Source organism: Bufo gargarizans, unplaced genomic scaffold (assembly GCF_014858855.1).
Source record: "Bufo gargarizans isolate SCDJY-AF-19 unplaced genomic scaffold, ASM1485885v1 original_scaffold_1640_pilon, whole genome shotgun sequence".
Taxonomy (NCBI): domain Eukaryota; kingdom Metazoa; phylum Chordata; class Amphibia; order Anura; family Bufonidae; genus Bufo; species Bufo gargarizans.
Window position 1 is genome coordinate 250,024 of NW_025334449.1, and position 144,179 is coordinate 394,202.

Consider the following 144,179-nt stretch of genomic DNA (forward strand, 5'->3'; position numbering starts at 1 on the left):
ACCACCAGCCGGTCTCCTTTGAGTTGTTAGGGGATCTGATTGTACAGTTGGGGCAAGTTTGTGGGTCGGTAGGGGAAAAGAGGTTGTTTAAGTTGGCTTTTTGTCTAGCATTTTTTGGGCCATGGCGTATTGGGGAATTGGTTATTAGTGTTGATCACGAATTGCAAATTTTTATTGCGAATATCGGCACTTTCGAGAATTCGTAAATATTCAGAATATAGTGTTTTTTTAAATCAGTACACATGATCCCTCCCTGCTTCTAGCTTGTGGGCCAATGAGAAGGCTGCAACATCTTTGACTTTAGGATTTTTCTCAATCAAGAAAATAATGACTGTAGATAACGAATTCTCGAATTCGCGAAAATATGGCAAATATTCGCCCAAATATTTGCAAAATAACACAAATTTGAATATTGCACCTGCCGCTAATCATTGTTGGTTAGCCCAAGCAGGTGCCGCGCTGGGGATTTGCGAAGGGAAGACGTGGTCTTGTTTCACGATAGGATTGAGTTTTGTATCAGGAGGTCGAAAACTGACTAGTTGGCTAGGGGTTGTAGAGTGGTTTTGTTTCCGGTGGAGGGATCGGTTGCGTGCCCTGTACGGTGTCTTAGGGAGTTTGGGGTGTGGTGAGTTGGGGTAGAGGGGCCGTTGTTGGTTTATGAGGACGGATCATTCTTGTCTCGTTTTCAGTTTATAGCCGTTTTAAGAGGGTGTTGGGTAGGGACCCTTCGCTATTTGGGAGTCATTCATTCCGCATTGGGTCGGCTACTGAGGCAGCTCGTAGGGGTCTGGGGGACTATGTTATTCATCGTATTGGGGGATGGGAGTCCATTCGGTTTAGGTCGTACGTCAGGCCAGCATTGTTATGAGAGTAGTTGGCTTGGGGGCATGAGTCAGGTTGAGGGGAGGGAGGGGGCCTTCTATTGTTGACTTTGTGTTTTGTAGGTGGTGCGGCTTGCCTGGATTATGGGCCTCTCCTATGTATTTTGGGAGGCCAGGGTTGGCTGCGATATGATGAGCAGTTTCGGCAACAGAAGGCAGTCCTTACGAGCATCCGTTGGGACCACAAAGACATCGGCTTGTGGATGCGGGTGATGGCTCATGTTAGGGCAGGGCAGTTCTTTCAGGGAGGAGCCGGGGGTTCCTGGCAATTGGAGCACTCGGCAGCCTCTCAAAAGTGGTTAAGTTCAACTAAGGGGGATGCAAATATGGGGACAGGTGTACGTTTAAGCACGAATGTTCCTCATGTGGGTGGAATCACAGAGCACAGAGGTGCAGCTGGGAAAGGGGCAGACGCCAATTCGGGTGGCCGAGATGGTGCCGTTTGTAAGTAGGCACCCAAATGCGGTGGGGGCAGAGTTTAATTTTGGGCGGGTTTTAGGGAGGGTTTTCGCATTCCGTTCGTGGAGGGCGAGGTTTGACAAGAGGGGAAGAATCTGAGGTGGGCGGCGGAGTTTCCGGAAGGCTGGCATTGTTATGCGAGTAGTTGGCTTGGGGGGGATGAGTCAAGTTGGGGAGAGGGAGGGGGCCTTCTATTTTTGACTTTGTGTTTTGCAGGTGGTGCGGCTTGTCTGGATTATGGGCCTCTCCTATATATATTTTGGGTGGCGTTGCGGGCGGATGTCAGGCCGGATGGAAGGTAACTGAGACGTAGAGGTGATTAGGTGGTTGAGGTTGAGGGGCATGCTGTGGAGTTGGTTGCTACCAGAGTTCCACAGGTTTGCAAGATTGCATGCTTCCCCAGGGGTCTTAGTGTTGCATGTAGGGGGCAACGATTTGGGTGTGCGCCCCTGCCGGGAGCTCACAAAAGATATAAAATTCAATCTGCTTTGGCTGTGGGCGCAGTTTCCAGACTTGGTGACGGTTTGGTCTGACATTGTGCCGAGGAAGCATTGGAGGGAGGCCAGGTCAGTGGAAAGACTGAACAAGGCAAGGATAAAGGTCAATAGGGGGCGGTAGGCCGTTTTGTGGCGAGGAATGGCAGTGTTGTCGTGAAGCACAGGGAGCTTGAGGCAGGGGAAGGGGTGTTTTGGAGAAGTGATGGGGTGCACCTCAATGCCAAAGGAGGCTCTGGACTCCCAAGGGATTGGTTTATGGAGTGGCATATGGCGGGTATCTGCCCTCGTTGTTGCCCATGGTTACCAGTTCTGCTTCTGAGCTGGTGTTTAACAGCTAGAGGCAGGGGCGTAGCTATAGGGGGTGCAGAGGTAGCAGTCGCTACCGGGCCCAGGAGCCTGAGGGGGCCCAAAGACCCTTGTGGTGCATAAGGCACCAGTATTATAGAAGGTCTATGCTGGTCAAGTTACACCTCTGGCTCAAGGGAAGGGGGTTAAATCAAGAACTTGGCATGGGGCGGGGGTGCCGTTTCAATTTTAGCCTTGGGCAGCACGAAGGATATGCGCTTCCTGCCCTTGGCCACAAAGCACTGAGGGAAGGGGGGCCCCAAGTTAAACTCTTGCACCAGGGCCCATGAGCCATTAGCTACGCCCCTGGGAGGTAATTTGAAGGAGGGGCTGGGCAGTTACCCGTCAGGTTTGTGGGGCTCCAAGGACCCCCCTTTCCGTGATTTCAAGTCAGGTTTTAGGTTGGTAAGGTTCTGGGGGCAGGCCTTCAGGTGGGAAGGCCTTGGGTATGTTATTTAATATTTATGTTATCTATGTTTAATAATAAAATGGCTGCTGTGGCCAATAAAATCCACCTATGTTGTTTCTTATTAGGGAAATGGGGTATGGGAAGGGAGAACGAATTGACAATACGGTAGTCAAGTGTAGGCCGGACCAGGGGCTAAAAATATGGGGGAAGGCCGGGCATAACTAGATTTGGAGGGAGTGAAATGGGGAGGAAGGCTAGTAAAGGGTTAACATGTGGGCAGGAGGGAACGGCGATTTAGGGGAGGGGGAGTTGGAGCGGGAAAGGTGCTATCTTGAGGGGACAGTAAAAGGGTAGCAGCCCCCACCCACCCTGAGACAGCAAGATTCGCTGAAAGTGATGTGGTGCTCTGGAAGGCGGGGCTTGGGATGTTATGGAAGGGGTGGAGTTTATTTTGGCCAGGCGGGGAGGTCGGGGGTCCTTGGAGTTAGTGGTTATGGTGGCTCTGGCGTGGTGGGGAGGGAGCCAAAGGAGGCTCTGAGGTAAATTGAAGGAGGGGCTGGGAAGATACCCGTCAGGTTTGTGGAGCTCCAAGGACACCCCCCTCCCCTGTAATTTCAAGTCAGGTTTTAGGTTAGTAAGGTTCTGGGGGCAGGCCTTCAGGTGGGGAGGCCTTTGGTACGTTGTTGTTTATGTTTAATAAAATGGCTGCTGTGGCCAATAAAATCCACCTATGTTGATGTGTTCTTTTGGGGAAATGGGGCATGGGCAGGGAGAACGAATTGACAATACACTAGTCATGAGGTTGGGCTATTTAAATCGGCTGCTGCTGGCTACAGTTGCCTGTGATTGGTATTTCTGCCTCACTACCTAGCTTTATGTTTGTTACTCTGGATGGCTGATCTTTGGCCTGTTTCTCCGACTTTTGACTCTGTATACTGATTTTACCTCTGATGTGACTTCCTGGTAATAGACTCTGCTTGATCTTGACCTCGCTTTGCCTAGTGACTTTGTCTCTGTCATTCTCTCCTGGTTTCACTCTGCTGTGTATTTAACTTTAGCTTTTGGATTATGATCTGGTCCTGGTTTTGCCTGTCTGCTTTTGACCTCTTTCTATCTGACTTCTCTTTACCCCTCTAAGTTATGCCTCTGCGCTTAATTAAGTCAGGGAACGCTGTCAAATTGTGGGCCACCGCTTAGGACAGATAATCCAAGTGGGCATGGACAGTGGTGTGGGTGGAGTTCAGGGTTGCACTGTTCCCTACCCATCCATGACAGTTTCAGTTAACTAATATCTTTTATTTTTCTAATGTCTTTTTGGACCTTCTTATGAAATAAAATCTAAGGGGTTAGTCTATGTTTGAAGAAGTCTAGAAAATTGGGTTTATAGATTTGTTCAGAGGGGCTTTGACCAATAAAGTTTACCGTTCACATAAAAAGTAAATAAATTGTGGTGACGCCAGTGCTGTTCTGTGCCAAAGTGTGCTTCTATCCCTTTTTTGACCCCTCACCATTTTTAAAGAAAGTGGGTCGGAAGGAAGAAGGTAGGTCATAGGCAGTACTTCCACAGCCCAACACATGAGTGCACCAGCTCTACCAGTGACATCTACACTAGCTCCTTAATTTTCTGGCACATGCCAAGGGTATGCCAAAATTATAAATTCTGGTGCATCAGACTAGCATCAGAAATAAATTGCCTCATAGATACTGAAGGATGCAAGCATATAGGCAGACTTTCCCACACAATAGATTATTTATCTGATTGCTGTATACATTATCTTGTTGCTACATAATACTATTAATCTGGATATTATGTAGCCTACTAGCAAAAGGACCCAGCTTCGCACGGGTATATTTCATCTATTCCCTTTAATGTTTGTGTGTGTCATTAAAAGATATCGACAGTATCCACTATAACAGTGATATCTACAGTACCTCGCCCCTTTAACAGTGACCTCCACAGCAGCCTTCCCCCTTAATAGTAACATCCACAGCGCCCTCCCCTTTAACAGTGAACTTCACAGCTTTTAAAAAAAAAAAAATTTACAACTGAAAGTGAAAAATTTCACTTTTTTGCAAAAATTTCGGTAAATTTCGATTAATAACAAAAAAAGTTAAGTTAAAATGTCAGCAGCAATGAAATACCACCAAATGAAATCTCTATTAGTGAGAAAAGGAGGTCAAATTTATTTGGGTGGTAAGTTGCATGACCGAGCAATAAACGGTGAAAGTAGTGTAGTGCAGAATTGTAAAAAGAGGTCTGGTCATTAAGGGTGTTTAAGCTAGAGAAGCTGAGGTGGTTAATTGACCCAGTCAATCTGCCAACATCTTGTATTGAAAAGCTTCAGCTCATAATGATGAGTCATGAATATTTATGAACTCCTGACTCTCCCCGCCCACCTGCTGCTGATTGACAGTTATTTTTCAAATGAATCAGCAGTAGGTGGGCAGGGGAGTGGCTATAGCTCTGAATTAAATATACGCTGGACTTGATGACCTCACGTTGGACTCAAATCAGCTCGTGGCATGTGGCATCTTTGTGTGTATATTATGAGGTAACCATCTGTCACACCAGTAAGTGAATACATCTAAGGCACTTTTTAGTAGTTAATGATTGTATATAATTAGTTAGATTATAATCAAATATCCACATGACAGGTTCCCTTTAACAGTGACCTCTACTGCACCCCACCCCACCCCACTGACATCCATAGTGGACCGTCCCCTTAACTGTGACCCCCACTGTTCCCTGTCCCCTTAACAGAGACCTTCACAGAGCCCATCACTTTAATAATGACCTCAACAGTATCCCACCCCCTTAACAGTGACCTTCACAGCATCCCACCCATTTAACGGTGACCATCGGCTTTCAGACTCCCTGTCCTCTGTCCGGCACAGGGCCTGGATGGACACACGGATGTTTTTTGAATTGCTTAACCTCAGACAGCAGCACATTGCTGTCTAAGCGTGAGCTGCAAGCAATTGATTTTTACCTTCATTTTTTTCAATCCCTGTTGGCTGCGGAGTTGGAGGGCGCGTGACCTAACCAGATCGGGCCGTGGCTTAGTCAAACCTGGGGGCAGGGTTTTTAAGTCTGTCTTTTGAGGGTGGCCTAAATGGCTACCCTACCTTCCCCCTGAACTGTGACCTCCACAGCACTCTGCTCCCTTAACAGTGTCATCCACAGTGCCCTTCCCCTTTAAAGCTGACCTGCAGCAGTGAAGAAAAATGGCTGGGTTGTTATGGAAACCTGGTGAAAAACCGTGTATGTGGAGACTAAGGACCTGCGATCTTCTATTGGCTGATAAGGGACATGTGACCGTGTGTATGGCAGTTCGGATATGAAGAGAAAGACCTGCAGACTTCTATTGGCTAATGTAGGTCATGTGATGTGCCATATTTGCATTTTATTGGTAATATCTCAGGAACGGTACGTGCTAGAGAGCTGAGACCCGGTCTAAAACCTTCCCGGACACCTGATGTACCTGTGTGCCAAATTTCATGATTTTAAATGCGAAGGTGCTGATTCCTTTAGCGGACATACATACACACACCCACACACACACATACACTCAGGTTTATATATTAGATTTATATGAATGCTATATAAACAGTTCATTTGTATGTTGTATCTTGATGTTGTATATAATGTGCCACAATATCGTATCCACCCTTGCTCATCGGTGATGTGTCGCCAAGCAGCATGTCACTGATGAGTCATGTGCTGCTTGGAGAAACATCACAGCTGAATTCGGTCAATGGCTGCAGCAGTGAACATGACCCTATCCATCCTTAAGATAACAGGACAGGAGCCAGAAGACTGCAGAAGGGAGCTAATGAGCGAAAACACAGGTGAATCCTCTCAACTGGTACAAAAGGCCTCTAGTGACAAAAAAGCACAAAAATCTGGACAACCCCTCTAAGTGTTTGTAACTTGTTCTGCACCATTTAGCCTATGCAATTTGTGTCTGACCAAAGATGTAATTTCAACACTCACAAACAATTCTGCTTAGATGTTGACTTCAAGTGGTTCACTCATGAGACTGGTCCTTGGCATGCATTTACAATATCATTTACAGGAGAGGAAGTGTTATAGATGAGTATCAGTACTCAGTAGGCCAGTGTTTCTAAGTCACAGTTTGTTGGCGAGCCTTTGTTGGGGAGATATAATTTGACAAAATTGATTATAAGCTGCAAAAGCCTATCTATGACTCTGGTTTAGCAACGTAGCCAACTTCTTCTGGACTTACTCTTTGTTCGTACAGGAGTGAAACAAACTTTGGCATAGACTAAAACCAATAGTGCACAAAGTCATATTTCTGGTTGTGTCCAGAGTATATTAGACAATTTTAAAAATTAGTTTTTGAAGGAATTAAATATCAAATCGCACTTTGTTTTGCAATGAACAGGAAATCTTAAAGGGGTTATCCGAGATTAAAAAATGTCCCCCATTTGCCTGGGCACCTCACACTAAATATAATTACCTGGCTCCCGCTCTCTGCGCTGCTCCTGGACCGCACATTGCCGATGCAGCTTCTCCCCATGCGGGAATGAAAATATCCAGTGGTGGTAGGGGGAGCAGCCAATGACAGACGGGGATGCGGACGACAATATATATGAGAGAGCGGCTCACCCTCTGGTTACACTGGATAAGGTGCTCTATCTATGTGACTTCACCTCGTCACAATAAAGTTAATTGGATAATTAAATATAGTTATAGATAGGCACACTTCACCTGGAATTACTCAGAGATTTGAATATCCCTGAATACTATTTAATAGACATTCCCTTACAATAAAAAATATAAATATTGGCCTAACATAAATTTCTCCCCAAAAAATAAGTTTGTAATTTCTTCAAATGTATATAATAGGTACAATCAATTAAAATAAAATACATCACTTATAAGGCTGGTAAAGACAACATACTCATTTCTACACCAACTTCCAATATGGCTATGTAGGTGACCACTGCTATTGTATATGATTCATACGTATATAATATAGTGGTTAATTATATATAGCTGTATTGTTGTATATTATAACGCAGTGTGTATTCACATACACAATATAGCTATTGGATATATATATGGTTATAGGATATATATGGTTATCTTCTTGTATATTATAATACAGTATATATTCCTGCCATATATCTTTATACTTCTACCTTCAAAGTCTGTTGGTACTGGTTGAATTCAAATAGTCCACATTAGTGAGGATGTGGACGAGCCTCTCTAGCGTCACCCACGATGGAGAGGAGAGGAGCACATACTGTCTGCTCCCTACCTCCTTCTAGCTTTCTCAAGAACTCTCTAGAGCTAGGGGTCGGAGCCATCCCAAACCCTAAGAGGCTTGAGCCAGGATTATTAACCCTGCCTGTATCTACACCATGCACAGATATTCTAAGTACACATTACATAGCATAGAATCACAGTATATTACCAAACAATTGCAGATACTCCCATACTGGGCAATTGCACATGTATATATTCTTCCCTCCGCTGGTGTACTGTGGGGAGCCAAAAAGTGCTAAAAATCTGGAGAACCTCCTTTACTATAGTACAATGTTCCCTCGCTTGAAATCCTAACTCTATGGGAAACTACTAATTGCTTCAGAAGTTTCCAAAATGTCAACCCAAAAAACGAAAGAAAATGAAGATTAAATAAAAATAAAATAATGGAAATATATATACGGCTTCTTTCACACTGGCGTTTTGGCTTTCCGTTTGTGAGATCTGTCATGGGCTCTCACAAGCGGTCCAAAACGGATCAGTTTTGCCCTAATGCATTCTGAATGGAAAAGGATCCGTTCAGAATGCCTCAGTTTGCCTCCGTTCTGTCTCCATTCCACTTGCAGCGTTTTGGTGTCCGTCTGATGAAACTAAGCCAAATGGATCCGTCCTGGAACACAATGTAAGTCAATGGGGACGGATCCGTTTTCACCGACACAATCTGGCACAATAGAACATGGATCCATCCTCCATTGACTTGCAATGGTGTTCAAGATGGATTCATCTTGGCTTATTAAAGATAACACAAACGGATCAGTTCTGAACGGATGCAAACGGTTGTATTATCTGAATGGATCCGTCTGTGCAGATCCATGACAGATCTGCACCAAACGCGAGTGTGAAAGTAGCCTAAATATTTATATGTATACTAGCAGAAGGACCCGGCTTCGCACGCGTATATTTCATCGTCGTAAAAAGATATCGATAGTTTTCCACATAACAATGACCTCTACAGTACCTGCCCCTTTAAAAATGACCTCCACAGTGCCCGCCCCTTTAGCAATGACCTTCACAGTGCACACACTGCCCCTTTAGCATTGACCGCCCCTTTAACAGTGACTTTCACAGTGACCGCCCCTTTAACTGTGACTTTCACAGGGACCGCCCCTTTAACAGTGACTTTCCCAGTGACTGCTCCTTTAACAGTGACTGCCCTTTTAACATTGACTTTCAAAGTGGCCACCCCTTTAACAGTGATCGCCCCTTTAACAGTGACTTGTACAGTGACCGCCCCTTTCCCAGTGTCTTTCCCAGTGACCGCCCCTTTAATAGTGACTGTCCCTTTAACAGTGACCGCCCCTTTAACATTGACTTTCACAGTGACCGCCCCTTTAAACAGTGACTTTCACAGTGAAAGCCCCTTTTAACAGTGACTTTCACAGTGACAGCCCCTTTAACAGTGACTTTCACAGTGACCTCCCCTTTACCAGTGTCTTTCCCAGTGACCGCCCCTTTAACAGTGACTGCCCTTTTAACATTGACTTTCACAGTGACAGCCCCTTTTAACAGTGACTTTCACAGTGACCGCCCCTTTTAACAGTGACTTTCTAAGTGACAGCCCCTTTAACAGTGACTTTCTAAGTGACAGCCCCTTTAACAGTGACTTTCTAAGTGACAGCCCCTTTAACAGTGACTTTCTAAGTGACAGCCCCTTTAACAGTGACTTTCTAAGTGACAGCCCCTTTAACAGTGACTTTCTAAGTGACAGCCCCTTTAACAGTGACTTTCTAAGTAACAGCACCTTTAACATGGACCTTCATAGAGCTTGTCCCTTTAATAACCGTGACCTCCACAGTGCCCGCCCATTTAATAACCGTGACCTCCAGTGTGCCCGCTCCTTTAATAACCGTGACCTCCACTGTGCCCGCCCCTTAAAGCAGTAAAGAAAAATGGCTGGGTTGTTATGGAAACCTGGAGTAAAACTGTGTTTGTGGTAGGGGCTGAGGTGTACATTGGCGTGGAGTCGGGAGGGATGCCTATCACCCTCCAAGATCTATCTGGCTGAACTGTGCCTGGAGCCAGTGCGGGGTAGGCCTGAATAAGTGGGCCACCCAAGAGAGTGGAATGAAAGAAAGAAGGGTCAGGAGGGTGGGGCATGAAGCAACCGTCCTCAGGGTGAGGACGCGTGAGAGAGATATAGTCAGCAGCCCCGCCCACAAATACAGGCTGTAACCAGCCTTAATACTTGTGGTAGGGGCTGAGGTGTACATTGGCGTGGAGTCGGGAGGGATGCCTATCACCCTCCAAGATCTATCTGGCTGAACTGTGCCTGGAGCCAGTGCGGAGTAGGCCTGAATAAGTGGGCAAGAAGACTACCCACGCTGTAGGAGGGAAATAGTTAATTGAACCGAACGACACGGGAGGTAACAAGGGCCTGAGTGATTCAGGCCGGAGCTGGGCTGTTAAATGACCTGAGCGATTCGGGAAGGCACTGGGTAGTTAGTGACGTGACGGTCCAGGTGACGGCGGAAGAGCAAGCTTGGGTGATCCAGGATGAGAGAGGCAACGTGGGCCTGGGCGATCCAGGATGAGAGAGGCAACGTGGGCCTGGGCGACCCAGGATGACTGAGGTAGAGCGGGCCTGGGTGATCCAGAATGACAGAGACAGAGCGAGCCTGGACAACCCGGAATAACTAAAACGGAGCGAGCCTTGGCGATCCAGGAAGGCAGAGGCAGAGCGAGCCTGGGCGATCCAGTATGACCGAGGTAGGGCGAGCCTAGGGGATCCTAGATGACGGAGGCAGAGCAAACCATGGCGAACCAGGATGACAGAGGCAGAGGGAGCCTGGGTGACGCCGAATTACAGAGACAGGGCGGGCCTGAGCGATCCAGGATGACAGGAGCAGAGCAAGCCTGGGCGATCCAGGAGCAGAGCAAGCCTGGGGATCCAGGGAGACAGGAGCGGAGCGAGCCTAGGCGATGCAGGGAGACAGGAGCGGAGCGAGCCTGGGCGATCCAGGGAGACAGGAGCAGAGCGAGCCTGGGCGATCCAGGACGACCGGAGCAGAGCGAGCCTGGGCGATCCAGGACGACAGGAGCAGAGCGAGCCTGGGCGATCCAGGACGACAGGAGCAGAGTGAGCCAGGGCGATCCAGGACGACAGGAGCAGAGCGAGCCTGGGCGATCCAGGATGACAGGAGCAGAGCGAGCCTGGGTGATCCAGGATGACAGGAGCAGAGCGAGCCTGGGCGATCCAGGATGACAGGAGCAGAGCGAGCCTGGGCGATCCAGGATGACAGGAGCAGAGGGGGCCTGGGCGATCCAGGATGACAGGAGCAGAGCGGGCCTGGGTGATCCAGGATGACAGGAGCAGAGCGAGCCTGGGTGATCCAGGACGACAGAACGAGCCAGGGCGATCCTGGATGACAGGGGTAGAGCGAGCCTGGGCGAACCAGGATGATAGAGACAGAGCGAGCCTGGGCCAGCCAGGATAACCGAAACAGAGAGAGCCTGGGCGATCCAGAAAGACAGAGGCAGAGCGAGCCTGGGCGATCCAGGACGACCGAGGCAGGGCGAGCCTGGATGATCCTGGATGGCAGAGGCAGAGCGAGCCTGGGCGATCCAGGATGACAGAGACCTCAGATGACGTGGGAGTGTGTCAAGAAGCAGGGAAGACAGACAAAAGGCGTATGCATGATACCTGAAGAATTCGGGAAGCTGATGAGCAGCTACCTGGCTGATCGGGAGGACTGAATATAAGACAGCACCGCAGCCCTGTTTGTTTTAAGAAAAGATTGCCCAAAATGGTACATTAGGAAACCGGAAAATGGCACGGCAACAAAACCCCACGACTAAAACAACATTCATGGAGTCAGCTACCCCAAAGGGGATAACCTGTGTTACATCTGGTAGCAGCAGTGGAAGGTGCAGTTTCTGGTTCCAGTCGAGGAGGCATAGAGCGATTGTGCAGCAATTGATAGGCACTTGTGGGAATAGGGGTCCACTGGAGGTTCGAACCTACTTAACCTGGGCCAGCGGTATCATAGACGATGGGAACCAGAACAGCAGTCCCAGACCCCGCAGCAGCGTCCGCAAGGCAGCACCTTAATGATCACACCGGTGTCTGGTCTCTCCGCTGCGTTCCTGAAGCTTCTTTTCTCTTCCCCTTTTTTATTTTCATTTTTTTACCAGAATGGAGAAACAGGCCGGTCAGCCCCGTGCCTGCCAACCATGGCTTCTCGGCTGGAATGTACTGCAAAATAAATGAAAAATGGAAAACAATACATTCAATTATACCTAATTACAGTTGTAGATACCCCCAGGTCCGGTGTACTAAAGAAGAACTTGTACCAATTAGATTTATTATTAACATTATTCTTAAACACCGCTTTAGGAGAGCAGGGAAGAGAAGGAAGATGCGGGACCGGAGGACCGGGCGGGGAGCAAGGAAGGATGACAGAGGCAGCGTGGGCCTGGGTGATCCGGGATGACAGAGGCAGAATGGGCCTGGGCGGACCAGGATGACAGAGGCAGAACGAGCCTGGGTGATCCAGGATGGCAGAGGCAGAACGAGCCTGGTCGATCCAGGATGACAGAGACAGGAACGAGCTTGGGCGATCCAGGATGACAGAGGCAGAACAAGCCTGGGTGATCCAGGATGACAGAGGCAGAATGAGCCTGGGCGATCCAGGATGACAAAGGCAGAACGGGCCTGGGCGATCCAGGAAGACAGAAACAGAATGAGCCTGGGCGATCCAGGATGACGGAGACAGAACGAGCCTGGGCAATCCAGGAAGACTACGGATGATGTGTGAGAGCGAGATAAGAAGCATGGAAAACAGACAAAAGATGTGTGCGTGATAGGAAGTCTGGATATAAGATGGCACTGCAGTCCTGTTCATGTTTGAAAAAAAAAAAAACTTATCAGCACCCAAGTATAGACAACAAGCAATAACCAGCACCCAGGTGTAACACGGCGGTGCCACACGCATGTGCACAGGAGGGCGGCAAGGGACAGCTTGTGCCAAACCTGAGCATGCGAGGACGGCACTACAGCGGTGCCAGACGCATGCGCCCAGGAGGGCGGCAGACACAGCCGCCAGACACGTGTGCACAGGAGGGTGGCACCACGCCACTGCGCCATAAACAAATGCACCGGGGCGGAAGACCTATGGTGTGATGCACAAGCACGGAAACAAGGGTAGAATTCCTTGTGGGGGGTGACCATGTGGACGGGTGGACTGGGGGACGGGGCCCCCCCGTCCCAAGTCGCAAAGTGGGCAGGAGACCCAGATGTAGGAGCAGGTATCGGCGTGCGTTCCACGCTGGAACGAACGCCGATCCGACCACAAGAAGCCCGGAACATGGGGGCCCAGACAGGATGCCTCTGTAATGAGGGACCCAGTGGGGACAGAGCTTACCTGCCCTGGAGTCGTCTGGCCTGAGTGAGAGATCCGGCGCGCGCTCCACGCTGGAACGCACGTCGAGCAGGTGACCATGGGCCCGGGCCCGGCCGCATTCCGGCGTGCGCTCCAAGCTGGAACGCACGCCGATCACATGACCGGAAGCCCAGGCCCGGCCGAGAAGCTCCGGCGCGCGCTCCCCGCCGGAACGCACGCCAGCCTGGGACAGCGCCCAAGCCAGAGGACGGATGAGACCCTGAGGAGGGGGTAACCCGCAGGCCGGACCCTACCCGTCCCGCCGTCGCAAGAGGGAGGTGTAGCGCTCGGGTCCGGAGTGCATATCGAGCCAGGAGGTGACCGCCGCTCGGAGGAGCCCCGGAAGTGACGCGCCGCGAACCGGAAGTGACGGGACGGACCGAGGAAGCAGGCATGAAGCAACCGTCCTCAGGGTGAGGACGCGGGAGAGAGATATAGTCAGCAGCCCCGCCCACAAATACAGGCTGTAACCAGCCTTAATACTTATCGCAGTTGGGATTTGAAGAGAAAGACTTGCAAGCTTCTATTTGGGGGGGGAGGTGCTCATTTATTGGTAATATCTCAGGAACGGTACGTCCTAGGGAGCTAAAACCTTTCCGGACACCTGATGTACCTGTGTACCAAATTTGGTGAAGATCGGTCCAGTCGTTTGGTCGCGCATAAAGAACGTCCAGACATCTAGACAGACAGACAGAAACTCATTTTTATATATATGAGATATATAAAAGCCAGAATGAGCTGCTGCTGATTGCTTTTATGATGAGGGCAAGAACGTCTTCAAGGTCCAATATAGTACACCATATACCATAAAAATTCTAATGCACCCCGGGTTAAAATGAGCTGGTTATTCTGGCTCCGTTGCAGAGCAGTTCAGAACATGTAGTACTGGACTGGACTGTAGATGCGCCACTAGACAATCAGTGCCTGCTCTCCTGCACTTCATTAACACAGGTGTTTTACAAGTAATGATCATTAAATGTTGAATATTACTTAAAGTTACCATGACCCAAGGAAGACCACTGTGCTTGTATCTAGAGAGACCATCAGATCATATGTTGTAGCTATGTATACTCTAATTAATCCCAAAATAACTATTTAACAGATATTTGAGTGGTTCCTGACTCTTCCTATGAACCAGAAACAACTTCAAATCTCATAAAATTAGTACGTGCTAGTACCTTTATTGTCTCAGGAAGGAAAAATAAGGAAACTTTCAATTTCTTCATTCAGCCAATGCTGATGACTCATCACAAATTACAAGGTCGTAAAGAGAATCATTTTCAAAATCCTCATAAAGAAAACCCACACACAATTATTGATAAGACATAAGAGTATATAAATGTTACATACGAGGAAATGTTCATATATCATGTTCATACAGTTGGCGTAATCGTTGACAATGGCCCCAAGAATTTATTTGGCATTCATTTTAGTTTTTCACATCTTTGCTAAAAGTGAGACTTCCATGGTAAAGCTAAATAATGGGGGATATGAAGATATAGTTATTGCTATTAATCCTAATGTCACGGAAGATCTGCAGATCATTAAGAATATTAAGGTAAGAATTGGAATTATTTTAAGCTTTAATGAATGATAAACATGATATTTTTTAACCTTAAAAAGCTGCTCATTTACCTTTCTTTGGTGTAGAAAGGAATTGGAGGACATTGTGTAAAAACAAAAAGAATCATATTGATTTGCTATTTGCAAATTAAGTATTTTCTCAATAGTGTCATGCAGTATCTAGTGATAAGCTCAGTGATTTCTTATCTGTGTTTTCTACTTTGTTGTAGTGCACTTGGACTAGCACAGGTGATGAACTGGGCTCCATATGCTGGGTACTGCATACTAGTTCAGTAGACACCATTAAAACTTAAAGGGGTTGTCTCACCTGGAATATTTGTGGCTTATCAATAGGAAATGCTACCAATGTCAGATAGGTGTGGGTACTACCTATGGGACCTGCCCATATCTCTAGAACGGAGTGCCAAAGTTAGGGAGAGTGCACGGCGCATTCATTTCCACCCTCCGTTCATTTCTGTGGGGGTGCCCAAAAATAGCTGAATGGCACATCAAATGGAATGGAGAGCACACCGTGCAAGCTCAGCCACTGCTCGATTCACTTCTATGGAATTGCTGGAAATAGCCAAGCTAACCAAGCTGACTTGGTGCACTCTCGTGCTCCATTAGAGCTTCATTCTAGAGTGTGGGTCCCACCTACCACATAACTGACATTGGTGGCATATCCTAGCAATATGCAACCAATGTTCCATGTGAGACAACCCCTTTAAAGGGAACCTGTCACCAAGATTTTGGGTATAGAGCTGAGGACATGGGTTACTAGATGGCCGCCAGCACATCCGCAATACCCAGTCCCCATAGCTCTGTGTGCTTTTATTGTGTAAAAAAAAAATATTTGATACATATGCAAATTAACATAAAAGAGTGATATCTTACTTGTGTGACCAGAGAAGAGTCATATTTTCAAGCTCTGACTCATCTCAGGTTAATTTGCATATGTATAAAATCGTTTTTTCTACACAATAAAAGCACACAGAGCTATAGGGACTGGTTACTGCGGATGTGCTAGTGGCCATCTAGCAACCCATGTCCTCAGCTCTATACCCAAAATCCAGATGACAGGTTCTCTTTAAGGACTTCTTCCGATCATGACTTGTCATTGCAGCAATTTGACAGGCAGACATCTTTGCAGCACACTTCCCACATGTTCCCCACCTTCTAAATAAACTTTCCTTCCATAGTAATCCAGACGGTAATAGTACCACTCTTGGTGTTCCCCTTTTGTGCCATCTATAGGCGCCACACTGTCAAAGTGCCAATTGAATTACCCTTCACACAGTATATTGCCCTCTTTTGACCTCTTTACTCAGTATTTATGTCCCCTTTTACTGTCTCACTCAGTACTCATGATCCCTTTCATGCCCCCACTCGTTAACATTGTTCCCATTTATGCCCTCCCTCAGTAATAATGTATCCCCTTATGCCCCCTGCAGCAGCAGTTACACCACCATTAATGGTGTCCCCTTTTGATGCCCCTCTCAGTAATGTCCTCACTTTTCCCTTCTACAGCAGAAGTGACACCATCATTAATAGTTCCCCCTTTGTACTCATTTAAAGGCGTTGTCCAGGTTCAGAGCTGAACCTGGACATACCTCTATTTTCACCCAGGCAGCCCCTCTGATATGAGCATTTCATGCTCCAATCCTCTCCTTTGCCCTGCGCTGAATCTCACATTACAGAGGTTTTTTAAGAGATCCGGTGACGTACTAGGCTCTCTATGGGGAAGTGTAGGCGAAGGCTTCCGCCTAGCAGTGGGTTCGATGATGTCACCAGCACTAATGAGTGGGCTTTAGCGCTGCCCTAGTCTGTAAATCTTGACCATCAGTGCTGGTGATGTCATCAAATGCACTGCTGGGCAGAAGCCTCCGCCTACCAGTGTAAAAACATAAACAAAAAAGCCCTTGCTGTATTGCGCAGGGCAAGGAAGAGCATCAGAGCATGAAATGCTCCGAAGCTAATATCCGGGGGGGAGCTGGAGGGGTGAAAATGAAATGTGGGTAGTCTGGGTTCAGCTCTGAACCCGGACAAACCCTTTAACCCTGATCCCACAGTGACTTGAGACCTCTTCCTCTGCATCTATAATATTTTATAGACTCTAGTGTGTGATCAAACTTCAACTGCTTTTAACAATGGAATGTGTAGCATGTCCCCAGAACAGCCATTCTGTTATTAAGCCCCTGTAGAGGTCTCATGCAGATAAAGTAGCCAGGATGATCAGAGACAGAAGGCTCACTTTTTAGACCAAACAATTCTTGTAGCTCAATTATGTATTTTAACACAAGATGTTGCTGTTAAATTCTACGGGGTGTGCAATATTGGATGGGGAATGTCCACATGGCAGGTGGCCTGGAAAATGTCTGGAAAGCCCTTTGTCATGGCATCAAGCCAGACCTCTGCTCTATCTCTGAGGGGACGCCCTCTGCGCACATAACCTTCTTCCTATTTTTTCACTCTTTAATCTCTTTTATTATCCTTGTAAATCTCTTATATTCAATAAATTCTCCACTTAACACTTTGCTGCCTGTGAAACAAGAGACTTTTGTTTCCAGAAGCGCGATTTACCATATGCAAGTCTCTTATCCATCTTAACCTAGAGAATTTGTTGTTTAGTTATAGATGACTGCCTTATTTTATGGGACAGCACTCAAGAGATACTGGAAAATTACTTGAGCGGCATTAACAACAATACCTAAAATGAGAACTAATATAGGAAATTTGCAGTTGTGAAATTTTTGCTTTTTGGATTTGAAAGCCCTTTAACGGATTGTCCAGTTTTATAGTAGTTTTGAACTAGCCTCTGGGGCGTTTTGTACATAGTAAAAAGAATCTCACCTGTTCCTGCCACTCTACTCTAGCACTGTGGCTCCATTCTACAATCTACTGGTTCTCGGCCTATAAGCTTCCGGATAGGGTTTAATAACCCCTTTAAGGAAAAACTGAAAATTATGCCAAAAATGTCTATTTTTCCTTTCTTATCAATTTGTTTTTCTAACTGTTATAAAAGATTGAAAGACAAAACATTTCAAAATTGTAAAATTTTTTAAGAAAGCAAAAAGTAAAAAAAATGTGTGTACATTTGTATATTTTACACACACAAAGTCCACTATACTATAGCTAAGGGCACTTTCACAGTAGCGTTTTTCTTTTCCGGCACTGATTTCCGTCATAGGGGCTCTATACCGGAAAAGAACTGATCAGTTTTATCCCCATGCATTCTGAATGGAGAGAAATCCGTTCAGGATGCATCAGGATGTCTTCAGTTCAGTCACTGAACGGCATTTTGGACAGGCGAAATACCATAGCATGCTGCGGTAGTATCTCCGTCAAATATTCCGGATCAGTTGCGGCATTAATTTACATTGAAATGTATTAGTACTGGATCCGACATTAAAAATACTGCAATGCCGGATCCGTCCTTCCGGCCTGCGCATGCGCAGACTGTTAAAAAAATATATAACGGATACGTTTCTCCGGATGACATCTGGAGAGACGGATACGTTCTTGCAATGCAATACATCCGGATCCGTCTACAAATGCTGTCCGTTTGCCTGCAGATTGCCGGATAACTCTGCCGCAAATGTGAAAGTAGCCTAAAAATAATATATATACAGTTGTGTTCAAAATTATTCAACCCCCAATGCTGTAAAGGGTTTTAGGGAATTTAGTGTACATTTGTAATTGTGTTCAGAATGAAATCTTACAAGGACTTTTTAAATAACCAAATGCAACTAAAATGACATCAATAGTTTTTGTAATACAGTATTAAATGTTTTTTTTGTGATTTCTTCTTTGACACAATTATTCAACCCCTTAAAGACTACCACTCTTAAGAACAGAGGTTCATTCAAGTGTTTTCAATCAGGTATTGAAAACACCTGTGGATGTCAAGGATCAGCAATCAAACACAATAAGCACCAATTAGGCAGATTTAAAAAGACTGTGATACTCAGCTCCTTCTAGACATTTACTGGTGTGTTTACAAACATGGTGAAGTCAAGAGAATGGTCCGAGACAAGAGAAGAGGTGATTTCTCTTCACAGGAAGGGCAATGGCTATAAGAAGATTGCAAAGATGTTAAACATACCAAGAGACACCATAGGAAGCATCATTTGCAAATTCAAGGCAAAGGGCACTGTTGAAACGCTACCTGGTCGTGGCAGAAAGAAGATGCTGACTTCAAATGCTGTGCGCTACCTGAAGCGCAAAGAGGAGAAAAGTCCCCGTGCGACTGCTGAGGAACTGAAAAAAGATTTGTCAGATGTGGGTACTGAAGTTTCAGATCAGACAATAAGGCGCACACTGTGTAATGAAGGCCTCCATGCCAGAACTCCCAGGCGCACCCCCTTGCTGTCTCCAAAGAATAAGAAGAGTCGACTGCAGTATGCCAAAAGTCATGTGGACAAACCACAAATGTTTTGGGATAGTGTTCTGTGGACTGATGAAACAAAATTAGAACTGTTTGGGCCCATGGATCAACGCTATGTTTGGAGGAGGAAGAACAAGGCCTATGAAGAAAAGAACACCTTGCCTACTGTGAAGCATGGCGGGGGGTCAATCATGCTTTGGGGCTGTTTTGCTTCTACAGGTACAGGGAAGCTTCAGCGTGTGCAAGGTACCATGAATTCTCTTCAGTACCAGGAGATATTGGATGAAAATGTGATGCAGTCCGTCACAAACCTGAGGCTTGGGAGACGTTGGACCTTTCAACAGGACAATGATCCCAAGCATACCTCCAAGTCCACTAGAGCATGGTTGCAGATTAAAGGCTGGAACATTTTGAAGTGGCCATCGCAGTCACCAGACTTAAATCCGATTGAGAACCTCTGGTGGGACTTAAAGAAAGAAGTTGCAGCGCGCAAGCCTAAAAATGTGACTTTACTGGAGGGTTTTGCCCATGAAGAATGGGCGAAGATACCCGTAGATCGCTGCAAGACACTTGTGTCAAGCTATGCTTCACATTTAAAAGCTGTTATAACTGGAAAAGGATGTTGTACTAAGTACTAAGATTGAATGTCACTTGGGGGTTGAATAAAACTGATAATGATGTGAGCACAGAAAAGACATTTGTGGTTATTTCATTATAAATGTTATGTTATATTTGTCTGACTTACAAGTGCCTCTTTGATTTAATTGTAAACAAGATGACTGAAATTATCAAAATCAATGTCAAACTGGCCAAAACACTCAATTTCAGTGGGGGTTGAATAATTTTGAACACAACTGTGTATATACAGTACAGACCAAAAGTTTGGACACACCTTCTCATTCAAAGAGTTTTCTTTATTTTCATGACTATGAAAATTGTAGATTCACACTGAAGGCATCAAAACTATGAATTAACACATGTGAAATTATACACATAACAAAAAAGTGTGAAACAACTGAAAATATGTCATATTCTAGGTTCTTCAAAGTAGCCACCTTTTGCTTTGATTACTGCTTTGCACACTCTTGGCATTCTCTTGATGAGCTTCAAGAGGTAGTCACCTGAAATGGTCTTCCAACAGTCTTGAAGGAGTTCCCAGAGATGCTTAGCACTTGTTGGCCCTTTTGCCTTCACTCTGCGGTCCAGCTCACCCCAAACCATCTCAATTGGGTTCAGGTCCGGTGACTGTGGAGGCCAGGTCATCTGGTGCAGCACCCCATCACTCTCCTTCATGGTCAAATAGCCCTTACACAGCCTGGAGGTGTGTTTGGGGTCATTGTCCTGTTGAAAAATAAATGATGGTCCAACTAAATGCAAACCGGATGGAATAGCATGCCGCTGCAAGATGCTGTGGTAGCCATGCTGGTTCAGTATGCCTTCAATTTTGAATAAATCCCCAACAGTGTCACCAGCAAAGCACCCCCACACCATCACACCTCCTCCTCCATGCTTCACGGTGGGAACCAGGCATGTAGAGTCCATCCGTTCACCTTTTCTGTGTCGTACAAAGACACTGTGGTTGGAACCAAAGATCTCAAATTTGGACTCATCAGACCAAAGCACAGATTTCCACTGGTCTAATGTCCATTCCTTGTGTTCTTTCGCCCAAACAAGTCTCTTCTGCTTGGTGCCTGTCCTTAGCAGTGGTTTCCTAGCAGATATTCTACCATGAAGGCCTGATTCACACAGTCTCCTCTTAACAGTTGTTCTAGAGATGTGTCTGCTGCTAGAACTCTGTGTGGCATTGACCTGGTCTCTAATCTGAGCTGCTGTTAACCTGCGATTTCTGAGGCTGGTGACTCGGATGAACTTATCCTCCGCAGCAGAGGTGACTCTTTGTCTTCCTTTCCTGGGGCGGTCCGCATGTGAGCCAGTTTCTTTGTAGCGCTTGATGGTTTTTGTAACTGCACTTGGGGACACTTTCAAAGTTTTCCCAATTTTTCGGACGTAATGATGGCCACTCGTTTTTCTTTACTTAGCTGCTTTTTTCTTTCCATAATACAAATTCTCACAGTCTATTCAGTAGGACTATCAACTGTGTATCCACCTGACTTCTCCACAACGCAACTGATGGTCCCAACCCCATTTATAAGGCAAGAAATCCCACTTATTAAACCTGACAGGGCACACCTGTGAAGTGAAAACCATTTCAGATGACTACCTCTTGAATCTCATCAAGAGAATGCCAAGAGTGTGCAAAGCAGTAATCAAAGCAAAAAGGTGGCTACTTTGAAGAACCTAGAATATGACATATTTTCAGTTGTTTCACACTTTTTTGTTATGTATATAATTCCACATGTGTTAATTCATAGTTTTGATGTCTTCAGTGAGAATCTACAATTTTCATAGTCATAAAAATTAAGAAAACTCTTTGAATGAGAAGGTGTGTCCAAACTATTGGTCTGTACTGTATATATATATTATTTTTTATTATTTTTTATAAACGATAAAGGGGGGAAATGTGTGTATGTATGTGTACTAAGTTTGCTATACAATTGCTAAGTCAAGAAACTATAGCTATACATTTTTTACTTTTTACATTTTTTGATTTATTAATTATGTTTTTACTTATTTATTTTTCATGACAAAGGTGAATTAAACTCTTCCTGCCACAGAGCAAGAAGGGGTTAATTTAAGGTCTTACGGCTCACAGTTAGGCCCCTTTTACATGAGTGAGTTCCATGCATTGGACTTTCAGCGTGAGTATGCAACAGCACCTGTCCTGACGTCCCAGCACCTTTCTGACCTCCCTTACAGTTCTGGAATGCCGTGCGCGGAATGTGCTGCGTGAAAGTCAGCCAAGCCCCGCTCCGGACAGCAGAGAGGGAGCATTAACATGATTGATAATGTTCCGTGCCTCTCTGTGACCTTTTTGCTACAAAATCACATGTGACAGCTTTATCTCACTGTGATTTTGTAGTAACAAGCTCACAGAGAGGCACGGAGAATTATCAATCATGTTATTGCTCCATGTCTCTGCTGTCCGGAGCAGGGCTTGGCTGTTTTTTACGCAGTGGATTCCGCGCACGGCATCCTCTCGTGTGAAAGAGCCCTAACACTGACATAATGCTGTCAGTGTTATACAATACATTCTAGAACTGTAGGGGTTACACAGCATCATAAATCATATAAATGCTATGTGATCCTATCAGTGCTGGGAGGTCAGGATGGGAGCTGCCGCATACTCACGCTGCATGTCCAATGCATGGAACTCGCTCGTCTGACAGGGGCCTTAATTTTATAGCCAGCAGGGGATATGCTCACATTAAGAAGAGAGCTCCCCTGCGACCTTATACACTTTACACTGTAATAGATTATTGTAGCAGAGAGCCCGCTTCTGCTGGTCTTAGAGTTCCTCAGAGATCCTTAATGTGACCACAGCTGTCTAATAAGAGACAGAAAAAAATGAAAAATTATATATATGTATATATACACAAAAATGCTTCAATAAACAAGACTACGAGACTTTCAGCAAACTGCAGGAACAAGCTATTTTGCAGAAATATTGCAAGTGCATAGAAGTCCTTTCTGTTCAGCCTCCTCCATCTTCAGCTACACACCGACTGGGTGCCAACAGTATAAAAATAGAGTTAGTTGTTTAGCTCATCCAACTTGATATCTACACTGGTGTCTCAATTTGTGGAAGTGCGCGGAGTAATGCCATCTCCTGAGAAATTACTCCATTAGGTAGAAAATATTCCAGTGCTTGGAAGTTTGATAAAAGCAAATTCTTGTATATTTATTAAAAAAGACAACCCGGTTAAAAATGCAAAAAGCTATGCATTTCGAAATTATGTGCATTGGCTCGAACAGGTCCACATAGGTTTGAAACACGTAGCTTTTATATTTTTTATTAGAGGACTGTGTGATTTTTTTATTATATACAAAAAAGAATTAGCTTTTATGAAATTCAGAATAAATGACAGATTGGAAACAAAATGAGTAATTATATGATATTTAATAATTTTTTTCCACCCCAAAGGATATGGTGGAAGAAGCTACAGGTGTTTTATTTGATGCCACAGAAAAAAAGTTCTACATACGAAGTGTGAAGATCTTGATTCCCAAGTCTTGGTCAAATAAGAACTATACGAGACCCAAAACAGAAACCTATGATGCGGTACAGTAAAATGCTGGATAATTTTTTTTTAAATGACTGGTGTGTTTTATATTTGTTTCATTATTTATCTGTGAATCTGCAAATATAATGTATTTGTGTGTTTGTAATGTTAGGCAGATATTATCATCGCTGAGCCTACCGTGCAGCATGCGAATGACCCTTATACCCAACAGTATAGAAAGTGTGGAGAACCAGGCGAATACATTCATCTTACACCAGATTTCATGACTGATGATTGGCTTATCTCAGTGTATGGCCCTCGAGGTAAAGAGATTTCTTTGCTTTCTTTTCTTTGATAAAATTATTATATATTATATCTTTTCACTTTTAATGTTGTTGAAGAGAATGTGTCACCATGAAATGCAGTGCAATCTGCAGGCAGAAAGTTGTAGAGCAAGAACCAATAAGGGTATATGCGCTTGAATAATAATAAAAAAACATTATAGTTACACCATAAACATGATTATATCATTTATTTATTTTTAACACATATTAACAACATGATTGGCATACACAAATAAATTAAAGTAAAAAATAACACAAATGTGGTGCTTCGGACGGCAGGATAAAAGTAAAGTGCAAAGTTGTAGAGCAAGAGCTGAGCAGATTATATACCGTATTTTTCAGCCTGTAAGACACACCTGACTATATGACGCACCCAGGTGTAGACATAAAAAAATTAGAAAAATATATGTTCTACCTTTTAATCCTTCCATGGTGGTTTAAGGAAGTGGAGGCTCATTCATTTTGGGGTCTAGCATAAAGGTTTTGGTCAGTTCCTGTTAACCTTAGTGTGTCATCTGTTGATTATTGTAACAAACTGCAATGGTGCATGTGGTCACCTCATTAAATGTGTCTTTACCCTAAGTAAATGCATCTCCTGTCATTTCTCTGCAGTGTCCTGCCATGCTTGTTCTGCCAGATTATTTACTTTTTAAGTTTACTCGCCATGATTATGGCATTATATAAATACACACATAGCATTGCAGTAAGCATATCTTACACACACAGCCGGCAGTACACAAATTATACAGACAGACACAGCTCTGCACTATGCATATTATACACACACATACAGACACATCACATAGAGCTTTGAAGCATGTATATTAGTAACACAGACACACAGCCGTACAGTACGCACATTATACACACAGCTCTACGGTACACGTATTATACACACACAGCAGTGCAGTATGCACATTAGACGCACAGCTTTGCAGCACACACATTACACATATACAGTATATACACACTCATACACAGAGCTGTGCTGCATGCACAGCCAACATACATACCGTACATACACATACATACAGCTCTGCTGCATACATAGCTGACAAACACAATTCTGCTGCATACACAGCTCTGTCTCTCACATACAAGCAATATTAATTCACATTTCTGTGCATCTACAACCACTGTATTTTTCTTCCCGGTCTGACCCCTCTTAGTTATGAGATCATGATCCGAAAAGCTCTGTATTAGTGCACTGCTGGATCATTAAAGAGGTTGCCCAAGATTTTCATATTGCCATATTTAGTTTAGGTTATCAATTTGAGATGGCGCGGATCTGACCCCTTGCATCTATGCCAATCAGCTGTTTGAGGAGGTTGCAGCACCCTGTCTAGCACTGCTGCCTTTTCCTAGATCAGTGACATTACATTTATTAGTCTGTAGCCTAGGTGCAGCTCCGTCCCATTTAGGTGAATGGGCAGAGCTGTAATACAAAGCATAGCCGCAATATGTTTGATGGCAGTGTGCTTGGTATGCTGTAAGGAGGCTACAGCACTCACCTGAGCGCCGCCTCTTCAAACAGCAGATTAGCAGTAGTGCTAGGTGTTGGACCTCCACTGGTCTGATATTGATCACCTATTCATTGATTTCACCATCTCAGAAAACCCATTTAAGGAAGCAGTCAGGGAGGTCTAACACTACTGGACTGTGGCAGGCGCAGCACTATGAAGTGCCTTTTGCGCTGTGGCATTAGAAGAATTTTGATATCTCTGACTTTTAGTCTAACCAGACTGTCTGTAACTCTGTAATTCCTCTAGCGTCGTTCTATGGAAACAGTGGGTTTAAAGAGCACACCAAATAGTTTAAATAACTTCTTTATTAACGTCAACTTTTCTTCATATTTAACACTGCCACCTCCGCAGCAGATAGTCCATGTACAAAACACGTGTTGCATAAAGATTCATAAAATGGCGGTATGCATAAGATGGTGGCTCAAGTGTTCGTTCTTGTCATTCAACATAAAATAGTGGATATATATCTCTCTTGAGTATCTGTACTCTCACTTTAAGTTATTTAGGCACTTTATGATCTCTCTGAGAAATATATATGAGGTCGAACTAATAGTTCACTTGCAGTATGTAGTTAGCAGTGACTATTTGCAGATTGGTTGAGTATGATCTGGTAAGGTTGTATGCAATTTGGATTGCAATATGTTTGTATGGTATTTGTAGTAGTTCACAGTTTGCAACTCTAATGGCTATGGAACATCTTAAGGCATTGATCAATGCGTCAGTTGACATATCCTCTAACATTTTCCAGGTGCATTGCACTGGAGCTCAGACATTTAAATATTAGTCCATATCTCTTGTACTCTTTGCGGTTCTGTTTGGTGAGGAATGGGCCAAAACAATCCATTCCACTATAAAGAAATGGTGGTGATGGGTTTACACGATCTGCAGGTAAATCTGCCATTCTTTGTTCTTCTGTAGGTCTACGTGCCTTTCTGCAGACTACACATTATAACTTTGCTTCCTTTCACAATTCAGTAACCACCTTCTCTCAAACAGCTTTGGGTAAAGCTTCTTCCTTGATGCAAGGATATGTTGTGGTAGTGATCAATAATCAATTTCGTAAAGGTAGAGTTTTTGGGTAGAATTGCTGGATGCTTCACTCTGCTAGGTAACAATGCATTTTCCAGTCTCTCTCCCACCTTCAGTATACCATGCTGCAGAACAAGATTAAGCTTGTACAATGGGTGTTTGGAAGCATTTTAGGTTCTTGACTAATTCACTGTAGAATCTCTGTTGAATGAGTCTTATGACTGTTTCTTTAGTTTTCATTCTTTCTTCTACATTCAACAATTCCTTCTTTCTGATTCCCTTTGCCAAATGTTGAATTCGAGCTACTACGTTTATGACTGTATTCCATTTTGAACATGTGGCTAGTCTTTCAAGTATGTCATCTTGACACTTGGAATCAGTGCTCAATGTTTGTACAACTTTTACTTCTGGATCACCCATAGATAATTGCTTGTAACCTTTACTGGGCGTGATTTCCTTTTCCCGAAGGACCGGTGAACCAGTTAGAATTTTTAAATTCTGTTACATTCAGGCCTCCTGAAGCATGATCTGCTGGGTTATGCTTTGTGTCAATGTGATGCCAATGTTCCGGATTTGTTATTTCCTGAATTTTCTCAACTCTGTTGGCGACAAAGATATGGAATGTTCGAACTTCGTAGTTTATGTATCCTAGGACAACTTGTGAGTCTGTCCAAAAATATTCTACATCTATTTTCAATTCCAATTCTTCTCTCAGAAACTTGCTTACTGATGCTGAAACAACTGCTGCTGTCAGTTCAAGTCTTGGTATTGTCTGAATATTGATAGGTGCAACTCTGGCCTTCCCAATAACCAGGGCATAGTGTATCTTTCCTTCTCCTATTACTCTGATGTAGGAGCACTGACCATAACCATAACTACTGGCATCTGAAAAATGATGAAGTTCAATTTTTTTGTATATTCCGAAATAATGAGGTACAAAACATCTGGGTATCCGAACTTCTCTCAAGTTTTGCAAGTTTCTTATCCAACTCTCCCACCTTGACCTCAATTTTCTTAGGTATGGGCTTATCCCATCCCAACTTCTGCTTCCATAATTCTTGCAGTATTTCTTTTTCTCTGAGGATTACTGGGGCCAAGAATCCTAATGGATCAAATATAGAAGCCAGTGTGGAAAGAATGGTTCATCTAGTTGCAAATTTTCTCTTCAATCTACACACCCCTGTTAAAATGTCAGACTTCTGTGATGTAAAAAAATGAGACAAAGATAAATAATTTTAGAACTTTCGACCTTTAATGTGACCTATAAACTTTACAACTCAATTGAAAAACAAACTGAAATCGTTTAGGTAGAGGGAAGAAAAAAATAAAAATAAAATATGGTTGCATAAGCGTGCACACCCTTAAACTAATACTTTGTTAAAGCACCTTTTGATTTTATTACAGCACTCAGTCTTTTTGGGTATGAGTCTATCAGCATGGCACATTTTGACTTGGCAAGATTTGCCCACTCTTCTTTACAAAAACACTCCAAATCTGTCAGATTGCGAGGGCACCTCCTGTGCACAAGCCCTCTTCAGATCACCCCACAGATTTCAATCGGATTCAGGTCTCGGCTTTGGCTGGGCCATTCCAAAACTTTAATCTTCTTCTGGTGACGCCATTCCTTTGTTGATTTGGATTTATGCTTTGGGTCGTTGTCATGCTGAAAGATGAAGTTCCTCTTCATGTTCAACTTTCTAGCGGAAGGCTGAAGGTTTTGTGCCAATATTGACTGGTATTTGGAACTGTTCATAATTTCCTCTAGCTTAACTAAGGCCCAGTTCCAGCTAAAGAAAAACAGCCCCTAAGAATGATGCTGCCACCACCATGCTTCACTGTGGGTTTGGTGTTCTTCTGGTGATGTGCAGTGATGTTTTTGCGCCAAACATATCTTTTGGAATTATGGCCAAAAAGTTCAACCTTGGTTTTATCAGACCATAACAGCTTTTCCCACATGCTTTTGGGAGACTTCAGATGTATTTTTGCAAAATGTAGCCTGGCTTGGATGTTTTTCTTCGTAAGAAAAGGCTTTTGTCTTGCCACTCAACCCCATAGCCCAGACATATGACGAATACGGGAGATTGTTGTCACATGTACCACACAGCCAGTACTTGCCAGATATTCCTACAGCTCCTTTAATGTTGCTGTAGGCCTCTTGCCTACCAGACCAGTTTTCTTCTCGTCTTTTCATCAATTTTGGATGGACAACCAGTTCTTGGTAATGTCACTGGTGTGCCATATTTTCTCCTTTTGATAATGACTGTCTTTACTGTGTTGCATGGTATATCTAATGTCTTGGAAATTCTTTTGTACCCTTCTCCTGACTGATACCTTTTAACAATGAGATCCCTCTGATGCTTTGGAAGCTCTCTGTGGACCATGGCTTTTGCTGTGGGATGCGACTAAGAAAATCTCAGGAAAGACCAACTAGAGCAGCTGAACTTTATTTGGCAGGTGTATGCTGACTCCTATTTAACATGATTTTGAATGTGATTTCTTAATTCTGAACACAGCTACATCCCCAGTTATAAAAGGGTGTGCACACTTATGCAACCACAATATTTTTGTTTTGTTTTCTTCCCTCCACCTAAAAGATTTCAGTTTGTTTTTCAATTGAGTTGGACAGTTTATAGGTCACATTAAAGGTGTAAAAAGTTCTGAAATGATTTATCTTTGTCTCATTTTTTTACATCACAGAAACTTGACATTTTAACAGGGGGTGTGTAGACTTTTTATATCAACTGTACTTCAAAGAAGAACTTGTCGTTCTCTAAATTCCATCCCAATCGAAGTACGTCATGAACTGGAATATGATCATAATTGAGATCTACATTCTTCATTGTTGCTGCACGTTCAGAGTCACTGATGGATTCCAGTACCTCTCTGTTGTTTGAGATGAAGTTGTGAAGGCACAGGTTTCCTCCTGCGCATAACTCTTGGCTTTCTTTCACTAGTTTGATTGCAGATTCTGTAGACTCTAGACTTATGAGACCATCATCTACATAAAAGTTTTTCTTCAGAAAATATGCAGCTGATGGGTAATCCTTTTCATTTTGATTGGCCAGGTACTTCATACCATAATTGGCGCAACCTGGAGATGATGCTGCTCCAAACAAATGTACTTTCATTCTGTATTTTGCTGGCTCTGTATCTCCATCCTCCCACCATAGAAACCTCAGGAAGTCTATATCTTCATTTATTTACATGAAACTGGTGGAACATCTTTTCAACGTCACACATGACCGCTACAGGATACTTTCTGAATCTACAAAGTACTCCAGGCACAGTGTTTGTAAGATCTGGTCCTCTTAGTAGATGATCATTTAATGCAACACCATTGTACTTTGCTGAGCAATCAAATACTACTCTAATCTTATCTGGTTTCTTTGAGTGGTAAACACCTTGATGTGGGATGTACCACACTTCTCCTTCTTTAGGTTGGTTATTAACTTTCTCTGCATGTCCTTCTTCGAGGATGTCTTCCATGAATTTCAAATGTTCCTGCTTGAATTTGGGATCTCTTCCCATCTTTTTCTTCAAACATTTATCTTTCTAGGGCAAGATTTCTGTTATTTGGCAGACAAGGTCGTTATCTAAAAGGTAAGGGTATTTCAAGATGACCTTGTTGATTCTGCTGAATATTTTCTCCTAGAGTGTGTACGAACTTTATGTCTTCTTGGGATACACTCTTTTCTTTAGAACTTTAATCTGCAAAGTCGGATTCAAGGATCTTGATTACTTTTGCCAGACTTACAGTTGGTAACTCTTGGACAGATACTCGATGACACAATCCTGTTACCTGTCTTGAGTTTGCGATCTGCTGTTTTCCTCCAACAACACCCCATCCTAGATCAGTTTGAACAGCATAGGGTTCCCTCCTGTGATCACCTTTCGTGGTACCAAGGCTTCGGGACAAACACTTTTCACACACCTTTTTCCTAACACTGGACTAGGCCTCTCTTTGTTTTTATGAGCTGGGATGGAAGGATAATAACTTATTTCTTCACTATATGATTCCATTCTCCTGGGCATATGAAGGAAAATAGGAGCCTTTTTCTTCAGTTAGTACAGATTTGAACCTATGACTACTCTGACTCATATCCTCCTCATGTACTCTAAATCTGGCTTCTATGATCTTAACTTCTTGCTGCCTTTCAAGACTTTTCATCTGTTGGCGCTGTGCCTCGATTTCAGCTTCCATTTGATGGCACTCTGCCTCAATTTCAGCTTCCATCTGATGGCGTTGTGCATCCCTTTCAGCTATCCGTTGGCGCTGCGCCTTGATGGCAGCTTCTATCTCAATTTCGGCTTTTTTGACAGCAAGTTGAAGTATTTGAGGACTCTGATATATGGGTGGCACATCTGCTAGCAAAGGAAGTCACACTTGAGATTGTGGTTCCCCCTAAGGACCTAGCATAGTCTCAGAAAAAGCTCATTCATTCTACTTCTTGCTTTAACTTCATCATAGTTTTCTGCAGCTGATAGTTCTCTCAAGAGCTTTACTAAATCTTTAGTGACCGCTGTACATGTGTCCATGTTCCTTACAATGTCCTGGGAAGGTGTCGTAAGCGACCGCGGGTTGACATATGCTGCCATAAGCTCTGATTCAGATTCTTTTACCGTCTCTACCATATCACTCAAGTTTCCTTTTATACTTTTTTGTTTTAACTTTCCACGAATGCCTTTAATGTAAAATTTCCACTTCTCATACATTCTGGTGAACTTTTTTCTTTTTAATTCTGCTTCTTGCTCCAAAATTTCCAATATCTTTGGGGTTGGTTTTCTGGCATGTGATGAATGTCTTAGTTCATCTGTTTGGGCTATATTTGTTTGAGGAAAGACTAATGCTGCATCAGACTCTTCTACCTCAAGCAGGTTCCATTGCTCTTCCCCCTCTACTCTATCTATCTTTGTATCCTCTAACAGTGGCATGGTAATACTAGGTTCATACATTTTACTTTAAATGCTATAACAATCAATATGAATATTAAGAGTCCTTTCACTTTAAATGCAATATTGACAAATGCAGAAATAAATGACTTTCACTCTAAATACAACAGCGATAAATGCAGGCAATAAATGACTTTCACTTTAAATGCTTTAGAGTCTGTGTACTACAAATTGTCCTTTGTTTTTATTTAAAGTCTCTTATTTCTGAAAACAAAAAAAAAATGTCTCTTTATGCCAAAGCATAAGTAATACAAGGAAAGCTCTGACCTTATTCTGAAGAGCAGGATACTGCAATCTGAAGGTTGCTGTAACAAATGTCTTAAAGGAGACTTTTCTTGATGTGATGCAATGCTCTGCTCTGACTTGCGATGCTCTGCTCTGACTTACGATGCTCTGCGCGGAGTTGCGATGCTCTGTGCAGACTTGCGATGCTTTGTGATGACTTGCAATGCGCTGGCTTGGATACGCTGCTGCAGGCTTTGGGCCTAGTGGTGGGAAACTAGCTGACTGCAATACGTGGTCTCTCCGTGGATAGCGGTGCAGGCACTCTAGCTCTAGACTTGGGCCTGCCACCATGCATCTCTTTCTCTCTCTAGGGATCGCAGGAGGGTTGGCGCTCTTTCTCTGACTAATTTGCCTTTGCCATTCTGCCACTTTAAGAGTCGGCTGCAGTTTGACTAATACACACGTTCTATGGCCTTTATGGTAGCTCCACTGAGGTGTCTTTGCGTGCTCACTCAGGCAAAAGTTGCTGCGCGGCGGTATATGCTGGCGCTCACCTGCTCTAATGTGCTATTTTCTGTGCAAGTTTAGGAGCGCTATCTCTTCACCCTCTGAGGGCTATAGTTCCACTGTGGCAGGCGCAGCACTATAAAGTGCTTTTTGCGCTGTGGCATTAGAAGAATTTTGATATCTCTGACTTTTAGTCTAACCAGACTGTCTGTTACTCTGTAATTCCTCTAGTGTCGTTCTATGGAAACAGTAGGTTTAAATAGCACACCAAATGCTTCAAATAACTTCCTTATTAAAGGATAACTGTCACACTTAGACCCTAATTTCAATTTTCATATATGTAGTTACTAATAACATGATATTTCAGAATCAGTTACTATTAGACTGACTTACCCCATATTTAATAAGATTCAGCCCTTAGCAACCAGTCTGCATAAAACTGCAATTTCACTATTCAGTTAAGATGGCCGCCACTGCCCTCACCCTGAGGCTTTTCTTGCCTGCCCTCACTAGCCAGTAACAATACCCCCCAAAAGTGTCAGCAACCAGAGCCCTCCCCCCTAAAGGGTTAATCTCCTGCAGCACAAAGGGGTCCTCTTACCACATGTTGCTTTCATTTATACACTGAGCAGACGGCAGATCTCCCTTCCCTGGTCTGCGCTGCTTCAACTCTACTTCTCCAGCTCTACTGAGTGAGGGAGCGTCTGCCAAGCGCAGGGACAGGGAGAAGTGCACACAGCCCAGGCACTGTTATCAGCTGCTGGGGAGGACCTGGCTTTAATCATTTACTTACAGTCCCTGGCTGTCAGCAATGTGACCTTGCACGCAGCCTGCTTCTGCGTCCTTCAACACATAGACGGACCATGCCTAGCAACCTTATTTTAAGCAGAGGTAAAAGTAGGCAGTACAGGGAACAAAACTGTGGAATTAAGGGGTAATTGAATACACAGTGAAAAATTTTAATAGGGCCACAAAGGTGATATTAATCACTACAATCCAATACTCCCCAAAAAATATATATGACAGTTATACTTTAACTTCAACTTTTCTTCTTATATAACACTGCCGCCTCCGCAGCAGATAGTCCATGTACAGAACACGTGTTGAAAAGATATCACAAAATGGCGATATGCATAAGATGGTGGTTCAACTGTTCAATCTTGTCATTTAACATAAAATGGTGGATATATTTCTCTCTTGAGTATCTGTACTCTTACTTTAAGTTATTTAAGCACTTTATGATCTCCCTGAGAGGTATATCTGAGGTCTAACTAATAGTTCACTTGCAGTATGCAGTTAGCAGTGACTATTTGCAGATTGGTTGAGTATGATCTGGTATGGTTGTATGCAATTTGGATTGCAATATGTTTGTATGGTATTTGTAGTAGTTCACAGTTTGCAACTGTACTTTGCAATTTAATTTGTATAGTTGAAATTAGTGGAATTGTAAGTAAACATTATATATACAGTACAGACCAAAAGTTTGGACACACCTTCTCATTCAAAGAGTTTTCTTTATTTTCATGACTATGAAAATTGTAGATTCACACTGAAGGCATCAAAACTATGAATTAACACATGTGGAATTATATACATAACAAAAAAGTGTGAAACAACTGAAAATATGTCATATTCTAGGTTCTTTAAAGTAGCCACCTTTTGCTTTGATTACTGCTTTGCACACTCTTGGCATTCTCTTGATGAGCTTCAAGAGGTAGTCACCTGAAATGGTTTTCACTTTACAGGTGTGCCCTGTCAGGTTTAATAAGTGGGATTTCTTGCCTTATAAAGTGGGTTGGGACCATCAGTTGCGTTGTGGTGAAGTCAGGTGGATACACAGCTGATAGTCCTACTGAATACACTGTTAGAATTTGTATTATGGCAAGAAAAAAGCAGCTAAGTAAAAAAAAACGAGTGGCCATCATTACTTTAAGAAATGAAGGTCAGTCAGTCCGAAAAATTGGGAAAACTTTGAAAGTGTCCCCAAGTGCAGTCACAAAAACCATCAAGCGCTACTAAGAAACTGGCTCACATGCGGACCGCCCCAGGAAAGGAAGACCAAGAGTCACCTCTGCTGCGGAGGATAAGTTCATCTGAGTCACCAGCCTCAGAAATCGCAGGTTAACAGCAGCTCAGATTAGAGACCAGGTCAATGCCAGACAGAGTTCTAGCAGCAGACACATCTCTAGAACAACTGTTAAGAGGAGACTGTGTGAATCAGGCCTTCATGGTAGAATATCTGCTAGGAAACCACTGCTAAGGACAGGCAACAAGCAGAAGAGACTTGTTTGGGCTAAAGAACACAAGGAATGGACATTAGACCAGTGGAAATCTGTGCTTTGGTCTGATGAGTCCAAATTTGAGATCTTTGGTTACAACCACCGTGTCTTTGTGCAACGCATAAAAGGTGAACGGATGGACTCTACATGCCTGGTTCCCACCGTGAATCATGGAGGAGGAGGTGTGATGGTGTGGGGGTGCTTTGCTGGTGACACTGTTGGGGATTTATTTCAAAATTGAAGGCATACTGAACCAGCATGGCTACCACAGCATCTTGCAGCGGCAGGCTATTCCATCCGGTTTGCGTTTAGTTGGACTATCATTTATTTTTCAACAGGACAATGACCCCAAACACACCTCCAAGCTGTGTAAGGGCTATTTGACCATGAAGGAGAGTGATGGAGTACTGCGCCAGATGACCTGGCCTCCATAGTCACCGGACCTGAACCCAATCGAGATGGTTTGGGGTGAGCTGGACCGCAGAGTGAAGGCAAAAGGGCCAACAAGTGCTAAGCATCTCTGGGAACTCCTTCAAGACTGTTAGAAGACCATTTCAGGTGACTACCTCTTAAAGCTCATCAAGAGAATGCCAAGAGTTTGCAAAGCAGTAATCAAAGCAAAAGGTGGCTACTTTGAAGAACCTAGAATATGACATATTTTCAGTCGTTTCACACTTTTTTGTTATGTATATAATTCCACATGTGTTAATTCATAATTTTGATGCCTTCAGTGTGAATCTACAATTTTCATAGTCATGAAAATAAAGAAAACTCTTTGAATGAGAAGGTGTGTCCAAACTTTTGGTCTGTACTGTGTATATATATATATATATATATATATATATATATATATATCTAGTTCAGTATACAGTTCTAAATACTAACAATATGAACATTTATATAACTTATTTTAAATACCTATATTGGCCTTTTGTTCCCATAAAACTCAGCTCTTAGTGGAGTGAATGTCTCTTCAGCTCCTGTCTCTGGTGAATAATGATTCTAGCAGCAGGAGCTGGGGGAATTCCCAGACAGGCTGTTTGTGAGGCTGGCTGTAATTGGTGAAAACTCTTGCTGTATGAGAAACTGGCTGTGATTGGTCTAGACAGATTAACACTATGCTTTCTGTTTCTGCTGTGTCACTGAGCTTACCTTATATGAATCTTAAAGGCATATTATCTTTTTCTGCTTCTGTGAACACAAAATATAACAGTTATACAGTCCTGATCAAAAGTTTAAGACCACTTGAAAAATGGCAAAAAATCATATTTAGCATGGCTGGATCTTAACAAGGTTCCAAGTAGAGCTTCAACATGTAACAAGAAGAAATGGGAGTCAGACAAAAAAAATTTTGAGCATTCAATTTAATAAAAACAACGAATAAACTGAAACAGGCTGTTTTTCAGCTGACCAAAAGAGTGATGTTTTTATCCTGGAAGAAGAAGAGATGGGCGGTGCTACACGTGATCCAGCTTATATAGAGGCTGGGTCGCATGATGCACCGGCCAATCACAGCCATGCCATTAGTAGGCATGGCTGTGATGGCTTCTAAGGGCACACAGCTTAAAAGCTTGTTGATTGGCTGCACTGCAGCCTTTCAACAAGCTTTATTAAATGCCTGAACACCGAATTCAAACCCAAAATTTTCCGGCAAAGTTCGGATTCGAGTCCGGGTAACAAAAATCGTAAAGTTCGGTACGGACCCGAACTTTACAGTTTGGGTTTGCTCAATACTAGTGATAAGATATATTACCATTTTTTTTTTTATGATCGCCAGAGGCGTAGCTATAGGGGAAGCAGGGGAAGCGGCTGCTTTGGTGCCCTGATCCAAAAGGGGCCCATCCAGGAGGAGGAGGACTAAAAGATTTTGTCAGGGCCCCCTCCACAGTATTACACAATTAAATGATATACAGTGACAGTATAGACAGTGTAGGAAACAAATGGAACAGCTGCCGGGCCTGGTCTGAGAGAGCGATCTTTACTAGCCACAGGAATGAGGATGGCATGAAAAGGAAGGGGTTGCGAAAAAATTACTGGGGGCCCTATTCAAAAATTTGCTGTGGGACCCAGTCATTTCTAGCTACGCCACTGATGATCGCTTGTATTATTGATTTATGCAAAGTTGTGTTAAAAGTTAGTGACCATTTAACTAGTTATCACTAAAAGAAATTAAGAAATGCTCTTATTGTTGTCTTTGATATGGGCACCAACTTTAGATATTTTCAAGCAGCTTACACAGGTTTTAGACTCATTAACCACTCCAGCCAACAAAGACATATGAGGACTTGTTTTTTATTGTGGCAGAAGTTGTATTTTCCAGTGGCATTTTTTATGACGTAAACACAATTTTTTATAACATTCACCTTGCAGAATAAATTACATGTTACCTTCATTCTGGGATTTGATTTGATTTCCTGCAAAATCAAATGTATATAACGTTTTAGATTTTACTGCTTTTACATAATAGATATACTTAAAAAATATTTATTTTTGCCACTGATGTCCTGAGATCCATAACTTTTTTATATTTTCACTGATAGAGTTGTGTGAGGGCTTGTGGTTTGTGGGAGGAGCTATAGTCCCACAAGTACTTTTTCAAAACCAACCTATAAATCTTCACAGTGCCAAACAAGCCTATTTCAGGCCTAAACACCATCTCTTCTCATCAATATCCAAAATTTCAAAATGATTGTTCATGTTCAATGCTTTTCACTTCTTTAGTCATAAAGTTCATATGCCTATTACAGACCTCTGTGCCGAAGACCTGGTCAAGCAAAAATTTACATCTGTCAGGAAATCATGACCCAGTCTCCTAGTAGAATTGATACCTTCCCTCCTGCATCTCCTACTTGTTGATTCTTCTTGATCTCTCTGCGGTGTTTGATGGTGTAGATCACCAAGTTATACCACATTTGCTTCATTCTATTGGACTTAAACTGGTTTTCTGGAAATGACAGTATTAGCAATTAACATGGTTCCTAGCATGGATCATCTAAAGAAAAATGCATAACTGCTCCCAGCTGCTCCAGTCATGCACCCTGGCTCTAATTCTGCCATCTTCCATTTCCTGGCATGCTTAATTATGGCCAGGTATGGAAATAATCACATGCACCGCTGCAGTCCATCACTGGTTTCAGTGGTGACATGTCCCCATGTGGCATGTGACCTAGTGGTGATGTGCCACTTGAGGGCATGTCACTGCCAAAGCCAGTCATTGGCTCCAGCAGTGCACATAACCCAATCAATACCTGGACAGAAGTAAACAAGTCGGGGCATGGAAGATGGAAGAACAGAACCATACATTTTTATTTTGCCAGTGACAGAGTTGCATGGGTACTTGTTTTTTGTGGGAGGATCTGTCCTTGTTGGTAATATTTTGTGGTACACATACATTTTTGATAACTTTTTTTTCTGTTTAATGGGAGGATTCTGTGCCCCCACAATCACCAAGCAGTAAATGTGTGCCATTTTGCAGGAACTGTTTTCCACTGAGAACTTTCATGTACGGATGTATCCTTTCTTGAATTTCCTAGACAAGACAAGGAGCTAAACATGTTCTCATATATGTGTAACCAGATGACCACCTATTCAAAACAGCATTGACTTTGACATACTGTATTGTGTCACAAGAATATCTAGGGCTGTGAAGCCACCCAGTGGTTTTGTTATGAGTGGATCCCTGTTAACGGTTTTTGTAGCGCGTTATGAAATTATGTCAAATTGATTTCATGAGAAACTGGAGTAATGAACCAAAAGAGATAAGGCAGGAATGTAGACATCTTACATCAAATGTAGGGAAGGGGTAAATGCGTGATTATCAGATACATAACATTTTAATGCTACTAGGAACTAATATACATGAGAAATCATATAACTAAACCATTTCATTTCAATGAGGGCTAGTGTTAAAACTTATGCAACCTGTTTCAAGAAGTTTAAAAGAATAATCCTTATACTGTAAATTCACAGTTGTGTAATGCTGTAACTATAATGAAAGATTTTTTTAATCTAACTTTCAGGTAAAGTATTTGTCCATGAATGGGCTCACCTCCGTTGGGGTGTTTTTGATGAGTACAACTTAGATACACCTTACTATGCTGCAACAAATCGTGAAGTGGAAGCTACGAGGTGAGTTAGTTGCCTAGGGTGGAAAATGTGTCTTACTGGGTAATGGCCTGACTTAAAGGGGTTTTCCGAGATTTTGATACCGATGACCTATCCTCAGGATCAGTATCTGATCAGTGGGGGTCTGACACCCGGGACCCCTGCCAATTAGCTGTTTGAGAAGGCCCCTACCTATTAGGATAGGCCATCTGTTTCAAAATCTCAAAAAAAAAAATTAAAAATGAGTGAAACAGTTCGTACTGAATCAGGTTTGGCATGAACGCTGCAATTTTTCAGATGACAGACAAACTTGAACTTTTTCAGGCTCTTTTCAGACAAATCCAGGAAATGTTGCATAGCACCATTTTACTGCTCATGTCACTGGGAAAAAAAGCACTAGGGAAGAAGAAGGGTGCTCACATGACCCTGAGAGGAAGTTAGAGGGAGGGTTTGCCCTAATTGGCTCCCTGGCCGACAGACAGCTTGGATGAGCAAATCAGTGAATCAGCAGGCAGGGAGGTGCCCTAGTAAATTGAGCAGAACCAAATTCTGTGCTGGGCTGTGAATGAGGATGGTTGGGTCTTACAGTGTCTGCCAGAAAAATAATCTTAAGGAATCAGAGAAAGTGAAAAAACAATTAAGCTTGTTGTATTCTACTGCCAGGGACATTGAAGAGAAAGGCAAAAATTACAAAGAAGGAGAATTGTGTGTGTAGAATAGGGACAGGCAAGGAAAGCTGTCAGCCAGGGGGCGAGGAGTGAGGAGCTTAGCCTGGATTTGCCTCCTAGCACAAATGCAGCAGCTGCAAACCTCAAAAGAAGCTACCTTACATTACTTTCATTTTTTCCCCATGTTAATAGAAATCCGTTTTTTTTTGGGGGGGGGGGGGGGGGGGGTAAATGGAATAAGCACAAAACTGTATAACAAATGTTCTACCATTAATCAATTCTATAGCACATAGAATACTAGTGTGAACTCCCTGTCAGGGCATCTCGCATATTTAATTTTTTGTTTTAAGTTATTATCTGTGCATGATAATGTGCTATTAGGCATCAGGCCTGGCCCTTATTCATCTGTTTCTATTTATTCTATCCCCACACGGCTAAATTTTTTTGGGTGTTAAATTAATAAGCAGAATATAGGTGATCAGTACACCAATACACAGGGTCGTGCAACAAATTACCTGTGAGTGATAACATGATATTAACCATCAGGCCTCGATCATCCATTTTCATTTATTGCTTTCTCCACATGGTTGGAATTTTAATTATTTTTGGGGGATTGTTCAAGTTAATTAAACCAGCATATAGGTGATCAGTATACCAATACACAGGGTAGTGCAACAAATGATCTGTGAGTGATAATGTGATATTAAGCGTCAGGCCTCAATAATCCATTTCCATATATTTCTTTCTCCACCCGGTTCCAAATTTTTTGAGGGGTTGTTCAATTGAAAAAAACCAGCATAAAGACATTCACTACACCAAAACACTGGATAGTGCACCAAATTATATGTGAATGACTACCTTAGGCCTGAGCGTCAGGCCTCAATCATCCATTTCCATTCATTTATTTCTCCACATAGCTCCAAGTTGTTTTGGAGTTATTCAATTGAATTAAACAATATAGTTGATCACTACATCAATACACTGGGTAGTGGACTAAATTATCTGTGCGTGATTACATGATAGTAAACGTCAGATCCCAATCATTTCCATTTTTTTTTTCTCCACACTGTTGGAATAAAAAATTTGGGGGTGGTTGAATTAAACCAGCACATAGTTGTTCACTACACCAATACACAATGTGTTTTCCCATAATGTGATATTATCAGCCATTTCCTTTTCTTTCTTTCTTTCTTTCTCCAGATGGTTGGAATTTATTATATATATATATTTATTTTTTTTGGGGGGGGGGGGGGGTGGCTGTTTAGTTTAATTAAACCAGCATATAGATGATTAAAACACCAATACACAGGCTATTTCACTAAATTATCTGTGAGTGATAAGAATTTAGGTCTAAATTTAGTCCTAAATCCGCTTACCTTTATTGTCTCCATAAGGTGCCTTTTTTATTTAGGGGTTGTTGACTATATTCAAACCAGCATATATGTGATTACTACACTAATACACAGGGTAACACACAACATTATCTGTGAGACCCAAAAATGTCAGGGCTATGGAAAGGTTCCAAACGAAAGACCAAGAGCCAGAATGTGGGTAGCAGCAGCACCAGCTATCCATCCAGAAGTAGTAGTAGAGCACAGTTGCCCCTGCTTGCTTTGGAAAGGCGGAACATTATATTTGAGGAGAAAGAGTATGAGATTGTGCATTGTATGTCTTAATCCTCCTCTTAGTCGCAGCAGGATGAAATGAAGGTGACTTCAGAGTCTGACACCGTGCCCTGGACCCAGGGGTCACAGTGTTTCTCCTGCTCCTCCTCCTTACAGCCACAGAGAAGACTTCCAGTGGAGTCTTCACTGCCCCTTACTATTGGAGCGCCTTCCTTTTTCCTAAGAAGTGCCAAGAAAACCGTACAACGCCCTACAGCAGATAGTCAAGAGAGTCTCCTTGTTGATGACTTGTGTGAGAGCAGTCACCGTTTGGGCTGCCCTTAGGAGGAGGTTCGGGAGAAGGCTGGGGAACCCATGCATAGCTGTATTGATGGTGGTTGTAATAGTGGCAGCAACAGTGGCAGTCAGGGAAAATGCAGAGTAGGCGGGACCAGGAGTCCACCATGAATATTCACAGTCTGATAAAATTGACAGGGAGGGTGAGTACTCCAATGACAATTGTGTGCTGTAGTGGACATGGGAGCTGGATTGGGGTGCTAAGAAGGGAGTGGCGGCAGAAATAAGGAACAGGGGGGACGTGCCTCCCAAAGAACAGTTAGGGCCATGTCTGCTTTGGGATCTGGTGATGCAGCTTACACTATGGGTGGGTTGGGCCCAAAATGTGCCAGACCTAAGCTGAGGTTGGCTGCCTGTAGCTCTGTGTGAGTAACTACCATATGGTGTTTTTTTCTCCACAAGGCAGGCACAAAACCACAGCCGTGTGCAAGATATGCAGGACTAAAATAAGCAGTGGCTGTTCAAACACAATTATAAGTACCAGAAGTCTATTGCAGCACATAAGGTGGCAGCACCAGATCCTTTGGGAAAATACAACTGGCCAACATTCCCAATCAAAGCAAGTCTGTCTTCCTTCTCCTGGTCCTGTTTGTGGAAGCCAACTCGCATCCTCAAGCAATATGATATCTGTCATCATTATTACCATAACCTTTTTATTCTCCTTCTAAGACTCTTCTTTGTCCTTGGCTCCATCATGAGACATCTATAACAGAATGTTTGGCTATGAAAAAAACTTTTCTTCACCTGGCTATGTTGCTGGTGATACATTTGCTGCAGTATCATTGTAGAAGTGCCTTATACTCTCAAGTGGTGGAGTACATGGGCCACTCCTTGCAATTCTCACTGTACGGCAAGCTACACTCCATGGTGGACAGCTGGAGCAGCTGTTATGGGAACAGTACATGTCTTTCATGACCCACTGGAACAATGTTTTTTTCGGCAGCGGCAAGGCAGCACCTCAGCAACGAGGCAAGGTCCTTTTGACCCCTCCATGATTGTGTCACCCTGGCTCCCACACCAGTCACTTATCCATCTCTTCTGTTTCCTCTTCTATTGATGCTTGCTGTCCTCAACAGCAGCAGGGCACAGGGTTGCTCCCACTACACCTTCTTCCTATCATATGTGTCAAGTCAAGTGTTGCCACGCAGTGATCGACCTAGGTGAGATTAACCGCAACGGTGATCAGTTGCTAAAGTACATCAAGCAGTAAACATTCCGATGGCTGTCACCCCTCTGTCTCCAACTGGGCAAGGTGGTCAGCAACAAGGGCCGCAACATTCTGGCTACCCTGAACCTAGGGGAAATAGCACATGTTTCCTCCATGGCTTTTTGACCTGTTCCGAACATAGGGCGGGCCCTGATTTCACGATCCTTAAGGACACAGGGCGTACCGGTACGTCCTATGTATTTCCGATCACCGCCTCTCGGCGAGGGGTGATCGGCACCCGATGCCTCCTCAAATCATTGAGCAAGCACCTTGTCTAAATGTGAGGGGGGGGGCCTGTGACCCCCCCCCCCCCCTCCCGTGTAGGTGATCACAGCAAACCGCAGGTCAATTCAGACCTGTGGTTTGCTGCGTTTCCGGGTTATTCGGGTCTCTGGCGACCCGATAACCCGGAACAGGATGGTGATCGGTGGTGTGATAATACACCACCAATCACCATCCTGCGATCTTGAGAGGTGATGATGACATCACCTTTCAGGGTCGCCTCTCATTGGTCGGCTCGGCGGGTGGGAGGTTCAAATCATTGCAGCGCTCCTCACTTCCTTCTTTTCAATCCAGGAGCCTGAGAAGAGAGGAGCGCTACATCGTGTCTCAGAGCCAGCACCCGACATCTGTGCAGAGATCAGATCCAGTCAGCACCCCATCTGTGCCCCAGCACCCCCAGCACCAAAAGGTATTTAGGGAAAGGCTAGGGACAAGTTAGATTAGGCAGGGATATTTAGGGAAAGTTAGTTGAAAAAAAAAAAAGTTTTGGTTGCGTCACCCTAAATTGGGTGTCTGGGGTCCACAGCACAGCTGTGTGACCCTAGACCCCCCAGGGGTGCTGCCACTTGCCCCCCTCCCCCCCCACAACTTTTTTGGGGGGCAGGCATTTTTTTTTTGTGTGTGTGCGTACGCTGACTGTGGCCGGCACTCTTAGCGTCCGGCCACTGTTAGCGCATCACACACCCCACCGCTGATCAACTTCGGATGTTTGATCAGTGATTTTAAATATATATATTTTTTTTCACATTTTTTCCCCTTTTTTTTTAGTTAGTCTTTTTTTATTATCTGTTAGGTTTATGGTGAGTTCGCGAACACCCGTGCCCACACACACACGCACACCAAATAAGATTTACACACACACACACGCAGACACACACTCCCCTATGGCCCACCGGATGTTCAAGGCCGAGGAGGCATACACCCAGATTGCCTCCGAGAGTCCCAGCGAGGACAAGGATGACCCCACTTTCCTTTTGTCATCCGCGTCTTATCAACTAGCGATGATGATGAGCCCCCAAGGCGGCGGAGACACCACCAGGCGGAGCAAGGGGAACGCCATGCTAGGGACCCTGTGGCCCACCCTAGTACGAGCAGCTTTGAGGCTCGTACTAGTTTTCCGGCCCACCAGTTAAATCCACCGAAGCGCCCTCCAGGTGAACTTCTCTGGTATACCCCAGAGCGTTATGAGCCCTGTGATTCCTGATTTTGTAGGCCAATCAGGAATCCAGATTTCCACAGTGGGCTTCACTGAATACAACTTTTTTAGTATTTTTTTTCAGTGACCACTTTGTAAATCTAATGGTGGAGCAAACAAACCTGTATGCCCAACAGTTTGTTGCTCAACACCCGGGCTCATTTTTGGCTAGGCCCGGTGGCTGGACTTCAGTCAGTGCAGCCGAGATGAGGACATTTTGGGTCCTCGTGCTGCATATGGGCCTAGTCAAGAAACCTAGTGTCAGGCATTACTGGAGTGGGGACATCCTCTACCAGGCCCCACTTTACAGTACGGCCATGACACGCTCCCGGTTTGAGGCCATCCGGAAATGCCTGCATTATTCAGATAATGCAGCATGTCCCCCTCCCCCAAGGTGATCTTGCCTATGACCGCCTTTACAAAATCAGGCCAGTCATCGATCACTTTGGGGCCAAATTTGTACAGGCCTACGTACCTGGAAGGGAAGTCGCAGTTGATGAGTCTCTCATTGCGTTCAAGGGGAGACTCCTTTTCCGCCAGTATGTTCCCTCTAAGTGGGCGAGGTATGGCGTGAAGCTGTACAAACTTTGTGAGAGTACCTCAGGGTACACTTACAAGTTTCGTGTGTACGAGGGGCGAGATTCCCGTATTCAACTCCCAGAATGTCCCCCCACTCTGCTAGATAAGGGTTACCACCTGTACGTGGATAACTTTTATACCAGTATCCCCTTGTTCCAGTCCCTCGCCGCCAGATCCACGTCAGCTTGTAGGACCGTGTGGAAAAATCAACACGGCCTCCCTACCTACCCCCTCCAGGTACCTATCCCCAGGGGTGAGACCCGTGCCCTTACCACTGGAAACCTGTTGCTGGTCAGATATAAGGACAAGCGGCAAGTCCTTGTACTGTCCACAATTCATGGTAAAGGCATCACCCCTGTCCCTGTGCGAGGTACCGCGGCAACGGTCCTCAAGCCCGATTGTATGGTCGACTATCGGTATATGGGAGGAGTTGATCTCCCTGATCAAGTCCTCAAGCCATATAACGCCATGCGCAAAACCCGGGCATGGTACAAAAAAGTTGCGGTCTACTTGGTACAGGTTGCCTTCTACAACTCTTTTGTGCTGTCCTGAAGCGCTGGCAACACAGGGACATTCCTTCAGTTCTTTCAGGCAGTCCTCAAGGCCCTGACCTTTTCTGACCGGGGTACCTCGGCAACTGTAGGCTCCCAGATCATCCCTGGCCAACACTTTCCAAAGTGCAGAGTGTTTCGCAGGAGGGGGATACGGAAGGACACCACTACTCAGTGTGACACGTGCCCCGATCATCCGGGCCTCTGCATTATTGGTTGCGTCAGGGAGTACCACACTTTCATGGAATACTAAATTTATATCCCAATTTAGCCACTAACAATCAGATAAAAAACTGGTTCTCAGACTTGAGACACTAAAACAAAAAAAAAACAAAAAAATTATATTTGACACATTAGGTATCGCCGCGTCCGTAATAATCTGCTATATAAAAATACCCCCCTAACCTCTTAGATGAACACGGTCAAAAAAATAAAATAAAAACGATGCAAAAAAAATTTTTTTTTGTCACCTTACATCACAAAAATTGTAATGGCAAGCGATCCAAAAGTCATATGCCCCCCAAAATAGTGCCAAATAAACCATCCTCTCATCCCGGAAAAAATTTAATATCTAAGATAATTAGCTAAAAACTGAAAAAAAATGTTTTTTTTGTTTATAAAAAGATAATATAGTGTAAAACATAAATAAATAGAAAAAAAGTACACCATTATTAGGTATCGCAGCATCCTTAAGAATCTGCTCTATAAAAATACCCCCCTAACCCCTCAGATGAACACGGTAAAAAAAAAAAACTGTGCCAAAACTGCAATTTTTGGGCAAATTTTGCCTTTTAATCCGTTTTTTTCCAATAACAAAATAAGGGTTAACAGCCAAATAAAACTTAATATTTATTACCCTCATACTGCAGTTTATAGACACACCCCATATGTGGTTGTAAACTGCTGTATGACCAAACGGCAGGACGCAGAAGGAAATGTAATGCTGTATGGTTCCTGGAAGGCAGATTTTGATGGCCTTTTTTTTTTGCACCATGTCCCATTTGAAGCCCCCCTGATGTACTCCTAGAGTAAAAACTCCATAAAAGCAACCCCATCTAAGAAACTACACCTCTTAAGGTATCCAAAACTGATTTTACAAACGTCATTAACCCTTTAGGTGTTCCACAAGAGTTATTAGCAAATGGAGATGAAATTTCAGAATTTCTATTTCTGGTAACCTTACATCACAAAAATGTAATATAGATAAACCAAAAATCATATGTACCCTAAAAATAGTCCCAACAAAACTGCCACCTTATCCCGTACTTTTCAAAATGGGGTCACTTTTATGGAGTTTCTACTCTAGGGGTGCATCAGGGGGGCTTCAAATGGGACATGGTGTAAATAAACCAGTCTAACAAAATCTGCCTTCCAAAAACCACACTGCGCACCTTTCCCTCTACGCCCTACTGTGTGCCCGTACAGTAGTTTATGTTTACATATGGGGTGTTTCTGCAAACTACAGTATCGGGGCAATAAATATAGCATTTTTTTTGCTGTTAACCCTGTGCTTTGTTACTGGAAAAAATTTATTAAAATGAAATATGAGAATTTACATTTTTGGGCAAATTTTCCATCTACATTTGCCAATAACTTTTGTGCAACACCTAAAGGGTTAACAAAGTTTGTAAAAATCTGTTTTGAATACCATGAGTGGTACAGTTTCTTAGATAGGGTCACTTTTATGGGGTTTCTACTCTAGGGGTGCATCAGGGGGGTTTCAAATGGGACATTGTGTAAATAAATCAGTCCAGCAAAATCTGCGTTCCAAAAACCATACGCGCACCTTTCCCTCTACGCCCTACGGTGTGCCTGTACAGTAGTTTATGGCCACATATGGGGTGTTTCTGCAAACTACAGAATTCGGACAATAAATATAGAATTTTGTTTGGCTGTTAACCCTTGCTTTGCTACTGGAAAAAATGGATTAAAATGGAAAATTTGCCAAAAATCTAAATTCTGAAATTTTACCTCCATTTGCCATTAACTATTGTGGAACACCTAAAGAGTTAACTACGTTTGTAAAATCAGTTTTGAATACCTTGAGGGGTGTCATTTCTAGAATGGGGTCATTTTTGGGTGGTTTCTATTATGTAAGCCTCACAAAGTGACTTCAGACCTGAACTGGTCCCTAAAAATTGGGTTTTTGAAAATTTCTGAAAAATTTCAAGTTTACTTCTAACCCTTGTAACGTCCCCAAAAACAAAAATGTAATTCCCAAAATGATCCAAACATGAAGTAGACATATGGGGAATGTAAAGTAATAACTATTATTTAGAGGTATTACTATGTATTATAGAAGTAGAGAAATTGAAACTTGTAAATTTGCAATTTTTTTCCAAATTGTTGGTAAATTTGGTATTTTTTTATAAATAAAAAAGATTTTTTTTTTTTACTCCATTTTACCAGTCTCATGAAGTACAATATGTGACGGAAAAAACAATAGTAGAATGGCCTGGATAAGTAAAAGAGTTTTAAAGTTATCACCACTTAAAGTGACACTGGTCAGATTTGCAAAAAATGGCCTTGTCCTTAAGGTGAAATAAGGCTGTGTCCTTAAGGAGTTAAAAAACTGCACTGGCTTGCTCAAGGTGCTGGCAATGTCCAGGAGACTGTGCCTCTTTTCAGCAGCATGTGTGGTTTCCAGGTTAGGTGGTGGTAGCTCATGCCATTCATGCTGCAGTTGTCCTTAATCCCTTTATATGTATTTTTTAAGAGACACTGATTCTTATGCAATAGTTTGTGAAGAAGGAGGAGGAAGAAGAACAGTTAATGCATCTTGTTGTCCGATTTGTAGCTGTTGGGGACCCACAATGAGAAACTCACATGGTAGAGGAGGAGGAGGTGCTTCCACTGGAGGAGGAAGAGGAGTCAGAGTTGGAGGAGCAAGAGGATGAGGATGATGAGGGAGACACATGCCATTATAATATGAAGCACTTCAGTCATCTGTATCAATTACAAGTCCACACCAGGAGCTCTGCTTAACCCAGCACTAACAGTCTTTCAAACTTGCAGACATGTGTGTTCTTTTTACCTCATTGTGCCAATATTGTATGTGAGTGAGAAATAGAAGCCATACTCACAAGTCGCTGGTACAAAACCTTTTGTTTCTTTTATTTCTTTACTTCATTCCAATATAAAATGGTACATCATGAGGGACGATGAGACAGACATCATTCACACCTTCTCTCCTCCACGCGACATTTCGGGAGAACATGTCCGATTGCTCATGCTTGAGAAAGGGGGTGTGTTCTCCCGAAACGTCGCGTGAAGGGGAGAAGGTGTGAACGATGTCGGTGACAACGGCCATGACACCCAATCATCTCAGTCAGGAGCAGAGTTGGAAAGACCTAGCTCCTCAGGCACACTGGCCAGAATAGCAACCTGTAGACTCGCTTACGCAGTTACAGATGGATCGTTGACATCAAGCAGTCTGATGATTACTGGATAGCCATGCTTTTAGACCCTCGCTATCAAAGCAAAATGGGGGAATGTTTTCCTCCCACATAAAGGAAGGCCAAATTACGTTACCAGGAAACACTGTATATGCAGCTTGCTGTAGCGTACCGCGAGCAGATGCCTGCTGTCAGCACTTATGAAAGGGAGGCCCCTCTCCACCCCCTGCAGAGTCATCCCCCTTTTAAGTCTTCTGAACATGATGGATAATTTTTCCAAGTGCTGTGCCAGGCTGAGGCCAGTCAGCAAGCCTACAGTTCCCACCTCAATGCCCAGATTCTTAAACTCTGGCAGACTGGAACAGCGGTTCACTTTCTTGCCCAGCCTCTGGTGTCATCTCAGAGAGGGTTTTCAGCTCCACGGGGGGAGGGGTGGGAGGGATGTTTGTGATGACACGCAAATGGACCAAGTTGTTCTCCACCAGTGTCCAAAACATAATTTTTCTCAAAATGAACCAAGCCTGGATTTGGGAGCATTTTCGCACTCCTCTGGCTGAGGCCGATCTTGCCACTGTTGTTGCCAGCCTGCATCATGCCACCACTGCCATCATTCCACTGCTGCGACCTGTTGACCATCATGTTTTGTATGACTGTTGCTGCCTTCATCATCTTACTGCTACCATCATCCCACTGCTGCAGCCTGCCGACCATCATATTCTGTATGGCTGTGGCTGCCTCCATCATGCCACCACCATCATGCCACTGCTGCAGCCTGCTGACCATCATCTTCTGTAAGGCTGCTGTTGCCCCCTTCATGCTGCTGCCTGCCTGCCTGCCAACATGTACCATATGGCTGCTGCTGTCGCCACTGCCTCAGCGGCTGCTGCTGCTCCTCGCTGCTACTCCCCTACTGCCACCACTATTAACACAAAGCATCTGCCACTACTAGCACTACCAGTAATACTATTACTATTACTACCTATAGGCAGCCGAACCTACAGCCTTGCATGCTGCTTCTGCTTCCACTACTATTGCATGTCACTATATCTGTTCCCTTTCCACATCCATACTGCACTGTTGCTGCTCCAGATTAAAAGGAGAATTTTTTTAGGCTCGTTCTTCAAGGCACTTTAAAAAAAAAAAATTATCCCATAACACCGCTTGTATTAAACCATTGTCTGTCCTTGATAATTGACCATTTGGAAGCTTTGGAATATAGCATAGCATATGTGAGAGAGAGTTAGGGAGCAAAATCTTGTGTTTTCTCCATGTGTAGTGTATAGGGAGACATCATAACAGCAAGTCACCCACCCAGGGAAACTGAGAATTGCAAGTGTAGCCTGCTGAGTTCAAAAAAGCAAATGCTAAAAAAAAACTTCACCAGCAAGTTATCATATACACATAGATTAGACTTTGTATGACTAACAAGTCTTTGTCTAAATACAACTATAAATACTGATACTAACTAAGTCTTACACTGTAATTTTCAGATGCTCTGTTGATATATCAGGTGAGAACAAAATTCAGAAATGTCAAAGTACAACCTGTACGGTTAATCCATGTGATCGTGACCTCCAAACCGGACTCTTTGAAAAAGGATGTCTTTTTGTGCCTGACCAGAATCAGTTAGTCCGAGAATCGTTAATGTACATGCAGGCTCTTCCTGATGTAAGTATAAGTAAAGCCTGACGTTTACAATGTGTAAGGCATTTTCTTTTGGAAGATCTGAGCAGCTGTGATTTCTCTTTTAGATCACTAAGTTCTGTAATGAAAGTAACCACAACACTCGAAGCTCCAAATATGCAAAATAATATATGCAATTTCCCGTAGCACATGGGATGTGATCATGAGCTCCAATGATATGAAGTCCACAAATACAAATCCTGGCCTCAGTATTCCTGTCCCCACAGTCACACTTTTGCATTATTCAGAGAGAGTGGTGACATTAGTACTGGACGTCTCTGGAAGCATGGCTGCCGTAAGTGATCTCTATAGCATCTAATTTCTCAGAATTATAGAATGTATTCAATGCAGACCAAGAGGAAAACCAAGCTTTTGTCAACAGATGCCTCAAATTTTGTAGACATTTGTCGGAATAAAGCAATTCTGGGTGCAGAGAATGCCAATCTATAGAACAAAGAGGCTGCAATGCTCAACAGAGTGCCTTGGTCCTTTTGTTCTGTTGTCTTCTCTTGGGAAAGAAATTATTGCCCCCAGAGTATATGACCTGACAGCACCTCTCTAAATCTAGAGTCCTCTGATACTATATTTTACTGTATCTTAGCGGTGCACCTTTAATGGAGGCAGACCACACAACTGCTATGGGGTTAAGGGAGAGGAGGGGAACAAATTTTCCCCGACAAGAAGACAATGCATTTTCATGCAGCCACCACTAGAAGGAGCACAATACAAAGAGATTATATCCATTCCAGTAAATGGTAACTGAGTAAATTTGTATGCACTGAGCTCCCCCTAGTGGTGGCTGCAGGCAGCCAGCTTTATAATAGAAGGGAAATGGGTTTATCAATGTACTTTTGACAGTTATCTGGTGTAAATACATTAAGAAATATGGTGCTCAGAATGAGTGCTGTATTTATAAAGTATCTATTCTACATAGCAGTGGTAGAGAGAGACTTTATTACAATTTTTAAAAATTAAACTTTCTTCTGCTTAATAAAAAAAAAAAGGCAATTAGTCAGAAAACTGGGGCGCTTCACTTTGCATCCTGTATTGCATGGGAGTGATTGTCGCGCGCATGCTAGGAAACGGTGAGTCAAGGGGGGCCATACCATTTTGCTATAGGGTCCTATGAGTTTCCTGCAAATGAAGATTATTCTCTGAATACTCAAAATGTAGCTACTTTCTTCTACTCCAAGATCTGCTGTCAGTGATGGGAACATTCATGTTTACATCCAAATAATGAGAACCTATCTTGATCATTGACATACATTTTATTCCCATATAATTGGATAAACCCTGGAATATTTTAAATAAAAACATAGAGTAATTAAATTTTTTTTTTTTCTTCAGAGCAATCGAATTGGACGTTTGAACCAGGCTGCAGAAGTATTACTTATGCAGGTTTTTGAATTGATTCATACGTTGGAGTGGTGACATTTTCAAGCGCTCCCACTGTAAAATCAGAGCTAGTCCAAATTAAAAGTGATGTAGATCGTGAGCGGCTAAGAAAACTTCTGCCAACAGTAGCAAGCGGAGGAACAAATATATGTCCTGGACTTCAGAGCGGCATTCAGGTAATGTACAATAAAGCATCTTCTCTCTAAGTTATCATATTATTGAAATGTTATATATAGAGACTAGAGGTCACCACAATACAACATTGTGGAAATAAGTGACTGCCAAGAGCTTCCACTAGGGATACAGAAGACCAAAAATATAATTTACTACGGGGCTCATCTATTAGAAAGATGAATGTCTTAAACATTCATCTTTCTAATAGGATAAAATGATAAATCTGGAGTACATAACTGGCAGAGGAGGGTCCAAATGTGGACTGTAGGATGCCAGCTGCCTGGACCAGAGGGGGACAAGTGTACCCTTAATTTGTATGGCCATGCAGCTTCCATACTTATCCCCCTGAGCCAGGAGGTCAACCTGCACATAGACTGTACAGAGAAGAATAAATGTCCCTATTCTACCACAGCAACAAATATTCAGGACTCATTCAAGTGTAGTGGTTTTGCTGAGAACTGCTGGTCAAAAATACATGAAATCTAGAAAATTATAGTTGGCACTCACTGACCGGTCAAGATTAAAATTAGAGAAAACATATAATGTGAAGGAAACCACAAAAGATATATAAAATGAAACTATTTAAACCTGCATAAAATTACAGGGCAAATCCCATATTTATGCCGTAGAAGGTCTACAATCCATACAAAAGGCGACAGGAATAAAAAGCAAGGAGATTAATGAGTCTACACAATGTTGTTGCAGCTGGATACCAAATTTGTAAAAAATTAATGTATGAAAAAAGGATAAATGAACAGTGAAAAAATATATACACTAAAAAAGATCAAGTATGACTGGCAATCCTACTATGTATTTAAATAGTGCACTACACTTTTATAAGTTATGATCATTAGAAATGGCCTTGCGGTTCGCCCGGCGGTCGTTTTGCGGTGAACTTTGCTCGTTCGCGATTCGTCAAACATATGGCGATGTCCGCCGGCGCCATATTCTTTTGCATTGTGCTGTACTTTGACCCATGACACATCCATCTCAGGTGGGACAGGATAGCCAATTGAGACGTTTCAGCACATGGACAGACCCCCACCCTATCAAAGAACCCGATCTGGCAGCCATTTTACATTCTGTGTTTTGCCAGTATAGGAAGAAGTTGCTTTGTGGAGCAGGGACAGGCTGTTAGGGACACCAAATGCTAGCTAATAGGGAAACAAAAGTTATTTTAAGGACTAGTATAGGTGTGCTATCGATAGGTGTGATATACTGATGGGTGTGATATAATATACTTTCTAACATATAAAGTATATTATAGAACATTTTTATTGTGCAGCAGTTGTGTGCGGTTCTTCTGTGATACCTGCAGCTATATAGAGGGACAAGCGCTATTGGAACAACTAATTGCAACGGGTGTGATATACCTGTAGCCCCAAAACAAGTGATTGAGTGGTGTGATATACCTATAATATACTTTCTAACATAGAAAGTATATTATAGTACATTTGTATTGTGCAGCAGTTGTGTGTGGTTCTGCTGCGATACCGCAGCCATATAGAGGGACAAGCTCTATTGGAACAACTATTTGCAACGGGTGTGATATACCTGTTGCTCCCAAAAAATGATTTACGGGTGTGATATACCTTCTTCCAGAAAATACTAATTAAGGGGTGCGATATACCTGTTGCCTTAAATAAACATGGTGGTGCTATATACTTATATATACTTATATATTAACTTTTGTGGCAAAAAATAATAATTGAGGGGTGTGATATACCTGCTTCCACAAAATACTGATTAAGGGGTTGGATATACCTGCTTCCACCAAATTTTGATTGAGGGGTGCAATATCCCTGCTTCCACAAAATACTGATTATGGGGTTTGATATACCTGCTGCCACCAAATATTGATTGAGGGCTGCGCTATACCTGCTTCCACAAAATACTGATTAAGGGGTTCGATATACCTACTTCCACTAAATATTGATTGAGGCCTGCAATATACCTGCTTCCACAAAATACTAATTGAGGACTGCGATATACCTGCTTCCACAAAATACTGATTAAGGGGTTTGATATACCTTCTTCCACAAAATACTGATTAAGGGTTTTGATATACCTGCTTCCACAAAATACGGATTGAGGCCTGCAATATACCTGCTTCCACAAAATACTGATTAAGGGGTTCGATATACCTATTTCCACCAAACATTGATTAAGGCCTGCAATATACCGTCTTCCACAAAATACTGATTAAGGGGTTTGATATGTCTGCTTCCACAAAATACTTATTGAGGGCTGCGATATACCTGTTTCCCAAAAATACTGATTAAGGGGTTTGACATACCTGTTTCCACCAAATATTGATTGAGGCCTGCGATATACACCTGCTTCCACAAAATACTGATTAAGGGCTGTGATATACCTGCTTCCACAAAATACTGATTAAGGGGTTTGATATACCTGTTTCCACCAAATATTGATTGAGGCCTACGATATATCAGCTTCCACCGAAAATTGATTAAGGGATTTGATATGCCTCCTTCCACAAAATACTGGTTGAGGGCTATGATGTACCTGCTTCCACAAAATACTGATTAAAGGGTTTGATATACCTGTTTCCACCAAATATTAATTGAGGCCTGCGATATACCTGCTTCCACAAAATACTAATTAAGGGGTTTGATAAACCTGCTTCCACAAAATACTGATTCAGGAGTTTGATATACCTGCTTCCACAAAATACAGAATCAGGGCTGCGTTTCCACCAAACATTGGTTGAGGCCTGCAATATAACTGCTTCAAAAAATACTGCTCTTCTATATGGACTTAGGCACAGGGTCATTTTGAAATGGGCAGGCTGTTCCGCAGGGGTGGTAGGGTACATGTATATGAATTTATGAGTATATCCCCAAAAAAGCTTGTGCAAGATGTGCCTTGCCGCTCCCCAGTGTGTTGTATTCACTTGCATATTTAGTTCTCCACTTGTCTTTATTCATTAAATAAATGTAATGCTGGCTCTCGCGGGTTTGCGGGTGTACTACATCCTGCTTCCTCCCAGCATGTGTTATTCACTAATGTCTCCGGAAACCACACATCTTGCTGGTAATAGGAGAAAACTTAAACAAATCCAAAAAGTGCCTGTCGTTCTGGTGTGGATATCAATTATGTCTACCAGACGCATTTCGGAGTTGTCTCAACTCTTTCCTCAGTGGTGCCACTGTGGAGAATGACAAAAGCAATGATTAAAGAACTGATACACCCTCTAAAATCTTGTGCACATCTTTTCAAAATCCAGAGCAGAAATGGTGTATGGAATGCATTAGGTCATGTTCACATAGCATAAATTATTTGCCATGGAATCCACAGCAGAAATCTGAGGCTGACCCTGGAATTTCAGCCAGTTTGCTTTGCCGAGGACACATTTAAGACAGCTAATCCATGTGTGGAAAATCAGTATGTTATCTATCACTGAAAACAGAACTGTTCATTCATTTTTACTAAATTACATTGCGGATTCTTATTACAAACAATAGGAGGCTAATTTTAAGTACTTTTTACATGCAGATTTCAGCTTGGAAAATGTGCCGATACCATTGTAAAAAATAAGTGATCGTGTCCATAGGTGTTACTAAACCAAGAACATGTAAAAGAATTAGGGTGTCATTTACAACCCAATATACTGTAACACGAGTTTTTGAGAGTAAACCTGTCACAATCTGCCACTTTTGCCCCAGTTCTAAAAAAGTGGGGCATGGCATAGGGAAGGGGCGGACAGGCCCATCTCATTCAGCATTTTTTACTCCTGGTTTAGGTGTGGAAAATGGTCTAAATTTTAGCCAGCAAGGAAGCTGTCTTAGATTTAAGTCCGGCACCGGATACGCCGAAGGTATGTAGAGGCTGGCATAATTTCGGTGCGCAAATGGGTTTTAAGACTGGTGTCTAAAACACTGGTCTTAATAAATGACCCCCTTAGTTTTTAGTAGTGTTACAGTATGTAAAAGATTCGAAAATGCCAACATAAGCTTGGAGGAATTGAAAAGGGAAGGAGTAAAGAATTTGGTCTTCTAAAAATTTTTTCCTCTATGACTAAAGAGATGGTTAATATGTATTCTTTATATCCCATGTTACCACACAGGTAAATAAAAAGCAGTATGGCTCATCTGATGGAACTGAAGTCATATTACTATCAGATGGAGAAGACAATTATGATACCAACATTTGTGTCCCACAAATTTTAGCGAGCGGTGCAATAATTCATGTCATATTCTTCGGAGCTGCTGAAGAACCAAAACTAAAAGAGATTGCAAAAGCTACAGGTGAGCAGAGCACTCAATCTACTCCTTATTACAAATCTATGTATTAGATCTAATGCACTACTAGTGTAATATAACTCTACATGACCTCTGAGTTGTATGCAGGCCTAATATGGCAGCCATAGAAATTTAAAAGACTCTAGCCTAATGGTTCATGCACACGACCGTATGTATTTTGCGGTCGTCAAAAAAGGGATCCACAAAAAATACGGATGACTTCCGGTTGCATCCCATATTTTGTGGAACGGAACAGCTGGCCCCTACTAGAACAGTCCTATCCTTGTCCATGATGCGGGCAATAATATGACGTGTTTCTTTTTTGTGGAACGGACATTCGGACATATGAAAACGGAATGCAAATGGAGTAACTTCGCTAAAAAAAATGGAACAGACACGGAAAGAAAATACGTTCGTGTTCATGAGCCCTAACTCTATATACCTCTAATTTCACACAGAGGTATATGAATGTTTGGCTATTAGATTACATATGAATCTGATCGGACACTATTGGTGTTGAACAAAGTGGAATTCGATCCGAATTTCGGGATAAATTTGATTAGCCTCGAAGCCGACATTTTTTGTGCTTCATGGTATCGAATCAATTTTACCTGAAATAGTGTAAAAAAAACAAAAGAAACATACTTACTCCTTCATTTGCTCACGACAGGCCAGCCGCCTCCATCTTGATTGAAGATCTTGCACAAAATCCTGTGCACGGTGACATATGCTGTCACCACGCCAGCCTACGCCAGATTTTGCGTCAGATATTTAATCAAGATGGAGGCGGCAGGCCCTTCACTATCAAATGAATGAGCGTAAGTATGATTTTATTATTATTTTTTAATAATATTTTTTTTTGCATTATGTTATTACTATCAGATGCTGCGATCAGCTATGAACGTGGCATCTAAGAGGTACAATGGCGAGGGGTGGCGCAAATGCACTTCCCTCTCATTGTACCCACTACTTGCTTCATGATGAAGTCATTCGTCAAGAACCACATTTCTTTGTTAAATTTGGGCAAAACAGCTGAATCTAATTTTCCAGCAGTGAGGATGCACTGTGCCTAGTCATGTCACCACTGCAGACAATCATTAATCACTGTGTGTGTGCGGGCAAGGAGGGTTATTAAACAGCATCTATCACCATTAATAATCCTATTAAACCTGGCATATTGACTGGTAGGCTTGATCATTGTGACTTAAGTCCTTTTTCTCTGCAATCAGTGTTACTGATGCAGAGAAGTTATTATTTTTAGTTTTTAGGCTACTTTCACACTCGCGTTTGGTGCGGATCCGTCATGGATCTGCACAGACGGATCCGTTCAGATAATACAACCGTCTGCATCCGTTCTGAACAGATCCGTTTATATTATCTTTAACATAGCCAAAACGGATCCATCTTGAACACCACTGAAAGTCAATGAATGACGGATCTGTTTTCTATTGTGCCAGATTGTGTCATAGAAAACGGATCCGTCCCCTTTGTGTCACAACCAGACAGCTGAGAAGCTCTGACAGAGGCCTTTCAGAACCTCCTCCTTGAGTTTCTGTGTTGTGGTATTCAGCTCCTCCTCTCGTTAGCCTCTCTCAGCTGTCATGTGTTGGACTAATTGCTTCCCTTTAAATTCTTCCCCAGAAGGCTTTTCTGGGCGGCTTATACTACTTCCTGGAGTGTGTGTGCACGCTGACTCTGTCCTCCTGTTTGCTTCAAAGCTAAGTGTTGTACCTTTATCTGTTATTTTCTGTTTGCTGGATCCCAGGTGACCCTGACTCCCTCCGTATCTTGTGTAGGGAGCCGGTGGTCGTGTCCCCTCACTATTGTAGGGTGCTCAGGGCTTTATAGTCAAGGTTCGTGGATATGCAAACCTCCACCTTTCGGATCTTTGCATAGGCTGAGCAGCCAGGGAAAGTGCCAGGTCTTTTGCAGGGGTCTCCCTTGGTTCCTTAGTTTTTGGATCCAGCGAGTCGTTTATACATGTTGCTTTGCCTTGTTTCCTGTACACCGTCCGTGACATTATAAGCCGCCGTAACCGTCTCAAGCATGGATCCGGTTTCACTTTTGGCTAAACGCCTTCAGGGTCTTTCATTGGAGGTAGCTGATCTCCGTAAGACTTTTTCTCAGCTTCAAGTGACCGATTCAGCTTGCGTTCATGGAGTTTGTTCTGAGCCTAAGATCTCGCTCCCGGATACGTTCTCCGGGGGTAGTGAGAATTTTGTGCGTTTTAGAGAGGCTTGCAAACTCCATTTTCGCCTTCTTCCCCACTCCTCTGGTGATGAGGAACGGAGGGTGGGGATCATTATATCGCTGCTCAGAGGTAACGCTCAGTCCTGGGCCTTTTCGCTGCCGGAGGGGGCACGGCCTCTCCGTTCAGTGGATGAATTCTTTTTAGCCCTGAGTCAGATATATGATGATCCGGATTGTATTGCTCTGGCTGAGTCTAAACTACGTCAATTATGCCAGGGTAAACAATCCGCAGAAATATACTGCTCAGAATTTCGGAGATGGGCAGTTGATACTGGTTGGAATGATGCTGCGCTCCGAAATCAATTTTGCCATGGTCTTTCAGAGGGATTGAAAGATGCATTTGCCGTTCATGAGAGGCCTAGTTCTTTGGACTCTGCTATGTCTCAGGCCGTTCGTATTGACAGGCGTCTTAGAGAGAGAGGAGAGATGTCCCCTTCCTGTCATACTCAGTCCCAGGACAGTGCAGCGGTCCCGTTCTGTGCGCAGGGTTCTCAGTCGCCGTCAGCCCCTTCTGAGCAGGAGCCCATGCAGCTGGGGTTGATTGCTTCTGACAATAGAAGATTCAGCCCGCATGGGAGGGTTTGTTTTTGTTGTGGAGGTATAAATCATTTGGCAAATATTTGTCCCTCTAGGAGATTCAGGCAGTTTTCTGGGAGTAATAAAGAAACAAACAGGAAAAAATCTTTTAAAAATGTTCCGTCTGTTACTATTGGCAGGGTTGAGGCGGAAATTGAAGGTTTTCCATTTGCTTGTAGTTCCCGTTTTGTCCTGCCGGCTAGGGTGGCGCTAGAGAGCAAGAACATTTTTTGTGAGATTTTGGTGGATAGTGGAGCAGCGGTTAATCTCATTGATAATCAATTTGCGATAACTCATGGTTTCCAGGTGCGCACTTTGGGAAAGGATATTCCTGTTTTTGCTATTTATTCCGCTCCACTTTCTCAAAAATCATTAAAGGGCATAGTTCACAATATCCATTTAATTGTGAGTGATGCTCATGTTGAGGATGTGTCATGTTTCGTCCTTAGCGGTTTACCCACCCCTCTGGTGTTGGGGCTGCCCTGGCTCACTAAGCATAACCCCACCATTGATTGGCAAGCGAGGCAAATAAATGGTTGGAGTGACTTTTGCAGAGAGAATTGCCTCATGACATCTGTTTCTGAGGTTGCTACTAAGACTGTACCATCTTTTCTCTCTGAATTTTCGGATGTCTTCTCTGAGAGTGGAGTTCAGGATTTGCCCCCGCACAGGGAGTACGATTGCCCTATTAATCTCATCCCAGACGCCAAGCTGCCTAAATCTCGTTTATACAATCTTTCCCAACCTGAGAGGATCGCTATGCGTGCTTATATCTCTGAGAGTCTGAGAAAGGGACACATACGACCCTCGAAGTCACCTGTTGCCGCTGGTTTTTTCTTTGTTAAGAAAAAAGATGGTTCTTTAAGACCTTGTCTGGATTTCAGGGAGCTGAACAGTATCACAATTCGTGACCCTTATCCGCTTCCTCTGATCCCGGACCTATTTAACCAGGTTGTTGGGGCTAAAGTCTTTTCCAAATTAGATTTAAGAGGGGCATACAACCTGGTCAGGGTCAGAGAAGGGGACGAATGGAAGACGGCCTTCAATACCCCTGAGTAGGGATGAGCGAACTCGAACTGTATAGTTCGGGTTCGTACCGAATTTTGGGGTGTCCGTGACACGGACCCGAACCCGGACATTTTCGTAAAAGTCCGGGTTCGGGTTCGGTGTTCGTCGCTTTCTTGGCGCTTTTGTGATGCTTTCTTGGCGCTTTTTGAAAGGCTGCAAAGCAGCCAATCAACAAGCGTCATACTACTTGCCCCAAGAGGCCATCACAGCCATGCCTACTATTGGCATGGCTGTGATTGGCCAGAGCACCATGTGACCCAGCCTCTATTTAAGCTGGAGTCACATAGCGCCGCCCGTCACTCTGCTCTGATTAGCGTAGGGAGAGGTTGCGGCTGCGACAGTAGGGCGAGATTAGGCAGATTAACTCCTCCAAAGGACTTGATTAACTGATCGATCTGCAGCTGTGGATCATTGAGCTGCTGATCCTCAATTGCTCACTGTTTTTAGGCTGCCCAGACCGTTTGTCAGTCACATTTTTCTGGGGTGATCGGCGGCCATTTTGTGTCTTGTGGTGCGCCAGCACAAGCTGCGACCAAGTGCATTTAACCCTCAATGGTGTGGTTGTTTTTTGGCTAAAGCCTACATCAGGGTGAAGCTGTCACACCAAGTGCATTTAACCAGCAATAGTCTGTTCATTTTTTGGCCATATACAAAATCAGGGGCAAGCTGCGCCTGTCACCAAGTGCATTTAACCCTCAATGGTGTGGTTGTTTTCTGGCTAAAGCCTACATCAGGGTGAAGCTGTCACACCAAGTGCATTTAACCAGCAATAGTCTGTTTATTTTTTGGCCATATACTACATCAGGGGCAAGCTGCGCCCGTCACCAAGTGCATTTAACCCTCAGTAGTGTGGTTGGTCAAGCTGTGACACCAAGTGCATTTAACCAGCAATAGTCTGTTCATTTTTTGGCCATATACTACATCAGGGGCAAGCTGCGCCCGTCACCAAGTGCATTTAACCAGCAATAGTGTGGTTATTTTTTGGCCATATCCCAGTCTAATTCTGTCACTAAATCCATACCGGTCACCCAGCGCCTAAATACTAGGCCTCAAATTTATATCCCGCTAAATCTCTCGTTACCGCTGTCCTGTTGTAGCTGGGAAAGTTATTTAGTGTCCGTCAAAGCACATTTTTTGTTCTGGGTTGAAGTACAATTCCCAATTTAGCAATTTCATAATTTAGTGGTTTCTGCTATATCAGAGCTATTTGAAATCTATCCCTAAAAGGGTATATAATATTCAAGGTGCACATTGGGTCATTCAGAATAACTTCACACACACCCGCTACTGTGTATTTCCAAGTCTAATTCTGTCACTAAACCCATACCTGTCACCCAGCGCCTAAATACTAGGCCTCAAATTTATATCCTGCTAAATCTCTCGTTACCGCTGTACTGTTGTTGCTTGGAAAGATATTTAGTGTCCGTCAAAGCACATTTTTTGTTCTGGGTTGAAGTACAATTCCCAATTTAGCAATTTCATAATTTAGTGGTTTCTGCTATATCAGAGCTATTTGAAATCTATCCCTAAAAGGGTATATAATATTCAAGGTGCACATTGGGTCATTCAGAATAACTTCACACACACCCGCTACTGTGTATTTCCAAGTCTAATTCTGGCACTAAACCCATACCTGTCACCCAGCGCCTAAATACTAGGCCTCAAATTTATATCCCGCTAAATCTGTCCTTAGTGCTGTAGCTGGGCGAGTTATTTAGTGTCCGTTCAAGCACATTTCTTGTTCTGGGTTGAAATACAATTCCCAATTTAGCAATTTCATAATTTAGTGGTTTCTGCTATATCAGAGCTATTTGAAATCTATCCCTAAAAGGGTATATAATATTCAAGGTGCACATAGGGTCATTCAGAATAACTTCACACACCCGCTACTGTGCATTTCCAAATCTAATTCTGTCACTAAACCCATAGCTGTCACCCAGCGCCTAAATACTAGGCCTCAAATTTATATCCCGCTAAATCTCTCGTTACCGCTGTCCTGTTGTGGCTGGGAAAGTTATTTAGTGTCCGTCAAAGCACATTTTTTGTTCTGGGTTGAAATACAATTCCCAATTTAGCAATTTCATAATTTAGTCGTTTCTGCTATATCAGAGCTATTTGAAATCTATCCCTAAAAGGGTAGATCATATTGAAGGTGCACATAGGGTCATTCAGAATAACTTCACACACACGCTTCTGTGCATTTCCAAGTCTAATTCTGTCACTAAATCCATACCGGTCACCCAGCGCCTAAATACTAGGCCTCAAATTTATATCCCGCTGAATTTGAATACAATACATTGGGCCAAATAATATATTTGTTGTTGTGGTGAACCATAACAATGAGAAAAACATCTAGTAAGGGACGCGGACGTGGACATGGTCGTGGTGGTGTTAGTGGACCCTCTGGTGCTGGGAGAGGACGTGGCCGTTCTGCCACATCCACACGTCCTAGTGTACCAACTACCTCAGGTCCCAGTAGCCGCCAGAATTTACAGCGATATATGGTGGGGCCCAATGCCGTTCTAAGGATGGTAAGGCCTGAGCAGGTACAGGCATTAGTCAATTGGGTGGCCGACAGTGGATCCAGCACGTTCACATTATCTCCCACCCAGTCTTCTGCAGAAAGCGCACAGATGGCGCCTGAAAACCAACCCCATCAGTCTGTCACATCACCCCCATGCATACCAGGGAAACTGTCTCAGCCTCAAGTTATGCAGCAGTCTCTTATGCTGTTTGAAGACTCCGCTGGCAGGGTTTCCCAAGGGCATCCACCTAGCCCTTCCCCAGCGGTGAAAGACATAGAATGCACGGCAGGGGGCGTCATTACAGACAAACGCAGCCGCCTGTCTACAGCCAATGTGGACAAGCTGACGTTCATAAAAATGAACCAGGCATGGATCCCACAGGACCTGTCCGTCCCTTGTCCAGATTAGACATTAACTACCTCCCCATAACCATATATTATTGGACTCCAGGGCACTTCCTCATTCAATCCTATTTTTATTTTCATTTTACCATTATATTGCGATGCTACCCAAAGTTGAATGAACCTCTCCTCTGCCTGTGTGCTAGGCCTAAATATATGCCAATGGACTGTTGCAGTGGTGGCTGACATGAAGCCTGATTCTCTGCTATGACATGCAGACTAATTCTCTGCTGACATGAAGCCAGATTGTCTGTTACGGGACCTCTCTCCTCTGCCTGGGTGCTGGGCCTAAATTTATGACAATGGACTGTTGCAGTGGTGGCTGACGTGAAGCCTCATTCTCTGCTATGACATGCAGACTGATTCTCTGCTGTCATGAAGCCAGATTGTCTGTTACGGGACCTCTCTGCTCTGCCTGTGTGCTAGGCCTAAATATATGCCAATGGACTGTTGCAGTGGTGGGTGACGTGAAGCCTCATTCTCTGCTATGACATGCAGACTGATTCTCTGCTGACATGAAGCCAGATTGTCTGTTACGGGACCTCTCTGCTCTGCCTGTGTGCTAGGCCTAAATATATGCCAATGGACTGTTGCAGTGGTGGGTGACGTGAAGCCTCATTCTCTGCTATGACATGCAGACTGATTCTCTGCTGACATGAAGCCAGATTGTCTGTTACGGGACCTCTCTCCTCTGCCTGTGTGCTAGGCCTAAATATATGCCAATGGACTGTTGCAGTGGTGGGTGACGTGAAGCCTGATTCTCTGCTATGATATGAAGACTGATTCTCTGCTGACATGAAGCCAGATTGTCTGTTACGGGACCTTTCTCCTCTGCCTGGGTTCTGGGCCTAAATTTATGAAAATTGACTCTTACAGTGGTGGGTGACGTGAAGCCTGATTCTCTGCTATGATATGAAGACTGATTCTCTGCTGACATGAAGCCAGATTGTCTGTTACGGGACCTTTCTCCTCTGCCTGGGTTCTGGGCCTAAATTTATGAAAATTGACTCTTACAGTGGTGGGTGACGTGAAGCCTGAATATCTGCTATGATATGAAGACTGATTCTCTGCTGACATGAAGCCAGATTCTCTGTTACGGGACCTCTCTCCTCTGCCTGGGTGCTGGGCCTAAATTTATGACAATGGACTGTTGCAGTGGTGGCTGACGTGAAGCCTGATTCTCTGCTATGACATGCAGACTGATTCTCTGCTGACATGAAGCCAGATCCTCTGTTACGGGACCTCTCTCCTCTGCCTGTGTGTGTGCTGGGCATAAATATATGCCAATGGACTGTTGCAGTGGTGGCTGACGTGAAGCCTCATTCTCTGCTATGACATGCAGACTAATTCTCTGCTGACATGAAGCCAGATTCTCTGTTACGGGACCTCTCTCCTCTGCCTGTGTGTGTGCTGGGCCTAAATATATGCCAATGGACTGTTGCAGTGGTGGCTGACGTGAAGCCTCATTCTCTGCTATGACATGCAGACTGATTCTCTGCTGACATGAAGCCAGATTCTCTGTTACGGGACCTCTCTCCTCTGCCTGGGTGCTGGGTAGTGTTGAGCGCGAATATTCGAAAAGCAAATTTTTTTCGCGAATATCGCAACTTCGCGATTTCGCAAATATTTCGAATATAGTGCTATATATTCGTAAAAACGAATATTCGTTTTTTGTTTTTTCCCCCCCCCCACAAAATTACAGTACACATATAATTGATTGTTTCCCAAAGGTCCAACAGCTCAGATCTTACTCACATTGCCTAGAAAGTGATTGAGGCGCGAATCTTCGTAAGGCGATTTTATTAGCGCACATGCGAATATCGGCACGTCCCAGAACAGAGGCAAAGGGCTTTGCATTCATACATTAGTGAATTGAGTTGCGAATCTTCGTAAGGCGATTTTATTAGCGCACATGCGAATATCTACACTTGTCCCAGAACAGAGGCAAAGGGCTTTGCATTCATACATTAGTGATTGAATTGAGCTGCGAATCTTCGTAAGGCGATTTTATTAACGCAAATGCAAATATCTACACTTGTCCCCAGAACAGAGAGGCAAAGGCCTGTGCATTCATATAGTATAGCACCATATTCGCGAATACGTAGAACTTCGTAAAATTCGATTTACGAATATTCGTATTTTTATTTTACTTTCCACCTTACAGATTACATTGATCTGTACTCTGTCAACTACTGTCATCACCCCCCACTGTATCTCGATTGATTCCCAAAAGTCTCACATTCCCTAGAAAGTGATTGAGGTGCGAATCTTCGTAAGGCGATTTTATTAGCGCACATGCGAATATCTACACTTGTCCCAGAACAGAGGCAAAGGGCATTGCATTCATACATTAGTGATTGAATTGAGTTGCGAATCTTCGTAAGGCGATTTCAATAGCGCACATGTGAATTTTGCATAGCATATGTATTATGCGATGCGAAAATTCAAATTATCGCATATGCGAAATAATAACGAATTTGAATAATCGCGAATATTTTACGAATATTCTTTCGAATATTCACAAAATTTCGCGAATTCGAATATGGGACATACCGCTCAACACTAGTGCTGGGCCTAAATTTATGACAATGGACTGTTGCAGTGGTGGGTGACGTGAAGCCTGATTCTCTGCTATGACATGCAGACTGATTCTCTGCTGACATGAAGCCAGATTCTCTGTTACGGGACCTCTCTCCTCTGCCTGTGTGTGTGCTGGGCCTAAATATATGCCAATGGACTGTTGCAGTGGTGGCTGACGTGAAGCCTCATTCTCTGCTATGACATGCAGACTGATTCTCTGCTGACATGAAGCCAGATTCTCTGTTACGGGACCTCTCTCCTCTGCCTGTGTGTGTGCTGGGCCTAAATATATGCCAATGGACTGTTGCAGTGGTGGCTGACGTGAAGCCTCATTCTCTGCTATGACATGCAGACTAATTCTCTGCTGACATGAAGACAGATTCTCTGTTACGGGACCTCCCTCCTCTGCCTGGGTGCTGGGCCTAAATATATGCCAATGGACTGTTGCAGTGGTGGCTGACGTGAAGCCTCATTCTCTGCTATGACATGCAGACTAATTCTCTGCTGACATGAAGACAGATTCTCTGTTACGGGACCTCTCTCCTCTGCCTGGGTGCCGGGGCCTAAATATCTGAGAATGGACTGTTCCAGTGGTGGGTGACGGGAAGCCAGATTCTCTGCTATGGAACCTCTCTCCAATTGATTTTGGTTAATTTTTATTTATTTAATTTTTATTTTAATTCATTTCCCTATCCACATTTGTTTGCAGGGGATTTACCTACATGTTGCTGCCTTTTGCAGCCCTCTAGCTCTTTCCTGGGCTGTTTTACAGCCTTTTTAGTGCCGAAAAGTTCGGGTCCCCATTGACTTCAATGGGGTTCGGGTTCGGGACGAAGTTCGGATCGGGTTCGGATCCCGAACCCGAACATTTCCGGGATGTTCGGCCGAACTTCTCGAACCCGAACATCCAGGTGTTCGCTCAACTCTACCCCTGAGGGCCATTTTGAAAATTTGGTTATGCCTTTTGGTTTGATGAATGCCCCAGCCGTTTTTCAGCATTTCGTGAACAGCATTTTTTATCATTTGATGGGAAAATTTGTATTGGTGTATTTGGATGACATTTTGATTTTTTCTCCCGATTTCAAAACTCATAAGGAACATTTACGTCAGGTCTTGCTCATCCTGCGGGAGAATAAATTATATGCGAAACTGGAAAAATGTGTGTTTGCGGTTCCAGAAATTCAATTTCTGGGGTTTCTTCTCTCCGCTTCTGGTTTTCGCATGGACCCCGAGAAGGTCCGCGCTGTGCTTGAGTGGGAGCTTCCTGAGAATCAAAAGGCGCTGATGCGTTTTTTGGGCTTTGCCAATTATTACAGGAAGTTCATTTTGAATTATTCTTCTATTGTTAAACCACTCACTGATATGACCAGAAAGGGGGTCGATTTTTCTTCTTGGTCAGTAGAGGCGCGTAAGGCTTTTTCTGATATCAAGGAGAGTTTTGCTTCCGCTCCCATCTTGGTGCAACCTGATGTTTCTTTACCCTTCATAGTTGAGGTTGATGCTTCTGAGGTGGGTGTGGGGGCGGTCTTGTCTCAGGGTTCCTCTCCTGCCAATTGGCGACCGTGTGCCTTTTTCTCAAGAAAACTCTCCTCCGCAGAGAGAAATTACGATGTGGGAGATAGGGAATTGTTGGCCATCAAGTTGGCTTTTGAGGAATGGCGCCATTGGCTAGAGGGAGCCAGACACCCTATTACCGTATTTACTGACCATAAAAATCTGGCCTACTTGGAGTCAGCCAAGCGTCTGAACCCGAGACAGGCCAGATGGTCGTTGTTCTTTTCTAGGTTTAATTTTGTTGTCACGTTCCGCCCTGGAGTTAAGAATGTGAAGGCAGATGCCCTGTCACGTTGTTTTCCGGGAGGCGGGAATTTTGAAGACCCGGGTCCCATTTTGGCCGAAGGTGTGGTGGTCTCTGCTCTTTTTCCTGAATTGGAGGCAGAGGTGCAGGCAGCCCAGTCAGAGGCTCCTGATCTTTGTCCTCCTGGGAGGTTGTTTGTGCCTCTCGCTTTAAGACACAAGATTTTTAAAGAACACCACGATACGGTCCTTGCTGGGCACCCGGGGGTAAGAGCCACACTGGATCTCATCGCTCGGAGATTCTGGTGGCCTGCGCTTCGTAAGTCGGTTGAGGGTTTTGTGGCAGCCTGCGAGACTTGCGCTCGTGCCAAAGTCCCTCATTCACGGCCATCAGGTCCTCTCCTTCCCTTACCCATTCCTTCCCGTCCTTGGACACATCTGTCCATGGACTTCATAACGGACCTGCCTCGTTCCTCGGGGAAGACTGATTCTGGTGGTGCTGGACCGTTTTAGCAAAATGGTGCATTTCATCCCTTTTCCTGGTTTGCCCAATGCTAAGACGCTGGCGCAGGCATTTGTTGATCACATTGTCAAATTGCACGGTATTCCTTCAGACATAGTCTCTGATAGGGGCACGCAGTTTGTTTCCAGATTCTGGAAGGCTTTCTGTTCTCGCTTGGGGGTTCGGTTGTCATTCTCTTCTGCTTTCCACCCGCAGTCGAATGGCCAGACAGAGCGCGTCAATCAGAATCTGGAGACATATCTGCGTTGTTTTGTGGCGGAGAATCAAGAGGATTGGTGTTCTTTTTTGTCCCTTGCTGAGTTTGCTTTAAATAACCGTCGTCAGGAGTCCTCTGATAAGTCACCATTTTTTGGTGCATATGGGTTTCATCCACAGTTTGGGACTTTCTCGGGAGAGGGGTCTTCTGGTTTACCTGATGAGGACAGATTCTCCTCGTCTTTGTCATCTATTTGGCAAAAGATTCAAGATTATCTAAAGAGCATGAGTGAGAGATATAAGCGTGTGGCTGATAAGAGACGTGTGCTTGGTCCGGACCTGAATGTTGGTGATCTGGTGTGGTTGTCTACCAAGAATATCAAATTGAAGGTTCCCTCCTGGAAGTTGGGTACTAGGTTTATTGGGCCTTACAAAATCCTGTCTGTCATCAATCCTGTTGCATACCGTCTTGATCTTCCTCAGACTTGGAAGATCCATAATGTTTTTCATAAGTCCTTATTGAAACCTTATGTTCAACCCATTGTACCCTCGCCTTTGCCTCCTCCTCCGATTATGGTTGATGGGAATCTTGAATTTCAGGTCTCTAGGATTGTGGATTCTCGTCTTGTCCGCGGTTCTCTTCAGTACCTTGTTCAGTGGGAGGGGTATGGTCCTGAGGAGAGGATGTGGGTCCCAGTGACGGACATTAAGGCCTCTCGTCTCATCAGGGCTTTCCATAGGTCCCATCCTGAGAAGGTGGGTTCTGAGTGTCCGGAGTCCACTCGTAGAGGGAGGGGTACTGTCACAACCAGACAGCTGAGAAGCTCTGACAGAGTGTCACAACCAGACAGCTGAGAAGCTCTGACAGAGGCCTTTCAGAACCTCCTCCTTGAGTTTCTGTGTTGTGGTATTCAGCTCCTCCTCTCGTTAGCCTCTCTCAGCTGTCATGTGTTGGACTAATTGCTTCCCTTTAAATTCTTCCCCAGAAGGCTTTTCTGGGCGGCTTATACTACTTCCTGGAGTGTGTGTGCACGCTGACTCTGTCCTCCTGTTTGCTTCAAAGCTAAGTGTTGTACCTTTATCTGTTATTTTCTGTTTGCTGGATCCCAGGTGACCCTGACTCCCTCCGTATCTTGTGTAGGGAGCCGGTGGTCGTGTCCCCTCACTATTGTAGGGTGCTCAGGGCTTTATAGTCAAGGTTCGTGGATATGCAAACCTCCACCATTCGGATCTTTGCATAGGCTGAGCAGCCAGGGAAAGTGCCAGGTCTTCTGCAGGGGTCTCCCTTGGTTCCTTAGTTTTTGGATCCAGCGAGTCGTTTATACATGTTGCTTTGCCTTGTTTCCTGTACACCGTCCGTGACACTTTGACTTACATTGTGTGTCAGAACGGATCCATTTGGCTCAGTTTCGTCAGACGGACAACAAAACGCTGCATGAAGTGTTTTGGTGTCCTCCTCCAGAGCGGAATGGTGACTGATCGGAGGCAAACTGATGCATTCTAAGCGGATCCTTTTCCATTCAGAATGCATTAGGTCCTGATCCATTTTGGACCTCTTGTGAGATCCCTGAAACGGATCTCACAAACGGAAACCAAAACGCCAGTGTGAAAGTAGCCTTAGAAGTTCTTATTTTAGTTATATGTAAATAATGTGCTGATCTAGCCCCTCGGAGCACCTCTTCACTTCCTCCTCTCCCTGTCAATATTCTTTCTCCCAGTGAGATTTCAGGGGCAGGCATCCTTACTGCTCCCAATGCTTGGCTCTGAAATCCCGTGCATGAGCAGACAGAAGTATCATTGGCGCACGTGCTGTGAAGATCTCACAGCAGAGAGGTCTACTTTACTGCACTGCAGCATGCATGAGATTTCAGGAAGAGACATTGGAGCAGGAGGATGCCTGGCTCCTTTCATCTCACTGGGAGGCATAGTGGTGACAGGGAGAGACGAAGATTAATTTGTGCTCCGAGGGGTTAGGCCTCAGTGCTCTGAGCACCTCATTTACATTTAGCTAAAAATAATACCTTCTCTGCATCGGAAAGTACCACAGCCCCTGGAAAGGGAACATTCTCCTCAATTCTACTTTTCACCAACCATCTGTCACAGCGTCATGTCACCTCTTAATGTGTGAGACCATACATTTTAGTTTTACCCAGAGGAGAGGCTTACCTCCGGTCTACACGGGACTAGCTCTGGACTGGTCGTCAGACTGGGATTACATGACACAGATGGTCCAAAGAATCCTATAGTCTGGAAAATATGGTAACTTATTCATAGCAAGTACACAAAGTTATTAACAGATAATTTGCCCACTGAGAAAAAAATGCAATTCTGGATATCTTTCAGGTGGAAAAACCTATGTTGCCACAGATAGTGTGAATACAACTGGGTTAATTGATGCCTTCAGTTCAATGACAGCGAATAATGGAGATTTAACTAAACGTTCTATACAGGTGAATGTTTCATTTTCCTCTAAAATATGAGATATTGAGAATTTATCTTATACTCAACTCCAACACACTAGGGTCAATTTTATAGGAAGCCAATATATATATATATATATATGTATGCAAACACGATTGAGAATATACAAACTCCATTTAGATGTTGTCCTTAGATCCAAAGCCAGGTTAGATTCAAAGCCAAGACCCCAGCACTGCAAGGCACCAGTGCTAACCACTGAGCAGGGCCGGATTAACGTAGGGGCTGATGGAGCTGCAGCTCCAGGCCCCTACCATAAAATAGGCCCATCCGTGCCAGGCAAAAGGCCGTCGGGAGCGGCGCTAAAAGTCCTCTCAGATTTGTACAGGCATCGCATGGTGCAGGAGGGATAACAGCGGGCACACTGAGTTCATATCCGGCAGGCCGCGTCATTACAGGAACAGCACCAGCTGCTCTCACGTCCTGCCACTGCCACCGGATATACGTCACAGCCGGATATCCGGAGGCAGGACGTCAGAGCAGCTGGTGCGGTTCCTGTAAATAATGCCGGCCCTCCAGATATGAACTCAGTGTGCCCGCGATTATCCCTCCTGCACCACAGTTTCGACCAGGCCAGCACAGGACGGTGACGGCCCACAGCCACAGCGCTCGGCCACAGGCAGCCCACACCACACGGAGAGTCGGAGACAGCAGGCAGCAGCAGGAGCTTCTGGAGGCAGGCTGCAGCAGGTGTGAGATGCCTTCCCTTCCAACTAGTCAACTAGATGAGTGTATCAGGGCAATCATAGTGCTGTTATGATTTATGGACACAGCTCTCAGCAGGCTCAGAAACAGCATGTGGACTGTGACTTTCAAGAAGCACAGCCAGATAGAAGGCTGGCTAAGCATGCTGAGAGCTGTGTCCATAAATCATAACAGCACTATGAAAATTACTGACTGGCTAAGGCTACTTTCACACTAGCGTTCAGAGCGGATCCGTTCTGAACGGATCCGCTCATATAATGCAGACGGTGGCTCCGTTCAGAACGGATCCGTCTGCATTATATTGTCAAAAAAAATGTCTGTGAAATTAGCCTGAACGGATCCGTCCAGACTTTTACATTGAAAGTCAATGGGGGACGGATCCGTTTGAAGATTGAGCCATATTGTGTCATCTTCAAACGGATCCGTCCCCATTGACTTACATTGTAAGTCTGGACGGATCCATTTGCCTCCGCACGGCCAAGCAGCGTTCGGGTGTCCGCCTGCTGAGCGGAGCGGAGCCTGAACGCTGCCAGACTGATGCATTCTGAGCGGATCCGCGTCTACTCAGAATGCATTAGGGCTGGACGGAAGCGTTCGGGTCTGCTTGTGAGCCCCTTCAAACGGAGCTCACAAGCGGACAGCCGAACGCTAGTGTGAAAGTAGCCTAAGCATGCTGAGACTGAGCTCAGTCTAAATAACATAACACATAAAGAAATTACTGTTTCTAGCTGCTAGTCCACAGCAGCTAGAAACAGTAATTTCTTTAAAGGGATTCTGTCACCAGGCTTCACCCCTCAGCTAAAAATATGCTGATGTTCAGGGCGTCTTCACGATTCCTAATGTGGGCTTATAAATGTCATCTGTGGGCTAAGGGCTTATTTAGCTAAAAAACAGCTTTTACTAACCTGTCAGTCAAACAAATAAGGTGCCCAAGGGGATGTTAATGGATGCAAGGTGCCGTCTGCACCCGCCGCCGTTCGTGCCCAGCGCCGCCTTTCCGGACTTCTGCGCCGCCTCCTAATCCTCTGTGCCGCCTCTCGCCCTCCCTCCCTCCCCCTTCTTCTGCTGTAAGATTTTGCACACAGGGCTCTGCCTGATGCGCCGTGCGGACTTCTCCATTTGGCTTCTTACAGCGAAGTGCTCATGCGCCGGCACTTCGCTCAACCCCTGTATGCGCGAGATCTTACAGCAGGAGGGGGAGGACGGGAGGCGGCGCAGAAGTCTGGAAAGGCGGCGCTGGGCACGAACGGCGGCGGGTGCAGACGGCACCTTGCATCCATTAACATCCCCTTGGGCACTTTATTTGTTTGACTGACAGGTTAGTAAAAGCTGTTTTTTAGCTAAATAAGCCCACAGATGACATTTATAAGCCCACATTAGGAATCGTGAAGACGCCCTGAACATCAGCATATTTTTAGCTAACAGGGGTGAAACCTGGTGACGGTATCCCTTTAATGTGTTATGTTATTTAGACACAGCTCTCAGACTTCTATCTGACTGGCTAAGCATGCTGAGTGCTGTGTCCATAAATCATAACACAGCTCTATGAAAATTACTGTTTCTAGCTGCTGTTGTCCACAGTCCACAGCAGCTAGAAAACAGTAATCTTCATGTTAAATGATTATGTATATATTTCCATAAAAAGGCCCGGCAAAATCCTCAGCACCAGGCCCATGATGCTCTTAATCCGGCCCTGCCACTGAGCCATCGTGCTGCCATACTGAAGAACGACACCTAGGCGGTCCTTATAGTTTTCCTTTTTTTTTTCATAGAATGAATATGTTTAAGTTCACTTACTGTTGATTTTCCAACCAGGTCTGCTTAAGGTTTGTCCAAAACATCTACTACTATATTTTCTATCTTTGCTACTGATCTTCCCACAACTAATTTCAGATTGTGCCCCCTGGTCAGTTTCATATTAAATTACGCCACAGATGGAGCATATAATGGTGACATAACAGATAAAGGCCTCATGCACACAACTGTTATGGTCCGCATCCGAGCCTCAGTATTTGCAGCTTGGATGCGGACACATTCACTTCAATCAGGCCGCAAAAGATGCGGACAGCACCCCGTGTGCTGTCCGCATCCGTTGCTCCGTTCTGTGGTCTGCAAAAAAATATAACCCGTCCTATTCTTGTCTGTTTTGCGGACATGAATAGGCAGTTATATTAATGACTGCCTGCGCACACAGACGCCATCTGTGTTTTGTGGATCCACAATTTGCGGACCGCAAAACACACAACAGTCGTGTGCATGAGGCCATACACAGAGGATTTGTAGAGCATATCACGCTGAGGACTATAAAAGAGATTACAACACTGATCAGGAGCAGTCACAGGCAGAAAATATAGCAATTAGAGGACTGGTGACTAGGGTTGAGCCAGACCCGAACCCAGACTTTTTCACTGAAGTTCGGTGTTCGGGTGATTTAATTTTTTTCCATTATAACATTATATTCTTAAGACAGAATGCTAAATAAAATGGCCATTGAGGGGTTAAAAAAAAAAAAAAAAAATCACCTCATCTACTTGATCACGCAGTCAGTATCATCTTCTTCTTTCTGCAGGACCTGCAAAAGGACCTGCGATGATATCACCACATTTACCACGTGGTGAAGTTCGAGTCCCCATTGATTTTAATTGGGTCTGGGTTCGGGGTCAAGTTCGGGTCCCCGAACCCAGCAAACCCGCTCATCCCTCCTGGTGACCTCTCCCAAAATCTCTGTTTTACTAAATAACCTAATTGTAATCCTCATAATACATAGTACTGACCTTTCTGCATGCAATATATTTAAAGTAAAGTATATGTGTAATACAAAAGTCTCGGTAGGTGCATCACTAAATAAATAATATATGTACATTACACTGTACAAATTAAATGTCTCATATTGCACATAGAGGCATTGATACATTTATAATACATGTCCAGTGTCATATGTGCACAAAATAAAAGTCTCATAATACAGAAAAAGGCATCACTAAATACTGTAAAAATCTATATACAGAGACCAATATTACCAAATATTACCCCCATACTGTGACCATATAATTGTTAATACAGGTTGTGCATGGGCACTCTGCAGACTGTATAATTGATTACAGTACAATTACATCCTGTGACTTACATGTGACATTTCTTGATTTTGCTTCCCTTTTTCTTTTCCATTCGGTTCAGTGTGCCATGATGATTTCTCCCGACCATGTCTTGTCTCTGCAGAATTTTACACAGGCATCTTTGGATCCTTGATTTTCCAGCACTCTCTGCAGTTATTCCTCACCTTCTACACAAAGGAAGTCATTTACTAAATGATATACACCAGTTTTTTGACAGACTTTTCCCTGCTCATACCAGGTCTAAAAAAGGGGGATGGGAAGGGGACAGGCTAGCAGGTCCCCCTCTTATATTTTTTTGCCTGTTTTAGGTGTAGAAAGTGGTCTAAATTTACCCGAGCAAGGAAGTTGGCTTACAATTAGACTAGCGTTGGATGCACCAAAGTTATGTAGAGGCCGGCACCTCTACATAACTTCAGCAATCCACCACGTCTAAAACGCCGATCTTAATAAATGACCCTCAAAGTTCCTATTTATACTCCACCAGATTTGCCACCTTTTGTGCCCAAAGCAGAAATAGCATCCCTTTTTTGTACCATCTTTAGGCGTCACACAGTAAGTACCATTGTTAGTGCCATGCACATAGTAATAGTACCCCACAAATTAATAGTGGCCAAAACTGTCATAATGTAAACTGTAAAAATGCCTAATTTGTGCAAAATGTTATAATAATACTCCTTTTGAGGCATCTACTCAGTACCTATTGCCCTTTTTATGCTCCTACTCAGTATGGATGCTTCCTTTTATGTCCTCACTCACTAACAATGTCCCCTTTTTGCCTCACTCAGTACTATCTCCGGGGCGGATTGGGAACTTAAAGTGGCCCTGGAAAAAACTAAAAGTGGTCCCTTGTTGTAGGTGGGTCCAAATTGACAGAAAACGGGACAAAACAAGTAGGCAGGGACAACAAAAGTAGTCTGCACTGTAGTGCAGCACAGACTTCCGCCCCAGTAGAACCAAATACCACAGGGCAGCAGAAAATACTGTCCCAGCAGAACCAAATACCACAGGGCAGCAGAAAATACCGTCCCAGCAGAACCAAATACCACAGGGCAGCAGAAAATACCGTCTCAGCAGAACCAAATACCACAGGGCAGCACAAAACACTACCACGCCAACCACAGTATTCAGTTGTATCACAGTTTAGTTCAGGAGGGCATCTGTGGCCATTGATCATCAGATCATTATATACTTTGCCTGCAGCCATCAAGAGGGTTTGAGTGAAATCCAGTGACTCCTAGGTGCTGTCTCTGATTGTCAACATTCTCTTTCCTCATTTTTTCCATCCAGCCCATATCTCTATAATGACTTCTCCTGACCACTGCAGAGTTTGATGCTAATCCATATTTGCCCCCTAGCACACATTTCCATATCAGCACGAATTCAGACCCAAGATCAGACAAGAAAAAATATTTTCAGGCCTCAAATAAGATTAATTTACTTATACTTACACTCCTAGCATCTCTGCTCGTCCTTAGGTCCAGGTGCTGCTGTCTTGGAGACCGACGACATAGAGCCTGGATCTGCAGATGAGTCAAAAAGGATAAGTAATACTAGCCACTATCTTTTGGACTAATTTAACAGATAATAGGAAGTTAACAATGGGCAGTGATCAATATTTCCTCTAGGTGGATTTAGACGTCCCAATGTTCTGGCCAATTATCGGGAACACAGAAAGAACGGTGGGCCCAAATTATCAAAAATATATTCACTTTATTGAGTTACATCTACCGTTGCAAGAAAAGGTATGTGAACCCTTTGGAATTATATGGATTTCTGCACAAATTGGTCATAAAATGTGATCTGATCTTCATCTAAGTCACAACAATAGACAGGCAATAGACAATCACAGTCTGCTTAAACTAATAACACACAAAGAATTAAATGTTACCATGTTTTTATTGAACACCATGTAAAAATTCACAGTGCAGGTGGAAAAAGTATATGAACCCTTGGATTTAATAGCTGGTTGAACCTCCTTTGGCAGCAATAACTTCAACCAAACGTTTCCTGTAGTTGCAGATCAGATGTGCACAACAGTCAGGAGTAATTCTTGACCATTCCTCTTTACAGAACTGTTTCAGTTCAGCAATATTCTTGGGATGTCTGGTGTGAATCACTTTCTTGAGGTCATGCCACAGCATCTCAATCAGGTTGAGGTCAGGACTCTGACTGGGCCACTCCAGAAGGCGTATTTTCTTTTGTTTAAGCCATTCTGTTGTTAATTTACTTCTATGCTTTGCGTTGTTGTCCTGTTGCAACACCCATTTTCTGTTGAGCTTCAGCTGGAGGACAGATGGCCTTAAGTTCTCCTGCAAAATGTCTTGATAAACTTGGGAATTCATTTTTCCTTCAATGATAGCAATCCGTCCAGGCCCTGACGCAGCAAAGCAGCCCCAAACCATGATGCCCCCACCACCATACTTCACAGTTGGGATGAGGTTTTGATGTTGGTGTGCTGTGCCTCTTTTTCTCCACACATAGTGTTGTGTGTTTCTTCTAAACAACTCAACTTTGGTTTCATCTGTCCACAGAATATTTTGCCAGTACTGCTGTGGAACATCCAGGTGCTCTTGTCTAAACTGTAAACGTGCAACAATGTTTTTTTTGGACAGCAGTGACTTCCTCTGTGGTATCCTCCCATGAAATCCATTCTTGTTTAGTTTTTTACGTATTGTACATTCGCTAACAGGGATGTTAGCATATGCCAGAGACTTTTGTAAGTCTTTAGCTGACACTCTAGGATTCTTCTTCACCTCACTGAGCAGTCTGCGCTGTGCTCTTGCAGTCATCTTTATAGGACGGCCACTCCTAGGGAGAGTACCAGCAGTGCTGAACTTTCTCCATTTATATACAATTTGTCTTACCATGGGCTGATGAACAGCAAGGCTTTTGGAGATACTTTTATAACCCTTTATGCAAGTCAACAATTCCTAATCGTAGGTCTTATGAGAGCTCTTTTGTGCGAGGCATCATTCACATCAGGCAATGCTTCTTGTGAAAAGCAAACCCAGAACTGGTGTGTGTTTTTTATAGGGCAGGGAAGCTGTAACCAACACCTCCAATCTTATCTCATTGATTGGACTCCAGTTGGCTGACACCTCACTCCAATTAGCTCTTGGAGATGTCATTAGTCTAGGGGTTCACATACTTTTTCCACCTGCACTGTGAATGTTTACATGGTGTGTTCAATAAAAACATGGTAACATTTAATTATGTGTGTGTTATTAGTTCAAGTAGACTGTGATTGTCTATTGTTGTGACTTAGATGAAGATCAAATCACATTTTATGACCAATTTGTGCAGAAATCCATATCATTCCAAAGGGTTCACATACTTTTTCTTGCAACTGTATTAAACAATGGAGAAAAAAAGGAAAGTTGGCATGAAGATACATAGAGAAGCAAGGGGCCAAACCTACCTGGACAACCATGTCTCTCCACAGATTATGATAACAATCTCTAGACAAAATGTAACACACTATGCCTCATATAACGATGGTCATCAGAGGTAAGGGTAGTGAAAAAATAATGATAATATATAAATCACCAAATTACATCCCAAACCACCCCAGTAAGGGATTGCAATGTGTAGTGAATGCTACAAAAAAATAAAAAACACTGACCACAGTTGAATATGAGGCACACTGGTCCAATATGTCTATGTATAAATACACAGAAGGATGAGAAAAAATACAGTCACCCAACTACGATATATAACACTGATCTAGTGTGGACCATATGGCGTAACAATATGACCATAGTCACATTATATAACAAATGTACCTGAAGACATGATGTGACCAGAGGATGTATGGAGCCCCAAGCGCAAGAACTCGATTTCACCTAAAACGGCTTCGTCATGAGGTACAGAAATGTTGCAATTTATCGGGAACGAAAGTTCCTACGAACACTCATTCCCGATAATCTTCCCATGTAAAGGTGCTGCAAATCACCTGATGATCCCTTGTCCTCATACTGTTGAGGTAATTTCTGCATGTAAATGCAGCTCTTCATGTCCACATAACAAGCAACCGACTGTCGAGAACAAATACTTCCTTCCCGACAATCAGCTTGTCGTCTCCCCGTGTAAATCCAGCCTTTTTGAGCAGGGCAGTTAGGGACCTATGTGGGTATTGTTCCATCTTAGCTAGGGGATCCAAAATACAGAAAATAAATATTGCTATATAGCCCCAAATAATTAACTATACTTAGCTTGTGTAATTAATGGGTTTACAGTGGGAGAAAGAAGAACTGTAGAATTACAAACTTTGAAAATGGGGAAGGTATATTAATGGGGATAAGGCTGTTGCTGACCATTTGAATAGCTACTACTGTTCAGTATTTCCAGAAAGTGGCTTTTAGAGTTATAATATGTTGGAGCTGAGCATTACCACTGGTTGTAGGGATTCTGCACCAGTGTTTTGGAACATCTATCTTCATAATGGAGCCTGCGTGCGCAGCCGTCCTGTATTCATGTCTATAGGAGTGCCAAAAATAATCGAGCAGTGTGCTCGGCTATTTTGGAAAGTCCCATTGAAATAAATGGGAAGTGCATTGTTCAAGAGCAGCCTCCATGCCATTCGCTTCTATGGGGCTGATGGAAATGGCACAGCCATCACCTTTCTATTTTCAGTACTGCCATAGAAATTGATGGGGGGAAGCTGTGCATGGGCAGTGTACCTTCCTTGACTTTGCAGGCTTTGTTCTAAAGATAGATACGGGTCCCAGAGGTAGGACCCACACTTATCAGACATTGGGAGTATATCCTAATTAAATGAAGCAACGGGTCCAGATGGCTTCCACGCCAGGGTTCTCAAAGAACCAGTCACTTCTAACAGGTTATGTTCCTGATAAATGGAGAAAGATCAATGTAACCATCCATAAGTAGTAGACAAAAAGACAGTATCTACAAGCCACTTAACTTGACATCTGAAGTAGTAACAATAAAAGGTGGTAGTGTTGATCTAAAGTGTTGATTCAGAGGAAGGCAAAAAAAAAAAAACAATGAGGCAGATGCCAACTGTCTCATGTTAAGGAAAAAATCATCTAGACTCCAAATATTTATGGCAGAATAAGTCTGAACAAATCCCTAGATCATCAAACCATTTCCAGAACTCTAGTACTCATAGCCTGCAATATTTTAAGATTCTCTAAAATTTGTTGGGGAGGAGATGAAACAATGATGGAAAATGTTACTGAAAGAGTAGTAGATGTGTGGAACAAACATCTAGCAGATGTGGTTGGAAAATCAATATTAAGTGAATGGATACATGCCAGGAATAAACGTAGTCCTAAAAGAAAAAGAAAAGGAAACAAGGGCAGACTAGTTGGACCATGTTCTGCCGTCACTTTTCTGGGTAAAATGCTTTGCTCTACCAACCTTCCAGCCATATTTACAGTAAAGGGTGAGAGAGGGCACTGTCGAATGTCTTCAGCCTTACTTACATTAAATGTTCTTATATTAACAGCTGGAAAGCACTGCCTCAAGTCTTCCATCTGCTCAATGTCTGAATGGCACCGTTTTCATTGACAGCACGGTGGGCAATGAAACTTTCTTTCTAGTAACTTGGCAAACTGCGGTACCAAATATTAACTTACGAGACCCAAAAGGGATTATTTATACGGCGGCACAGTTTGTCAATGACACCACTTCTAAATCATCAAGGCTTGCCATCCCAAGAACAGCAGAGGTAACACTTCACCATTTGTCATTTTAAAGTAATCAATTTTATTTCAACTGAAATAGTCTTAAAATAAATATCCACTTCTGAAGACCACAGTGGATATTGTTCCATTTTTCTGCTGCAAAGCTCCAAATCCCTTGCTTAGAAATATAGTTAAATGATTAAAATCAGTCTGCCTGCAATCACCAATAGCAAGAGCATCAAGGCTTACCAAATACTGTTTAATTAGTGAGTTCAATGTATAAAAGGTATACAGTAAGATCCTATTCTCCCCCTTCTGGTGGCCGAAGACAATCAGAATTCTTTTAATTCAGTTCTATTTCTTTGCTGTACGATTTGGAGCTCTGTATCAGGGTTCTGATCATTAAAATATATATTTTATGAAATTAATCAAATCAGAATGTTGGGCAAATTTAAACAAAAACAAAATATGGTGTTCAAGGGTGCATATTCAGTTAATGTAGTTGAAATGGATACATACAAGAAATGGGTTTCCAGGAATTTACTATTGGTGGCCTACCCTCAGGATAGGACATCACTATCAGATTGGTGGAATTTGACACCCCAGAGTCCGGTCGATTAGCTGTTTTGGGGTAGCTCTGGTTACAGCAGCTCTATTAATAATCTAACATATGCAGCCTTGTACCTTATTGGTTCATATACATAAATGCATACCCTGAAGCCACAGATCAGCAGGGGTGTGGGGTGTTGGACCTGAAGATAGGCCATCAATAGTAAAATACTTGGCAATCCTTCTAAGTCATTCAAGAATGTTCATGTGTAAAAAGTATTTTCCTTATTCAGGTGAAATTCATAAATTATAGCTGTGTGGTTATCAAGATGTCATGACTAGGAGACTTCTAGAAATATTTCTTAGCTTAGAAAATTGGTGTAGAAACCAATAATACAAGATATTTAAACATTGAGAAAACATATACAGTATAAAGCAAAGCAAAAAAGAAATGCATCTTCTCACATGTTCCATTAGGACAACCCCTGTCCATATGCCTAATAAGGGCATATGGACATCATATCAGAGCGGATCCTGCTCAGAAACTTCACAATAAGCCACAGCAGAGAGCTTCTAACAAGATCTCTCTCTCTTTCCAGTGGACGTAGCTTTGGCCACTTATTACATTGACAACCATTTATGTGAGTGGCCTCTATCATACTATATTTCCCCTTGTAGCAGCCATTGCAATGGAAAAGATTAGCTAAAGGCTCTTTCTACTAGTTAAATGTACTGTTCAAATATTGACATTTTTGTTGTAGTGATTGTGCTACATTTGATGATGATAAAGATCTTTCCTTCTCTTTTAGAATGGACCCTGGATTTACAGTCTTTGCAATTCACGTAACACAGTTGAGGTTTTAGGTTTAGTTGTGAATTCTAAGGCTTCAGATGCAAATGTTCCCCCAATCATTGTAAATGCTCATATGAACCAAGACACAAACCAGTATCCCAACCCTATGGTTATCTATGCCTTAGTAAGTCAAGGACTGATGCCTGTCACTGGAGCAAAAGTTACTGCAATTATTGAATCTGTTACTGGAGCAATAGTGACCCTAGAACTTCTGGACAACGGAGCAGGTTAGTATATGTGTTTACTATGTGCTGTTATTATGGGCTATTGTTATTTGTAATGGATGTTCTTCATCTTCAGACTGCAATATTCATAATTATTCTGTAGTACTAGTACTTATATATCATAACAGTGTACAGTGTCATATATAGAAGAGGTGGTGGTTAATTGTCTTTTGAAGACCATGGTAATTACTTGCAGCTATTTAAACTTATTTTCCCCTAGGTCCAGCCCTTAGGACCTTAATCATGTAATCTCAATATTGTGCTTTTTGACCTATGGACTACGTTCAGACTGGAGTTCTCTATGGACTACAAGAGAAAATTATTCTAAGGGGCCACTCTCATTTCTATACAGAATATGTGCCCACCAACATTTACTTACATGGTGACTCTACAGTATACTGTTATAATGACATAGACTGGACATATTATCTGTAATGTCTATTCGTTTTAAGTGAATTAATAATAAAGACCCTAACAGCAAGTGTTGTCCCTGAAGTCAGCTTCAAATAAGGTTGTCTTCAGATGGACCTTTAGTGCCTTGTTCTCTTACAGGTCCATTAATGTGTCAGAGCCTAGGTCCTTTGGTACTATAGAGATACAGTATAACCATGATACCAATATGCCTGAAGATAACAAGTAAAGGGTGGCACCGCGCTAAGATACTGCAGATGCGTATTGTTCAACAAATGACGCATGATGGTTCCTGCCACTTAATATGGTCTAATGCACTTGTTATTTTAATACTCTTGAATAGATGCTTAATACCAACGTAGCCTTATGTGTAGAGATCTCTTACTGGGACCCAGAGGACCTTGCTCCACACCACTAGTCCCTCAGATAATCACCCTGCAACTCAGTGGTGCGGGCGAAAGCCATCTAAGAGGACCAACAAGTTTGATTACTAGTCTTTTATATAGAGACATCATCTCTTTAAGAGAAATGCTTTTACACACACAAACCGAAACTGTACAGTATTGTAACCCTACCTAATGGGAGCCTGCCACATAAATTGACTTTCTCCTCACTTCTCCATCTCTGTCGCATAAGATTACTTGCATCTTCTCAGCTTGCAGGAGGAGGGTTCACTGGAAAATATTTGAAAATATTTTCCACCTGCAAACTCATCCCTGGACTACTGTAACTCTGGGCCACACACTCTGTCTGCATATTTCTTGCCAGAACTTCCTTTAGAACTCCAGGAAAGCAATCCTTTAGGCTCCATTCACATGTCAGTATTTTTATCTTTCCAGATAAACGTTCCTTTTTTTGCAGATCCATGTTTCCGTTATTCCGTTTTTTTCCCATCCATTTTCCTGTCAACGGATTCGTACAATCAGATGACATTCGGATGGTTTTGTGCATTTCATCCACATTTATGCAGATCCATTGACTTGAATGTACAACGGACCCGAAAAACGGACAGAAAGTAGGACAAGTTTAATTTTTTTTCAGGATCCGCATAGGACAGATTCCGTGATTCGGACAGCACTATGATTGGTGTCCGCATTTTTGCAAAGGCAATTGAAATTAATGGATCCGAAAAAACGTTCTGATTTAAATCGGAACGAAAACGGAGTGTTATAACGGACATATGAATGGACCCTAAGGGTCCATTCACACATCCGTATGTGTTTTGCGGATCCACGGATCCTCAGATCCACAAAACACGGACACCGGCAATGTGTGTTCCGCATTTTGTGGACCGCATATCGCCGTCACTAATAGAATACGCCTATTCTTGTCTGCATTTTTTTGGGGGAACGGAAATTCCGAATCTAGGCAGCACATCGTGCGGCCCCATAGAAATGAATGGTTCCGCAATTCCGTTCCGCAAAATGCAGAACAGAATTGTGGACGTATGAATGGACACTACAGCTATTGTCTTACTGTTACAGGATAAACCAGGATGTAGAGGTAAGGCCTCATGCACATGGCCATATGTATTTTGCCGTCCGTGTGCATTCTGTATTTTGCGGAACAGAACAGCTGGCCCCTGATAGAACAGTACTATCCTTGTCCGTAGTGTGGACAATAATAGGACATGTTCTATTTTTTGCAGAAAGGAAATACGGACATACGAAAATGGAATGCACACGGAGTAACTTCAGTTTTTTTTTGCGGACCCGTTTAAATGAATGGTTCCTTATACGGTTCGCAAAAAATACAACAGAACGGACACGGAAAGAATATATGTTCATGAGCCCTAAGGGATTATGCGTTCTTCACTCTATGTCCCCAATAGGGATGGACTTTCCTTCAGTGTATCTCCAGGTTACAGTGTAGTCTTGGACTAATGATGGCAGTAGCAAAAGTAGTTCAGTAACAGGTAAAGATTGTCAACAGGATGTCAACAGAAGTACGAGGGTGAAGACAGTAAGGCCTCTTTCACACGGGCGTCAGTTTTTTTGCTCGTATAATAGCCGGGTGCGTTGCGGGAAAATGCACGATTTTTCCGCGCGAGTGCAAAACATTGTCATGCGTTGCACTCGCGTGAGAAAAATCGCGCATGTTTGGTACCCAAACCCGAACTTCTTCACAGAAGTTCGGGCTTGGGATTGATGTTCTGAAGATTGTATTATTTTCCCTTATAACATGGTTATAAGGGAAAATAATAGAATTCTGAATACAGAATGCATAGTAAAACAGCGCTAGAGGGGTTAAAAAAAAATTATAATAATTGAACTCACCTTAGTCCACTTGATCGCGAAGCCGGCATCTCCTTGTGTCTCCTCTGCTGATGAACAGGATCTGGGGTGAGCTGCTGCATTAAATACCAGTTAAGGACCTTTGATGACGTCACTCCGGTCATCACATGGTACGTCACATGATCTTTTACCATGGTGATTCACCATGATAAAAGACCATGTGATGACCGGAGTGACGTCATCAAAGGTCCTTAACCGGTATTTAATGCAGCAGCTCACCCCAGGTCCTGTTCAGCAGAGGAGACACAAGGAGATGCCGGCTTTGCGATCAAGTGGACTAAGGTGAGTTAAATAATTTTATTTATTTTTTTTAACCCCCTCTAGCGCTGTTTTACTATGCATTCTGTATTCAGAATTCTATTATTTTCCCTTATAACCATGTTATAAGGGAAAATAATAATGATCGGGTCTCCATCCCGATCGTCTCCTAGCAACCGTGCGTGAAAATCGCACCGCATCCGTACTTGCTTGCGGATGCTATGCGATTTTCACGCTTCCCATTAACTTCTATGGGGCCTGCGTCGCGTGAAAATCGGACAATATAGAGCATGCTGCGATTTTCACTCAACGCACAAGTGATGCGTGAAAATCACTGCTCGTGTGCACAGCCCCATAGAAATGAATGGGTCCGGATTCAGTGCGGGTGCAATACGTTCACCGCACGCATCGCACCCGCATGGAAAACTCGCCCGTGTGAAAGGGGCCTAACACAGTTGAAAGCAACACAAGTAACAGAAGTTTAGATTGAAAGCAGTGGAACCACAGTTTTCAGCAGTTAGAAGAGCACAGCAATAGACAGGTCAGAGACTTTGAATCCAATAGAGAGAGTCTAGCACAAAATATAATCAGGCAAAGCCTGAAGACCAGGGAGTGATTTTAAACCTTCTACCGATTACATCATCTTTGGATGTTACAGTAGCTGCCTGGGCAACTGCAGTTCTCTGGACCCGAACCAGAAACTGGTGCTGGTCAGGAAATGTTGGATAGGCCCAGAAGAAAATCTTGAAGAGGAAGCAGTGCTCACATAAGTGCCACCTCCTCCTGAAACAGCTGATCGATGGGGGTGCCAGAAATCAGACCCCCGCCAATTTAATATTGATGACCTATCCTGATCTGTTTAAAATGCTGTTTTTTAGGTCCTGATATTATGAAGAATGATGGAATATATTCAAAATACTTTACACAATTCTCAGCAAATGGAAGATATGGTTTAAAAGTGCGAGTTGAAAACAATGCTAAGGGCAAAAGTCGATTGGTCCTCCCCAAGAACCGGGCTCTCTATGTTCCAGGATATATAATAAATGGTAAGAGAGATTTGAGACAATTTATTAACATAGAAATTAACTCGGACAATTATTTTGCAGCAATTTGAGAATTTTCAGTGCACGCCAAGCAACCCTTAGGCCCCTTTAACACGGGTGTCATGGTTTTTGTCCGGATGTGTTGCGGGTGCATTCAGCAGGACCTGCTCTGACAATAACGGCTGCGCGATCAAGTGGATGAGTAATGTTTTTATAATTTTTTTACCCTCAATTGACATGCTATTATTTTCCATTCTAACCATGTTAGAATGGAAAATAATAAAGTGAATGGACCTCCACATCATCTCCTTAGCAACCACCCGTGAAAATTGCATAGCATCTGCACTTGCTTGCGGATGCTATGCTGATTTTCACGCAGCCCCATTCAATTCTATGGGGCCTGCGTTGCGTGAAAACGCAGAATTTAGAACATGCTTCAATTTTTACGCAACGCACAAGTGATGCGTGAAAAACATCGCTCTTGTACACAGCCCCATTTAAAAATGAATGGGTCCGGATTCAGTGCGGGTGCTATGCGTTCACATCACACATTGCACCCGCGCGGAATTCTCACTTGTGTGAAAGGGGCCTTAAGAAGATATACCTCCAGTTATAGAGATCTGATGTGTCATATAGACACATGTCCAAAGTTATAATTTATTTAGTCTGGGCAATGAGGCCCCCATTGAAAGCTAGAACTAGGGTTCCATAGATTTTTTGTGACTGCATTTGAGTGAGAGAAGCTGACAGGATCCATAGGCTCAGATATAGTCTTCTCTTGCCAAGAAGAAATGCTACATTTTCGCTCCGACATCCTGTAGTGCCATCAAAGGCAGCACAAATAATATCTTTTGGCAGAGTCCACAAGTCATTACCCAGACAATGTAAATTGGACAATCTACAAACATTTGTTCATCCAAATGATTCAATGTCCTTTTATTTCCTTATTAGTTGAAATAATCAAAATCTCTTATTGGAAATCTCTTTGTAGGCACTGCGGTCATGAACCCTCCACGCCCTGAAATTGCAGATGAAGACCTTAATGTTGGAGAATTCAGCAGAACAGCTTCAGGAGGATCTTTCTTGGTATCTAATGTGCCCTCAGGTGGTCCTCCTCCTCAGCAAGATCTCTATAAACCTGATAGAATAACTGATTTAGAGGCAAAAGTTGATAATGATATGATTGTGTTATCTTGGACTGCCACTGGTGATGATCTGGACCAGGGGAATGGTGAGTAATATGTTTATTAATCCCTTTCCGTATATGTAATGTGAAAATTGCAAGGATGTGAATGGAGTGGACCCAGGACAGGAGCTGAACTCACCAGGAAACCCTTGGGGCGAAGGCCAGGTCGGTAAATATTGGAAAACGTATTTCAGCTTGTCACGGTGGAGTGATCCAGCCAATAGACGATCGTAAGGCGCATAACCACAACCCGATGCAGGATACAACAAAGTTTATTACGAGACAACGCGTTTTGGGGTCTCGATGACCCCTTTATCAAGTCTACAAGGGACATAAATAGTAAAAATATAGTAGAAAATAAATAGTAGAAAATATATGTATATGTATGTATAAAAGTCATATATATTTTTGATATATAGAGATCTATGGACATATGATTGCATGAATAAATAAATACATAGGTAAAATAGAACACATAATTGATTGGACGAGTACATGAGTGAGTATAAGAAAGTATATATAAAAAGAGATCTGTAGGTATATGCTTATAGACATAAATAGATAAATAAATAAGTAAAAATTAAAATACTTCATTGAGTAACTACATCAATAACATAAATTCATCAGTAAATATATATATTAATAGTGTACACATAATTCATTATCCACATAACTAATGTATACGTAATTCAATATGACGATACGTTTTATGTTAATAGGACTAACATACGTTAATACACAATTTTTTGCGTATTTAAAAGTACCTGTGTACCTGTACCAGTTTAAGTGCAGCTGGGTGTATACTGCCTGTTTCCTTCTAAAAATGTCGCGTGTCGGTGCCTATGCGTTCATGTAAAACAGAGAGCGAAGGTTTTTATAGAGTTGACTAGGGCAGAGTAACAGGTAAATATATAAAAATATGTACTTGTCCACTCAATTATGTGTTCTATTTTACCTATGTATTTATTTATTCATGCAAGTATATGTCCATAGATCTCTATATATCAAATTCTATATACGACTTTTATACATACACATACATATATTTTCTACTATTTATTTTCTACTATATTTTTTTACTATTTATGTCCCTTGTAGACTTGATAAACGGGTTGTCTCGTAATAAACTTTGTTGTATCCTGCATCGGGCTGTGGTTATGCGCCTTACGATCGTCTATTGGCTGGATCACTCCACCGTGACAAGCTGAGATACGTTCTCATCTGCAATGGCTGGGATCGGAGATAACAGCTAGCAGTTTAACCCCTTAGATGTAGTGGTTAATAGTGACCTCAGCCTCTAACAGATTTGATTAGAAAAAGGAAGAAGATATCCTTTGTCACCCCATTAGTCCCCCTGTGACAAGAGATTATCACAGCAGCCAGAAGCCTAATAAAAGCCCCAGGTCTTTCATTCGAGCGCTGCTATTGCACCCTGCCAGAAGCCAGGCACCATACATTGTAAATCATAAGTATTACAATGTATCATACAAGCAATTACAGTTTACCAACTAAGACCAACCAATGGACTTTATACTATATACAGTTGCAAGAAAAAGTTTGTGAACCCTTTGGAATGAAATGTATTTTAACACAAATTGGTCATAAAATGTGATCTGATCTTCATCTAAGTCACAACAATAGACAATCACAGTCTGCTTAAACTAATAGCACACAAAGAATTAAATGTTACCTGTTTTTTTTTAACACACCATGTAAACATTCACAGTGCAGGTGGAAAAAGTATGTGAACCACTAGACTAATGACATCTCCAAGAGCTAATTGGAGTGAGGTGTCAGCCATCAATGACATGAGATTGGAGGTGTTGGTTTCAGCTGCCCTGCCCTATAAAAAACACACACTAGTTCTGGGTTTGCTTTTCACAAGAAGCATTGCCTGATATGAATGATGCCTCGCACAAAAGAATGGATTTCATGGGAGGATACCACATAGGAAGCCACTGCTTTCCCCCCAAAAAAAATTGCTGCACGTTTACAGTTTGCACAAGAGCACCTGGATGTTCCACAGCAGTACTGGCAAAATATTCTGTGGACAGATGAAACCAAAGTTGAGTTGTTTGGAAGAAACACACAACACACAGTGTGGAGAAAAAGAGGCACAGCACACCAACCTCAAAACCTCATCCCAACTGTGAAGTATGGTGGTGGGGGCATCATGGTTTGGGGCTGCTTTGCTGCTTCAGGGCCTGGAGGGATTGCTATCATCAAAGGAAAAAGGAATTCCCAAGTTTATCAAGACATTTTACAGAAGAACTTAAGGCCATCTGTCCACCAGCTGAAGCTCAATCAGAAGATGGGTGTTGCAACAGGACAACGACCCAAAGCATAGAAGCAAATCAACAACAGAATGGCTTAAACAGAAGAAAATACACCTTCTGGTGTGGCCCAGTCAGAGTCCTGAGCTCAACCCGATTGAGATGCTGTGGCATGACCTCAAGAAAGCGATTCACACCAGACAACCTAAGAATATTGCTGAACTGAAAGAGTTCTGTAAAGAGGAATGGTCAAGAATTACTCCTGACCATTGTGCACGTCTGATCTGCAACTACAGGAAACGTTTGGTTGAAGTTATTGCTGCCAAAGGAGTTTCAACCAGTTATTAAATCCAAGGGTTCACATACTTTTTCCACCTGCACTGTGAATGTTTACATGGTGTGTTCAATAAAAACATGGTAACATTTAATTCTTTGTGTGTTATTAGTTTAAGCAGACTGTGATTGTCTATTGTTGTGTCTTAGGCTACTTTCACACTAGCGTTCGGGTGTCCGCTTGTGAGCTCCGTTTGAAGGCTCTCACAAGCGGCCCCGAACGCATCCGTCCAGCCCTAATGCATTCTGAGTGGACGCGGATCCGCTCAGAATGCATCAGTCTTGCAGCGTTCAGCCTCCGCTCCGCTCAGCAAGCGGACACCTGAACGCAAGCGGATCCGTCCAGACTTACAATGTAAGTCAATGGGGACGGATCCGTTTGAAGATGACACAATATGGCTCAATCTTCAAAACGGATCCGTCCCCCATTGACTTTCAATGTAAAGTCTGGACGGATCCGTTCAGGCTACTTTCACACTTAGAATTTTTTTTTAACTATAATGCAGACGGATCCATTCTGAACGGATCCAAACGTCTGCATTATAGGAGCGGATCCGTCTGTGCAGACATCAGACGGACCCGCTCTAAACGCTAGTGTGAAAGTTGCCTTAGATGAAGATCAGATCACATTTTATGACCAATTTGTGCAGAAATCCATATAATTCCAAAGGGTTCACATACTTTTTCTTGCAACTGTATATAGTATAAAGTCCATTGGTTGGTCTTAGTTGGTAAATAAAGAATAATAAAATGTTTACAAATATAAAAAAAATGCACAAAAAAAATACATTTTCCCATTTCTTCCATAATAATATAAAGGAAAAAAAATCTGATTGGTTGCTATGGCAACTAAGCCAGTTTTACTTTACACCTGTTTTAGTAAATCTTCCCCATGTTATCCTTCACCCCCTCCCTCCTCCTTATGGAAGCCTTTGTAGCATTCCTTCCATCCCCTGCCTATGTGTGTGTCAGGTAGAGGCCAGTCTCCATCTTGGAGTGGTGGTTGGCAACAAACTTGGAAAAGAAGTACATGGACAGGGCATTTTCTGATGCAAGAATAGTGACAGGGCGGAAACCTTGTGCTAAAGTCTGTGTTTAGATAGATAGAGACAAAATAAATTATTCAAGAATAAATGCATTTATCACTCTTTTCTGCAGCTTCAAGTTATGACCTAAGAATGAGCACCAATCCCAGTGACCTCAGAACCAACCTTAACGGATCAGCACAGGTTGACATTGCCACCCTTACACCTTTACCCGCTGGATCCAGAGAAACATTCTCATTTGTGCCAGAAAACGTTGTTATAAAAAATGGCACTGTCCTTTTCTTTGCTTTAGTTGCTGTTGATAAAGTCACTCAACGATCAGATGTATCAAACATAGCCCAGGCCGCTCTCCTCATCCCCCCGACACCAGCTCCTACAACTGAATCCACTACAACCAAACTGACCACTACTGAATCCACTACAACCAAACTGACCACTGCTGAATCCACTACAACCAAACTGACCACAACTGAATCCACTACAGCCAAACTGACTACAGCATTGACAAAACCTGTTGATCCCCCCTCTGATGGACTTAACGTAACACATATTACACTGATAGTGTGCGCAGCTGTTATTGCCATCTGTATCATTATAAGTATTACTGTCTGCATTGTCAGCTGTCAAAGGAGGAAAAGTAATCCAGGAGTGAGAGTATAAAGCGGAAAACTACCCAGATTTGTATATTAAAATGTCAATTTCATTGTTGAAATATTGCAGACGACGTGTGAAATGCAGTCATTCTATAAAATGCCTAAAACCCACAGGCAAAATAATCTTTATACATTCCCTAGAAATTCGATAGTATATCTAGCTTGTCTTAGGCGGTGTGAAAATGATGAAACTGCAGCCCAAAACTTGCATAAGGCCATTTTCACATTACTATTTTGTTTTCTGTTCTGATCTGTCATCAGAAAAAAATATATAAAAAAAATGGATCCTTTATTTTGAGCATCCATTGTGTTTATTTTGAATCCATTTTGTCAGTTATGTCAGAGATCTGTTATTTTAGACGGGAGAAAAAGTCCTGCGTGGACTAAATGGATGCAAAATTAGCACAATGGAGGTTTAAAATAAAGGATCCTTTTTTTAGATATTGTTTTTTTTATTTTTCATTTCTTCTGACTGATCAGAAGAATGGGAAACAGAATGTTGATGTGAACCTGGTCTTAAATAAGTAAATCTGTGCTAACTTTAATAAATAAAAGCCTAAAATGATACAATTTCGGCTTTCAGAAGCAGTTTCTTCATAGTATTTTCTTAATTCTTAATTGTAATTGGTTGTGTTTCACATGTTTCAATCTGTCAATAAAATCTGAATATTTTTATTTAGTTGATGCCTCATATACCAGTTTAAGTGCATGTGTAAGACAAAGTGCCAACCTAGAAAACATTTTTGTGTTAAAGGGACACTGTCACCTGGATTTTACTTACTGAGCTAATAACATCACCACATTAGTCTCCACAATTTACATAAAAATTAATCACCACCCCTGACATGTCTGTTTTAATGGCTTCATGCATTCCCCACATGCTAACAATTCTGGAGCATCTATTATTATGTCTCTATGTTGTCCCATTCCTCTATTATTTCTACTGGAAGTTATGAATAATTGCTAGCAGTCTGCAGTAAGGGTACAGAGGGGCGGTAACCAGTTAGGGGGGAGGGGGTGTACATGCTGAAAATGGCAGCATTGATTGGATTACTGCCCTGTGTCTTTAATTTGGTCTATAATAATCGGTTTTATTAATATGTAAATTACCTCAATAAGGAGCCCAAGGGGACATCCCTCTGGCAGTTGGAGCCCAGCCGCTCCCATTACGTCGGAGCCCACCACCGCCCCACTGCTAATTTATTCACTGCTCAGCGCTGACGTAATGTTTGTGCAGCGCCCTGGCATCAGCCTCACAAAACTTATTGCGCATGCACCAGCTGCACAAACATTACGTCAGCACTGAGCAGTGAATAAATTAGCAGTGGGGCGGTGGTGGGCTCCGAAGTAATGGGAGCAGCTGGGCTCCAATTGCCAGAGGGACGCCCCCTTGGGCTCCTTATTGAGGTACTTTACATATTAATAAAACCGATATTATAGACCAGATAAAAGACACAGAGCAGTAATACTAGTATATTTTAATATTAATCGTGGAGACTAATGTGGTGATGTTATTAGCTCAGTAAGTAAAATCCAGATTACAGTGTCCCTTTAAGAAAAATGTACTACTGCATGCAACTCATATTGTAATTCACATGGCTTCACAATGATGCAATGTTAGGTTGTAAAAGCCAGTTTGCTAATAAAATGTGCTCATCTCTCTTCCGTTTTACATGATTCCGTTTGTTAATAATATGTACCCCCTCTTGCCTCTTATTTAATCTTAAAGTATATCAGGTCAGAATTGAATAACCTAGGCATTTTATAGCATGTCTACAGTCATGTGAAAAAATTAGGACACCCTTTGAAAGCATGTGGTTTTTTGTAACATTTTTAATAAAAGGTTATTTCATCTCCGTTTCAACAATACAGAGAGATTAAAGTAATCCGACTAAACAAAGAAAACTGAAGAAAAGTCTTTTCAAGATCTTCTGTAAATGTCATTCTACAAAAATGCCTATTCTAACTGAGGAAAAAGATAGGACACCCTTGCCCCTAATAGCGAGTGTTACCTCCTTTGGCTGAAATAACTGCAGTGAGACGGTTCTTGTAGCCATCTACCAGTCTTCGACATCGGTCTGAGGAAATTTTACCCCACTCCTCAATGCAGAACTTTTTCAGCTGTGAGATGTTTGAGGGGTTTCTTGCACGTACAGCCCTTTTCAAGTCACCCCACAGCATCTCAATGGGATTCAAATCTGGACTTTGACTTGGCCATTCCAGGACTCTCCATTTCTTCTTTTTCAGCCAATCTTTGGTTGATTTACTAGTATGTTTTGGGTCATTGTCATGTTGCATGGTCCAGTTCCGCTTCAGCTTTAATTTTCTAACTGATGGTCTCACATGTTCTTCAAGCACCTTCTGATACACAGTAGAATTCATCGTGGATTCTATGATGGTGAGCTGACCAGGTCCTGCTGCAGCAAAGCAGCCCCAAACCATGACACTTCCACCTCCATGCTTCACAGTTGGTATGAGGTTCTTTTCTTGGAATGCTGTGTTAGGTTTACGCCAAACATGTCCTCTGCTGTTGTGTCCAAATAATTCAATTTTGGACTCATCTGTCCAAAGAACATTATTCCAGAAGTCCTGGTCTTTGTCAACTTTATCAATGGGAAATGTCAGTCTGGCCTCGATGTTTCTCTTGGAAAGCAAAGGTTTCCTCCTTGCACACCTCCCATGCAAGTTAAACTTGTACAGTCTCTTTCTGATTGTAGAGGCATGTACTTCTACATCAACAGTAGCCAGAGCCTGCTGTAGTTCTCGAGATTACACTTTAGGGTTTTTGGAGACCTCTTTTAGCATCTTGCGGTCTGCTCTTGGGGTGAACTTGCTGGGGCGACCAGTCCTGGGCATGTTGGCAGTTGTTTTGAAAGCCCTCCACTTGTAGACTATCTTCCGGACAGTGGAATGGCTGATTTCAAAATCTTTTGAGATCTTTTTAAATCCCTTCCCAGACTCATAGGCTGCTACAATATTTTTTCTGAAGTCCTCTGACAGCTCTTTTGCTCTCACCATGGTGCTCACTCTCACTTCAACAGTCAGGAGCACACCAAACTAAATGTCTGAGGTTTAAATAGGGCAAGCCTCATTCAACATGCAGAGTAACGATCTACTAATTATGTGCACCTGGTGTGATATACCTGTGTGAGATCTGAGCCAATTTAAGAGGGAATACATGTGAGGGTGTCCTATCTTTTTCCTCAGTTAGAATAGGCATTTTTGTAGAATGACATTTACAGAAGATCTTGAAAAGACTTTTCTTCAGTTTTCTTTGTTTAGTTGGATTACTTTAATCTCTCTGTATTGTTGAAACGGAGATGAAATAACCTTTTATTAAAAATGTTACAAAAAACCACATGCTTTCAAAGGGTGTCCTAATTTTTTCACATGACTGTATATCCATATACTGCTTGCATCCTCCTCACCTCCCAGCAGGTGCTCAGAACTCTCAAAGGCAGTAGATTTGGCCTTTATTAAAAATTTTCTACAGTTTTTTCCTCTATAGCTTTCACTTTCAGTGCATCTGTGAACTGTTGCTTTCTGCTTCACTGTCAATCTGTCTGGTTCAGGAGTCAGGAAAGCGCCTGCACATATCCCAAGCAAACATAGAAAAGAGAACAAGATCCAGAGAAAGCCAAAATTAATGTTTATTAATCACCACCCCTGACATGTCTGTTTTAATAGCTTCATGCATTCCCCACATGCTAACAATTCTGGAGCATCTATTATTATGTCTCTATGTTGTCCCATTCCTCTATTATTTCTACTGGAAGTTATGAATAATTGCTAGCAGTCTGCAGTAAGGGTACAGAGGGGTGCTAACCAGTTAGGGGGGAGGGGGTGTACATGCTGAAAATGGCAGCATTGATTGGATAGAGTGAGTCTGTGCAGGTACACCCCCCCCCCTTCCCGACTTTTTACCTCCCTCTGTACCCTTACTGAAAGCTAGTAGCAATTCATTCATAACTTCTAGTAGAAATAACAGAGCAATGGCACAACATACAGACATAAGAATAGATGCTCCAGAATTGTTATTACATGGGAAATGCATGTAGCTATTAAAACAGATATGTCAGGAGTGGTGAAAGGTCCTCTTTAAACTGAAGTTCTAGAAACAAACAATCAGAATAAATCAGGACAGGAAGGAACAGCAACTAAGATGGACAGCTGTACGGATCAGTGGCAGAAGTCTAACCACTGTCGAAGTGACCAGTTTGACTTTGGGCCAAACCCTAAGAGATCTGGTCTTCGCCACAGAGGGACGACCAAATCGCTACCTCCTGGGATGGTCCCAGTAAATTTGGCCGCTGACCGGCAAGGAAACAGAGACGTTGGTGCAAGGCACCAGGAATCCAGGAATACAATACAGAACACTGTTCAGACACAAGACCAGGATACAGGATCACAGACAGAGCCACATAGCTAGGAACCCATGCTAGTCAGGATACACAGAGCATGGCGAACATAGACAGATCAGAACATAATCAGAGAAAAGCAAGCGTGTCTGGAACCCATGCGGAACAGGGAGAATGGCATTCTCAGACAGACATGAGAAACCAGAAACATGGTGTTCATAGACCTGACCTGAAGACAGAGCAATATAGAAACATGGTTACATAGCCTGAAACCCATGCGGATTAGAGTACAAGGAACATGCCATTTAAAGACATACAAACATGCGGAACAGGAAGCATGGAGTTCACAGACAGAAATACAAACATGTCTGAAACCTGTACTGAACAGGAAGCAGGGTGTTCACAGACAGAAATACAAATATGCCTGGAACCCATGCGGAACAGAAATCATGGCATTCACAGACAGATCAAGACAAAAAGACATTACAACTAGGGATGAGCGAACCCGAACTGTATAGTTCGAGTTTGTACCCAATTTTGGGGTGTCCGTGACACAGACCCGAACATTTTCGTAAAAGTTCGGGTTCGGCACTTTCTTGGTGCTTTTTGAAAGGCTGCAAAGCAGCCAATCAACAAGCGTCATACTACTTGCCCCAAAAGGCCATTACAGCCATGCCTACTATTGGCATGGCTGTGATTGGCCAGAGCACCATGTGACCCAGCCTCTATTTAAGCTGGAGTCACGTAGCGCCGCACATCACTCTGCTCTGATCAGTGTAGGGAGAGGATGCAGCTGCTGCTGTTAGGGCGAGATTAGGCACTAGACAGGGATTTACTCAGCAAAAACACTTAATGAAGTGATCGATCTACAGCTGTGAATCATTCATCTTCTGCTATTCAATTGCTCACTGTTTTTAGGCTGCCCAGAACGTTTTTCAGTCACTTTTTTCTGGGGTGATCAGTGGCCATTTTGTGTCTTGTGGTGCCACCAAGTCCATTTAACTATCAATAGTGTGTTTTTTTTTTTTTGCTATATCCTACATCAGGGGCTTGGCTGTGCTTGCTATTTTATTGAGGGGTGAAATACAATTGCCAAAATAGCAGTACCCTAAATCTGGTGTTTCAGCTGTGGCTAGCCAATTGTAATACTATCTGCTGTCTGGCAAAGGATATATTTTTGTTCTGGGTTGAAATACATTTCCCAAATTAGCAATTCCCGAAATCAGTGGTTTCTGCTGTATCAGGCCAACTTTAAATCTATCCATAAAAGGGTATATTAGATTGAAGGTACGGATAGGGTCATCCTCAATAACTTCACACGCTACCGTGCATTTCCAAGTCTAATTCTGTCCGTAAACGTATACCTGTCATCCAGCGCCTAAATAATAGGCCTAAAATTTATATTCAGCTAAATCTGTGTTTATTGCTGTGGCTGGTCAATTTATTTAGTGTCCGCCAAAGCACAGTTTTTGTTCTGGGTTAAAATACAATTCCCAACTTAGCAATTCCCGAAATCAGTGGTTTCTGCTGTATCAGGCCAACTTTAAATCTATCCATAAAAGGGTATATTAGATTGAAGGTGCGGATAGGGTCATCCTCAATAACTTCACACGCTACCGTGCATTTCCAAGTCTAATTCTGTCCGTAAACATATACCTGTCATCCAGCGCCTAAATACTAGGCCTACAATTTATATTCAGCTAAATCTGTTGTTACTGCTGTGGCTGGTCAAGTTATTTGGTGTCCGCTAAAGCACAGTTTTTTGTTCTGGGTTGAAATACAATTCCCAACTTAGCAATTCCCGAAATCAGTGGTTTCTGCTGTATCAGGCCAACTTTAAATCTATCCATAAAAGGGTATATTAGATTGAAGGTGCGGATAGGGTAATCCTCAATAACTTCACACGCTACCGTGCATTTCCAAGTCTAATTCTGTCCGTAAACGTATACCTGTCATCCAGCGCCTAAATAATAGGCCTAAAATTTATATTCAGCTAAATCTGTGTTTATTGCTGTGGCTGGTCAATTCATTTAGTGTCCGCCAAAGCACAGTTTTTGTTCTGGGTTGAAATACAATTCCCAACTTAGCAATTCCCTAAATCAGTGGTTTCTGCTGTATCAGGCCAACTTTAAATCTATCCATAAAAGGGTATATTAGATTGAAGATGCGGATAGGGTCATCCTCAATAACTTCACACGCTACTGTGCATTTCCAAGTCTAATTCTGTCCATAAACAGATACCTGTCACCCAGGGCCTAAATACTAGGCCTACAATTTATATTCAGCTAAATCTGTCGTTACTGCTGTGCCTGTATTAGTGTAATACAGTACCTAAATAGATAGCCAGATAGTGTTAGGTGTCTGCAATAAAAGGGCTGAATTTGAATTCAATACATTAGGCCAAATAATTTTTTTCTTATTGTGGTGAACGGTAACAATGAGGAAAACATCTAGTAAGGGACGCGGACGCGGACATGATCGTGGTGGTGTTAGTGGACCCTCTGGTGCTGGGAGAGGACGTGGCCGTTCTGCCACAGCCACATGTCCTAGTGAACCAACTACCTCAGGTCCCAGTAGCCACGAGAATTTACTGTGATATTTGGTGGGGCCCAATGCCGTTCTAAGGATGGTAAGGCCTGAGCAGGTACAGGCATTAGTCAATTGGGTGGTCGACAGTGGATCCAGCACGTTCACATTATCTCCCACCCAGTCTTCTGCAGAAAGCGCACAGATGGCGCCTGAAAACCAAGCCCATCAGTCTGTCACATCACCCCCATGCATATCAGGGAAACTATCTGAACCTCAAGTTATGCAGCAGTCTCTTATGCTGTTTGAAGACTCTGCTGGCAGGGTTTCCCAAGGGCATCCACCTAGCCCTTCCCCAGCGGTGGAAGACATAGAATGCACTGACGCACAACCACTTATGTTTCCTGATGATGAGGACATGGGAATACCACCTCAGCACGTCTCTGATGATGACGAAACACAGGTGCCAACTGCTGCGTCTTTCTGCAGTGTGCAGACTGAACAGGAGGTCAGGGAGGAAGACTGGGTGGAAGACGATGCAGGGGACGATGAGGTCCTAGACCCCACATGGAATGAAGGCCGTGCCACTGACTTTCACAGTTCGGAGGAAGAGGCAGTGGTGAGACCGAGCCAACAGCGTAGCAAAAGAGGGAGCAGAGGGCAAAAGCAGAACACCCGCCGCCAAGAGACTCCGCCTGCTACTGACCGCTGCCATCTGGGACCGAGCACCCCAAAGGCAGCTTCAAGGAGTTCCCTGGCATGGCACTTCTTCGAACAATGTGCTGACGACAAGACCCGAGTGGTTTGCACGCTGTGCCATCAGAGCCTGAAGCGAGGCATTAACGTTCTGAACCTTAGCACAACCTGCATGATCAGGCACCTGCATGCAAAGCATGAACTGCAGTGGAGTAAACACCTTAAAAACAAGGAACTCACTCAGGCTCCCCCTGCTACCTCTTCTGCTGCTGCTGCCTCGGTCTCTTCTGTTGCTGCCGCCTCGGCCTCTTCCTCCGCCTCTGGAGGAACATTGGCACCTGCCGCCCAGCAAACAGAGGATGTACCACCAACACCACCCCCTCCGTCACCAAGCATCTCAACCATGTCACACGGCAGCGTTCAGCTCTCCATCTCACAAACATTTGAGAGAAAGCGTAAATTCCCACCTAGCCACCCTCGATCCCTGGCCCTGAATGCCAGCATTTCTAAACTACTGGCCTATGAAATGCTGTCATTCAGGCTGGTGGACACAGACAGCTTCAAACAGCTCATGTCGCTTGCTATCCCACAGTATGTTGTTCCCAGCTGCCACTACTTCTCCAAGAGAGCCGTGCCTTCCCTGCACAACCAAGTATCCGATAAAATCAAGTGTTCACTGCGCAACGCCATCTGTGGCAAGGTCCACCTAACCACAGATACGTGGACCAGTAAGCACGGCCAGGGACGCTATATCTCCCTAACTGCACACTGGGTAAATGTAGTGGCGGCTGGGCCCCAGGCGGAGAGCTGTTTGGCGCACGTCCTTCCACCGCCAAGGATCGCAGGGCAACATTCTTTGCCTCCTGTTGCCTCCTCCTCCTACTCGGTTTCTTCCTCCTCTTCCACCTGCTCATCCAGTCAGCCACACACCTTCACCACCAACTTCCGCACAGCCCGGGGTAAACGTCAGCAGGCCATTCTGAAACTCATATGTTTGGGGGACAGGCCCCACACCGCACAGGAGTTGTGGCGGGGTATAGAACAACAGACCGACGAGTGGTTGCTGCCGGTGAGCCTCAAGCCCGGCCTGGTGGTGTGCGATAATGGGCGAAATCTCGTTGCAGCTCTGGGACTAGCCGGTTTGACACACATCCCTTGCCTGGCGCATGTGCTGAATTTGGTGGTGCAGAAGTTTATTCACAACTACCCCGACATGTCAGAGCTGCTGCATAAAGTGCGGTCCGTCTGTTCTCGCTTCCGGCGTTCACATCCTGCCGCTGCTCGCCTGTCTGCGCTACAGCGTAACTTTAGAATTCCCGCTCACCGCCTCATATGCGACGTGCCCACCAGGTGGAACTCCACCTTGCACATGCTGGACAGACTGTGCGAGCAGCAGCAGGCCATAGTGGAGTTTAAGCTGCAGCACGCACAGGTCAGTCGCACTGCGGAACAGCACCACTTCACCACCAATGACTGGGCCTCCATGCGAGACCTGTGTGCCCTGTTGCGCTGTTTCGAGTACTCCACCAACATGGCCAGTGGCGATGACGCCGTTATCAGCGTTACAATACCACTTCTATGTCTCCTAGAGAAAACACTTAGGGCGATGATGGAAGAGGAGGTGGCCCAGGAGGAGGAGGAGGAGGAGGAGGAAGAGGGGTCAATTTTAGCACTTTCAGGCCAGTCTCTTAGAAGTGACTCAGAGGGAGGTTTTTTGCAACAGCAGAGGCCAGGTACAAATGTGGCCAGCCAGGGCCCACTACTCGAGGAGGAGGTGGAGGAGGATGAGGATGAAGCATGGTCACAGCGGGGTGGCACCCAACGCAGCTCGGGCCCATCACTGGTGCGTGGCTGGGCGGAAACGCAGGATGATGACGATACGCCTCCTACAGAGGACAGCTTGTCCTTACCTCTGGGCAGCCTGGCATACATGAGCGACTACATGCTGCAGTGCCTGCGCAACGACAACAGAGTTGCCCACATTTTAACGTGTGCGGACTATTGGGTTGCCACCCTGCTGGATCCCCGGAACAAAGACAATGTGCCCACCTTACTTCCTGCACTGGAGCGTGATAGAAAGATGCGCGAGTACAAGCACACATTGGTAGATGCGCTACTGAGAGCATTCCCAAATGTCACAGGGGAACAAGTGGAAGCCCAAGGCGAAGGCAGAGGAGGAGCAAGAGGTCGCCAACGCAGCTGTGTCACGGCCAGCTCCTCTGAGGGCAGGGTTAGCATGGCAGAGATGTGGAAAAGTTTTGTCAGCACGCCACAGCTAACTGCACCACCACCTGATACGGAACGTGTTAGCAGGAGGCAACATTTCACTAACATGGTGGAACAGTACGTGTGCACACCCCTCCACGTACTGACTGATGGTTCGGCCCCATTCAACTTCTGGGTCTCCAAATTGTCCACATGGCCAGAGCTAGCCTTTTATGCCTTGGAGGTGCTGGCCTGCCCGGCGGCCAGCGTTTTGTCTGAACGTGTATTCAGCACGGCCAGGGGCGTCATTACAGACAAACGCAGCCGCCTGTCTACAGCCAATGTGGACATGCTGACGTTCATAAAAATGAACCTGGCATGGATCCCACAGGACCTGTCCATCCCTTGTGCAGATTAGACATTTATAACTACCTCCCCTTAACCATATATTATTGTACTCCAGGACACTTCATCTTTCAATCCTATTTTTATTTTTATTTTACCATTATATTGCGGGGCAACCCAAAGTTGAATGAACCTCTCCTCTGTCTGGGTGCCGGGGCCTAAAAATATCTGACAGTGGCCTGTTCCAGTGTTGGGTGACATGAAGCATGATTCTCTGCTATGACATGAAGCCTGAATTTCTGCTATGGGACCTCTCTCCTCTGTCTGGGTGCCGGGGCCTAAATATCTGACAATGGACTGTTCCAGTTTTGGCTGACGTGAAGCCTGATTCTCTGCTATGACATGAAGACTGAATCTCTGCTATGGGACCTCTCTCCTCTGTCTGGGTGCCGGGACCTAAATATCTGACAATGGACTGTTCCAGTTTTGGGTGACGTGAAGCCTGATTCTCTGCTATGACATGAAGCCTGATTCTCTGCTATGACATGAAGCCTGAATCTCTGCTATGGGACCTCTCTCCTCTGTATGGGTGCCGGGCCTAAATATCTGACAATAGACTGTTCCAGTTTTGGGTTACGTGAAGCCTGATTCTCTGCTATGACATGAAGCCTGATTCTCTGCTGACATGAAGCCTGAATCTCTGCTATGGGACCTCTCTCCTCTGTCTGGATGCCGGGGCCTAAATATCTGACAATGGCCTGTTCCAGTGGTGGGTGACGTGAAGCCTGATTATCTGCTATGACATGAAGCCTGATTCTCTGCTATGACATGAAGCCTGATTCTCTGCTATGACATGAAGCCTGAATCTCTGCTATGGGACCTCTCTCCTCTGTCTGGGTGCCGGGGCCTAAAAATATCTGATAGTGGCCTGTTCCAGTGTTAGGTGACATGAAGCCTGATTCTCTGCAATGGGACCTCTCTCCTCTGTCTGGGTGCCAGGGCCAAAACATCTGACAATGGCCTGTTCCAGTGGTGGGTGACGTGAAGCCTGATTCTCTGCTGACATGAAGCCTGATTCTCTGCTATGACATGAAGCCTGAATCTCTGCTATGGGACCTCTCTCCTCTGTCTGGGTGCCAGGGCCAAAAAATATCTGATAGTGGCCTGTTCCAGTGTTGGGTGACATGAAGCCTGATTCTCTGCAATGGGACCTCTCTCCTCTGTCTGGGTGCCAGGGCCAAAATATCTGACAATGGCCTGTTCCAGTGGTGGGTGACGTGAAGCCTGATTCTCTGCTGACATGAAGCCTGATTCTCTGCTATGACATGAAGCCTGAATCTCTGCTATGGGACCTCTCTCCTCTGTCTGGGTGCTGGGGCCTAGAAATATCTGATAGTGGCCTGTTCCAGTGTTGGGTGACATGAAGCCTGATTCTCTGCAATGGGACCTCTCTCCTCTGTCTGGGTGCCAGGGCCAAAATATCTGACAATGGCCTGTTCCAGTGGTGGGTGACATGAAGCATGATTCTCTGCTATGACATGAAGCCTGATTCTCTGCTATAACATGAAGCCTGATTCTCTGCTATGACATGAAGCCTGATTCTCTGCTATGGGACCTCTCTCCTCTGTCTGGGTGCCAGTGCCAAAATTTCTGACAATGGCCTGTTCCAGTGGTGGGTGACGTGAAGCCTGATTCTTTGCTATGACATGAAGCCTGATTCTCTGCAATGGGACCTCTCTCCTATGTCTGGGTGCCGGGGCCTAAATATCTGACAGTGGCCTGTTCCAGTGGTGGGTGACATGAAGCCTGATTCTCTGATATGGGACCTCTCTCCAATTGATATTGGTTAATTTTTATTTATTTTATTTTTATTGTTATTCATTTCCCTATCCACATTTGTTTGCAGGGGATTTAACTACATTTTGCTGCCTTTTGCAGCTCTCTAGCCCTGTTTTACAGCCTTTTTAGTGCCGAAATGTTCGGGTCCCCATTGACTTCAATGGGGTTCGGGTTCGGGACAAAGTTCTGGTCGGGTTTGGATCCCGAACCCAAACATTTCCGGGAAGTTCGGCCGAACTTCTCGAACCCGAACATCCAGGTGTTCCCCCAACTCTAATTACTACATAGAAACATGGCATGGCACAGGAACAACCTCTGTGCCCTCACCTATCCTGCAACTGCCTCTTTTCTTTTGCTGCTCCTTCTGCTCAGGAAGTAATGTATGCTGGCGGCTTTGCTCCGTTTTTCAGCGACTATGAGCATAGTCGGGACTGTCAGCAGCTACAGGCCAGCATAGACTTAAAGGAGAGGTCCGCTGTGTCCTCCCTTAGACCTGCAACTAGCAATCATTACAGTCTGGGTGGGAGCAAGTGTTGCAAGCGGTCAGAGACGTGGCCACGAGACTGGCGAGTGTTACATTAGTGACGAACAGACAGTAGTGAATGATGATGTAGCCGACAGGAGGCGGGTGAAGAGGGTGCATCATCATCATCGGGGGTGAGGGTAGCAGCAGGCTCATGAGACAACAGCAGGATGGTTGTGTGAATTTATTATCAAGTCGCTGGAAGAGGTTAGCATGGCGGTATGCAGGATATGTGGGCAGAAGGTGAAGTGCGGCCACTGTGTTGATGTTGGCAACATGGCCTTGTGTCATCATATGGAGCGTCACTACAAAGTGGCCTGGGAAAACTTATTTGTCTCTTGCTTCTGATGCTCTTCCTACTCCTCATAACGTGTTTCGCCAGCAATCGATCACCAAGACGATTGCAAAGAGTCAACATGCACAGATGATTGCAAAGTGTATGCATGCACCTAGCCAAGTTGCTTGTACTACAGACTCTGAACATTTCAGAGAAATAATGGCTGGACAGCCCAGGAGGAAGTTAATGGTTTTCGGTGCTAGACCAAGGGATAGCCTACCATCAAGGATTTGTAGAAGAATCCAGACGACCACTGACTGCCTTCATCACACCATGGAGTCTGTATGAGTGGATCAGAATCCCCTTAGGCCTTAGCTCTGAGCCAGCTGAATTTCAACGCAGCATGGAAACTTGTCTAATGGGACTGAGGGATGAGGTCTGTCTGCTGTACCTAGATAACAACCTGGTTCACAGCAATTCATTCCAAGAACATGTGGAACATGTCCGGTTGGTACTGCAACTGTATCAGAAACATGGAGTCAAGTTAACAGCGAGGAAATTTGAACTCTTCAGAAACAAAGTGAGGTTCTTGGGTAAGATCATGTCCAAAGATGGCCATTCCATGGATCCAGCAGACATTGCGCCTATGCTGACCTTGAAGAACAACCAGCCAAGGACTGTTAGAGAACTCAGGAAGTTACTAGGATTCATTTCCTACTATCGTCCTTACGTTCAAAACTTTTCCAGGATTGCAAAACCCCTGTATGAATTACTATCAGCAGATACAACACCTACCAGAACGTCAGTACCGGCTCACCAACCCAAGAAGAAGAAGAAGCCATCACCAAAACTAAAAGATCGATAACCTTCTCATCAGTCTATAGTCTGGACTGACCACCACCAGGTAGTACTGGACCGGCTTATTAAAGCCTTAACTCATCCTCCAGTTATGGGTTACCTGGATTACAGCAAATCCTTTGTTCTGCACTGTGATGCCTCGCAAGAAGGACTAGGAGCTGTGTTGTACCAAGAGCAGGAGGAAAAGTTAAAAGTAATTGCTTATGGGTCTAGGATTCTCACACCTGCCAAGAAGAACTATCACATGCATCCATTAAAACTAGAATTCCTAGCAATGAAGTGGGCCATATGTGAAAGGTCCCGAGACTACCTATACTACTGTCCATCCTTCATAGTCTATACTGACAACAATCCACTAACTTATGTCCTAACTACAGCTAAACTAAATGCAACAGGCCACCGATGGCTTGCAGAACTAGTTGACTTTAATTTCACTTTCAAGAATCGTCCAGGAAAGAGAAATGCGGATGTACTCTCTCGTATGCCACTAAGTCCTGAACAGTACATGCAACAGTGTTCGCAAGAAGTCGACCCCAAAGTCATGAGTTGCATAACCCAAGCACTTCAAGTACGACAGAAAGAAGAAACACCTTGGCTGTGTCCAATAACCATCGCGAATACGTCAACAATAGATGGTACCCAAAAGAAGGTAGCTAAAATACCTAAAGAGACCATCAGGACAGCACAAAAAGAAGACTTAGTAATCGGTCCAGTGTGGAAGTACAAAAACCAAAACAGGTACCCATCAAAACAGGAACAAGGTGGACCGCTTGATCTTTTCATACTAATGAAGCAATGGACCAAATTATACCTCGACGAAGATGGAATCTTGAGACGGAAAATACCCTCAGGTTCTCAACTAGTGTTACCCAAGCTATATCATTCATTGGTGTTGAAAGAATTGCATGAAGAAATGGGTCACCTAGGAGTTAAAAGGACTGTAAATTTGATGAGAGAAAGATTCTTTTGGCCACACATGCAGAGAGACGCCGAGCAATACATTAACCACCACTACACCTTTCTGAAAGACAAACTCCCTAATAAGCCTACCAGAGCTTCATTGAACAATATTGTCACCACTTATCCCTTTGAGAGGGTCTCCATCGACTTCCTCCATCTGGAAACCTGCAAAGTAGGTTACGAGTACATACTAGTAGTAATAAACCACTTCACCAGGTTTGCCCAGGCCTATGCGACCAAAAACAAGTCAGCAAAGACTGTTGCTGATAAGATATTCAGTGACTTTGTCTTGCAATTTGGATTTCCTACCAGAATCCACCATGACATGGGAAAAGAATTTGAAAACCAGTTGTTCTTGGCATTATGAAAACACTGCCACATTCAGAACTCCCACACGACTCCATATCATCCAGAAGGTAACGGACAATGCAAAAGATTTAATCATACTCTGTTGTCCATGCTTCCGACCCTTTCGCCAGATTCCAAGAAAGACTGGAAGAACTCACTTGCCCAGGTAATACATGCCTATAACTGCGCCAAAAGTAAGCTACAGGGTATTCTCCATTTTTTCTACTGTTCGAGAGATTTCCAAGACTACCAATAGACAGCATGTTTGACACCCCAGTAACGGAAAAATATAAGAATCACTCTGAGTATGTAAAAACGTGGACAGATAGGATGACAGAAGACTATCAAGTTGCTTCAAAGGTAGCTACTCAAGCTGCGCAAAGAGGAAAAGAGCACTATGACAGAAAAACTCATGGAGTAGAACTCTCATCTGGCAGTAGAGTCCTTGTAAGAAACCTTACTGAAAGAGAGGACCAGGAAAACTGAGATCGTTCTGGGAAGACATTGTACATGTTGTCCTGAAGAGAAAGTGTGAAGATAGCCCAGTATATGAGGTAAAGCCAGAAACTGGAAAAGGCCGAACAAGAATCCTGCACCGCAATTTGTTTTTACCTTGCGATTACTTACCCGTCGACAAAGGTCAGCAAATACCTGACGAACCCAGTACCAGAAGGCGAGCCAAGTTTCAAAGAGGGAATATCAGATGATTAATCGGATCTTGAACAAGAACAATGGAGATTATTTATTCCTATAACCCAAAGAGATCACACAAGGGAAAACATAGAACTGAATCCTAAAGCAGCAGAGTTCTACCCTTGCCAGTTGGAAACCAGTGAGAAAAGTATAGAGGAAGCTATAGAGGAAGTTACAGAGGAAATTACAGAGGAAGCTACACTGGAACCTACTGAGGACGAGCCTATGATCCAACCTGAACACACTACAGGTCCATCAGGAAACACAGAAGAAGAAAATTCTTCACCAGAAAAACCAACAGAGACAGTTGACAGTGATGACAGCGAGTTTGAAGACACTTCGGATGCCTTTCCGCTACGCAGAATACAGCCCAGCAGGAGTGAGCCGAAAATTCTGACTTGCGACACTTTGGGTCAACCCAGTATAGTTGCCAGGAATGCACCAGTACAGGTCATAGACTGAGTTGTTACACCACCTTTTCACCCTAGCTGGTACCTAAATCCAGACTGTTTTGCTGAGGACTCTAAAAGTTGGTAATCGTATCCATGCCTATACAGGGTAAAATGATTTAATGCATATCCCTGTAATCAGCTAAGGCTGCTGGTGATGCAGTGTGAGGTGTAGATAACCCTGCACAAATGTTACTGAAGTAAACTGATGTGTCACATGGTACTAATGTATAGTGAATGTGATTGCTATAGGAGCTGATGTTAATACACTGCTCAAAAAAATAAAGGGAACACTTAAACAACACAATGTAACTCCAAGTCAATCACACTTCTGTGAAATCAAACTATCCACTTAGGAAGCAACACTGAGTGACAATCAATTTCACATGCTGTTGTGCAAATGGGATAGACAACAGGTGGAAATTATAGGCAATTAGCAAGACACCCCCAATAAAGGAGTGATTCTGCAGGTGGTGACCACAGACCACTTCTCAGTTCCTATGCTTCCTGGCTGATGTTTTGGTCACTTTTGAATGCTGGCAGTGCTTTCACTCTAGTGGTAGCATGAGACAGAGTCTAGAACCCACACAAGTGGCTCAGGTAGTGCAGCTTATCCAGGATGCACATCAATGCGAGCTGTGGCAAGAAGGTTTGTTGTATCTGTCAGCGTAGTGTCCAGAGCATGGAGGCGCTACCAGGAGACAGGCCAGTACATCAGGAGACGTGGAGGAGGCCGTAGGAGCGCAACAACCCAGCATCAGGACCGCTACCTCTGCCTTTGTGCAAGGGGGAACAAGAGGAGCACTGCCAGAGCCCTGCAAAATGACCTCCAGCAGGCCACAAATGTGCATGTGTCTGCTCAAACGGTCAGAAACAGACTCCATGAGGGTGATATGAGGGCCCGACATCCACAGGTGGGGGTTGTGCTTACAGCCCAACACCGTGCAGGACGTTTGGCATTTGCCAGAGAACACCAAGATTGGCAAATTCGCCACTGGCGTCCTGTGCTCTTCACAGAACAAAGCAGGTTCACACTGAGCACATGACAGACGTGACAGAGTCTGGAGACCCCGTGGAGAACGTTCTGCTGCCTGCAACATCCTCCAGCATGACCGGTTTGGCATTGGGTCAGTAATGGTGTGGGGTGGCATTTCTTTGGAGGGCCGCACAGCCCTCCATGTGCTTGACAGAAGTAGCCTGACTGCCATTAGGTACCGAGATGAGATCCTCAGACCCCTTGTGAGACCATATGCTGGTGCGGTTGGCCCTGGATTCCTCCTAATGCAAGACAATGCTAGACCTCATGTGGCTGGAGTGTGTCAGCAGTTCCTGCAAGACGAAGGCATTGATGCTATGGACTGGCCCGCCCGTTCCCCAGACCTGAATCCAATTGAGCACATCTAGGACATCATGTCTCGCTCTATACACAAACGTCACATTGCACCACAGACTGTCCAGAAGTTGGCAGATGCTTTAGTCCAGGTTTGGGAGGAGATCCCTCAGGAGACCGTCCGCCACCTCATCAGGAGCATGCACAGGCGTTGTAGGGAGGTCATACAGGCACGTGGAGGCCACACACACTACTGTGCCTCATTTTATCTTGTTTTAAGGACATTACATCAAATTTGGATCAGCCTGTAGTGTGTTTTTCCACTTTAATTTTGAGTGTGACTCCAAATCCAGACCTCCATGGGTTGAAAAATTTAATTTCCATTTTTTTATTTTTGTGTGATTTTGTTGTCAGCACATTCAACTATGTAAAGAACAAAGTATTTCAGAAGAATATTTAATTAATTCAGATCTAGGATGTGTTATTTTTGTGTTCCCTTAATTTTTTTGAGCAGTGTATATACTCTTCTATTCTACTATTTTGTTTGCTGTGATGCAGGATGTTTCTGGCGCAAGCAGAGGTCGCAGTAGAGTTAGGGGTCGTGGCAGCAGTAGTTGCAGCGAGAGGACTGAGCTCCCAGTGTCATCTAGCGGTCGTGTCTTGACAAGCAACCCAGCGGTTCTTGATTGGTTAAATCCGTCATTCACGTCATCCAAAGTGACATCAGACACGCCCAGCCAACAGTCGGTGGGTTCGTCAGACACAACCCTTAGTTGGCATGGCCTGGGAGCAGGCCCTGTGCCCTCACCTGTCCTCAACCTTACTCTGTCCTTTTCTGTTCCCTCATCGCGAGAAGTAGTATATGATTGCTGTAGGCTCTGCTCCACTTTTCAGCGAGGAGCAGCTACTAGAGGACAGTCAGCAGCTACTACCCAGCCAAGATCTGGAGGAGACATCTGCCGCTTCCTCCGCTAGTCGGGCAAGTAGTGATGACTAGTGTCGCTCGATCATGCTCGGTCGCACACTAGTTCGGCTTGAGCATCCCGATGCTTGGCACATGGCGGTACTTGGCCGAGTACCGCATGTGCTTGAGTGCCATGCTCGAGTCTCCTTTTCGCACGTTTCTTGGCTGCTATGCAGCCAACAAATGTTCGGGTAAGTAGTACCCTCACTGTAATTCCGTAGGCATGTTGGCTGCTGGCATTACAGTGATAGCACCCGATGACGCATGTACGGCTCATTCATAGTCAGGGAGAGCTGATCAAATAAAGGGACAGACAGTGTAGAGAGTGTAATGGAAGTTATTTTTTCACAAAAACGTGAGAGCCAAAAGTCCTTTTAAAGACTATTGTGTGTGATAACAGCAATATATATTTTTAGCGCATCCTACGCTAAATACCGTCTAATAGGACGCTGCGGACAGTTAAATTTTTTGCGCCACATCTCCTGTGTAAATTGCTCAGTGTTAGGACGAGCTGAGCATAGAAAGGGACAGACAGTGTAGGGATTGTAATTGAAGTTATTTTTGCACAAAAATGTTTCAGAGACCCAAAACTCCTTTTAAGGAATATTGTGTGTGACAGCAGCAATATATATTTTTAGCTCATCCTACGCTAAATACTGTGTAATAGGCCGCTGCGTACAGTTAAATTATTTGCGCCACATCTCCTGTGTAAAGTGTGCCCATCCCGAAAATATCAGTGACATCGAATTTACTTTTTCCGTAGACAGTGTCTGCTGCGGACAGTGCGATTAGCTGTGCCACATCTCCAGTGCAAAGTGTGCGCATCCAAACAATATCTGTGACATCCGGTGTACTTTTTCAATGGAGGGTGTCTGCTGTGGACAGTAAGATTATCTGCGCCACATCTCCAGTGTAAAGTGTGCGCATCCAAACAATATCTGTGACATACAGTGTACTTTTTCAATAGACGGTGTCCGCTGCTGACTGTGACATTACCAGGCCCACATCTAAAGTGTAAGGTATGCGTTTAAAAAATGTATCAGTGACATACAGTGTACTTTGTCAATAGACGGTGTCTGCTGCTGACCGTGACATTACCAGGCCCACATCTAAAGTGCAACGTGTGCGTAAAAAAAAATGTATCAGTGATATACAGTGTACTTTTTCAATAGACTGTGTCCGTTGCTGACTGTGACATTACCAGGCCCACATTTAAAGTGTAAGGTGTGCATTTACAAAAAATTAGTGCTTAATGAGGTGGATGATGATGAGACACAGTTGCCAATAAGTCAATGGCAATTACTGTCTCAAGAGGCTGACAAAGAGCATAATACACAGTTGTCAATCACTGAGGTTGTGGTTAGGTGAACAAATCAGGAGGATGATCAGATTGAGGAAGTGGAAGAGGAGTTGGTGGGCGATGAGGTCACTGACCCAACCTGGGAAGGTGGAAAGCCGAACGAGGACAGCAGTACAGAGGGGGAGGGATCTGCAGGACCGCAACAGGCTGGAAGAGGTAGTGGGGTGTCAAAAGGGACAAGGCGGGCCACACCAAACAGGCCCGCAACTGTTCCACGGAGCACCCTCTTGCGGAATTCTCCCTTGCCAAGGGGTAGGTGTTCCTTAGTATGGAACTTTTTTGAGGAAAGTGAGGACGACAAAAGAATAGTAGTTTGCAACCTGTGCCATAGCAAAATGAGCCGGGGCGTGAACACTAGCAACCTCACCACCACCAGCATGATCCGCCACCTGGCATCCAAGCACCTTAATAAGTGGGACGAATGTCTGGGTCCACGATCTGTGTCTGCTGGTCACACCACTGCCTCCTCTTCTCCTATGTTATGTGCTGGCCAATCCCCTGTCTAAGGCGCAGACCCGGATGCCTCCCGCACTGCAACTGGACCTTCGCAAGCACCATCAGTGACCACATCCACTTCCATGTCCCAGCGCAGTATCCAAATGTCCTTACAACAGGCCTTTGAACGCAAGCGCAAATACCCAGCCACCCACCCACAGGCCATAGCACTAAATGCGCAGCTTTCCAAATTTCTGTCCTTCCACAGCCTGATGTCGGTGGCCATCCGGCATTACGCAGTCTCCAGCCGCCACTATTTTTCAAGGTGTGCCGTGCCTGCCTTACACCAACATGTGTCCCGTAACATCACACGTGCCCTGACCAACGCAGTTACTGGGAAGGTCCATGGACATGTGCATTCAGCCAGGGATGCTACATTTCCCTGATGGCACACTGGGTGAATGTTGTGGAGAACGGGAGCAAGTCGTCCCCTGGGATGGCACAGGTGCTACCGACGCCAAGTATTGCGGGCCCTACTTCCATCAGGAACTCCGCCACCACCTACATTAGTGGCTGCAACACCCCCTTTTCCTCCTCCACCTCCTCCTCTACTTCCACCTCTGAATTCTCATCTTGCTGCACCAGTCAGCCATCAGTCAATAGCTGGAAGCAGTGTAGCACTGCAGTGAGGCAACAGGCCGTGCTGAAAATAATTTGCTTAGGTGACAAACACCACACCACCGCAGAGCTGTGGTAGGGTATAAGAGACCAGACTGAGCTGTGGCTCTCGCCACTTAACCTACAACCAGACATAGTTGTGTCAGATAATAGATGTAACTTGGTGGCGGCTTTGAAGCTCGGCAAGCTCACACACATCCCATGCATGGTGCACGTCTTAAACGTAGTGGTTCAGCTGTTTCTCAAAACGTTCCCCAATTTATCTGAACTACTGGTGAAAGTACGCCGCGTATGTGCACATTTCCACAAGTCATTGACAGCTTCAGCCGGTCTGTCAACGCTGCAGCAGCGCTTGAAATTGCCAGCTCACCGGCTGTTGTGCGACGTGAGCACGCGCTGGAACTCCACGTTCCACATGTTGGCCAGGCTTTGTGAGCAGCAGAGGGCAGTAGGGGAATACCAGCTGCAACATGGTCGTCGCCTTTCCAGTCAGCTTCCTCTCTTCACAAGCGAGGAGTGGGCATGGATGTCTGACCTCTGTGAGGTCTTAAAAAACTTTGAGGAATCAACACAGATAGTGAGTGGTGATAACGCTATTTTCTCCTCCTCTTCTATGATATCAACATGGTTAATTGTCGCATATCATTTTATAGAGGGTCAGCTCACCTGCAGGCCCTCGCATATAATTTTTTCTAGGGTCAGCTCACCTGCAGGCCCTCGCATATAATTTTTTCTAGGGTCAGCTCACCATAAGGCCCTTGCATATAATGTTTTACTGTCACGGATGATGTTGCAGATAGCTGGAAGTTATGGATAAACATCCGACTGGCTTGATCCCAAACTAAGGAGCTCACCCTGTAAAACCCTAAGAGCTCACCCTGACTGCTAAGGGTCTCAGAGGTAGACGATTGCATGCCCTCATACCTAAACTGTGTGACACCTGAAAACCCTATAATAGTGAGGGGACACGACCACGGCTCCCTGCACTTAATACGGGGGGATTCAGGGTCACCTAGAATCAAGCCAGCAAGGAAACACAATACATGAAAGGACTTATCTGAACAAGCAGTAACAGAAGTCTCCAGCAGTGATCACTTCAATCCAGGAAGTAATATAAACCGCAAAGTGAGGCAGTATGGGAGGGAATATAAAGGGAGGCAATTAGTGTAAATAGGTGACAGCTGGGAGAAGGAAAGGAGATGACAAAGTGAAACCAAAACAAAGAACATCATGCAAGAGGTACAGAAGAACGTCTGCCAGACCTTCTCAGAGAGCTGGCAGTGACAGTACCCCTCCCTCTACGAGTGGACTCCAGAAACTCAGAGCCTACCTTCTCAGGATGGGACCTATGGAAAGCCCTGATGAGACGAGTGTCCATAATGTCCGCCACTGGGACCCACATAACCCGCCCAATGAACAAGGTACTGGAGAGAACCGCGGATAATGTGAGAATCCACAATTCTAGAGACCTGAAATTCAAGATTACCATCAACAACAATCGGAGGAGGAGGCAAAGAGGAGGGTACAGTGGGTTCGACATAAGGTTTTAATAGGGACCTCTGAAAAACATTATGGATCTTCCAAGTCTGAAGAAGATCAAGACGGAAGGCAACGGGATTGATGACGGACAAGATCTTGTAAGGCCCAATAAACTTAGGACTCAACTTCCAGGAGGGAACCTTCAGTTTGATATTCTTTGTAGACAACCACACCAGATCACCCACATTCAGGTCTGGACCAGGCACACGTCTCTTATCCACCAGACGCTTATATCTCTTACCCTGAATCTTTTGCCAAATAAATGACAAAGACGAGGAAAATCTCTCCTTATCAGGTAAACCAGGAGACCCCTCTCCAGAGAATGTCCCAAACTGCGGATGAAACCCATATGCACCAAAAAATAGTGACTTATCAGAGGACTCTTGGCGACGGTTATTTAAAGCAAACTCAGCAAGGGACAAGAAAGAGCACCAATCCTCCTGATTCTCTGCCACAAAACAGCGCAGATATGTCTCCAGATTCTAAATGACGCGTTCGGTCTGACCATTCGACTGCGGATGAAAAGCAGAAGAGAACGACAACCGAACCCCCCAAGCGAGAACAGAAGGCCTTCCAGAATTTGGAAACAAATTGCGTGCCCCTATCAGAAACGATGTCTCAAGGAATGCCATGCAATTTGACAATGTGATCAACAAATGCTTGCGCCAGCGTCTTAGCATTGGGTAACCCAGGAAAGGGAATGAAAAGCGCCATTTTGCTAAAACGGTCCACTACTACCAGAATCACAGTCTTCCCTGAGGAACGAGGCAGGTCCGTAATGAAGTCCATGGACAGATGCGTCCAAGGACGGGAAGGAATGGGTAACAGGAGGAGAAAACCTGATGGCCGTGAATGAGGGACCTTGGCACGAGCGCAGGTCTCGCAGGCTGCCACAAAACCCTCAACCGTCTTACGAAGAGCCGGCCACCAGAATCTCTGAGCAATGAGATCCACTGTGGCTCTACTCCCCGGGTGCCCAGCAAGGACAGTATCGTGGTGCTCCTTAAAAACCTTGTGTCGTAAAGCGAGAGGCACAAACAACCTCAAGGAGGACAAAGATCAGGAGCCTCTGCCTGGGCTGCCTGAACCTCTGCCTCCAAATCAGGATAAAGAGCAGAGACGACCACCCCTTCAGCCAAAATGGGACCCAGGTCTTCAAAGTTCCCCCCTCCTGGAAAACAACAAGACAGGGCATCAGCCTTCACATTTTTAACCCCAGGGCAGAATGTGACAACAAAATTAAACCTAGAAAAGAATAAAGACCATCTGGCTTGTCTTGGGTTCAGACGCTTGGCTGATTCCAAGTAGGCCAGATTCTTATGGTCAGTAAACACAGTAATAGGGTGTCTTGCTCCCTCTAGCCAATGGCGCCATTCCTCAAAAGCTAATTTGATGGCCAACATCTCCCTATCTCCCACATCGTAATTTCTCTCTGTGGAGGAGAGTTTCCTTGAGAAAAAGGCACACGGTCGCCATTTGGCAGGAGAGGGACCGTGAGATAAGACCGCACCCACACCTACCTCAGAAGCGTCCACCTCAACAATAAAAGGTAGAGAGACATCAGGTTGTACCAAAATGGGAGCGGAAGCAAAACTTTCTTTGATACTAGAAAAGGCCTTAAGCGCATCTACCGACCAGGAGGAAAATTCTACCCCCTTTTTAGTCATATCAGTGAGTGGTTTAACAACAGAGGAATAATTCAAAATAAACTTTCTGTAATAATTGGCAAAACCCAAAAACCGCATCAGTGCCTTCTGATTCTCAGGAAGCTCCCAATCAAGCACAGCGCGGACCTTCTCAGGGTCCATGCGAAAACTAGAAGTGGAGAGAAGAAAACCAAGAAATTGAATCTCCGGAACCGCAAACACACATTTTTCCAGTTTAGCGTACAATTTATTCTCCCGCAGAATGAGCAAGACCTGACATAGGTGGTCCCTATGAAATCAGGAGAAAAAATCTAAATGTCATCTAGATACACCAGTACAAATTTCCCCATTAAATGATAAAAAATGCTGTTCACAAAATGTTGGAAGACGGCCGGAGCATTCATCAAACCAAAGAGCATAACCAAATTCTCGAAATGACCCTCAGGGGTATTGAAGGCCGTCTTCCATTCGTCCCCTTCCCTGACCCTGACTAGGTTGTATGCCCCTCTTAAATCCAACTTAGAAAAAACTTTAGCTCCAACAATCTGGTTAAACAGGTCTGGGATCAGAGGAAGCGGATATGGGTCACGTATTGTGATACAGTTCAGCTCCCTGAAATCCAGACAAGGTCTTAAAGAACCATCTTTTTTCTTAACAAAAAAAAAAACCGGCAGCAACAGGTGACTTTGAGGCTCGGATGTGTCCCTTTCTCAGGCTCTCAGAGATATAAGTACGCATAGCGACTCTTTCAGGTTGGGAGAGATTGTATAAACGTGATTTTGGTAGCTTGGCACCTGGGATGAGATTAATAGGGCAATCGTACTCCCGGTGAGGGGGCAGCTCCTGGACACCACTCTCGGAAAACACATCTGAAAATTCAGAGAGAAAAGATGGTACAGTCTTGGTAGAAACCTCTGAAAGAGACGCAATTCTCTCTGCAAAAGTCACTCCAACCATTTATTTGCCTTGCTTGCCAATCAATGGTGGGGTTATGTTTAGTGAGCCAGGGTAGCACCAACACTAGAGGAGTAGGTTATCCGCTTAGGACGAAACATTACATATCCTCAACATGAGCATCACCCACAGTCAAACGGATATTGTGAACTATGCTCTTTAACCCCTTAAGGACCAGGCTCATTTTCACCTTAAGGACTAGGCCATTTTTTGCAAATCTGACCAGTGTCACTTTAAGTGCTGATAACTTTAAAACACTTTTACTTATACAGGCCATTCTGAGATTGTTTTTTCATCACATATTGTACTTCATGACACTGGTAAAATAAAGTAAAAAAAAATAATTTTTTTGCATAATAAAATACCTAATTTACCAAAAATTTAGAAAAATTTGCAAATTTCAAAGTTTCAGTTTCTCTACTTCTGTAATACATAGTAATACCCCCAAAAATTGTGATGACTTAACATTCCCCATATGTCTACTTCATGTTTGAATTATTTTGGGAATGATATTTTATTTTTTGGGGATGTTACAAGGCTTAGAAGTTTAGAAGCAAATCTTGAAATTTTTCAGAAATTTACAAAAACCCAATTTTTAGGGACCACTACAGCTCTGAAGTCACTTTGCGAGGCTTACATAATAGAAACCACCCAAAAATGACCCCATTCTATAAACTACACCCCTCAAGGTATTCAAAACTGATTTTACAAACTCTGTTAACCCTTTAGGTGTTGCACAAGAGTTATTGGCAAATGGGGATGAAATTTGAGAATTTCATTTTTTTGCCTAATTTTCCATTTTAACCCATTTTTTCCACTAACAAAGCAAGGGTTAACAGCCAAACAAGACTGTATCTTTATTGCCCTGACTCTGCCGTTTACAGAAACACCCCATATGTGGCCGTAAACTACTGTACGGCCACACAGCGGGGCGTAGAGTGAAAGGTACGCCGTATGGTTTTTGGAAGCCAGATTTTGCTGAACAGTTTTTTTGACACCATGTCCCATTTGAAGCCCCCTGATGCACCCCTAGAGTAGAAACTCCATAAAAGTGACCCCATCTAAGAAACTACACCCCTCAAGGTATTCAAAACTGATTTTACAAACTTTGTTAACCCTTTAGGTGTTGCACAAGATTTAATGGAAAATAGAGATACAATTTCAAAATTTCACTTTTTTGGCAGATTTTCCATTTTAATATTTTTTTTCCAGTTACAAAGCAAGGGTTAACAGCCAAACAAAACTCATTATTTATGGCCCTGATTCTGTAGTTTACAGAAACACCTCATATGTGGTTGTAGACCGCTGTACGGGCAAACGGCAGGGTGCAGAAGGAAAGGAATGCCACATGGTTTTTGGAAGGCAGATTTTGCTGGATTGTTTTTTTGACACCATGTCCCATTTGAAGCCCCCTGATGCACCCCTAGAGTAGAAACTCCATAAAAGTGACCCCATCTAAGAAACTACACCCCTCAAGGTATTCAAAACTGATTATACAAACTTTGTTAACCCTTTAGGTGTTGCACAAGATTTAATGGAAAATAGAGATACAATTTCAAAATTTCACTTTTTTGGCAGATTTTCCATTTTAATATTTTTTTTCCAGTTACAAAGCAAGGGTTAACAGCCAAACAAAACTCATTATTTATGGCCCTGATTCTGTAGTTTACAGAAACACCTCATATGTGGTTGTAGACCGCTGTACGGGCAAACGGCAGGGTGCAGAAGGAAAGGAATGCCACATGGTTTTTGGAAGGCAGATTTTGCTGGACTGGTTTTTTGACACCATGTCCCATTTGAAGCCCCCCTGATGCACCCCTAGAGTAGAAACTCCATAAAAGTGACCCCATCTAAGAAACTACACCCCTCAAGGTATTCAAAACTGATTTTACAAACTTTGTTAACCCTTTAGGTGTTGCACAAGATTTAATGGAAAATAGAGATACAATTTCAAAATTTCACTTTTTTGGCAGATTTTCCATTTTAATATTTTTTTTCCAGTTACAAAGCAAGGGTTAACAGCCAAACAAAACTCATTATTTATGGCCCTGATTCTGTAGTTTACAGAAACACCTCATATGTGGTTGTAAACCGCTGTACGGGCAAACGGCAGGGCGCAGAAGGAAAGGAATGCCACATGGTTTTTGGAAGGCAGATTTTGCTGGACTGGTTTTTTGACACCATGTCCCATTTGAAGCCCCCCTGATGCACCCCTAGAGTAGAAACTCCAAAAAAGTGACCCCATTTTAGAAAGTACGGGATAGGATGGCAGTATTGTTGGTACTAGTTCAGGGTAGATATGATTTTTGGTTGCTCTATATTACACTTTTTGTGCGGCAAGGTAACAAGAAATAGCTTTTTTGGCACGTTTTTTTTTTGTTATTTACAACATTCATCTGACAGGTTAGATCACGTGGTAATTTTATAGAGCAGGTTGTCACGGACGCAGCAATACCTAATATGTATACAATTTTTTTTATTTATGTAAGTTTTATACAATAACTTCATTTTTAAAACCAAAAATTGTTTAGTGTCTCCATAGTCTGAGAGCCATAGTTTTTTCAGTTTTTGGGCGATTATCTTGAGTAGGGTCTAATTTTTTGCGGGATGAGATGACAGTTTGATTGGCACTATTTTGGGGTGCATATGACTTTTTGATCGCTTGCTATTACACTTTTTGTGACGTAAGATGGCAAAAAATAGCTTTTTTTACACCGTTTCTTTTTTTTTTTTTTACGGTGGTCACCTGAGGGGTTAGGTCATGTGATATTTATATAGAGCCGGTCGATACAGACGCGGCAATACCTAATATGTATACTTTATTTTTATTTATGTAGGTTTTACACAATGATTTTTTTTTTGAAACAAAAAAAATGATGTTTTAGTGTTTCCATAGTCTAAGAGCCATAGTTTTTTCAGTTTTTGGGCGATTATCTTGAGTAGGGTCTCATTTTTTGCGGGATGAGATGACGGTTTGATTGGTACTATTTTGGCATACATGCGACTTTTTTGATCACTTTTATTACCTTTTTTGGGAAGTAAGGTGGGCAAAATTTCAATTTTCTCATAGTTTTTATTTTTTTATTTTTATGGCGTTCACTGTGCGGGGAAAGTAACATGACCGTTTTATAGATCAGGTCGTTACGGACGCGGCGATACCTAATATGTGTAGTTTATTTTATTTTTTTAATTTTTATTCAGTAATAAATGTTTGTTTTTTTTATCTTAACTTTTTTCACTTATTCTTTTTATTTTTTGACCCAGACCCACTTGGTTCTTGAAGATCCAGTGGGTCTGATGTCTGTATAATACAGTACAGAACCTATATAGGGTTCTGCACTGTATTTTACTTACACTGAACAGACCTATGCTTTCAGCACAGATCTGTTCAGCACCATGGACAGCAGGACGCCTGAGCAGGCGTCCTGTTGCCATGGGAACCTTCCCCGTCTGCTCAGTTATGGTCAGAACTTCGCAGACGGGGAAGGGTGAGGACGGGGCTTCGGGGGGCTCTCTGGGGGCTCTCTCCCTCTCCATCGGGGGGCAGCAAAGGCACAGCAGCCCCCCGATCGGAGAGGGAGGGAGCTCCCTCTTACTGTTAACCTTTTCCATACAGCGGTCCGTACGGACCGCTGTATGGAAAGGGTTAAACGGCTGACATCGCATCAACGATGTCAGCCGTTTATACCAGGGTGCCAGCAATGTGCTGGCACCCTGGTATACCCACTGTACACCAACGATTACGCAATAGGAGGCGGGCGGGGGATCGCGATCCCGCCTGCCGCACCGCCCGCCTCCCGCAACGCCCCCCACCGCCTGCGACACCCCCCCTGCACCACCCGCCGCCATCAAATCATGCAGGGGTGCAGGGGGGGTGTACTATATTGATTTTAGGCACTCTAAAGTTTCTGATCCCCGCGGTCAGGGACCGCGGGGATCAGAAACTGCAAAAAGCGCAACAAACCGCAGGTCTGAATTGACCTGCGGTTTGCTGCGATCGCCGACACGGGGGGGTCACATGACCCCCCCTGGCGTTTTAACAGGATGCCGGCTGAATGATTTCAGCCGGCATCCTGTTCAAATTAACCCCTGCGGCGCCGAAATGCCGATTTTAAAGTCAGGATGTACCGGTACGTCCTTGGTCCTTAAGGACTCGGGAAATAGGGCGTACCGGTACGTCCTATGTCCTTAAGGGGTTAACGATTTTTGAGAAAGTGGATCGGAATCAATAGCAAAAACAGGTATATCCTTTTCCAAAGTGCATACCTGGAAATCATGTGTTATAGCAAATGTATTTTTAATGAGATTGACAGCTGCTCCACTATCTACAAAAATCTCACAAACAATGTTCTTGCTATCTAACGCCACCCTGGCAGGTAGGACAAAATGGGAACTACAAGCAAACGGAAAACCTTCAATTTCCGCATCAACCTTGCCAATAATAGCAAATGGAAAGTTTTTAAGGTTTTTTTCTTTTTGTTTCTTTATTACCCTCAGAAAACTCCCTGAATCTCCCAGAGGAGCAAACATTAGCCACATGATTTATACCCCCACAACAGAAACAAACCTTCCTCTGAGAACTGACTCCTCTACTATCAGAGGCAAGCAAACCCAGCTGCATCGCCTCCTGCTCAGAGGGGATTGAGAGAGACTGAGGCCCCTGCGCACTGAATGAGACCGCCCCACTGTCCTTGGACTCAATATGTCAGGAAGGAGTGGTCTCTCCTCTCTCTCTAAGACGCCTGTCAATGCGAACAGCTAGAGACATGGCAGACTCTAACGAGGCAGGTCTCTCATGAAACGCAAATGCATCTTTCAATCCCTTCGAAAGACCATGGCAAAATTGACTTCGGAGTGCAGCATCGTTCCAACCAGTATCAGCTGCCAATCTCTGAAATTCAGAACAATATATCTCTGCGCAGTTTAGATTCAGCCAGAGCAATACAATCCGGGCCATCATATATCTGCCCCAGGGCTACAAAAAATTCATCCATCGATCGGAGGGGCCGTGCCCCCACCGGCAGCGAAAAGGCCCAAGACTGAGCGTTATCCCTTAGCAGTGAGATGATGATCCCCACCCTCTGCTCCTCATCACCAGAGGAATGGGGAAGTAGGCGAAAATGGAGTTCTTAGGCGCGGAACAAACTACATGAACGCAAGCAGAACCGGTCACCTGAAACTGAGACACAGTTCTACGGAGATCTTCTACCTCCAGTGAAAGACCCTGCATGCGGTCAATCAAGGCTGAAACCGGATCCATGCTTAAGACGGTAATGACAGTTTATAATGTCACGGATGATGTTGCAGATAGCTGGAAGTTATGGATAAACATCTGACTGGTTTGATCCCAAACTAAGGAGCATAAAGGTGACCCCTGTAAAACCCTAAGAGCTCACCCTGACTGCTAAGAACATACAAGGGTCTCAGAGGTAGACGATTGCATGCCCTCGTACCTAGACTGTGTGACACCTGAAAACCCTATAATAGTGAGGGGACACGACCACCGGCTCCCTGCACTTAATACGGAGGGAGTCAGGGTCACCTAGAATCAAGCCAGCAAGCAAACACAATACATGAAAGGACTTATCTGAACAAGCAGTAACAGAAGTCTCCAGCAGTGAATCACTTCAATCCAGGAAGTAGTATAAACCGCAAAGTGAGGCAGTATGGGAGGGAATATAAAGGGAGGCAATTAGTGTAAATAGGTGACAACTGGGAGAAGGAAAGGAGATGACAAAGTGAAATCAAAACAAAGAACATCATGCAAGAGGTACAGAAGAACATCTGCCAGACCTTCTCAGAGAGCTGGCGGTGACATTTACAGGGTCAGCTCACCTGCAGACCCTCACCTACAATCCTTTACAGGGTCAACTCACCTGCAGCCCTCAAATATAATGTTTTACAGGGTCAACTCACCTGCAGGCCCTCAAATATAATGTTTTACAGGGTCAGCTCACCTGAAGGCCCTCGAACATAAAGTTTTACAGGGTCAGCTCACCTGCAGGCCCTAACCTTCAATCTTGTACAGGGTCAGCTCACATGCAGGTCCTCAAATATAATGTTTTACAGGGTCAGCTCACCTGCAGGCCCTCAAATATAATGTTTTCCATGGTCAGCTCCACTGCAGGCCCTCAAATATAATGTTTTACAGGGTCAGCTCACCTCCTGATGATGACAGTAAAGTCTTGCCTGTTGGTACTGTTTATAATGTACTCAATACACTGTCTTCCCATGCACCCCTTCCACCACCAAAAAGTGTATATGGTTGAATCTTCATTTTCTCCTCCTCCTCTTCCATCATATCAACATGCTTAATCGTCGCATATATGCCCTCGCATATAATTTTTTAGAGGGTCAGCTCACCTGCAGGCCCTCGAACAAAATATTTTACAGGGTCAGCTCACCTGCAGGCTCTCGAACATAATGTTTTACAGGGTCAGGACACCTGCAGGCCCTCAAATATAATGTTTTACAGGGTCAGCTCACCTGCAGGCCATCAAATATAATGTTTTACAGGGTCATCTCACCTGCAGGCCCTCACCTACAATCTTTTATAGGGTCAGCTCACCTGCAGGCCCTCGAACACAATGTTTTATAGGGTCAGCTCACCTGCAGACCCTAAAATATAATCTTTTACAGAGTCCGCTCACCTCCTGATGATGACAGCGAAGTCTTGCCTGTTGGTACTATGGCACACATGGCTGACTTCATGTTAGGCTGCCTTTCCTGTGACCCGTGCAGTATACACATTTTAGACAACACGGATTACTGGTTGTTCACCCTTCTCAACCCCCTCTACAAAGAGAACTTCTCATCTCCAATTCCTCTGGTGGAAAGGACAAGCAAAACGGTGCTATACCACAAGGTCCTTGTGGAAAAATTGCTCCAAAGTTTATAGGGCTGACATCAAAATGGATCGTCGACGTCACTGGGACGTGCGATCAAGCAGAAGTTATCTAGAGTCAACAAAGTGGCAGCAGGCCCTCGCTTATAATGTTTTCGCTGGTCGGCTCACCTGCAGGCCCACGCATATCTGTGACATACAGTGTACTTTTTGCGTAGAGGCTGCAAACAGTGACATTACCTGTGGTACCTCTCCTGTATAACGTTTCCTCATCCTAAATACCAGTGACATTCCCTGTAATTCTTTTTTACTCAATCCAATAACAGGGCCTCTTAAGAGTCCTGTATTGTTATTTATCGTCACTAACTCCCCAAGTCGGGAGTGGGCAATTTGCACGCCCCCGGCTGCCTTGCTTTGATGTGGTAGCCGTAGTCGTTTCTCAGGCTCCCTCTCCGGAATCGAACCCTGATACCCCGTTACCCGTGGTCACCGTGGTAGGCGCATAAAAGAACTTTGAAAGTTGATAGGGCAAACATCCAAATGGATCATCTACTGGGACGTGCAATCACCCAGAAGTTAACTAGAGTCAACAAAGCGGCAGCAGGCCCTCACCCATAATGTTTTCGATGGTCAGCTCAGCAGCAGGTCCTCAACCATAATTTTTTCAATAGTCAGCTAGGCAGCAGACACTCTCCCATCATTTTTTTAATGGTCAGCTCAGCAGCAGACCCTCACCCCTTATGTTTTAGAGGGTCAGCTCACATGCAGGCCCTTACCTACAAGTCCAGTCTCACTATCCAAGAGTCTGGTCAACACAATCCTCACTCCCGGGGGTCACATAACTAATTAGCACGGAGCAGTCTTATTGGTTATCGGAATTAACCAGACAAATGGCTCCACCAACTCAGAACGGCCATGCACCACCACTCACAGATTCGAGAAAGAGCTATCAATCTGTCAATCCTTTCCGTGTCCGGACCGGGTGAGGTTTCTCGTGTTGAGTCAAATTAAGCCGCAGGCTCCACTCCTGGTGGTGCCCTTCCATCAATTACAGCTTTGCAACCATACTCCTCCCGGAACCCTAAGACTTTGGTTTCCCGGAAGTTGCTCTGCGGGTCATGGGAATAACGCCGCCGGATCGCCTGTCGGATCATCTTCGAACCGCCGACTTTCGTTGTTGATCAATGAAAACATTCTTGGCAAATGCTTTCGCTGTGGTTCGTCTTGAGCCGGTCCAAGAATTTCACCTCTAGCGGCCCGATATGGATGCCACCGGCCGTCCCTCTTAATCATGGCCCCAGTTCCAAAAAACAACAACATTTTTGACTGAACTTGCACTTTATATACAAGTAAATATACAGGAAAGAATGTTTCCTAACAATATTGCCTCTAAAATCAATTTTATCTTTGATTTTGTGCGTATTATTGTCCGTCTGCAAAAGTGGCATACTACTCCTACTAATCATTCCCAGCAGCACCATGGGACTCCAAGATGCAACCAGACATCCTCCCCATGCTGTTCCTGAACCACTTTGGTGGTGTTTCCATAATTTTTTTAAACTTTTCCTATGAACCAGGCACGCTCCCATCTTCAGAGCAGGGGGTGCCTGGTTTAATGCTCGAGTTCTCCCATTGAATTCCATTATACTCGGGTCCTCGGTAGAGCACCCGAGCATCCTGGTGTGCTCGGCCAGGGAACCAGAGCACTGTGGTGCTCGATTAACACTAGTGGTGAGGAGAGTGGCACAGGAGCTTGTGCTGCGAGTGGTCAGGCTCCTGACCCAGAGGCCGTTAAGGAGGACATAAGTGATGTGCAGACACTAACCAATGATCATGAAGCCGATCACACTTGGGAGCCGGGTGCAGAAGGGACTTCATCATCATTAGGAGAAGAGGGTGACAGCTTGCCTGTGAGGCAGCGGCGGAAACAGCAAGGTGGTAGCATGGCTGGGAGTCAGCAGGGTGGCAGCAGTGGGAGGTCGGGAGCCAAATGTGCCCGGGTAGACCACCTGCTTCGCAGCAGCCTACCTGCCCGGGAAGTAGTGGTGCAGGGGTTCAGGGAGGCAGCAGTGGTCAGTCAGTGTGAACTGTTGGGGGGAAAATCACCTACTCGGTGGTGTGGCAGTATTTTTTCAAAGCACCAGAGGAGGTGAACTTGACCATATATCGCATCTGTGGGCAGAAGGCGAAGCGTGGCCATAGTGCCAATGTTGGCACTGCAGCCCTGTGTTAACATATGCAGTGTCACCATAGAGTGGCCTGGGAAAACCGTGGTTCCAATGTGGTGGTCCAGACTGCTGCAGCAACCGCTACATCACCCAGTCAAGGCTCCACCACCTTCGAAGGAAGCTGTCTGTCAATCCCATCTTCTGCTGGTCCAGATGTTCATGCTCCTACTCCTCGTCAGTCATTCCATCAGCAATCAAAGCGATTGTCAAGAGACAACAGTATGCGTGCACACATCCAATGGCGCAGAAGCTGAACATGCTCCTGTCTAAGTTGCTGATGATTCAGTCCCTCCCTTTCCAACTGGTGGACTCTGCACCTTTCAGAGAACTGATGGTTTGTGCCGAGCCGAGGTGGAAAGTCCCAAGCCGTCATTTCTTTGCGAACTAGGCAGTACCATCCCTGCACATGCATGTAGAACAGAAGGTGGGCCAGTCCTTGAGCCTGTCGGTGTCTGCCAAAGTGCACGGCAGCGCCGACGTGTGGAGCTGTAACTGCGGTCAGGGACAATACACGTCCTTTACGGCCCACTAGGTAAATGTGGTTCCTGAATGTGGTTCCTGCACAGCCACACCAGCAACTTGGCCAGGTGACACGGCTTCCACCTCCATGTTCTCCCGCCATTGGTCCTGTGACAATGTCCGCCTGCGACAATGTCCGCCATTGGTCCTGCGACAATGTCCGCCTCTGCCTCCTTATCCTCCACAGTGTCCTCAGCCTCCACTGCAGGGACAAGTCACAGTGCCCCTCCAGCATACCACATGTGCAGGGCTCGGCGGTGTCACGCTGTTCTGCATCTGGCTTGCCTTGGCGATAGGAGTCACACAGGGGAGCAACTGCTCCGTGTGATGCATCAAGAAATCGAATCCTGGCTTTCTCCCTGACAACTCAAAATCTGAACTATGGTTTCGACAATGGGAAGACCATTATGTCGAGGAAGGCTGCATCAAGGAAGGCTGAGCCATGCGCCCTGCATGGCACACGTGTTCAATCTAGTTGTCCAGCGGTTTCTCAAGTCTTCCACCCATCTGCAATACATCCTAAAAATGGCCAGGAAACTTTGCATGCACTTCAGCTACTCGTATACCACAAAGCACACCCTCCTTGAGTTGCAGCGGCAGAATGGCATACCCCAACAATAGCTGATCAGTGATGTTTCCACCCGTTGGAATTCCACCCTCCGTATGTTGGACCGACTATATGAACAGAGAAAGGCCATCAACGATTTGTTGATGACGCAAGCGGATAGGAGTGCTCCACTGTGTAACTTCGATGTCAGACACTGGCAGCTCATGCATGACACCTGCCGTTTGCTCAGGCCTTTTGAGGACACCACATTATTTGTCAGTTGCCAGAACTATGGAATGAACATAGTCATTCCACTGCTTCATGTCCTGGAACAGATGCTGGTAACAATAACTATTCATGGGACAGGAGACGTGGCGCCTCTATCTCATGGCCACATGAGCCCTGTTGGGGCTGAACTGGAAGAGGAGGGGGAGGAGGACATTGAAGCACAGGCAATGTGTAGCCAAATGGCTGGATTTTCTACTCAGCTGACAAGACAGAAGGAGCAGGAACAGCCAGAAGAGCAGCAGAACGATGAGGAAGATGAGAAACAGGACCCGGACACACTGTAGCAGTATGCAGTGGAGATGGAGACAGGGAGTCCCTCTGAGTCACTTGCACAAATGGCCCGCTGCATGCTCACTTGCTTGCGTAGTGACAGCCGAATTGTCACCATTCGGCAGAGGGATGACTTCTGGCTCTCCAACTTGGACCCTCGCTACCGGTCCAGAATGGGATCCTTTTTTACACCCACCGAGAGAAAGGACAAACCAAACTACTACAGAGACATCCTATGTAGTCAGTTGGCCGCTGCCTATCGTCCCCATCGTCGATCCTCTTGCAGGTCTGACCAGTGGGCCCTCAGCACTCACGTTCCACTGCCATGGCTGCTGGGGAGGGGTGGGGTGGCAGGAGCAGTACCAGCTCCCTCAGCAGAAGCCTGAGTCTAGAGTCGCTGATGAGTAGCTTTCTTCACCCGCATAGTGAAGAAACTACTCACCAGCAACAGCTAGACCTGGAGCAGAACCTGAACCAGCAGGTGGTGGCATACTTTGACAGCACCCTGCCACCCCACATTGAAGATCTGCCAGACTACTGGGTAGCCAAACTGGATTTGTAGCCGCAGCTAGCAGAGTTTGCCCTAGAAAAGCTGTCCTGCCCGGCCAGTAGTGTGGCATTAGAGCGTGTGTTTAGTGTGGCCGGGGCCATAGTTACCCCAATGAGTACTCATCTGTCCACCCAAAATGTGGAGAAAATTTGTCAAGATGAATCGGGCGTGGATAAGCCTGGATTTCCAACCACCAATTCCTGATGCATCAGACTAGATCATCCATGATGCCACACCAATACTTTGATACAAGAGAGACCTTTTTTTTTGCCTCAGCTACTTTGATGCTGCAACCCACCTGATTCCACACATCTGATGCCAAGAGCTCCTTATTTCACCCACTTTCGTCAGTGGGTACTTGTATTGCCACCCACTGCCCCACTCTGTTACCGGGTCACTTTCAGGTCTCCTGATGCAGCTTCTGCTGCCATCTCCAAACTATGTCACCTTGCCACTCTGTGGTCACCTCCTGCTGCTGTCATCTCCACACTATGTCACCTTTCCACTCTGTGGTCTCCTCATGCTGCTGCTGCCATCTACACACTAGGTCAACTTGCCACTCTCTGGTCTCCTCATGCTGCTGCGGGTACTGCCATCTCCAAACTATGTCACCTTGCCACTCTGTGGTCTTCTCCTGCTGATGCCATCTCCACACTATGTTACCTTGCCACTCTGTGGTCTCCTCCTTCTGCTGCCATCTCCACAATATGTCACTTTGCTACTCTGTGGTCTCCTCATGCTGCTGCTGCCATCTCCACACTATATCACCTTGCCACTCTGTGTGATCCTGCTGCTGCTGCCATCACCACACTATGTCACCTTGCCACTCTGTGGGATCCTGCTGCTGCCATCTGCACACTATGACACCTTGCCATTCTGTGGTCTCCTCCTGCTGCTATCATCTCCACACTACATCACCGTGCCACTCTGTGGCCTCCTCATGCTGCTTTCACCTCACCACTATGTCATACACGTAGGTCCACTCTTACACCTTGCCACTTTATGGTATCCCCCTGATGCTGCTGCTACTGCCATATTCACACTATGTCACCTTGCCACTCTGTGTGATCCTGCTGCTGCTGCCATCACCACACTATGTCACCTTGCCACTCTGTGGGATACTGCTGCTGCCATCTGCACACTATGTCACCTTGCCATTCTGTGGTCTCCTCCTGCTGCTGCCATCTCCACACTACGTCACAGTGCCACTCTGTGGACTTCTCATGCTGTTCCCACCCTCCCCACTTCATGACTGGTCCACTATTTTGGCTTTCGGCCTGGCTGACATCATCATTTATTTGACCTTTCTTCTGATCTGTCAGAAGGAAGGAAAAATGAGACGAACAACGGATCCTGTCTGTGTAGCAACTGTAAGGTCTGTATGGTCCCATCAGAATTGGCTTATTGGTAGCCAAAAGCAGGAGTGGGTACAAAACACAGAAGACATGCAAATATTCCATTCACGTGTCATATCTGTTTTAGATCCACTTGTGTTTTTTTTATTTTTATTTAGCATTAGCAATACTGATGGATTATTGAGCAAATGCTGACCGAGTGAAGGCGGAGCGGATGCTCGTCACAGGATCCGTTTTTTGTGGGTTATTGTTCTGACTGATCAGAGGAAGGGCATTTTGGCCCGTGACTGCCTAAATATGTGAAGTGTGCAATGTGATTCTAGTAGCGAAGCCTGTCATCTGCATGTCATACCGACTGACAGTATTATTTCACTACCCCAGCACACTCCCTATGCATGTTACTGCAAGGCACAGTGTTCTACACCCATATAAAGGCTCTTTGCAGCCCAGAAATAGCCATTTTGAATGCGATTTGTCGCAAATGAATTCAGATCAAATTACATTTTTCCGGAAAATTCAGCGAACCAGCCGAATCACATTTTTGAGAAATTTGCTCATTTCTACTCAGTTTCCTTCCTAGGAGATAGCTGTTATTGATCAGCTGGTGGACCAGGAGAGCAATACCTCATGACTATGACTTTTGTCAAGCAGTCGTGACTCTTTTCTATCTAGCCCCAGGCTGCAGTAATTATGATGCTGTTTTTCAGCAGCCACTTATTTTCAGGTCATGAATGACACACCTCTGAAATCAGCATGTCTGTCAATACTTTATTCTATCCTTGGTGAGGTCAGCATAAAGTTGATAATTCCCTTTAAACAGACTGCTTGCTACCTCCAGCTACCATCCATTTACCTATAGCCATATATGTTGCTCTCACTTTGACATTACTTGCTATACCTTATATTATTAATAATTTTCGTTCAGTAGATTTTCCAAAAAAAGTACTTTTATGATATGCTAATTACCTTTCTACCAGCAAGTAGGGCTGGCGTCATCGGCGCAGGCGCACTGAGAGAGTGCTGAGGAGGCGAGCCTCCTTATCTCAGAGCGCCTGAGCCAAATCAACACAGGCGCACGATTTTTGAAATGCTGACAAGGCCAGCCGGAGGAAGAGATCGCGGCTGGCCCTGTCAATCAACAAGAGGAGGGGGCGGTTTTCTGAAGCTGCTACCAGCAAGTAGACGCCCTACTTGCTGGTAGAAAGGTAATTAGCATATCATAAAAGTACTTTTTTTGCAAAATCTACTGAACAAAAATTATTAATAACATAATGTATAGCAATATCGCAGGATAGGGATTATAAGTAGACAAAGGAAAAAAAATCAGTTTAGTGGGGTGACAGAAGCCCTTTAAAGAGCTTGATAGGGGTTGGATATAGTCATATCCGACTTTTCAGGGCACCTGGGCACTTTTGATTCAAGTTGAATTTATTAATTCCCATATTAAATCTGACGGCTGATTCGACTAAATTGGACTCAAGACAAATTTTAGGAAATGTTGTTTCACATGTCATTCCTACAATTGTGGCTGCCAGAATAAGATATGTCTAATTTATTAAGAAGCGCATGTTTCATCTGTGTAGTTTGTGCAACACAAACTGAAATCTACAGCCAGGAGCTGGAGTAGATTTCAGATATCATTTTCAGTTTCTTTTGTTGTAAATTATGGTTAATGTGTTGCGCCTTATGTGCCACCCATTTTTTTGAAAATTGGTGTGAAAATGGTGCAACTTTTCTAGGCCAAAATCTTAATGTGAAGCCTTTTTTAAATGATCCCAAAGGAGAAATAGTTGGCAGATGCAGCAAGTGCTGTAAAATTTAGTATTTTGCCCAAAATTGGTGTTTTTTAAAACCCTGAAAATTAGAGCTGTATTTCTAGCTTAAATTGCACACTGACTAAAGCTGCAAAGGCCACATATGTAGGGTCTTGCCAAAAATGGGTGATTGTTTTAAACCCTGAATATAATTGCAGTAGTTCAAGATTCTATTTGACTGTCACAAATGCACATATGCTGTGCTGTTGCACAGAACTTGCATAAAATGGCCGCCGCCGCCCACCTAACTAACAGACAGATAAAAGTTATTTTTCTGGGTCACTGGGCTCAGGGCGGGGTAAAAAGATTGTGTTCTGCACCCCCAAAACAAAATCTAGGTAGATCGCTGAGTTAACATGCACTTCTGATTAAAGATTCTGTCCTCTTCTCTCCCTCACAGCAGCAGCATCCTCTCCCTACACTAGCAACAGCAGAGTGACGTGCAGCGCTACGTGACTCCAGCTTATATAGAGGCTGGGTCACATGCTGCACTGGCCAATCACAGCCATGCCATTAGTAGGCATGGCTGTGATGGCTTCTAAGGGCACAGAGTGAAACGCTTGTTGATTGGCTGCTCTGCAGCCTTTCAAAAAGCGCCATAAAATAGCCAAAAACACCGAACCCGAACTTTTAATGAAATGTTCAGATTCGGGGTCCAAAAATCCTAAAGTTTGGTACGAACCCGAACTTTACAGTTCAGTTTCGCTTAACCCTAGTGCAGGGATGGGCAAACTGCGGCTCTCCAGCTGTTGTAAAACTACAATTCCCACCATGCCCTGCTGTAGGCTGATAGCTGTAAGCAGTCTTTGCATGCTGGGAGTTGTAGTTTTGCAACAGCTGGAGAGCCGCAGTTTGCCAATCCTTGCCCTAGTGCACACTCCAGCAGGCTCACCCCTTAGTCTAGGCTTCACTATAAAGTCATATTAACAATTGCTGGCTGGCACTCAATATAGGGAGTTACACGGTTTTATTTATATTTATAAACTGTTAATAACCATGAACAGGAATGCTTAAAAGTATTGGTGCGATAGAGGTGTAATGAGTGAGAACTTTCAAACCGTAACAAACATCTCAAAACCCTAATTAGCATGCATGTTTAGTACTGACTGAGGCAAGAACATTATGTATAAGTATAAGGATCCAAAAAGTATTTGCAGCAAACAAAACTAAAAGAATTTATACTGAAGACTTGTAGTACAATAGTGACCCCTAAAGGTGGAATATATATTGCAAGGTTTTTTTAGTCTACATTTTATATTATATTTTATGTACATTTTTATATGTTTTATCTGTATATTGTGTGGAATATTACAATGTTTTAATGAGTTAATAGGCCGTTATCAATAAACTTTGGATACGAAAAATAAAACCATGTAACTCCCTATATTGAGTGCCAGCCAGCAATTGTTAATATTACTTTTTTGTTTACAAGCTTACACTGCTAGGTGGAGCCTTATACCTAGCAGTGTTCCCAGTGACTGTTTAGAAGTGCCACTAGACAACCAGTTTTTTCCTGCACTTCATTACCATCAAAATACCTGTGGCAAAGAATATGATTAAGTTATGGTAGCCCAGGGAAGACCACTGTAACTTGAAAATATTGTAGCCTGAGGTAATTGAGCCTGAGACCAATAGATCATGTGTTATAGATATGTATGGTCTAATTAATCCAGCAATAACTATTTTACACATATATTACACATACATAGTGGTTCTTGACTTATCCTGTAAACCATAATTCTCATAATATTACTACATGCTATAATAGACTTATTATCTCACGAGGGACAATAAGGAAACTAGAGATTTCTTCCTTAAACCAATGTTGACTGAACACAAATTACAGGGTTGTTAAGAGAATCAACTAGAAACAAAGTTCAAATACAATGATTGATAAGATATACAGTAAGAGTATATAAATGCTACATATGAGGAAATACTGCTCACAGCATGTTTGCACAGTGGGCAAAATTGTTTACAATGACACCAAGAATTTTGTTTGTATTGATTGTTTTTCACCTCTTTGCTAAAAGTGAGACTTCCATGGTAAAGCTCAATAATGGGGGATACGAAGATATAGTTATTGCTATCAATCCTAATGTCACGGAAGATCTGCAGATCATTGAGAATATTAAGGTAAGAATCAGAATTATTTTAAGCTTTAGTGGATGGTAAGCATGATATTTATTGACCTAAAAAAGCTGCTCATTTATCTTTCTTTAAAGTAGAAAGCCAATGCCAGCTAAGAACACAGAATCAACTACAGAATGTTATAATGTTTTGCTAGTTGCAAACTATGGTGGAAATTTATCATTCACCTACCTTTTTTGGCATTTATTTGTACACACTGGTCTTGATAAATCAGGGACTTTTCTCAATAGTGTCATGAAGTATCTAGTGAGAAGTTGAGTGATTTATTTTCTGTGTTTCCTATTTTTCCCTTGGATAAAACAGGTGATAAATGCGGGTCCATATGCTGAGTACTCAGCTAGATACTAGATCAAGGGACCATCTTCTTAATTACTTGATGGAGAATGATGCATTCATAAATGGTTGAGAATACACATTCCCCACTCCATGCAAGTCTATGGAAGATAAAGAAACACAGAGAACAAATATGGTTTGTTGTATGCACTTGTACTGAGTGAGCCATACGCATGCTCAGCCACCCCTACGTACATCTTCTCATATTGAGGGATTTTTCAACTCTAGTGATCAGATATTTCAATGCAGTGGTCCTACCATGTTTGTTTTAAAGATTTTGGATTGAGGCCATATAACTCAGTATTTTCATACAGAAGCTGAAAATCATTTGTGGCCAGATCCTTCTTATTACAATGTGTAAGTCTGGTTAGGAGGTCCGCCTGGAGAACAAGACAGGAGACAAATGTGAACTTTGTGTTTAGGGCACAGCGGATTGCCAAAACTGATCAATAACTTTAAACAAAAAGCCAAAGTGAAACCAGGATGCAAGGAGATTTGTCCTGCCCCATTATTATGTTTCCCTTGGAAATACATGTCAGCAGTGTTGGAGTAGGGTTCATTGGGCTCATCCCAGGCATGGGATTCAGCCAGTTCCCTCGGGTTCTCCAGATCCGGTTTTTAAAATGACAACGGCAACTGGAGATGAGTGCTTCCATTCCATAGTTTAGCTCCTTAGGCTTTTTAAAAGTTGGGTAGAATGTGTGTAATGTATATATGGTGTATTTATGTATGTGTACCATGTATATGGTGTATTTATGTGTGTTGCATATATATAGTGTTTGTTTATGTAAAATTGTTGTGATGCCACGTGTCTGCCGTTGAGTAGGGAACCTGTTGTTAAAAATTGGAATCCCACCCCTGGCTCATCCCAAATCTGTACACACAGTATCAATTCCCTCTTAACTAGAGTTGAGCGAACACCTGGATGTTCGGGTTCGAGAAGTTCGGCCGAATATCCCGGAAATGTTCGGGTTCGGGATCCGAACCCGATCCGAACTTCGTCCCGAACCCGAACCCCATTGAAGTCAATGGGGACCCGAACTTTTCGGCACTAAAACGGCTGTAAAACAGCCCAGGAAAGGGCTAGAGGGCTGCAAAAGGCAGCAACATGTAGGTAAATCCCCTGCAAACAAATGTGGATAGGGAAATAAATTAAAATAAAAATTAAATAAATAAAAATTAACCAAAATCAATTGGAGAGAGGTCCCATAGCAGAGAATCTGGCTTCCCGTCACCCACCACTGGAACAGTCCATTCTCAGATATTTAGGCCCCGGAACCCAGGCAGAGGAGAGAGGTCCCGTAACAGAGAATCTGGCTTCATGTCAGCAGAGAATTAGTCTGCATGTCATAGCAGAGAATGAGGCTTCACGTCAGCCACCACTGCAACAGTCCATTGGCATATATTTAGGCCCAGCACACAGGCAGAGGAGAGAGGTCCCGTAACAGACAATCTGGCTTCATGTCAGCAGAGAATTAGTCTGCATGTCATAGCAGAGAATGAGGCTTCACGTCAGCCACCACTGCAACAGTCCATTGGCATATATTTAGGCCCAGCACACAGGCAGAGGAGAGAGGTCCCGTAACAGACAATCTGGCTTCATGTCAGCAGAGAATTAGTCTGCATGTCATAGCAGAGAATGAGGCTTCACGTCAGCCACCACTGCAACAGTCAATTGGCATATATTTAGGCCCAGCACACAGGCAGAGGAGAGAGGTCCCGTAACAGACAATCTGGCTTCATGTCAGTAGAGAATCAGTCTGCATGTCATAGCAGAGAATCAGGCTTCACGTCACCCACCACTGCAACAGTCCATTCTCAGATATTTAGGCCCCGGAACCCAGGCAGAGGAGAGAGGTCCCGTAACAGAGAATCTGGCTTCATGTCAGCAGAGAATTAGTCTGCATGTCATAGCAGAGAATGAGGCTTCACGTCAGCCACCACTGCAACAGTCCATTGGCATATATTTAGGCCCAGCACACAGGCAGAGGAGAGAGGTCCCGTAACAGAGAATCTGGCTTCATGTCAGCAGAGAATCAGTCTGCATGTCATAGCAGAGAATGAGGCTTCACGTCAGCCACCACTGCAACAGTCCATTGGCATATATTTAGGCCCAGCACACAGGCAGAGGAGAGAGGTCCCGTAACGGGCAATCTGGCTTCATGTCAGCAGAGAATCAGTCTGCATGTCATAGCAGAGAATCAGGCTTCACGTCAGCCACCAGTGCAACAGTCCATTGTCATATATTTAGGCCCAGCACACAGGCAGAGGAGAGAGGTCCCGTAACAGACAATCTGGCTTCATGTCAGCAGAGAATTAGTCTGCATGTCATAGCAGAGAATCAGGCTTCACGTCACCCACCACTGCAACAGTCCATTGGCATATATTTAGGCGCAGCACCCAGGCAGAGGAGAGAGGTCCCGTAACAGACAATCTGGCTTCATGTCAGCAGAGAATCAGTCTGCATGTCATAGCAGAGAATGAGGCTTCACGTCAGCCACCACTGCAACAGTCCATTGGCATATATTTAGGCCCAGCACACAGGCAGAGGAGAGAGGTCCCATAACAGACAATCTGGCTTCATGTCAGCAGAGAATTAGTCTGCATGTCATAGCAGAGAATGAGGCTTCACGTCAGCCACCACTGCAACAGTCCATTGGCATATATTTAGGCCCAGCACACAGGCAGAGGAGAGAGGTCCCGTAACAGACAATCTGGCTTCATGTCAGTAGAGAATCAGTCTGCATGTCATAGCAGAGAATCAGGCTTCACGTCACCCACCACTGCAACAGTCCATTGTCATAAATTTAGGCCCAGCACCCAGGCAGAGGAGAGAGGTCCCGTAACAGACAATCTGGCTTCATGTCAGCAGAGAATCAGTCTGCATGTCATAGCAGAGAATCAGGCTTCACGTCACCCACCACTGCAACAGTCCATTGTCATAAATTTAGGCCCAGCACCCAGGCAGAGGAGAGAGGTCCCGTAACAGAGGATCTGGCTTCATGTCAGCAGAGAATCATTCTGCATGTCATAGCAGAGAATCAGGCTTCACGTCACCCAACATTGGAACAGTCCATTGGCATATATTTAGGCCCCGGCACCCAGACAGAGGAGAGGTTCATTCAACTTTGGGTAGCCTCGCAATATAATGGTAAAATGAAAATAAAAATAGGATTGAATGAGGAAGTGCCCTGGAGTCCAATAATATATGGTTAAGGGGAGGTAGTTAATGTCTAATCTGGACAAGGGACGGACAGATCCTGTGGGATCCATGCCTGGTTCATTTTTATGAACGTCAGCTTGTCCACATTGGCTGTAGACAGGCGGCTGCGTTTGTCTGTAATGACGCCCCCTGCCGTGCTGAATACACGTTCAGACAAAACGCTGGCCGCCGGGCAGGCCAGCACCTCCAAGGCATAAAAGGCTAGCTCTGGCCAAGTGGACAATTTAGAGACCCAGAAGTTGAATGGGGCCGAACCATCAGTCAGTACGTGGAGGGGTGTGCACATGTACTGTTCCACCATGTTAGTGAAATGTTGCCTCCTGCTAACACGTTGCGTATCAGGTGGTGGTGCAGTTAGCTGTGGCGTGTTGACAAAAGTTTTCCACATCTCTGCCATGCTAACCCTGCCCTCAAAGGAGCTGGCATTGACACAGCTGCCTTGGCGACCTCTTGCTCCTCCTCTGCCTTGGCCTTGGGCTTCCACTTGTTCCCCTGTGACATTTGGGAATGCTCTCAGTAGCGCGTCTACCAACGTGCGCTTGTACTCGCGCATCTTCCTATCACGCTCCAGTGCAGGAAGTAAGGTGGGCACATTGTCTTTGTAGCGTGGATCCAGCAGGGTGGCAACCCAGTAGTCCGCACAGGTTAAAATGTGGGCAACTCTGCTGTCGTTGCGCAAGCACTGCAGCATGTAGTCGCTCATGTGTGCCAGGCTGCCCAGGGGTAAGGACAAGCTGTCCTCTGTGGGAGGCGTATCGTCATCGTCCTGCCTTTCCCCCCAGCCACGCACCAGTGATGGACCCGAGCTGCGTTGGGTGCCACCCCGCTGTGACCATGCTTCATCCTCATCCTCCTCCACCTCCTCCTCATCCTCGTCCTCCAGTAGTGGGCCCTGGCTGGCCACATTTGTACCTGGCCTCTGCTGTTGCCAAAAACCTCCCTCTGAGTCACTTCGAAGAGACTGGCCTGAAAGTGCTAAAAATGACCTCTCTTCCTCCTCCTCCTCCTCCTCCTCCTCCTGGGCCACCTCCTCTTCCATCATCGCCCTAAGTGTTTTCTCAAGGAGACATAGAAGTGGTATTGTAACGCTGATAACGGCGTCATCGCCACTGGCCATGTTGGTGGAGTACTCGAAACAGCGCAACAGGGCACACAGGTCTCGCATGGAGGCCCAGTCATTGGTGGTGAAGTGGTGCTGTTCTGTAGTGCGACTGACCCGTGCGTGCTGCAGCTGAAACTCCACTATGGCCTGCTGCTGCTCGCACAGTCTGTCCAGCATGTGCAAGGTGGAGTTCCACCTGGTGGGCACGTCGCATATGAGGCGGTGAGCGGGAAGGCCGAAGTTACGCTGTAGCGCAGACAGGCAAGCAGCAGCAGGATGTGAACGCCGGAAGCGCGAACAGACGGCCCGCACTTTATGCAGCAGCTCTGACATGTCGGGGTAGTTGTGTATGAACTTCTGCACCACCAAATTCAGCACATGCGCCAAGCAAGGGATGTGCGTCAAATTGGCTAGTCCCAGAGCTGCAACGAGATTTCGCCCATTATCACACACCACCAGGCCGGGCTTGAGGCTCACCGGCAGCAACCACTCGTCGGTCTGTTGTTCTATACCCCGCCACAACTCCTGTGCGGTGTGGGGCCTGTCCCCCAAACATATGAGTTTCAGAATGGCCTGCTGACGTTTACCCCGGGCTGTGCTGAAGTTGGTGGTGAAGGTGTGTGGCTGACTGGATGAGCAGATGGAAGAAGAGGAGGAGGAAGCCGAGAAGGAGGAGGTGGCAACAGGAGGCAAAGAATGTTGCCCTGCGATCCTTGGCGGCGGAAGGACGTGCGCCAAACAGCTCTCCGCCTGGGGCCCAGCTGCCACTACATTTACCCAGTGTGCAGTTAGGGAGATATAGCGTCCCTGGCCGTGCTTACTGGTCCACGTATCTGTGGTTAGGTGGACCTTGCTACAGATGGCGTTGCGCAGTGCACACTTGATTTTATCGGATACTTGGTTGTGCAGGGAAGGCACGGCTCTCTTGGAGAAGTAGTGGCGGCTGGGAACAACATACTGTGGGACAGCAAGCGACATGAGCTGTTTGAAGCTGTCTGTGTCCACCAGCCTAAATGACAGCATTTCATAGGCCAGTAGTTTAGAAATGCTGGCATTCAGGGCCAGGGATCGAGGGTGGCTAGGTGGGAATTTACGCTTTCTCTCAAATGTTTGTGAGATGGAGAGCTGAACGCTGGCGTGTGACATGGTTGAGACGCTTGGTGACGGAGGTGGTGGTGGTGGTGTTGGTGGTACATCCCCTGTTTGCTGGGCGGCAGGTGCCAACGTTCCTCCAGAGGCGGAGGAAGAGGCCGAGGCGGCAGCAGCAGAAGAGGCCGAGGCGGCAGCAGCAGAAGAGGTAGCAGGGGGAGCCTGAGTGACTTCCTTGGTTTTAAGGTGTTTACTCCACTGCAGTTCATGCTTTGCATGCAGGTGCCTGGTCATGCAGGTTGTTCTCAGGTTCAGAACGTTAATGCCTCGCTTCAGGCTCTGATGGCACAGCGTGCAAACCACTCGGGTCTTGTCGTCAGCACATTGTTTGAAGAAGTGCCATGCCAGGGAACTCCTTGAAGCTGCCTTTGGGGTGCTCGGTCCCAGATGGTGGCGGTCAGTAGCAGGCGGAGTCTCTTGGCGGCGGGTGTTCTGCTTTTGCCCACTGCTCCCTCTTTTGCTACGCTGTTGGCTCGGTCTCACCACTGCCTCTTCCTCCGAACTGTGAAAGTCAGTGGCACGACCTTCATTCCATGTGGGGTCTAGGACCTCATCGTCCCCTGCATCGTCTTCCACCCAGTCTTGATCCCTGACCTCCTGTTCAGTCTGCACACTGCAGAAAGACGCAGCAGTTGGCACCTGTGTTTCGTTATCATCAGAGACATGCTGAGGTGGTATTCCCATGTCCTCATCATCAGGAAACATAAGTGGTTGTGCGTCAGTGCATTCTATGTCTTTCACCGCTGGGGAAGGGCTAGGTGGATGCCCTTGGGAAACCCTGCCAGCGGAGTCTTCAAACAGCATAAGAGACTGCTGCATAACTTGAGGCTGAGACAGTTTCCCTGATATGCATGGGGGTGATGTGACAGACTGATGGGGTTGGTTTTCAGGCGCCATCTGTGCGCTTTCTGCAGAAGACTGGGTGGGAGATAATGTGAACGTGCTGGATCCACTGTCGGCCACCCAATTGACTAATGCCTGTACCTGCTCAGGCCTTACCATCCTTAGAACGGCATTGGGCCCCACCATATATCGCTGTAAATTCTGGCGGCTACTGGGACCTGAGGTAGTTGGTACACTAGGACGTGTGGATGTGGCAGAACGGCCACGTCCTCTCCCAGCACCAGAGGGTCCACTAACACCACCACGACCATGTCCACGTCCGCGTCCCTTACTAGATGTTTTCCTCATTGTTATGGTTCACCACAACAACAAAATATTATTTGGCCCAATGTATTGTATTCAAATTCAGCGGGATATAAATTTGAGGCCTAGTATTTAGGCGCTGGGTGACCGGTATGGATTTACTGACAGAATTAGACTTGGAAATGCACAGTAGCGTGTGTGTGAAGTTATTCTGAATGACCCTATGTGCACCTTGAATATTATATACCCTTTTAGGGATAGATTTCAAATAGCTCTGATATAGCAGAAACCACTAAATTATCAAATTGCTAAATTGGGAATTGTATTTCAACCCAGAACAAAAAATGTGCTTTGACGGACACTAAATAACTTTCCCAGCCACAACAGGACAGCGGTAACGAGAGATTTAGCGGGATATAAATTTGAGGCCTAGTATTTAGGCGCTGGGTGACCGGTATGGATTTAGTGACAGAATTAGACTGGGATATGGCCAAAAAATAACCACACTATTGCTGGTTAAATGCACTTGGTGTGACAGCTTGACTAACCACACTACTGAGGGTTAAATGCACTTGGTGACGGGCGCAGCTTGCCCCTGATGTAGTATATGGCCAAAAAATGAACAGACTATTGCTGGTTAAATGCACTTGGTGACGGGCGCAGCTTGCCCCTGATGTAGTATATGTCCAAAAAATGAACAGACTATTGCTGGTTAAATGCACTTGGTGACGGGCGCAGCTTGCCCCTGATTTAGTATATGGCCAAAAAATGAATAGACTATTGCTGGTTAAATGCACTTGGTGTGATAGCTTGACCAACCACACTACTGAGGGTTAAATGCACTTGGTGACGGGCGCAGCTTGCCCCTGATGTAGTATATGGCCAAAAAATGAACAGACTATTGCTGGTTAAATGCACTTGGTGTCACAGCTTGACCAACCACACTACTGAGGGTTAAATGCACTTGGTGACGGGCGCAGCTTGCCCCTGATGTAGTATATGGCCAAAAAATGAACAGACTATTGCTGGTTAAATGCACTTGGTGACGGGCGCAGCTTGCCCCTGATTTAGTATATGGCCAAAAAATGAACAGACTATTGCTGGTTAAATGCACTTGGTGTGATAGCTTGACCAACCACACTACTGAGGGTTAAATGCACTTGGTGACGGGAGCAGCTTGCCCCTGATGTAGTATATGGCCAAAAAATGAACAGACTATTGCTGGTTAAATGCACTTGGTGTCACAGCTTGACCAACCACACTACTGAGGGTTAAATGCACTTGGTGACGGGCGCAGCTTGCCCCTGATGTAGTATATGGCCAAAAAATGAACAGACTATTGCTGGTTAAATGCACTTGGTGTGACAGCTTCACCCTGATGTAGGCTTTAGCCAAAAAACAACCACACCATTGAGGGTTAAATGCACTTGGTGACAGGCGCAGCTTGCCCCTGATGTAGTATATGGCCAAAAAATGAACAGACTATTGCTGGTTAAATGCACTTGGTGTGACAGCTTCACCCTGATGTAGGCTTTAGCCAAAAAACAACCACACCATTGAGGGTTAAATGCACTTGGTCGCAGCTTGTGCTGGCGCACCACAACACACAAAATGGCCGCCGATCACCCCAGAAAAATATGACTGACAAACGGTCTGGGCAGCCTAAAAACAGTGAGCAATTGAGGATCAGCAGCTCAATGATCCACAGCTGCAGATCGATCAGTTAATCAAGTCCTTTGGAGGAGTTAATCTGCCTAATCTCGCCCTACTGTCGCAGCCGCAACCTCTCCCTACGCTAATCAGAGCAGAGTGACGGGCGGCGCTATGTGACTCCAGCTTAAATAGAGGCTGGGTCACATGGTGCTCTGGCCAATCACAGCCATGCCAATAGTAGGCATGGCTGTGATGGCCTCTTGGGGCAAGTAGTATGACGCTTGTTGATTGGCTGCTTTGCAGCCTTTCAAAAAGCGCCAAGAAAGCGTCACAAAAGCGCCAAGAAAGCGACGAACACCGAACCCGAACCCGGACTTTAACGAAAATGTCCGGGTTCGGGTCCGTGTCACGGACACCCCAAAATTCGGTACGAACCCGAACTATACAGTTCGAGTTCGCTCATCCCTACTCTTCACCTTTCTACATTTTATTGTTGGTGCTCAGTGTGATAACTAGGATTGGTTGAGTGGTTGCATATAAAATATACATACAGTCATGTGAAAAAATTAGGACACCCTTTGAAAGCATGTGGTTTTTTGTAACATTTTTAATAAAAGGTTATTTCATCTCCGTTTCAACAATACAGAGAGATTAAAGTAATCCAACTAAACAAAGAAAACTGAAGAAAAGTCTTTTCAAGATCTTCTGTAAATGTCATTCTACAAAAATGCCTATTCTAACTGAGGAAAAAGATAGGACACCCTCACATGTATTCCCTCTTAAATTGGCTCAGATCTCACACAGGTATATCACACCAGGTGCACATAATTAGTAGATCGTTACTCTGCATGTTGAATGAGGCTTGCCCTATTTAAACCTCAGACATTTAGTTTGGTGTGCTCCTGACTGTTGAAGTGAGAGTGAGCACCATGGTGAGAGCAAAAGAGCTGTCAGAGGACTTCAGAAAAAAGATTGTAGCAGCCTATGAGTCTGGGAAGGGATTTAAAAAGATCTCAAAAGATTTTGAAATCAGCCATTCCACTGTCTGGAAGATAGTCTACAAGTGGAGGGCTTTCAAAACAACTGCCAACATGCCCAGGACTGGTCGCCCCAGCAAGTTCACCCCAAGAGCAGACCGCAAGATGCTAAAAGAGGTCTCCAAAAACCCTAAAGTGTCATCTCGAGAACTACAGCAGGCTCTGGCTACTGTTGATGTAGAAGTACATGCCTCTACAATCAGAAAGAGACTGTACAAGTTTAACTTGCATGGGAGGTGTGCAAGGAGGAAACCTTTGCTTTCCTTGAGAAACATCGAGGCCAGACTGACATTTGCCAGAGATAAAGTTGACAAAGACCAGGACTTCTGGAATAATGTTCTTTGGACAGATGAGTCCAAAATTGAATTATTTGGACACAACAGCAGAGGACATGTTTGGCGTAAACCAAACACAGCATTCCAAGAAAAGAACCTCATACCAACTGTGAAGCATGGAGGTGGAAGTGTCATGGTTTGGGGCTGCTTTGCTGCAGCAGGACCTGGTCAGCTCACCATCATAGAATCCACGATGAATTCTACTGTGTATCAGAAGGTGCTTGAAGAACATGTGAGACCATCAGTTAGAAAATTAAAGCTGAAGCGGAACTGGACCATGCAACATGACAATGACCCAAAACATACTAGTAAATCAACCAAAGATTGGCTGAAAAAGAAGAAATGGAGAGTCCTGGAATGGCCAAGTCAAAGTCCAGATTTGAATCCCATTGAGATGCTGTGGGGTGACTTGAAAAGGGCTGTACGTGCAAGAAACCCCTCAAACATCTCACAGCTGAAAAAGTTCTGCATTGAGGAGTGGGGTAAAATTTCCTCAGACCGATGTCGAAGACTGGTAGATGGCTACAAGAACCGTCTCACTGCAGTTATTTCAGCCAAAGGAGGTAACACTCGCTATTAGGGGCAAGGGGTGTCCTATCTTTTTCCTCAGTTAGAATAGGCATTTTTGTAGAATGACATTTACAGAAGATCTTGAAAAGACTTTTCTTCAGTTTTCTTTGTTTAGTCGGATTACTTTAATCTCTCTGTATTGTTGAAACGGAGATGAAATAACTTTTTATTAAAAATGTTACAAAAAACCACATGCTTTCAAAGGGTGTCCTAATTTTTTCACATGACTGTAGTTACTTGGACTTGCGGAGCAGGGATGTAATATTACCACTTTACATAGTGTTCGTGCGGCCTCATCTGGAATATGCAGTTCAGTTCTGGGCACCAGTCTGTAGAAAGGACGCATTGCAGCTGGAAAAAGTACAGAGGAGAGCGACTAAACTGATAAGGGGCATGGAGGGTCTTAGTTATGAGGAAAGATTAAAATAATTAAATATATTTAGTCTTGAGAAGAGACATCTAAGGGGGGACATAATTAACCTACGGTATACAAATATATAAATGGGCCATACAAAAAATATGGTGAAAAACTGTTCCATGTAAAATGCCCTCAAAAGACGAGGGGTCACTGCCTCCGACTGGAGAAGAAAAAGTTCAGGCTCCAGAAGCGTCAAAGCTTTTTGACTGTAAGAACTGTGAATCTGTGGAATAGACTTCCTCAGACGTGGTCACAGCAGGAACAGTGGACAGTTTTAAAAAGGGTTTAGATGAATTCTTAAAAGTAAATGACATTAATGCTTATGAAAACGTCTAGAAATCTGAGTCTCACTTCCTTCTGGGATTCACGTCCCCACCTATCCCTTGGTTGAACTTGATGGACTTATGTCTTTTGTCAACCGTATTAACTATGTAACATAATTGCGGTTTTTACAAAACTACAGAAATTGTGGTTAAAATAAATATAGTTCTATGATCCTTTCTTACAACAATGCAAACCACAATTCTTAAGAGATGTAGAAGGACAAAAATTCATTTGACACATTTATTCCTTTTCCGGGAGTGTTTGATCCCAGACCCTCCTGTCTCTCTGGGATTTTAAATTACCATTTAATGCTATATTTGTCATGTTTGTGATGTTGTGATCAGGGATGCTAAAATGTTTAGAGACAGCAACAAGAAATAAATGCACAGTACTACAATTCAACATTAAGTTATCCTTTATTAGTATAGCAAATAATGTATTAAAATAACAGTAGCAGCCAGGGAAGGGCTGGCAGCCTTAGTCCTGGGGGGCAAATTGGGTCAAGTGGCCCATTTTTAGCCCCGCCCATTATTAACCACCTCAGCTCCCCTAGCTTAAACCCGCTTAATGACCAGACCACTTTTTACAATTCTGCACTACACTACTTTCACAGTTTATTGCAAAATGCGGAAAGCACATTGCCGGTGTCCGTGTTTTGCAGATCCATGGTGTCCGTGTTTTGCGGATCCGTGGATCCACAAAACACATACGGACGTCT

The 144,179-nt window shown here is 44.3% G+C and overlaps 1 protein-coding gene across 1 annotated transcript; it reads left to right on the forward strand.

Annotated features, from left to right (window-relative positions):
• The first annotated feature begins 14,658 nt into the window (after positions 1 to 14,658).
• On the forward strand, positions 14,659 to 90,629 carry LOC122923480 (calcium-activated chloride channel regulator 1-like). The gene is given in 17 exon segments (XM_044274299.1): positions 14,659 to 14,817; positions 23,249 to 23,386; positions 23,500 to 23,650; positions 38,204 to 38,312; positions 49,617 to 49,794; positions 49,878 to 49,913; positions 49,915 to 49,947; positions 49,949 to 50,104; positions 51,157 to 51,214; positions 51,217 to 51,380; positions 55,466 to 55,646; positions 69,899 to 70,005; positions 79,322 to 79,543; positions 80,858 to 81,128; positions 84,967 to 85,134; positions 86,123 to 86,362; positions 90,082 to 90,629. Coding segments are annotated over 17 exon segments (2,919 nt in total).
• Positions 90,630 to 144,179: the final 53,550 nt, after the last annotated feature.